At 37.7% G+C, this 144,179-nt stretch overlaps 3 protein-coding genes across 6 annotated transcripts; 1 reads left to right on the plus strand and 2 right to left on the minus strand.

Annotated features, from left to right (window-relative positions):
- Positions 1–7,073: 7,073 nt before the first annotated feature.
- Positions 7,074–8,832, minus strand: LOC134671015 (uncharacterized). Its single transcript, XM_063528835.1, has 2 exons — positions 7,165–8,832; positions 7,074–7,112 (listed from the first exon to the last, which is right to left on the minus strand). Exons 1-2 carry the CDS (start codon positions 8,830–8,832, stop codon positions 7,074–7,076), a joined length of 1,707 nt encoding a protein of 568 aa, XP_063384905.1.
- Positions 8,833–23,340: 14,508 nt separating this feature from the next.
- Positions 23,341–28,354, minus strand: LOC134670760 (uncharacterized). Of its 2 annotated transcripts, XM_063528576.1 has the most exons (9): positions 28,198–28,349; positions 27,671–27,774; positions 27,465–27,588; positions 26,777–27,384; positions 26,646–26,677; positions 26,338–26,414; positions 26,145–26,233; positions 25,197–25,320; positions 23,341–23,591 (listed from the first exon to the last, which is right to left on the minus strand). In XM_063528576.1, the coding sequence occupies exons 4-9, from the start codon at positions 26,838–26,840 to the stop codon at positions 23,444–23,446; spliced, it is 534 nt and encodes a 177-aa protein (XP_063384646.1). In that variant the 5' UTR covers positions 26,841–27,384; positions 27,465–27,588; positions 27,671–27,774; positions 28,198–28,349; the 3' UTR covers positions 23,341–23,443. The 2 variants fall into 2 exon arrangements, with proteins under 2 accessions (XP_063384646.1, XP_063384645.1); XM_063528575.1 differs by lacking the exons at positions 23,341–23,591; positions 25,197–25,320; positions 26,145–26,233; positions 26,338–26,414; positions 26,646–26,677 and adding exons at positions 27,860–27,957; positions 28,057–28,079 and having other exon boundaries at positions 26,837–27,384; positions 28,198–28,354.
- Positions 28,355–29,055: 701 nt separating this feature from the next.
- Positions 29,056–106,312, plus strand: LOC134670789 (uncharacterized). Of its 3 annotated transcripts, XR_010099130.1 has the most exons (9): positions 29,057–29,541; positions 30,428–30,619; positions 32,174–32,212; positions 57,617–57,727; positions 95,409–95,573; positions 97,111–97,202; positions 98,131–98,269; positions 99,367–102,108; positions 102,705–106,312. XR_010099130.1 is itself a non-coding variant. In XM_063528608.1 (8 exons), the coding sequence occupies exons 2-8, from the start codon at positions 30,508–30,510 to the stop codon at positions 99,636–99,638; spliced, it is 930 nt and encodes a 309-aa protein (XP_063384678.1). In that variant the 5' UTR covers positions 29,057–29,541; positions 30,428–30,507; the 3' UTR covers positions 99,639–106,312. The 3 variants fall into 3 exon arrangements, 2 of the variants coding, with proteins under 2 accessions (XP_063384679.1, XP_063384678.1); XM_063528608.1 differs by having other exon boundaries at positions 99,367–106,312; XM_063528609.1 differs by lacking the exon at positions 32,174–32,212 and having other exon boundaries at positions 29,056–29,541; positions 99,367–106,312.
- The last annotated feature ends 37,867 nt before the right edge of the window (positions 106,313–144,179 follow it).

A 144,179-nucleotide genomic window follows, 5' to 3' on the forward strand; every position in this document is an offset into this window, starting at 1 on the left:
GAGAAAATTCATGGCCGCCATTTTGTAATCCTAAATTGTCATTCTCACAAAATTTTCCTCGTAGGAGAAATAAGTAACAATCAGTATTTGTGCGTGATATTAACCGAATTCAAAACAGGATTTTTGTTTTTTATTTACTACTCAACTGCGGTTGGATCGGTTTATATAAATACAATCTTTCAGATTATGGGATTCTCAAGAAATCTGGGTAAAGAAATTTGGGTATTTTCTCTCAAAAAACACCACTTAGAGAAGTCGAAGAAGGGATTTTTTTGTTTCCAGTTGTCGATTATTTCATTCTTTTGTTTTCTGAAATTATTATAACGTAGATTGCGCAACCAAACGAACTTACCCTGTCCTAGTCGATGCACAAATTGTTTTCATAGAGTTTCCGTGACTTTGCCATAGCGTTATCACTTAAGTAATTAGTCAGAGCAGATAGAGACAGGGTCGCAACCTTCCGGTCCAATGCCACCCGTGAGAGCAATTGGGTTAGCGACTATTTTATTGCGTCCAATTCGTTTGTGGTGAAATGAAAGAAGACTCGTTCGAAGCCCCAATGTTGTCCAGGAGGCCCATTCTAATTTTACAGTGTGTTATGATTTTGATACGACATTGATGATCGTCATTTTAACCAACAACATTTAAACTAATAATAATCTTAAGACAAATCACAACATTGGTGCGCATCTCACACACTACTTTCATTTCTTTTCGGTTGCACCAATCAGGGTGTGTCTGCAAGATCTTATCAAAACAAGACCTGAACCGTAACCAATTGTAAAGTCAGAATCACCTTCCTGTACGGATGTGTAATGTAGTTAAGTTAAGTAGTGTTACTGCTCATAAATATAACTTGAATTTTTCCCTAGTTGTAAATTTGTTTACATTATTTGCCTTTTTTATTGAACTCAAGGATAAATTGAAAGTGCGTGATTTATACCGTCTGCGTCTGCCTTCCATAGTCGTACTACGTAGAAGCAATACTAAACCTAGATTCATTTCGCAAGTTATTCACGTAAATAAGAGATAAAGGCTGAAACCTCGCGCTAAAACCCTATTAATCCCCTAACGTTTAAGATACGGTGCACGCTGATAAACTTACTCGTGAATTTTGGGTAAGAAGATACATATTATACTATTATCATACAAGTTATATTACTAACGGACGCGCTTGTGGTCGAAGGAAATCATTTTGGGAAAGAAAAACATTTATCTGCGTATAAAAAATATTCATCTAAAAATATTTAAAATAAATATTCATGTAAAAATATTTGTCTATATAAGTATGTTTATGTATTGTATATGTATTTTTATTCTGTTTATTTTTATTTTTGCATAGTAATTTGTCTGTTTTCGATGTATTTAGTGATAAGTTTCTTTCATTGCATTTGCAACACCTACTGACATATGTAAATTTATTAATTTCCGCTACCCAAAGGTTGTCTGGAAGAGATCGCTTTTTAGCGATAAGACCGCCTGTTGTTTACCTCTGCCTGTATTTCTGTTTTCTTTTGTATTGTCTTCTTTTATTGAGGTGTGCAATAAAGAGTATTTGTATTGTATTGTATTCATCCCACAAAATATTAAAAGTAAATCAAGTAGTAACGATTTTATAAAAGCATTTAAAAAAACTTTATTTAATAATTTCTAGCGCAAGTACCTCGATCAGTGTAGGACTGATGTATGTATTTAAAACGATATTTTTTTCAATATTGTTTAGTTAATTATCTATTGGTAAGGATAAACTGTGTGATAAGAAAAAACGTTAGCAGCCCAGCCGTAAGAGAGAAAGGAAGAATAAAAAGGAAAAGTGTCTCAAGTCAAGTTACAAACGGCTTACAGAACTTTCTTGCGCTCGAAGCGGCCATACCTATTCGAAAATATTCGATATTCAAGTCACGTTAGGCTATAAAATCAAAGCGTTTTGCACGAGCACACGTTCCCAATGCGTGACCTATGTATGAAACCAATAATGCGATTAACATCAACTTAGGGGTTGGTGTTATATGGGCACAGAACACCGCCTCTAGAAACCTAATATTCGCCATTTTGTTCCCGACGCAAATCACCAAACTGTGAGGTGCGGGAGGGGTGCTTACGGCGTTGCGATTGGTCGTTTCAAACATGGCGCGCTGATACGTGTAAGCGTAGGGATGGGACATGTTCATTACAGCTAGTGGGTACTGCTACTAGTGATACCGAAATTTATTGTGGTAAAATTGTTACTTATACTTACTTATTAATTTAGTATACTTAGAGTAAACTTACTTAATAATTATATTGAATAATTTAATATTTCATTAAGTAATTTAACAATGTACCTGAAAATTTTACTTAACATATTAGGGCATTTCTGTTTAAAGTACCCAGAGCTTGAATTTTAAAGTTTAGAAATTTTATATTCTTTCCACTCATAATCGCAATCTCTTTCGATACGAGAAAAAAAGTGTCGCCAAAATATCATAATTTTTTTTTGTCCCTTTTATTAAGGTCATAGAAGATTGTATTGAAAACATATTCAAATGGACCAATAACATATGCCTATTACAAATCAACTCCGAGTTCTCTCGCACTTCTTTGAAGTTCATCACCAGGTCCATCTCGTGACATGAGCTCACCTAGAGGATTCTAAAAAACCCATACAACATATGTCTATCACAAACCAACACCGAGTTCCCTCGCACTTCTTTGAAGTTCATCATCAGGTCAATCTCGTGACATGAGACCTAACTGCTCACCTAGAGGATTCTAAAAAACCCATACAACATATGTCTATCACAAACCAACACCGAGTTCCCTCGCACTTCTTTGAAGTTCATCATCAGGTCAATCTCGTGACATGAGACCTAACTGCTCACCTAGAGCATTCTAAAAAACCCATACAACATATGTCTATTACAAACCAACACCGAGTTCCCTCGCACTTCTTTGAAGTTCATCATCAGGTCAATCTCGTGACGTGAGACCTAACTGCTCACCTAGAGGATTCTAAAAAACCCATACAACATATGTCTATTACAAACCAACACCGAGTTCCCTCGCACGTCTTTCATCATCAGGTCCATCTTATAACATGCGGCTCCGCTGGCCTAGAGGATTCTAAAAACATATTACCTACATATTATGTCTAAAATGGTACAATACGGCATGACGAAGCACGAAGTTTCCGCAACTGACGAAACCATCATCGTCACATCACTAGTCGAAAGGGAAAGGGATAGCACATTGCATTTTCAAGTTGACGAAAAGGGACGGACTACTGCGCCTCTGCTTAGTGACCAGTATAAAATGAACCCCGCGGACAAGAAACATTATTCAATGAAATAATGAATTTTACTTTCCAGTGGGATGTTATTCCATCTGTTTTGTAAGTAGAAGTCTTAGATGACTTGCCACACCATTTTATGCTGCAATATCCCATGATTTCCCAATGAATTCAATAGTTTACGATTTATTTTCTGAGACTCGTGCACACTGCTAACAGGTCGTAATCTTGGGCGCAACTGATCGGAGTGGCGCGCGAGCAATCTTATATTTGACCTATACACCATACGTGCGGTGACCGCGAGTCGTCCTATAAGCTCGGTCTATAGGGGTTGGTCTGTGTATATGGGAGATAGAAGCCAAGAAGGGGAAGTGTGCTTTAGTTATTTGGGGAGAGGGGCGCCAAAATCGGAAAAAGGTACACATCATGTTTTTTCTAACACCGTCGCTGAAGCAATTAGTGTGGGTGACTCACGTTAGACCGGGACGTGTCCGGGCTGGAGATGCAACGCATAGTTATTTTGCCGGATACCGGATATTCGGCTTGACCATCGGCCGAATATCCGGTATCCGGCCGCCGAATATTCGGCCAGCGGAACTATACCTATATTTCGGCTTTACAGGTGTTTGTCCAGGTTTGACCTGATTCCTAGTGAACGTTCGTGCGGACACATTTCTAGGTTCGAAATGAGTGCGAGTGTTTAAAATAATAAACAAGTACGATTATGATCAAGACTGTTTCTTAAATCCAATTAGTTTACTCCGAAATCAAGAAATTTTACTATCCGGTATCAGGCCGGATAGTAGGTCCTATTCGGTATCCGGTCGGATATTAAAATCATGGCCGGATACCGGATAGTAACCGAATATCCGGTGCATCTCTAGTCCGGGCCGGAGCTTCCGGCGCATCGTTTTCTATGAAAACGCCACGTGTTTGCCTGTCATGTCATAAAAAAGTAAGCTCCGGAAGCTCCGGCCCGGACACGGCGCGGTCTAACGTGAGTCATTCTTTACTCGTAACTGGGTTCTTTCGACCGTGTTAACTAACTTATTGCACAATAATAGGTACATTGTTAACCAAGAGATGAAAGTCACTTATTTCTGTCGAGGTAAGTTTTAGCGCCAATAGTCCAAGACTGAAATAGGTGGGGATGCGGAAAAACTTACATGCACTGGTTCTGCGTTTTCCTCCTTATGCGAGTCTCCACTGATTCGGCGGCACTTTATTATTGTTGTATGACTGAATTAGGGATCCTTTAGGTTTAACTTTCTTCTTAATTTTCTTGCACACAATTCGTAGCGACTTTTATTTTACGTGCATTGACATGATGTCACATTTTCTTTTTTTCTTTATCGCCTTGCCGTTTTATTTTGAAAACCCGACAAGGAGGTCAGAATTCATAGGAGAAGTTTAAGTATTTATACGTGGCGCAAACATTCCCCCGGCCTTGAAAGGAATAGCTTTCAAAAAGTTATTTAAAATAAATCATTTACTACATAATAGCATCCTTATTGCTCAGAGAAAACTAAATTAACATAAACATATGAAGCCTCCTTAACAATGAGATAACTAATTACTAATAGAAATATAAAATTATATTATTGAGAAGGCAAAGGACATAATTTGACCAAAGGCCTTTTAAGTGTGCCTGATTTTGTTTTAACCAAAGCAACTCTGGCAATACCGTCCTTGCCTGGAAAAAGTTGAGTTATAAGACCTAACGGCCAATGTAGAAGCATAACATTATCTTGAAGGATGACTACAACTGTTCCTTCCTTAACAGGCTGAGAAGGAGTATTCCATTTTTGTCTGGCTTGCAACGTGTGCAAATACTCATCGCGCCACCTCTTCCAAAAGGATTGCATTAAACGATCTAATAATTGATATCTTTGCAAAAGATGATCAGATGTTACCTCCGCAATAGACGCAGCTGGAAGATATTTCAAAGGAGTAACATTAAGAAAATGAGCTGGTGTCAATGCGGAAGGCTCAGCGGGATCAGAGCTTAACACGGATAGCGGCCTAGAATTTAATAAAGCCTCAATTTCACATAGAACTGCCATTAATTCCTGAAATGATAAGATTTGTTTACCTATAGTACGATACAAATGTGATTTGACGCATTTGACGTTACTTTCCCAACATCCTCCAAAATGTGGAGCACTAGGGGGAATAAATTGCCAAATTATTTTATTGGATGATAGTTCATTTTCCCAAGCGTCTCGATACTCATTCGCAAGGAAATTGTGAAGTTCTTGCAAATATGTATTGGCTCCCTGGAAGTTGGTTCCGTTATCGCTATACATATATTTTACAGGACCACGTCTAAATAAAAACCGTTTAAATGCTGACATAAAGCTTGCTGTACTTAAGTCAGTTGCAAGTTCTAAATGAATTGCTCGTGTTGTGAGACATGTGAATAAGCACAAATAAACCTTTTGACTCTTCACGCCTCTTCGTCGAACAGGTGTACAATACAACGGACCAGCGTAATCACAACCAGTATGTATAAAGGCCTTCTCAACTTGATTTACCCTACATGCTGGTAGATCTGCCATCATTGGATAGTTAGCCTTTGGCTTGGTCCGGAAACAGTAATTGCATAAATGAATGCGATGACGAATAATACATCGAGCTGCTACGATCCAGAATCGATGTCGCATAATAGATATTAGAGTTTCAGGTCCTGCATGTAAATGGTGTCGATGATAATAATCGACCAGTAGGTTAATGATGTGATCACGACGTGGCAATAACAAAGGATGTTTATAATCGTAATCTTCATTAGAATTACTGAGACGTCCTCCAACGCGAAGGATTCCATTTTCAATAAATGGCTTCAGGCTTGCAAAGGCCTTTGTAAACCCTTTTTTCAAGGTCATGTCTAAAATATGTTGACTGAAATAAACTCTTTGTAGAGCTCGTACGATTTCTAATTCGGCTGCTGTTAAGTCATCAGCACTAATGGGACCTTTAGGTAATCGTTTTATAAATTTCAAGATAAAGGCAACTGTGCGTACATATCTAATCCATGAAGAGAACCGTTTAGACAAATCATAAATTATGTTGTCGTTCGAATTGTCACAAGTCACCAAAGAAACCGTTCGTTCTTCAGGAACGTTGACTTCATCTGGTATAAACGCCTGAGTCGGCCATTCGTTTTTCGGGAGTTTCATCCATGGAGGGCCTGATAGCCATAGAGGATGGTTCACCAGTTGAGCTGGAGTTAAGCCCCTAGACAGGCAGTCGCTTGGATTTTCTATTCCCTTAATATGATAAAAATGATCGCTTGACAGGTTCTCTTGGATCTTGGTAACACGATTGGCCACAAAAGTTTGCCATCGATGAGGCGACGAATGAATCCAACAGAGTGTCACTGTTGAATCGGAAAAGGCCATTACAGAGTCAATTGGATATCTGGTTGAGTAAGTATCAACCACCCTTTTTATCAGTTGTGACAATAGCAATGCTGCGCATAATTCCAGTCTTGCTAGGCTGACAACCTTTACGGGCGCTATCTTAGATTTAGCGCAAATTAAATTAATAATACCTCGTTCATCATTAGGAAAGGTGACGTAGGCATAAACCACTCCACCATAAGCCTTTTCACTAGCATCCGAAAAACCAACTATAGTTAATGAACAGTTTTCAATAACACCTAGATGTCTGGGAATGCTAATGTTAGATAGTAGCGGTAGTTCACTTTGGAACTGTTGCCATTGGCGTACAATATGATCAGGCGGCAATTCATCCCAATCGATTTTCAAAAGCCACAACTCCTTTATTAGAAGCTTAGCGAACACGATTACAGGGGCAACCAGGCCCAGAACATCGAATAGTCGAGCTACCGATGAAAGAATGTTTCTTTTACTGCACGGTCGATCGTCGGGACTAACCTGGAACTTGAATACATCTTCACCAGGATACCAACGCAGACCTAAAATCTTCAACGTTGTATCATCGTCGAAGGTGACACTTTGGGACAAATGTAGTTCTTTCGGTATTTCATTCAGAACAGCGGCAGAATTTGACGACCACTTTGCCAGTTGGAATCCACCTTTCAAGAACAGATCCAGCAGTTGTTTAGTCGCTTGTACAGCTTCGTCTTCATTAATAACTGAACTGGCTACATCATCCATATAAATATCACGAGATGCAATTTCTTTTGCGAGTGGGTATTTATAACCTTCATCAGCTACTAACTGTTTGACAGTTCGCAGTGCCAGGAAAGGACTGCTGCGTAGACCGAAGGCTACCCTGTTATATTGAAACACTCTTATAGTTTCCTCAGGACTAAACCTATAAAGTATACGCTGATAAGGACGATCCTCCCCCCGTACGTCAATACACAGATACATTTGACGTACATCAGACGTGATAGCAATACCAAACAATCGTAAGTTTAGGAGAATGCAGAACAAGTCTGCTTGAAGACTTGGTCCTGCGTGAAGTATATCATTTAACGATAAACCGCTTGTGGTCTGTGCACTAGCGTCCAGGACAATTCTAACCTTTGTGGTTATTCTGTCAATTTTGACAATTGCGTGGTGGGGTATGTGATAAGCGTCATTTGACTGATCATTCGGAACCTCCGATAAATATTTTTTATCAATATGTTCACGGATAACTTCATCATAAGCTGGCTTTAATTCAGGTTGCCTGTGGAATTTTCTTTCAAGCGCTAAAAATCTGCGTTCAGCGGTCTTGTAAGAATCGCCTAAATTGCTTGGGTCCAATTTAAACGGAAGTGCTACTTCATAACGTCCGTCTTCCAAACGATTGATTGTATTTTGGAATATGTTTTCAGCTTGTTTCTCGTCTGGACTATGAATCACTCCTCCATCCAAATCTTCAATCTCCCAGAATTTTTGCATTAAATTTCCCACATCGACCGAAGTAAAATATCCAGCTGCTGAGTAGGAAGCGTTAACTGCGGGAGCATCGCCTAGTATGATGTACCCCAGTGTAGTTTCTAAAGCGTCAGGCAAGCCAGGTTTGTTTTCAACTTTATCTGACATTAACAATTTGGTGAATAACTTAACACCAAGAAGTACGTCAATTTCACCTGGAATCGCCCAAGAGTCATCTGCTAGATGTAAATTATCAAACAGATCAGTTGCAGATTGATCAATATGACAAGTCGGTAAATCAGGCGTGATCTCCTCTAAAACAAGCGCTTCGATAGTATATTGATGTTTAGGATCATATCTTGACCTAAATGTTAAGTTGACAGTTCCTCGGATGGGTTGTGTTATAGCTGTTCCACCTAATCCATTTATTGACGTCACGGGGCTGCTGTGTACAGGAAGACCTAAATTCTTGCAGCACTTCAATGTAACGTAATGTTTCTGTGATCCTGGATCCAGCAGACATCTCAAAACCTTGTCCTTGCCGTTACGCCCACTAGCGAGTACCTTAGCAGTGGCGAGAATTTCCGTCAAGGGTGATTTAGTCTGTCCCGATGCCGAATGAGTACATATGGAGGCACCGTTGTCCGTTGCGGATGAACTTGTGCTAGCTTCACTACCATCCTTAGGTGAGGACTTGGACTCGTTGCTATTCATTGCAGGTTTTGAGTTTTCAAAGTGTAACGTTGTATGATGTTTGCCTTTACATTTACGACAAGTTTTCTTGGAGGAACATTTCGAGGCAGTATGGTGCGTGTTTAGACAATTAGTGCACGCGTGAGTTTCCTTAACGAAATTAAATTTTTCGTTAGGCGTGAGTTTCATGAAATTATTGCAATTATAAAGTTGCGAGTGATCATTACTCTTGCACATAGCACATGGATTTCCGTTGTCATGCCCTTGCGTGCTAACATACGCTTGGGGCGTGCGAGGGAGAGGAGCTCGCACGCTGCTAGTGCTGGCAGCGGAGCCGCTTTCAGCCTTAGTTGGCGTTCGTTGCGATGTCCGATATAAAATCTTTACTTGTTCCCTAACGAAACAAATGAATTCATCATATGTAGGCATTTTAGAAGAATTCCGAATAGACATCTCGAAATTCTTTGTGGTATCTGAGTCTAATAACTTAAGACCCAGGTGAATGAAAATAAAGTCACTTAAGTTTTCGAGCTTGAGTTGTCTTATTGCTGAAATAGTAGCAGCAAACGAATCAATTATTTTTTCTAAGTTAGATGCCGAAGGACCATTGACGTTGACAGGTTTCATCGAAAACAGCTGGTTTAAATATGATGTAGCCAATGCGCGTTTGTCATCATATTTCGCGATCAATGCTTCCCAAACTGTGTTGTAGTTTTCTGCGGCAGGTATAACTCCCGCACAAATTGACTTTGCCTTTCCTGTCAAATGACTAAACAAGTAGTGAACACGCTCAGAATCCGTAAGTTTCTTATTCTCGTGTATGACACGCCTAAATGTTTCATAGAAGAATGGAAAGTTTTGAATATCTCCATCGAAAGAAGGAAGATCAATCCGTGGGATTTTAATGGAGTCGTCCTTACAGGAATGGCTCGAATCCCTGGATGTCGAGAGGCTCGGAGCAGGTGCATCAATTTTTGAAATTTGACATTTGATTACGCAGTAGAGATCTTCAAAGGCATTCATTGCGCTGTAGTTGACGTTGTATTCTGGGTCCAACTCCAAGTTCAAAAGATTGACTTCATCCATCAACTCTATAAATTCTTTTCTCAGTTGATCGACCAATCGAGCTTGCGCGATGAACTGCGAGAAAGCCTTCTTGTCACTGCTTAGCTTTGGAATCATGTCGTAAATATTTTGCAAACGCATAAAACATTGAGCACGTTTTGCTTCCGCGAGCTTAAGTTTCGTTGCCATGGTTACCTAGTTGTTACTATGACAGCATGAAAAAATATCAATAATAATTATTGTGCTAAGATGCACAAATAATTATAAATTATATTCAACTTGAATAATACCTTAATGCAAGTCGAAGGAAAATTAAGTAAATACGAATGTTCCGCTTGTATAATACCTTAATACAAGTGTAACCTTCGCAGTAGGTTAATTACAGTTTATGAAAAACTGAGGCTTTCAGGAATAATTTACCCGTAGCTTTCAGTTTAGTAAAATGTATTTTCTAACTTAAAATACACTGAAATTATATAACGAATATGGTGTGCAAAAATGTTCCGTGAAAATTATGACACAATATGACAGTTACAAAATACGAAATATTTTTGTAACGCATTTATGAATAAGGTAACGCGATGCATAATCCCACACGCTACGCGTAAACAAAATATTAAAATAACAGACAATAACAATAATTTAGTATACTGACTGTAGTTTGAAATAAAATTATGACGGAAACATTTTATGAAAATTAAGAAACCGAAAGGAAATCCGATCCGGAAATTATTTTTATAAGCGATTCAGTGAGCAACAAGGATATTATGTAATTTTTAAAGGTAAATTTGCTATCCGGCTCGTTTGGGCCAAAAATGGGGATGCGGAAAAACTTACATGCACTGGTTCTGCGTTTTCCTCCTTATGCGAGTCTCCACTGATTCGGCGGCACTTTATTATTGTTGTATGACTGAATTAGGGATCCTTTAGGTTTAACTTTCTTCTTAATTTTCTTGCACACAATTCGTAGCGACTTTTATTTTACGTGCATTGACATGATGTCACATTTTCTTTTTTTCTTTATCGCCTTGCCGTTTTATTTTGAAAACCCGACAAGGAGGTCAGAATTCATAGGAGAAGTTTAAGTATTTATACGTGGCGCAAACAATAGGAATGCAAATAGGGGTATCTGTGTGTCATCAAAATAGAAATAAAAACCTTGAAGAAACATTTCAAGACCATAAATTTTGGGATAATGGCAAAGTAACAACCAATAAAAAGATATCCCAGCCAGCTAAAAAAGTTGTAGGTGCCTATTCAATGTACCTAATTTAATGTTTTATTTGTTTTGTTTAGCCAAAATTGTTGTTGACAAGTTGGTGAGTCATGTTCGTGTTGCAGCTACGGACACGGGACGTGACGTGACCAACTATTAAAAAAAAAGGATTTTCTGGAAACATCTCGTAGACAGGCGAAAAACGTGACGAGGTTCTTAGTTTCTGCGAAGAAATTCAAAGGTGTATGTGAAGTCCCCAATCCGCATTGGGCTAGCGTGGGGACTATAGCCCAAGCCCTCTCGCGTATGAGAGGAGGCCTGTGCCCAGCAATGGGACGTATACAGTGTGGAAAGATAAGTCGGGCCCTGGAGGGAAACTACCTTAAATCCTTAAGCTGGCTCATTTTACTTAAAGGAGACATTCCTTTATTTTTAAAAAGAAACAAAACTGCATTCAAAGAATTTTTCTTTTTTTCTTCAATTTGGCTTGTTGGAAAAAATCTTGAGTACTAAATATTAGATTTTATGGATATTTTGTACGACAGACGACTGTAAGACCTAATGTTTCTTGGAGAAATGTTATCATTAACATTAACTGTATTGACTAGTAGAATAAAATTGCGAGTTTTTATTTTTTGGAATTTTTAGTGGGTTCGGGTCCCGGGCGAGGCAAGCGAGTTTTAGAAAATCTTTGAATGCAATTCCGTTTCTTTTTAAAAATAAAGGAATGTCTCCTTTAAGTAAAATAAGCCAGCTTAAGGATTTAAGGTAGTTTCCCTCCAGGGCCCGACGTTATCTTTCTACACTGTATAAAGGCTGAATTATTATTATAATACAACACCCTGATTCTACTACTTATAAAACTGAGCCGTTTCAGAGCAAGGAGACAAACAGCGATGATTGCCACTAGCTTAGCTTCTAAAACAATTTTTAGGGTTCCGTACCCAAAGGGTAAAAACGGGACCCTATTACTAAGACTCCGCTGTCCGTCCGTCTGTCTATCTGTCACCAGGCTGTAACTCATGAATCGTGATAACTAGACAGTTGAAACTTTCACAGGTATCTGTTGCCGCTATATCAAAAAATACTAAAAACTAAACAAAATAAATATTTAAGTAGGGCTCCGATATAACAAGTGATTTTATGCCGTTTCTTGCGTAATGGAACGGAACCCTTCGTGCGTGAGTCCGACTCGCACTTGGCCGGTTTTTTATATTCTATTCTTTCCCTCCACGAGTATGCCTAAATACACGTGGCTTGCTCTATTGGTGATATTAAAAGAACGATGTCCCTCGGAACTAGGGTTGCCATACGTCCGGATTTGTCCGGACATGTCAGGATTTTTGACCCTTTGTCCGGATTGCGGCCGGACTTGGCAAGTGTCCGGATTTTTAGATATGACCTAATAAAAAAAATGTTTACGTGATATATTTATTACAAAGTTAACACAGTTTTCATGAATGAAAGGATATATAAAAGTATTAATAAGTAATCAACGAAAACAATAATATTTCTTTCAACGATACAGTACACCGCAGAGAGCAGCGCGGCGCCGGGGCGTCGTTCAAGCTACGCCAAATCTCTGTTAGGTACAAGAAATGTCCGGATTTTTAGGGTGATGTCAGGATTTTTATCAGGACATTTAATTCTTCCATAAGGCAACCCTACTCGGAACTAGTGTTGGTGAAAATTAGATTCTTATGAGAGAAATGAGATTTGTTGAGACTTAAGGAAATTGCTTTCGAGTCTTTGAACGAAGCATAGTGGATCAAAAATACTGGAGTAGAAACTTTGAGTCTTCTAAGTTCGAACCAAAAACGTTCGTTTTTCCTTTATTACTTTTTCCTTTCCTTAGTTTCATCATTCATGCAAGTGTAGATGAGGTGGCTTGAAAATGAATATTTTTTGTCACAAAGATTTAAAAATTTTAAAAAATTTGTAAGAACTCGAGCAGCATTTTTATGGCTCCCAGTCTAAAAACTGAGACAAGTCTTTGAGATGAAGACTCCCAAGACTTGAGTATTTACCAACACTACTCAAAGCCCTCAAAATAACGGAGTGACTGTGATATATTTGATAAGCCCAAGGGCTTATTGTTTGATACGCCATTGTTCCATTTTATGTCGAATTCCCTCAGTAAAATCCGGCGAACTGGGGAGTTGTCATACGGTTCAATATCAACTAATTGCTTTTTTGATATTAAGATAAATCTGTTTGACTGACGGTAGGTATTGCATTAGGGGACAGTTGGGTTTCGTGTTTCTATTTAGCATATTTATTCAGCACATGGACGTCAATTTGCGGTCTTTCCAATAATTTAACAACTAGTTTTGTGGTAGATCTAATTCCTATCAGTATTTCCCAAAATTTCTGTCAAGCATATTTTCCGCACAATATTTTACTCTCCGCACTTACATCACTTCACAATAAAGTAGATGGCGCATTCGTGCTTGAGAGAATGGGACTGCAAGTGCCTCGGGCGAATGGCGCGCCGGACTATTTTACAGGAAACTAATAAGGTGAGGTAATGAATATTTTTCCATTTTGAATTTTAAATACATATGTATTTACCACGTGAGTGCTTTGGTGCTATACTGTCAACTTATATATGTCTAAAGTTTTAATAAATAAAATAAAATAAATCACAAATGAATTCTTACAAATATTTACCTACAGTCGGAACAATGTAAGTCTGCGTGACATTTGCAATAATCTAGTGTAGAGAAATGTAAAATTTACATGAAAATATGACGTTCACTGTGTTTGTATGTACAATCCACACAACCTTGGTTCTGTCAAATCCGGTGCAGTATTTGCTAAGGCTGTACCTCTTGAATCATTTGAAAAATAAAACAAGAGTAAATATTGTAGATAAATAGTTTATTAAAATTACACAGGCGTAATATCCTTCAGTCACAAGTTTGGCAGTGTCACCACCAAATTAATCGATTATTATATACTTACAATCATTCATTGCTTGTTATATTAGTCCCGGAGACCTACTCGTAAGTTTATACATGCAACACAGGCATACGAAAAGTATTGAATTGAATTTTTTCCTTGAGGGTATTTCGCAATTTTCTGGTTTTCTGGTAGCGCTCTTCTGTACTACTACTGTACAAAGTAGTACAGAAGAGCGCTACCAGAAAACCAGAAAATTGCGAAATACCCTCAAGGAAAAAATTCAAAAACTTCTCAAATTTTTGTGAGATCGTAACTTTTCATTTTACAAATGAAAGTGTCCTTTATTTCCAGTAATTTTTTTCCTGAATTTTCCGAGATCTAAAATGAGTGTATTTTATTTCCTGTGAAATGATTCCCTGGAATAATGTTTTAACAGAAACAACGTTCAACAGTGACAATTACTAGTATCACTATCACACTATTCGTTTGTTTCACATCAATATCCGACAGCCAAAGTAGGCAAACCACATGGCATAGGAAAATAGTAGAAACACCGAACTAAATATATATATATATCTACGTGTAAATATATCGTCACTTTATGACACATAATGTAGTAAAATGACAGGTAGGAAGAGATCGGTTTTAAAGATAAGGCCGCCTCGCCTATTGTTTAACTCTTCTTAAATTGCTGTAATTTTCTCTTTATTGTTTAATTTTATCGAGGTGTGCAATTTTATTAAGAGTACCTATTGTTCAGTCACCTGCAATAATATGTTAGGTACTCTTGGAAGGCCGCAAAAATATGTGACACGCTCTTATGGCTCTACAAATAAGACCGTGTCAGATATTTTTGCGGCCTTTGTTGTGTAACATATTATTGCAGGTGACTGTTTTCGAAGACATCATGTGTATTATGTTAATGGTTTTTCTCTAGATAAATTGACAGATACAAAAATATTAATTTTATACAGAACCTACGAGGGATTACGGTCCTTAGGGTACTAATTCTAATGTTGTGAAAATTCGAAGTACAATAGGTACTTGTCTCTAGGTATTTATCTCTAAAAATATACTTAAACTACCGTTTCTATCACAATTACATTGTATAATAATATGTAAACAATATACAGAACCATCAAAAAGTAAGTACGAGTAGGTAATGCAAAGATGTTTTTTTTTTAATATCAGGTATTTCTTTTAAAAAATATCAATCTTCGGTTATTTGGTAGGTAAGAATTTGTAGAGGAATTTATCTGAAAATATACTCTAACCACATATATAATCTCACAATAGATAGGTAGATAATATAAAACTGTAGAGAATGTTAATTGAATATTGTGTATCAATAGAGTTCAGTAAATAAATTTAAAACATCAATTTATCAATAGTCCACCCAAAATTTATGTACTTATGAAACTTCAATAGTTAAACTAAATGCTTCTCTATGTAACCGAGGATTTACAAGCTTTCGATAATCGATTTTGTAGTTTTCTAATTCCATGTTTAATCTACAATGTGTTTTTTGGGTTAAGTAGGTAGGTACAGGTACATATATAAACTACGTTATTTTTAAGTATTGCTGCATAAGGCCTTTCTTCCGTTGTGACTTGCTATACAATCTAAGCGATTAATTACTGCAATATTCTGCCGCCAGAGTGCAGCACTAGCGCCTCTAGTAAACCATCGAGTAACTTATACATAGGTGGTATGCCTTAAACTGTTTTTTGACAAGTTTTCACAGACAATAAAATATGACATTGATGCATCAAGGCGATTTGTTAACAAGGGTCTACCGGGAAACGTGAAAATCGTAAGAGTGATAAAGAAGTTTCGCGGTAGATCCCCAGATTGTGGTAGTGGCGCCCCCTATTCTGTATGGCGCTCATTCGGTCCTATAGAAAATGGTATTACATGGTTAAACGTTAGGTAATACATGGTTATATTATACATAAAGTTACTTAAGCGTTAAACTCCGTGCGGCGCCATAGCATCGTGCACGGACACTATAAGGTTTACATTTATAATTTGTGCGTCTCGTTATTCTTTTGCCTATGCCATCCATGGTACAGTCAACAACAAATAGATAATGACAGCCAAAGTGCCTAAACATATCGTAACATTCGTAACACGCCCATGGGAGCCACATTCTAGCGTCTCCCGAGCGTCGGCGTCTAGTCAACTCTATGTGTAAGGCCCGAGTGGCGTGCAACGTGCATGTTAAACAAATGCAAACGTATAGGAGCGGCCTTAGTGCACGCTGCTCAAATCACTTGTGAGCCCAACGCCACGCTGCACGCCCCGCCGAACGCTCCGCTTCGAACGTCCACTCAGGCCTTACACTATGGCTGCTGCTCGACGCAACGTTGGCGCACTGCGCAGTGGCGCCATTTCCCATAACACTGACTAGACGCCAACGCTCAACGCTGGGGCAGTGGCGTAGTTAGGCGTGGGCGAAAGGGCCGTCGTCGCCCACGACCTCGCGCCCCATTAGGGGCCGCGCAAGGCCTCTTCCGGCACAGTGAACGAAAAGCGCCTCGCAGATTAGTTCACGCCACGCCACTGGTGTGGGTTTGCCTAAAGAAATAAGGATGCGTTACGATGTATTTGGATAGTGACTACCTAATCTACCTATTTGATGCTGAATGTACATACTCGTATATGTATGTATGTATATATATGTCGACGCCCGATCGTAAAGATCCTGTGTAATGTTTTAATTTAACCCTAGTCACATTAAAACCAATAGGTGGAATTTATATTCCATATATTTCCAATAGATAGGCAATATATACAGGACCCCGCAGACCCCGCGCAGCGGGGCTCCGTCGACTCAGGGAACGATACAATGATCTTCGCGTTTCACAATTTCATGATCTGCCTGATTGTACGATCGGCCGCCGACATATATTATATCAAATATCGGCATCCAGTGCCCGCTTAATTTAGCGATATTCATAGGTTAATCTTGTTGCAAAATACAATTACCTACTTACACAGTGACTAAGTTCATTATTAAATACTAGAGTATTAAAACTACTAGACTCATATTTCACATAAATACCATACACTAAAATGTACGCAACGTAGGTATGTTGACTAGTTTATTTTATAAAATTGGAATCCCAAATAAATCTGCCTACTCTACTGAGTCGACACATTTCTGTCAGCGTTTTTGATTTTTTATATTATACAAATAAATGCATTTCTACATAGTTACGAGTATATTCCCATAATTTTAAGAGTATTTTATAATTAGGTTTATCGTATAAATAAGTAGGTAGGTACACATACACGAAGCATTTCCTACGAACTCTTGTACTGAAGTTTTTACAGGGAAACTAATTTGAAAGTCAATCAAATCACTAAAATATTAGCGAATCGATTGACTTGAGTTTAGAGAACAATTATTACTAATTTAAGGTAAGGCCAACATCACACAATCTCACTATATGTAGGTATATTTGACTAGAACAATAAAATTCGAAGGTTTGAGGGTTTCATGGTTATGAGGGCTACATAGTTATGAGGGCTTCATGATTATGAGCTTAAGGGCTACATATGTCATGGGCGCCATACAAACGGCGAAGGCAAGGCAGTCCGCCTTTTTTTTAGAATTAGACTAGATGTTTCTTATTATTGCTAAAACAGCTTTTTCACAATAAAACGACTAAACCATATTTAGAAAAATACTAGATTTAGTAAGCACCTACTTTTTAGACATTTAATCCTATTAAACCCTATGCTATTACACTACATTGTTCGATCTATTAAAAAGAATTTGAATATTTACTAAAATATTTAAGAACTAAATTATGCAAATATGCATGATTATTATAAACACATTCAAATTAATAGAAACAGATTAATACAAAAGACACATAACAATTTAAAACTAACAAATCTAAACCTTTTCAAATGACATTGTACTTTTTAAATGACATGAATTCAAAACACTTATGCAGATCTAAAATGGGATTTTATCAGCCTGTCAATCAGTGTATGTGTGTGTGTATCAGCTTACAGTAAGCACTAAAATTCCAGTCTTTCTACTTGACAGCATAAATCTTTCACTAATGTAAAGTAGTAAAGAGCATTAAGGATCGCTATAAAAGGTTCCCGTTTTCCCCTACATTATAGTATATTATAGTAGAAATCTTTATACTACTCTTGAATGTATGTACATTTCATGTACTTACTCAAATCCTTTGGCACAGAACAGATAATTAATAGCATTACCATAAGACAATGCTATTAGCATATCCAATTTTTGGCAAGAAATTAATCTACATTTATACCTTTTTTCTCTCTATCATAGCACATACTCTTCTGTACCTGTCATGTAGTTGTAGTATAAGGACAGCGAAGAACAGGCAGGCTATCAATCGCTTGTTGTATTCATTTGCTGAATTCCTTGGAGTTGGAGATATAGGATACTGTTCCGGCAGCATTCCCACACTGTTCTCCTCAAATCTTCTTGTTCTTGCACTGGTCATGATTGTAAAGCTTGTACGAATACCTCTATATTCTGTACATAAAAGTGACTACCGCACTTCCCTTACTTAACTGCTTGAAGCAACCCAGGTTAACGTACCAAAGGGCCAAACACCCTTTCCATCGTCAAATCATAAGCTAAAGGACTACAACGACATCTGGTACAATTATCGTGCAGTTTTCATTTGATAGTGAAGACTGTAAGGCGTATTTAGGTTCTATTTTGTCTAGGTCCACCTCTATGCCTTTCTGGCTCGCCATTTCTAATATGTAGCTCTTCATCCGGAGGTCACTGAAACGTTTTGTTAAAGGTATGTTATTATTTATTATTTATGAGATGAGTAGCAAGATTTGTTCAAAAAAAATGAATGAGTAGGGGATTGGATATTAATAATTAAAATGTAGAGAATGTTAATTGAATATTGTGTATCAATAGAGTTCAGTAAATAAATTTAAAACATCAATTTATCAATAGTCCACCCAAAATTTATGTACTTATGAAACTTCAATAGTTAAACTAAATGCTTCTCTATGTAACCGAGGATTTCCAAGCTTTCGATAATCGATTTTGTAGTTTTCTAATTCCATGTTTAATCTACAATGTGTTTTTTGGGTTAAGTAGGTAGGTACAGGTACATATATAAACTACGTTATTTTTAAGTATTGCTGCATAAGGCCTTTCTTCCGTTGTGACTTGCTATACAATCTAAGCGATTAATTACTGCAATATTCTGCCGCCAGAGTGCAGCACTAGCGCCTCTAGTAAACCATCGAGTAACTTATACATAGGTGGTATGCCTTAAACTGTTTTTTGACAAGTTTTCACAGACAATAAAATATGACATTGATGCATCAAGGCGATTTGTTAACAAGGGTCTACCGGGAAACGTGAAAATCGTAAGAGTGATAAAGAAGTTTCGCGGTAGATCCCCAGATTGTGGTAGTGGCGCCCCCTATTCTGTATGGCGCTCATTCGGTCCTATAGAAAATGGTATTACATGGTTAAAAGTTAGGTAATACATGGTTATATTATACATAAAGTTACTTAAGCGTTAAACTCCGTGCGGCGCCATAGCATCGTGCACGGACACTATAAGGTTTACATTTATAATTTGTGCGTCTCGTTATTCTTTTGCCTATGCCATCCATGGTACAGTCAACAACAAATAGATAATGACAGCCAAAGTGCCTAAACATATCGTAACATTCGTAACATGCCCATGGGAGCCACATTCTAGCGTCTCCCGAGCGTCGGCGTCTAGTCAACTCTATGTGTAAGGCCCGAGTGGCGTGCAACGTGCATGTTAAACAAATGCAAACGTATAGGAGCGGCCTTAGTGCACGCTGCTCAAATCACTTGTGAGCCCAACGCCACGCTGCACGCCCCGCCGAACGCTCCGCTTCGAACGTCCACTCAGGCCTTACACTATGGCTGCTGCTCGACGCAACGTTGGCGCACTGCGCAGTGGCGCCATTTCCCATAACACTGACTAGACGCCAACGCTCAACGCTGGGGCAGTGGCGTAGTTAGGCGTGGGCGAAAGGGCCGTCGTCGCCCACGACCTCGCGCCCCATTAGGGGCCGCGCAAGGCCTCTTCCGGCACAGTGAACGAAAAGCGCCTCGCAGATTAGTTCACGCCACGCCACTGGTGTGGGTTTGCCTAAAGAAATAAGGATGCGTTACGATGTATTTGGATAGTGACTACCTAATCTACCTATTTGATGCTGAATGTACATACTCGTATATGTATGTATGTATATATATGTCGACGCCCGATCGTAAAGATCCTGTGTAATGTTTTAATTTAACCCTAGTCACATTAAAACCAATAGGTGGAATTTATATTCCATATATTTCCAATAGATAGGCAATATATACAGGACCCCGCAGACCCCGCGCAGCGGGGCTCCGTCGACTCAGGGAACGATACAATGATCTTCGCGTTTCACAATTTCATGATCTGCCTGATTGTACGATCGGCCGCCGACATATATTATATCAAATATCGGCATCCAGTGCCCGCTTAATTTAGCGATATTCATAGGTTAATCTTGTTGCAAAATACAATTACCTACTTACACAGTGACTAAGTTCATTATTAAATACTAGAGTATTAAAACTACTAGACTCATATTTCACATAAATACCATACACTAAAATGTACGCAACGTAGGTATGTTGACTAGTTTATTTTATAAAATTGGAATCCCAAATAAATCTGCCTACTCTACTGAGTCGACACATTTCTGTCAGCGTTTTTGATTTTTTATATTATACAAATAAATGCATTTCTACATAGTTACGAGTATATTCCCATAATTTTAAGAGTATTTTATAATTAGGTTTATCGTATAAATAAGTAGGTAGGTACACATACACGAAGCATTTCCTACGAACTCTTGTACTGAAGTTTTTACAGGGAAACTAATTTGAAAGTCAATCAAATCACTAAAATATTAGCGAATCGATTGACTTGAGTTTAGAGAACAATTATTACTAATTTAAGGTAAGGCCAACATCACACAATCTCACTATATGTAGGTATATTTGACTAGAACAATAAAATTCGAAGGTTTGAGGGTTTCATGGTTATGAGGGCTACATAGTTATGAGGGCTTCATGATTATGAGCTTAAGGGCTACATATGTCATGGGCGCCATACAAACGGCGAAGGCAAGGCAGTCCGCCTTTTTTTTAGAATTAGACTAGATGTTTCTTATTATTGCTAAAACAGCTTTTTCACAATAAAACGACTAAACCATATTTAGAAAAATACTAGATTTAGTAAGCACCTACTTTTTAGACATTTAATCCTATTAAACCCTATGCTATTACACTACATTGTTCGATCTATTAAAAAGAATTTGAATATTTACTAAAATATTTAAGAACTAAATTATGCAAATATGCATGATTATTATAAACACATTCAAATTAATAGAAACAGATTAATACAAAAGACACATAACAATTTAAAACTAACAAATCTAAACCTTTTCAAATGACATTGTACTTTTTAAATGACATGAATTCAAAACACTTATGCAGATCTAAAATGGGATTTTATCAGCCTGTCAATCAGTGTATGTGTGTGTGTATCAGCTTACAGTAAGCACTAAAATTCCAGTCTTTCTACTTGACAGCATAAATCTTTCACTAATGTAAAGTAGTAAAGAGCATTAAGGATCGCTATAAAAGGTTCCCGTTTTCCCCTACATTATAGTATATTATAGTAGAAATCTTTATACTACTCTTGAATGTATGTACATTTCATGTACTTACTCAAATCCTTTGGCACAGAACAGATAATTAATAGCATTACCATAAGACAATGCTATTAGCATATCCAATTTTTGGCAAGAAATTAATCTACATTTATACCTTTTTTCTCTCTATCATAGCACATACTCTTCTGTACCTGTCATGTAGTTGTAGTATAAGGACAGCGAAGAACAGGCAGGCTATCAATCGCTTGTTGTATTCATTTGCTGAATTCCTTGGAGTTGGAGATATAGGATACTGTTCCGGCAGCATTCCCACACTGTTCTCCTCAAATCTTCTTGTTCTTGCACTGGTCATGATTGTAAAGCTTGTACGAATACCTCTATATTCTGTACATAAAAGTGACTACCGCACTTCCCTTACTTAACTGCTTGAAGCAACCCAGGTTAACGTACCAAAGGGCCAAACACCCTTTCCATCGTCAAATCATAAGCTAAAGGACTACAACGACATCTGGTACAATTATCGTGCAGTTTTCATTTGATAGTGAAGACTGTAAGGCGTATTTAGGTTCTATTTTGTCTAGGTCCACCTCTATGCCTTTCTGGCTCGCCATTTCTAATATGTAGCTCTTCATCCGGAGGTCACTGAAACATTTTGTTAAAGGTATGTTATTATTTATTATTTATGAGATGAGTAGCAAGATTTGTTCAAAAAAAATGAATGAGTAGGGGATTGGATATTAATAATTAAAATATTGCTTTAAATGCATATCCTCATTGATAATCCTTTATTACAATAAAAAGTTTCAATATCATATCCAATTGGAGCCTCTTTGCTCTTTAGATAAAAATATAATAATAATACACATAAGTCATGGAATGTATGGGGCCCAATACATTCCACAACTCTTCTCTTTCCAAACAGACTATAGAATAACTACTTTAGCCTATTCAGTAGTGCCCTAGCATTAGTACTTGGGTCCACACAGAATGAGCTGCCTGGCAAGAAAAGCAGATTGTCGTGTATGGAGTTTCCAAGCCAGGTATTTTCTACAGAGATATTTCCTTTTTCAGAGAAAGATATTAAAAATAACGACGTATTAAACTAACAATTCGTGCAACTTCATCTTTCGTTTTTTTTTTTTGATAAAATAAACTTACCTTATTTTCATAGATATGCAGTATAGGCAGCACAACAACGCCAAGATTAGAAAAACACCAAAAGTCATGATAATATACTCTGTTAAGCTAATTTCTATCATATTATATGACCTGTTGCTGAAGCTCCAACTGAAAATAACAAAAACAAATGAACACGTTTGATTGGATTTGTTTATAGTAAACAATAAATCAATACAAGGTAATTAAGAGATTATACTTACACTCACCATAAGAATATGAGTGATTGAGGAGTTTGGCAACTGTTTGTAACCGTGCTTAATAAATTCAGTATTAGAAATATACAAATTTCTCTCTTGTTTATAATTATTAAGTACAAAAGTCATGAATGGACGTAGAAATATATTTGACGTAATAGTAAATGTCAAACTCAAAACAAGAATGAATGAATAGGGAATGAAGTTCAGCTGTCAGATTTCGGGTTGCCATAAATTAAAAACGTTCCGTTTCCTTAAAACATTTTCATCACACAAAACAGTTTTTTTAAATTACTTATACAATCGTAAAGTAGTTCCAATCATAATAGGAAATCGCAAAACAATATTCATTTTAAACACAGAATATACCGGCGTCTTCTACAACAACATTGCAACTCTGTGCCACTTGTTCTGTGGGGACCTTGGCGGGTTTTATTATTTGAGACTTTTTTCCCGTCTTCTTCGCAAGCACTTTGATACTTTTCTTCAGCTGATAATCTCTATAAAAAGAAGTAAAATAAGTTTACCATACAACTCTAACATCTTACGCGTACTCTTACAACGTGTGTTTGGTACGTTTGGTAGCAAAACCTTAAAGTGTCGTAAGGCCGAGCAGGGCCCAGTTTTATAAAGTTACAAGTTACAAGTTTACAGGCGTTTACTGGCAACACTTGCTCCGTTTTTTACAATTTGCGTTTTATAAAAGTACTGTGTTACAATTTTACAGGTTACAGGTACAAGTGCCTGTAGCTCAACCATAGACGAAAATACGGGAGTTTTATAGTTTTAAACTCATAATCGAACAGGCGTTTTATAAAAAAATTGTAAATTACAAGTGTAGATTGGTACACTTGTAACAAAAACTTACATACGTCTTGAGTCCTGTAAAAGCACAACAGCAGTTACTTGTAGACTCGTTTTCTGAGAGATTTTAAACTTTACTCTTTATTGTTAAGCACCAACGCCAACGATTGTGCCAGGGCATGCATACTTTTCCATGCACTGACCTTATCAGTTTTTGTTAATGTATCTGAAATATATAGTAAATAGGAAATAAAGTGACAATATGTTTGATATTGATTTTATTGACGATTCGTTTTATTTTATCTACTAGGAAATGGAAAGGGATTATTGCCGATATTTGTCGTTGATTTATTAGCATTCGTCTCTTTATATAAGTATAGTGCATTCACATTATGGTAAAGTGTACTATTCATAATTTTCGATACACACCGTATTTATCTTTGAGCCGGCCGCTACCGAAACGATACATTTTAATGTAAGAATGTGAAAGAGTACCTACTTATTTACATGTTATTTACTTATTACGTAAATATTTCATTAAATCTAACTTAATCTGAATCTGAAAACGGCCCAAAAAGTATATCCTTGGAATGGAACGCCGCTCTCAACCACTCGATTTTTCCTTCATTTCTGGCCATTTTTCCAGTAATTAATATTTTACAGCAAACAAAAACACATAATTTAGTAGAGAACCGAGTATCTATGACACACGTTTTTTGTAAAATAGTGATGTCCTTCACACCTGTAGATTTCACATGTAATCGAGATTGACCGTGGTTCTTTACAACTGTAATTATTTATGTGTATTTATAAAACACCTGTAGCCGTTCACAGTGCATTACAGGTGCCTGTAGCCTGTACTCCTGTAACCTGTAACTTGTAACTTTATAAAACTGGGCCCTGGACATTCTTGATTATGTTTGTCTTAAGTAAAATTCTTTCGTTTTCTAAAAAAAATGCAACGAAATGCAACTTTCTTATAAACATGATTTAATAATAATAAAACATTTTACAAAGAAGAAAGAGGTTTATGCTTCCACATGGTGGAGGTGCAGGTCCATATCACAAAAAATGCAAGACTGCGTAAATTAATTGTACTTAGTAAACTGGGTGTAAAAATAATGTAATTAAAGACTTCTTTTTAAATATCCAAACATAAAATATTCACTTTTATAATGTTAGTAGGATTGGATTACCTTTCGAGCAGCCTGCCACCAAACACACTTAGTAATTAGATACTAAACATTCTGTATGATTAAGAAATTTTTAACGCAAAGCGGTAAAATAATAAAAAAACTTACGTGTAATTAATTCTGCAACAATAAATGCACGCAATCAAAGTGCAGACGCTGGCACACGCAATGAAAAGAAAGGCGGCAACTACGACGCCTTTAAATAGTCTATCAGCCTCCGCTCGAATTTTAGCTGGAAACAAAACATTATCCAAATATTTATTTTATATCCGAATCAATTATGTACGAGGGGTAACATTTAAAAAAATCTAGACTTGATTCGATATAAATATAATATAAAAAAAAACATTATTCGATTTTTTAAGTTTTACTATTGTGGCTAGCAAGCTTTTCGGCAAAGGAAAGCATCGTAAGGAAACCTGCATATGTCTGCGAAAAGATTCAAAAGGTATATGTGAAGTCCCCAATCCGTTAGACTTTAGCCAAAGCCCTCTCGCGCATGAGAGAAGGCCTGTGAGTAGCAGTGGGCGCATACAGGCTGAATTATTAATTATAGTTTTAGCTCATATATCTAATCCAACCAGTAAACCTTTAAAAAACAAGGGAATGCTAAAGAAACATTTGCCTATCATTAAATAGCTCACTAGATCGACTATAATTTTTGAATTTCTTTTTTTAAATAATAACGACACTTCGAAATACATATATATATTATTATAAGTATGTATTTAATTACTAATGCCAGTTATACTTTTCTAGAGGGAGAATTTTGAAGTCAAGTATGTACATAGCTCATTAACTAAATTAATCAATAGTTTATATATGAAATGTGAAATTTTGAGAGCAGGAAAGGTTTGTTTGATAATTTAAGTCAAAAAGAAAAAATATATACATGGATAAACAGGTACAACAACGTGCAACTGAGAGCTTATGTAACGTACTTGCCATACCATCTTCCTCAGTGGACATATCATCTGTAAAAATTTAAAATTTTATCTATTTTCACACTGTTACTAAATATTATTGGCGTATTTTTCCTTGAAGATTTCTTCTCACCTTCCGTATTATATTTCTCCTTTAATGACAGGATTAACAATTGTACGTTTACTGTACATTCCTGGGTCGTTTTATTAAAACTAGTTGGGCTGAAAGAAATAAATTATAAAAAAGTCAGTTTTAGATTTTATCACAAAACACACTTCGTAACATTACAGTATGAATGTTATCACAAATAGTTCTACATACGTACATATTTCGATCACAACCGCATTTCTCCTTGCAATCTGTGTCTATTGATGGGCAGTCACCGACATCATTACAATTCGTCTAAAAACAGAAATAACAATAAAATACTTACATATATATATGTTCACTTCAGACACTATTGATATCAGATTTATAAGATTTAATTGAATCTAAATTTATTGATAAATAAACAGCTTCACTAGATGGCACTTTCAAAGCACCAGATTTTGATATTTCGACTATCTCAATAAATACAATATTATTTATTTTATATTACTGTATTGGAATTTACAATTCTTTATTACTACGTACATTATTACTTTCAGCCGTTGACAATTCAGCAGCTGCAATTAAACAAATGTTTTTTTAATACTTCTAATAGGTATATAAAAAGTGGTAAATCATATTTTAAGACTAATAGTAGCGGAGTTTATGCCACTTACATGTTAAAGCACACCAACCACTAATAAGAAATGCACAAAAAAATATTTGACCACGACGACACATTATAAACACGCGGCGTACAAATACTACAACAATAATGCTTCTTAATATACCTTAGACGCTAAACTATACGTTCACACATTAATGTGTTGATACTTAAGTATTTAATAACAATACGAGTACACTTTGACACAAAACAGGCAAACTAAAATAAGAGATAGGTAGTTTAAAATCACGCAGTAGGTATGAGACATTTGCGAAATGTTTAGTTGGGTCGCCGAACGAGAGCAAGGGAACTAAAATAGACTGGCCTCGCATCATGACGCTGATTGTTTGAACTGTGTAATTTGAATGTATAATTTAATAATTGCAACAATTTTAAACATTTTAATTTTATTGTTGTTATAATACGAAATATAAATAGCTTTATAAAGACAACTGGGTCTAAACAACGGAGACTCGGACTTCTTCAGGCATAGTTTTACATCTGTCTGTTTTTCTACTTTCTTTATTTTCTTTCCTTCCAACTTGTTGGTTGTTTTTGTTAGTTTGTTGCACTTGTATCTCTTTTTCTATTGCTTTCAAGCTTTTCCTCAATCGATGATTCCTGACAGCAAAATTAGACAGTCAACTTATATATTTCCAAGACAAAATATAAATGTATAAACAATTTTCATTCACACTTACGAATATTGCACCCAATAGCAATAAAAGCATCCTAAAAATAAACACACGCTTGCAAATCCCGCAAAAATTATGCCCGCATTAATCACTCGTTGAAAAATAATATCATTGCTCTTGCGGGTTTTCTCTGAAAGCAATTATGAGATAGGTAAGTGTATGATCTTACTAAACCAAAGAAGTTCATGTAAAATGCAGTCAATTTTGTTTACCTGCAACAACGGCTCCTAATCTATTACTTAAAACTTTAAATGACAGTAACAATCCAATTAAGTTCAATTCGCAAGTTCCAGTGGTACTGTTAAAGCGATAAGGACTGAAACAAGGCAAATAAAAGAAAATATTAGACATATATTTGCTATCTTTTCAGCGTGAACTTAAAAAAAAAACTTATTACTTACATGGATTTGTTGGTATCACATTTTTCTTCGAAGGGTATTGTTTCAGTGTCATCACTGTAATAACACTCTATTTCATCGCACCACCAGTGCACAGAAGGCTGAAAATAACGATAAATAAAAGCCTAAGCAGTCCGTATTTAATTAACCCTCCACCATACCACATTTCAAATGCAACTACTTATGACGTTAACGTTTACCTTATCGGTTACCCCTTCCGTCACTGTATAGAAGAAGAAAAAACAATAGTCAGTAAATAAGTTTATATCGTATGCATAAACTGAAGATGATAGGGGATAGATACTTTTACTTCAGAATAAATGTAAATTTGAAAATCTTACCTATAACATAGGTCCAAAAACTTATACATATAAGTTTCCACATCGTCGGATTTACAAATACATAAATATGAAGTAAAAATGCAATAGGTATTTTGTTTTTATTAACACGACTGACTCTTGAATCAGTAGGTCACACAATAACTTGAGAGTTAACATTACATTATGAACAAGAACTACGGATACGCATGTCATCTGATGATCAACATAAATTGAACCAATTTAAGAATCAGTTTGGATTAGGTATACCTACTTTACCTCTCGCGTCGAATGATGATTCCTATGACAGTTCCTAAAAGTCACTTCTGATTGAACTTAATTTGTAGAATGCCGGATATGACTTGGCGCTAAAGTTCTTAAATATCAAAAATCTAGATTTCGATGAAAAAATTTGATTAATTTTGATTTTTTCGATGATAAAAATAAATGACAAAACGTAATAAAGGTAAAACGGAACGTCGTACTGACTTGTGTAATTTTTTAGCTGGCAACAACAGAATATTCATAAAAAAAGTATATTCAAAAACTTTTTTAGAATAAATAAAAATTGATTATGTATTATTTTATATTATGGAAAAAAATATTGTAAGTATCTAGTCTAGTAATATATTTATGTAGATATAGAGGCTTGCTACACGGTCGCCGACAAGCCTTCTAACCGTCTGACCTTGGTCTGTCCTTGGTCAGTTTTGGTCAAATTTTGTTGGTAACAACTGTCTACACGGTCCGGGACCGGCCAAGGCCACACGGTCTGGGGGCTTGTCGGCGACCGTGTAGCAAGCCTTATAAACTTAAACCACCTCACAGCATTTCACTGTGACAATCTTATTTCTCTTTCTATTGCACGTGAACAGGTGAGTTAGCAGCTGTACTTGGAATGGAGGTAGGGATAGTCTGTCGTGGCAGCATGGCAACGTAGGTAGACCGTTTCACTAACTCAAGTCAAAAAACCAGTTTATTTACCGACTATATCCGTGAAGTGTCGCTTCGCAAGCGTACACAATACGCAGAGCTTTTTCGAAACATTTAATTTATTGCCGTCCGTGTGTCCTTATCAGAAATTATTTTTAAAGCGTTTATATTTAAAGTTGTATTAAAAGTATTGTAACTTTAATTCAAACTAGTGTCTTTTATAAATTTAAAACTAGTGATAGGTGTGTCGCAGCGTGAATTTTGAATCGTGAGTTTAATTTGTGTGCACTCACGTGAAAATACAGGTGTTTTGTTGCATGTGCAGTTCAAACGTGTAAAAAAGAGATGTTGATAGATTGCGGAACACATCTTCAGTTCGATTGCATACATCAGTGAACTTCGTGTGACGAATTCTTTGCGGACTTTATCGAAAACGTGAGTAAAAGTAACAATCAAATAACTGTATTTTATAGCGTATAAAGCCGTTCTTAATGAGAGAGCATTAGCGGATTTTTGTATAGTGAATTCTTGTGAGATGTTAATTGGAATTTGTTGTCTCATTAAGTTTTCCAATAGGATATTTTGACACCAAATGGATTGTTTTGTTTAGGATTGCGTCAGTGATATTGTAGATGTTTAGATTTCGGCATTCCTGTGAATTATATTAACCGGTCTGGTCTAGCCTCTATTTAGAGACTTTATTCAATCGTACTTTTATGTTGTTGTGTTATTTATTTTGAAATTATAATTTAAAACCACTGTATAGGATAATGATACGGTATGTGCCAAAGTCGAAAACAAAAGCCAGCACTGCAAATATTTTGTTTTTATTTATTTTCCTTAAGTAGTAGGGTTCCCTAATAGGGTTGTTAGGTTAGATGCTTGCTGCAACATTCCTGCTATCAAATTTAAAAGCCAAAATTTGATCTGAGACCCTTTTTTGACAACCATATAAAACTTCGCCCACATCGAGAATATTTACAGTGAGGATATACTTACTTATTATTTCATTTTTAATCAGATTAAACAGTATAATAAAAATTTATTGTAACCAACCAAAAAAATGTCTTAAAGAAATTAGTTTGCCTGGATTACTCTGACACAAATATAAAACACGATCCTCCTCCGGTAGGCTTCATAGAATAAACAGGGACACAAACACAAACTCAGATAGAACCAGTATAGGGCCTTGAAAACTGTTCTATAATCTTGCATGGAATATTCGTTACATTGAAATATTTGGTTAATCAATTGAATTAATTATATTCTGTCAAGTTTTGTGCTGTGTAAATGATGCTTTAAATTGTCCTTTTGCTCGCAGATGTCCGCGAACCCTAATCTGCACCAGATCGTGAGCAACAATTCCTGATGTTCTGGTGTGAGATCGGCTGAGATGCAGCCATGGCGAGCGGCAAGGCTATGTATTCTATAGCCGTTGTTGTGTTCGGCTTCATATGTTTTGTGGTCGGTGCCATAGCGGTGGGCCTACCAACATGGGGCTATTATTACAGTTGTAAGTATAATCATTAACACGGTCATTACCACATCAAATTTTCTGGGGCTTTCCGACTATTGGACCTTTCAATTGATCACTCTAAAAAACATGCTATACATTCTCCTCCTTTTTATCAAAGATTAAAAAAATATTGTATATTAAAAAAAATATATAAAGCAAATATTATTTTTTAAACTAATAATGCTTAATAAAAAATTAAGCATTATTAGTTTAAAAATGTATGGAATTTTTGGACATAATTCAGAGTAAAAGTACCATATTATAAATTAAAGACTTTAAAGATTGTCTAGGAAAAATCTGGAGTGTATAGTGTTTTTAGAATGGTATATGGCAATGGTACAAAAAAGGTGAAGTAATATCCTAATTTGATAAAAGGTGTTCTGTGACTAGAGGTGTTGTTACCAATAAGTACCTATAATGCTTTCACATACCTATTAACTTTAAATGGATGTTGGAAATGAGAGTGTTAAGAATTATTAATATATGGATTAGGTAATCAATCTTATTAATGTAAGGGAAATACAACCTTAGTGATATGTTCAAGGCATAATTATTTCAATCTGAATGTTTCATAAGATCTGTATAAATTCAAATGTGAAGGTTTTAAGTTGTGTATTCCTGTGAAGCATTATCACTAAGGTCTTTACTCCCTGAGAGAAAAGATTTTTTTTTTAGATTAGTGTAACTAATTTGTATGTATTTAGCTAATTATTCACAGCTGAATAATTTTATTTTGCATTTTTAGTGAAATATTATAACTTTAGTTATTATTCTACTAGGTATTTACCCTAGCACACTTTACAGTACAGATACACTAGGTATTTAAAAATACATATGATTGGTTACATTAAATCTTTTAAAATTGGTCATTATCATGAATTTTTATTGAGTCAACACTTTAATCGGTTCTTAATTAATTCAATCAAATTCTTGCATACCTACTTACTTGCATATATGAATATTTAATAGGTAGATTCATAGATTTACACCTTAGCTTCCTTTCCTTGTTTTTTTTACCAATGGTGCATACCTAGAATTGTGTGCATTATTATAATGTATATATAGATATAGTCCTCCTCATCGTTTTCGATGACGGCGACCCCAGATAAACATCATGGACGCTGTCTAGCGTGAGCCCTTATGTGACTGGCCAGGCCGAACTTGGTCTTAAACACTCTATTGCACGTGTGACAATACAGTTGGCCAGCTTCGTTGAGCGTGTACACGTAGGAGGGCCCAGGTCTCTCTTTCCGCAATTGGCGTTTGGTGTCTAAGCTTTTGAGACGGTTATCCTCAAACATTTTGACACCGACATTTTGATATTATAATGTATATTTGCATTAAAACTGCATTTAGGAAACAAAACAAAAGCTGTGGGAAGGGAAGTTATATTAGTCCAATCCAATACGCACGCACTATTGTTGACTATAATTATTACAGACTCCATCAACAGCAACATAGATGATTCTGATAATGACCAAACACTTGTAAATATGTACATTTTAACTGTTACTATTAGCCGCACAACTAGATCGACACTAATTCTTTCAGATGATTCTGGCATAGATATCGCATTGCAGTGGCACTCTTGTAAGTACACCCCCCCTTTCATAGAAGCATGATATCTACCTACGTCAAACTTGCCACAATGTTGGTCTGGTCAAACACAGATGTCACTACTAGATCTATAGTTCGTTTTTTTGCATTAGAAAGAACTTGGAAGAAGGTAAGCTATTACATGTCTTTTAATTAAAAAACGCTTTTTAAAAATCAGTAAATATTACTTATTAAAGCAGAAGAATATAAATGATCGTATTAGATTCATAATTGTTACATATTTGCCGTAACTTATTTTTAAAATGTGTTTTTCAATTAAAAGACACATCAAGATTGTTTACCTTATTTCTAATGCTAAAAAAACGAACTATAGATCTAGAGCAGCGGTAGACAACCAGCGGCCCGCCAACCTCTCGCATGCGGCCCGCGAACCTGCCTGGCTATTTTGTATGTAATACTGAAGAACGACAATGTTTGCTAAAGTCACAAATATTACCAAAGTGCGGCCCGCGTCATCTTACTTAACTTTTATGTGGCCCTAGGCTGCTAAAAGGTTGCCGACCGCTGATCTAGAGAGAAGTAAACGATCTGCGAAATCACCGGACTATGTACGCTGCAAAAGAGACCACGGCCAATATTCACGAATGTTTGACTAAAAATACTAAAATGTTGACGCTCGACAGAGAGCAAGGTGGTGGGTGCACAGCTTAAATAAGTTTATTTCACATTCGACGAGAATCTGCCGAGAATTTCATTTTTAGTGTAGATAAAGATTTCGATCTTCTAGAATCTAGGAAGGTGTCTCACCTTTCTATAATAGCTATCATCATCTAAAAACAACTAATCGTTTCCTACATAATGTTAATAATGGTATTTTATCTTTAATTCATAATTCTCGTAAGATTCTCGCATTATGCATGAAGAATATTCCGCGCATGAAGAATATTTTTAAGGCGCGCATAAACAGTTTGATATTTTTTTGACATTATAATTTGTCCGTTTTGTTGAATCTCTTGTGACCCTTGTATATTACATGTACATGTGATTTACTATATTTACCTAAGAATTGATCAAAAAATAATAGCTCACTCGTATAAAGGTCGCTTTAAAAATTTAAGTAAACTTGTTGATAATAATTAAATAATAACTTAACCGGCACGTATTAGTATGGAGGTCCAAGGGGGAGGCCTATGTTCAGCAGTGGACGTCTTATGGCTGAGATGATGATGATGATGACCTTACTCATAGGTATAAAGGCGGTTCTAAGTTCTAAACATGTAAACTTGACATCATCGTAGGTGTTTTCAGCGTGCATGCACATAATGCAACATGTCATGTTAGCTAACGATCGTCATTATATTCGATTGTTTACCGTGACTTGTCATTAAACGTAAAGCAGAGTCCACCTTGACACGCCTTGGTACGTTTATTATAGCACGACTGTTTTATTACATAGGCAGGTTTACCTGTAAACCTGCCTATTCAAATAATAGTATTTGGCAATAGTAGATTGTTAACCAAGGGTTGAAAGGCACCCATTTCTGTCGAGGTATTTTGGCGCTCGAACGCAGTGAGAGCGCCAATAGTCCGAGACAGAAATGGTGCCTTTCACCCGAGTTAAACACTCTACTTTTCATATCGAATGCGAGGAAACCAAACAAGACAAGGCAATTTCACAAAATCAGTAATGGAAGTACCTAATAGACCTACGGCCAGGATTTATTTTCCTTAGGACTTACTTGCAATCGGAGACTTTACATGTGTGAAGATTAATAACCCCTAGCGAAAATCATTTAGATTGCAATATTTACGAAAACACACATTTTTTAACAAACTGCAGTAATTTTAAAATGATTTGTTCATTATAGTAAATATAGTATGAAAATGAGCGGGATTGCCTCTTACTTTTTAATTTTATACTTTTTCGTTCTAAAAGCCGCAACAGACTACCGGACCGCACCGCAACCTTGGTGCGCCGCACCACGTAATAACATAATAAACGTATTTTAAATGTTAAATAACAATTTAATTAATAATAAGTAATTTTTATCTTGTATATTATTTTATTTTCATGAATATAGTGCTAAATAACTTTAAAAATCAATTTAATATCGTACAAACGATTGACTGTGGCTGTATAAGATTCTGCCTTTGCTCATTTACGCCAGTGTAAGGTTTAAAAAATATTTATGGTGTATTCCTTTTGGTTCCCGCCTTATTAAATCGAGTAAATAGAATTCAACGAAAGAAATCAAGAATAATTTGTTTTTAACAATTCACTTACATCATTTTTTATAAAAAAAGGATCAACGTGGGATTAGTAAAATTAAACAATTACCAATTGTTCCAGGCGAGGAAATAAAGACACTATTTTTCCATTTTGTTTCCTCCCACTTGTTCGTGGGACGGGGACGCAGAGGAGTACACCACTTTTCTGCACTAGAGCATAAACGTATCACTTTCTGCGCACCTTTTAGAACAACAACGACCCACTTTCAGAGCATGAGATATGAAAACATGTTTTTTGATTTTATCCGGTGAACGGCGATGTAACATTCAATATTAGCAGGATCAATATCACGGCCATGTTACAAGTAAAGGCCTAATTTCTTTGGACACATCTTTTATAAAGTACATCAATATCATCAATGTGTTTTGGTGGTAGTAGTCAGGGACAGAGGTCCCTGGTAGAGACCAGACACCAAAAACGTAATCAAAGTGTGGAAGTTATTCGTCATAGTATCTAAAAAGAAATCGGGGAGACAAAAACTCTCTTATATACGGAACCAAACCACCATACCGAAGACAAAAAAATCATATGGATGTAAAAAAATATGAAACAAAAAAAAGATCATTAGATAGGTAGGAAGGGGTGTAAACCAAGCTATTTGATACTCGAGGCAGACGTTCTTTTCATCGTAAATTTACGATTGAATAATTTTGTTAAAGGGTGCTAGAAGCCTTATAAGACGAACTGTTATGTGAAACCGCCCATCTGATACCGTACACAAACAACATTGTTAAACTTTGGCGTGTTGAATGCCAAATGTTCTTTTTAAACAGTTGAAGCATCTAGGTTGGTACTTAAGTTATTTTATAATAGGGAGGTATGGGCAAAATAAAATTGTTAGAGTCAGATCGAGAAGTCTGCAGGAATTTTGATAGCCCACGCAGTGCAAGTGTCATTTTAAACGTCAAACTTCTATGAAATTATGACGTGTAAATATCACTTACACTGCGTGGGCTATCAAAATCGCTGCAGCATTTTCTTGGTCCTTGGTAAGTCTAACGTGGGTCGACGGAATCTTAAGACTGGGTTTACAAGGTGAGATATATCCCAGGTTACATTTACACACAGTATTTTTTGAGCAAGTATAATATATTTTTCTATAAACTTAATTAGAAAGCAAAGACATATGTATTTATATCAGGTAGAGGGTTATATTGTGTAAGATGTAAACGTTTACTCAAACCTCGATAACTTCGTGAAATCTCAGATTTGCACTAGTCTCTAACTGATCCTTGCGATCATTCGGTCAGTGATATTTCCTGAACCATACCATACAAATCATACTATACGATACCACAGAATAAATAATAGTACCAGGTACAGAAGACTCACTCTCTAACAACACGCGTCTGTTACTATCAGGCCAGATATGGCCGCTAGGCGGCGACATCGCCACGCGCGGCTTATGGCTAGCCACCAAAATTGGTGTGGAACGGTTGTCTTACTTTTAGCTACCTGTAGCAAAGCGACGAAATCGCGGAGTGAGCCACGCCTGACGATACGTCTAATGGCTCCTCTACCCGTTGGGCCAACGCCGGTCACTCCAAGGGACGCATTTATGCGTTAGAGGGAGCAAGTGATATTGCTATCTCATTCTACCGCATGGCTGCGTCCCTTGGAGTCTGGCATTGGCCCATCGTGTAGAGGAGCCATAATAATGGTGCTTTACACCTCCAGCTGTGAGGCGAAGTGAAATACAAATTGCCGTACTATCGGAGATAAAATAGTCATTATTTTTATCGCATGACCGGTACTGAAGCGCCTTTCTATTTCAATGTAACACGAAAATTACATTACCATCTCAATTTCGCTAAGGCGGACATTTTAAAGACGATTATCACTATCACCTTAAGCCCACCCACCCACCCACAATCATCTTAAGCCACAGAATAAATAATAGTATTACGATCAGCACAGATATGGCCGCTAGGTGGCGACAGCGGCACACGCGGCTTATTTCCCCAAAATTGGGGTGGAGCGGATGTACTTTTAGCTACCTACCTGTAGCAAAGCGACGAAATCGCGGAGTGAGCCACGCCTAAGAGGCGGTTAAGAATTGAAAACCTACTTCGTTATTTTTATGTTAAATGCACTCTTTACCTCTCTTACAATGCATATTCTGCATACTTAACCTTTTTCACTGTTGAAAAAAAGATTATTTTTAGGAAGAAATGCATTAAGTATATACCGATACACGGATACAGTATGGAGTTAAGTCCTTATTAAATAGTGCTTTTTCGTGTTAGAGGCGGGCTTTGAGGAGCGTGGGTGAAATTACTTCGCCACCTTCAAGTGTGTAAAAACCGGTCAAATTATGGCAAAGAAGTAACTTTATACTTAATGACGCTACTTTCCCGAATGAAGGTTGAGGGAGGCGATGGCTGAGATACGCGTCATACTCGTGAACGGGTGCTGTTTGTGGAGACTGGTCTGTTAAGCTAACACGAGCTATTATACTTAGTAACTTTTATTAATTAATTACAGTGAGACGCCTCATTCTGTTCTCGTATGTTTCTTTTCTTTTAATGAATGTATTAATTATACAGGATATTGACTCTTGGAGACCTTATACATCTCTAAGGATAACTTGATAAACTATATAATCTTATAGTTCTGACACCTAGAGACATTTACACCTCTAAATATTATAGATTTTTTTTTTGTGTGTGTTTTTTTATCTGTATTTTGTATGTAATTCGACATTAAGAGACCATATACATCTCTTAGTAATTGTAATACGTTAGATTGAATTGTTAGATTTATTTTATAAAATTGTTGATGTTATTATTTTTGCTTTTATGTAAATTCAATGTTGACGTGTAAAAGTGCCCTTGTGGCCTATTTGCTGAATAAATGTTGATGTTTGATGTTTGACCGATGGTAGAAAAAGGCGAACCATTTTACATTTAGTTAGCATAAGTTACTGGTAAAATCTGCGTAAATCGATTTCTCATTATTATTTCAATAAGATATTCGTATTATACCTAATTTATTTCTACTGTCTTAAATATCTACTTAGAACTAGACCAAGATAACTCTGCAGCTGCACATGGCATTTTCCAACGTGTGGCAATGTCATAATTAATGTAAAAGTCCTATAAAAATATGGCTTTTAAAATGAAAGTTTCCATAGTTCGTTATTTTTTTATATTTTTATCATATTTCCTATTATAATCAAGTGGCTGCACACTCATTTTATTAAGTAATACATAAGTATTAAACTTAAACCCAAACCCACAATCTTTTAGGATAGCTTGGAATTTCGCACTAATGGTCTTTTGGTCAGACTTGAATGCAAGTAAGAAAAAATACTTGTAATGTAGTATTTTTTACATAACATCAACATCATCTACGCAAACACTTCGCAGTCGCACTCACTACATTCGCAACGGATATCACTTTCCAGCCACGTTTTCTCCCCATCGCACACCGTATGAATGAATTAATTTAAAACCACTGAGAAACGTCTCTGTACATTGTATTTAAATAAAAAGTGACCTGCACTGATGTTAGTGCCCCCGGGCGGAAAGTAGGACAAATCGCGACAGCGTTGTCTAAGTTGGTATTTAGCTTTTTACTTGGGTCTAGTAATATTTTTCGAGGATAACACACATTTTAACATAATCGATTAGAATCATTACTACCCAACTAACATTAGGTGCTAAATTTAAGGGTTAGAAGAGATTTATATAAGCGCCTATTTACTTTTTAGGTGTGGTTAGTGCTCTAAAAATAGGAGTTATAGCCGGCTATAACCCCGTTTTAACCCCGGATTGGGCACAAATTTTATCACCATAAGATTTATAACAGTGCTACAATAGGGTTAGCGGATAAAAAAAGAGACATAAGAGCGGTATAGTGGAGCTACAATAGTGTTAATTAATTCTTTAGGAGCTAGATGGGTTGCATATAGGTGACTACAAACTGTTGTAGTAGAAGAGCGCTAAAGTAGTGTTGTAATAGCGTTGATTAAGTACTTAGGATTTAAAAGGGTGCCAAATAAGCGAATACTAACTATTTGAGTAGTAGTGTAGGGCCATATAGATGATTCTTTCAGCTTTAGATGGTATATTAGCATTTAAAGTCAATATTTGTAACACTCAAGAAGGTAATTGCACATTTTTTCCTTAGCCCTATCTGCTTTGGTTGCAGATGTTTCCATTTTGTATTATTATTCGTAAGCTTGCTCTGTGACAGCTTGAAGTGAAATGTAATGGCGGATAATTAAAAGCAAATAATGATTTTAGTTCACTGATGCAAGAGTTATCTGCGGATTTATGATGGCGAAATTAATTACACTGTCAAAAACTATATGTATTACTAACAAAATTTTAATGGGCCTCTGATCCTTTGCATATCTATCTGTATATAATATTTTGTTATTTGTGGTCCACCGTATTTAATTTTGCGAAAAATTTCTCAATATACGTGAAGTCCGGTTTTAAATATAACAATACTAACATTGGGTCAATATTGAGTAAAAGTATCGATTTTGATGAAGTATTTACGTTCTAATTAATAGTTTTTGTTTTGCTTATTGATTCATCGGTCATCTTAACATGGCGCTATAGGCTTAGGTTCTAAGTAAGACTCTAATAACAGTATAAGATGTACTAAGGTATTGAATAACGCTCGTCTGCGACTACATGATCGATAATGGTGACTCATAACTTCTCTTTTCGACTGTAAGTGATACAAGAGAGTTAAGTAGCGATTATGATACACGGAGCTATAAAAGACTTTTTATCGCCTGTTTAGAACCTTAAGTGAAAATTGCTGCTGCTTATTACTCATTTAGATATTAAGGTGGTAGAATTCACTTTGAGCTATAACACTAGCGTCTTAAGATGCATTGTAGCGGCCAAAACGGCTACTGTGGATCTTAAAGCTATACATGGACCTCTTAAAGACCTTGATGTCACCAGAGCCTGTAAGCTTAGAATATGTAGCTATTCTACAGCCGTTCTATGTCTTTAGGTGCTAAAATAAGTGCTAAGTGTCGCTTAATTGTTTGTTGGGTACTGGACTGGACTCCGTTTTTTTTTAATTTATAGGCAACAAACAATTTAATAAGTATTAAATACTCACAATGTGCATTTGAAGTAACAGAAATTGTCAATATCAATTGGACAAAATGTGTGTTGGACTTAATCCATGTTGGACGAAATACGTGTTGGACGAAATGCGAATTGAAATATCATTTGGACGTACAGCTAACAAATCTATGGAACAATATTGCCGCCTGGCATTAATCAATAATCTAGTTTAACATTGGGCAAATTTATCAAAGCAATTATTATTTCTGGAGGATCTACATAATCAAAAGCTTGTATAAAGCTTCCAAACAAATATAATTTTTATAATTGACCTTTAGGGGTAGGTACATATATGTACTTTTCGCAACCAACAACTCACTTTGACATGACACGATTGTAATAATGAAGCCGATCGATATGTCTCCATCATCCAACCAGTTTGATTGCATTGTCATCGAAGCTATTTCTATTCATTAAATAATTTTACGGTTTAGACTCACAGGTTTTAGAAACAAGTGAGTCTAAACCGTAAAATTATTTTATATTAGTAAGGTAAACGACGTACTAGTGCTCAACATGCTAATGCCCAATAGATGACACCTTGCTGTCACCTCTATTGGCAATGACTTAAGTTTCAAGATGACATGTACTGGGACCGCGTCGAGCACCAGTACGTTTACCTTATGTCTCACAACAGTTTAATTTAAATTCGATTATTTCTATTAATTTCAGACACCGGGAACTAGACGTTTGCTTGTAAGATTTGACCTACAATCTCGTGAAAATTGCATAAAATAAAAAGTGACTATTAACTTATACTCCACTGAAGTGCCCTCGCGTCGTAACTAGGGCAAACCGCGCGATACATACGGTGTACTGTTACTTACCTTTCTAGACCCTAAGACAAGTCGAAACGAAACCAGAGTAGAGTGATGACTATAAAGTAGTGCATCTTTTAGCAAAGGTACACGCTACACACCAGGCCGCGCGCAAAAAACAAGGGACGATTCGCACTAAATGGCCGGAAAAAAAAAAGAGCAAACCCGGGGCAAAAGTAGAATAATCATTTATTTTAAAAGGATCGAAATCTAGTTACTTTTGTTTAGTACCTATCCTTATTAATAAACCCGGGCGTCTAGTCATCGTCATCTCATTGGTGGATGTCAATGTCAGCTGTCAGAGGCTGGCCAGCGAAAGATAATGTAGCGAAACAATTGCTCTCAAAATGATATAACTTTTTACGGGGCTAGCACTCCGTCCAAAACGTGTTGGTATTAGTAGCGAAGTACAATTGCTTCAGTCGAAACTTATAGCAGAAAGTTTTTTAAATATTCTGAGATGGTTTACCTACTCTACATAAGTATGCTGTGACGAGAGAACATTAACGCAATCGCGAAACTGATGTTTTATTTGAATCACGTTTTATGGGCTATTGTTTAAAGATTCAATTAAAATACGAATTACATCCATAATTGTAAAAATGGTACCCTGCCGTGTTTCTAACCCCTCGTTAACGAAGGAGATACCTTTGTATTTAAGTTATAACTATTCCCATGGAAGTTTATTTTATGTTCATGTTCTTCCGCATTAGAAAGCATCGTCCATAGATGCAATGTTATAATGAAATATGAAAAATTGCATTTACTCTTATATAGGTATAGTACATAAAGATAAAGCCGAAAGTACAGTTCACTCAAGACAGCCCAATGCGAAGCTTTGCGAATAACGGTCAAATTTCTTGGTATAAGATTAAAGGCCATACAAACAGAAAAACAAAAAATGACTCTTGAGCGTAATTTCTAGTTATGAATTAGATTCCCAAAAACCAGTCCCGACGTAGTTTTTCAGGTGTAAAAATTGTGGCCATCTGTAGCACAAATCACAACTTGGAGAACTAAAAAGACTGAGACCACTAAATTTGCAATATGACCGTCTGTTGCTACCTTTGTTTACATATTAGTCTCTAGTTGTAACTAACAGCCATGGACAAACAGTCTAAACGTTTCTTACTTACTTACTAACTACTTACTTAAATCTGTGTATTCATTAATAAATAAGTTATTTGTATGTTTTTCATTTAGAAATAACGTAAATATCCATGAACTATTGCGTTTAATTGTCTCGAAGTACAAGATACCCGACCACGACTGTGATAAACCAACACAATTTGCATGAAAATCACGAATCTAATTAACATTCTTCAAATTGTACCATCAACCGTGTATTTAATTGAGCAACTAAACATTATCTAGTTATAAAACATGTCTGCAATTACCTATTCTAATTATAAGCATTAAAAAAACCATACCCAAGCGAAATGTGCTCAAGTCGTTTAGTGTCGAGAGACCTTATAAGCGCCTTGATCTAAGGTCGTTTTTTGCTTGAGTTTCTTAGTGTCATCTTTGTGCTAATGTTAGTCACATTAATAAAGACGTAAGTGCCTTGGCTTTAAGGTCGTTTTTTTAATGCATTGTCTCCATTATCCGAAGCACGATGCATTTTTAACATGGCACGCCCGCCGTCCCGCCAAACGGGTTATTGACCTTAGACCTTTGTCACAGAACTTGTAGCTTATGGCTTCGACTGGCTCTTTTACCGGCTGCTGATGAAGAGAGTAATGTTTTCCGTATGTATCATATGTATGTCAGTTAATATGAATTATTTCTATGGCTTTTAACGTACAGTCAGCAGCAGAAGTAGATAAGCGGACAAGGTGGTCAAAATGATACACCGAGAATCGAAATACGATTTTCGTTATCTGCCTAACTATCAATCTTGTACATTCGATCGAGCGATAGTGACAGAGATAACGAAATTTCGATTTAATGTAGACCCTCTGTACCTAAATTGTGCTCATAACTATACCAGCTCAGAATACCTTCGCCGCTTAGTAACTTTTGCTGCTTTTGTATCAGCAAATGAACATACGTTAGATTCATTGCAATAGGATTAACATAAAATTAAACTCCAAGAGTTGAGTTTTCAAAATTTGTCCTAACTTTAACACATTCGTAACTTAAAAATGTAGGATTACAAATTTAACTCATAGAATACAATAGAGCATCGTCTTTCAAAAGGCGGTCAAAGAAATCAATACCTATTTATTTTCAAATCTCTTTACTGCATCACTGCCTGATACGGCATAATGACGTTTAAACGCTTTCCAATAAGCCTTCCGTGTAAGAAAGGTATCATTATATTTTATTAGTTGAAAGAGCACTATAAGATATCAAACATGTATTAGTACATTACTACAGAGGCCGGGACAAAAGGGGTTGCCGGCCGAAGACATATAGACGGCCGAGCGAAGCGAGGCCGGATAGGTCTGAGCGCGGGCAACCCCATTTCCCGCTGAGGTATGGAGGATGTATAGTGCTTTTCTCAAACATGCAATGAAATAAATAAAATAAAAAATCCACGAAACCCAAGTTTTATTTATAGAAAAAACTAAAAGTAAACTACACCCAAAATATAACTAAACACGTACCTATATCTTTATCACGCGTATGTTTTACACGAGTCGTGTATTTTTACTACCCGTATATTTTCATGTATCTTTGATTTTTTCGCCTTGTATCCGTCTGACTGTCGTTTTCGTCACATAAGTTTACATAGTCTTTCATGTTGATATCATGTTTCACATACATCGTTGCTTTATGCATGGAGAAAATAAGTATAATTTCCACAGTGTTCACGATTTTGTAGTTACTTTCATTTCTTTAACATATGCCACAAAACTGTTTGTAATAAACTGTAAGCCATTTTTCTTAGATTCTAAAATAATAAAATTGCCATAAGCAACCATATAGATACTTCGTCTTTGACTTGGCGGCAGAGGCAGCAAGTTATTTAAAATCAATTCTGGTTACGCTGCCAATTCCAACTCCTACGATTACAATTAAAATTAATTTCATTATTTTGTCGGGACTCATATTAAAGTAAAAAAATCAACAACGCACCATAAATCCAATAAAACAGAAATACAGAATGAAAATTTTTCAACTTTGCCTCCATAACAATTTAAAAAAATAACTACGCGTGTTTGAGTAGACCTTTTTACCGCTAACGTTTAGATGAAATATTTTAAATGTATTTATTTGTGTAGTTAAATTTATAATTTAAAATTACAGAATTTGGTTAATAATGTATTATTTATTAAGTTCATGTTGATTTTATACAAATAAAACTGCAAATTGTAGCAAACATTGTTTTTTGTTTTTTTTTTTTATAGGCGTAGTGGCAGAGTGTCATTACGAACCATAAAGCAAATACTGCCTCTAGTTTTTTTTAATGGCTGAATGCCACGATGCTGTGTCACAAATATCTGTGAAATGGAAATTAAAAAAGAGGACTTTGCCGGCCTAGGCCTGCAAGATTTGTATGAAATTCCATTAAATACCTCTTGTCCTAGCCGAACCTGAAACGTCATACTTCGCAGCCTATTATTAGGAACATAACATCAATATTTCATTGCATGTTTGAGAAAAATATCTTAAAGTCTTACGTCCTTTTATCATTATGCAATCTTGATTCTAAATACTGTTCATTAATACGCCTACTAATAAAAACCGGTTCTGTACGTCATTTGGAATGTTTTGATTAGGTACTGGTATTTCGCTAGATATTTAAGAGTAAGTACGTGCCAACAACAACAACTCGCGTATTAACAGTTGTTAAACATTATTATTGGTAAAAAAATCAAGTCAGTCAGAGACCTTTAAAACTAAAGACAGTCAATTTGTTTAGACTTTTAGAGTATAAGTCAGGGGACTACAAAGTCCAAATTTTTTGTCTCGCAGGCCTCCGCTTTCTTTTTGCGCCCCGGATTTTATGAAACTGCAGGCCTCTTTACACAATTAGTAGTTTGTAGATCCCTACTCTACCTCTAGGTAGTCCCGGATTCAATTAAAAGCTGATTTTTAAAACTCCTTTGTTATTAGATCTGTAAGCCGATCTATGTCCTTTCTAAAGTGGTGTATATTAGAATTAAGAAAGAACAAACTAACTTTTACGGCCGTAGATGTTTTAGTTGTAGGTATAAAAGTTAATACTGAATTTCGTACTCCAGTACTATAAACATTTCATTTCATTAACACAACTTGCAATATCCTCTCGCCACAATACAAAAAGATAGCTCATTAATTCAGGGCTAACGTACCATCTTCAACGCTTAAACTGATCAAACGTATACCTTATTGCCACGTATTAAAGTCTACCAATGGTTAGTACGAGCAAATATTTTGCGTGGGAGCCACACGGATCGGGTCCTAAACACACGAGCAAAGGTACAATGCACTGAGGAACCAAAAAAACTCAAGATTCATACAGCGACAGTGAAACGTGCTTTGAGTTTCGTACATTTGCGTTTTAGGTGCAATAAAAATGGCAAACTACGCTTGAAACGACAGTTTTTTAGGGTTCCGTACCCAAAAAGTAAAAACGGGACCCTATTACTAAGATTCCGCTGTCCGTCCGTTTGTCCGTCTGTCTGTCCATCCGCCTTTCTGTCACCAGGCTTTATTTCATGAACCGTGATAGCTAGGCAGTTGAAGTTTTAACAGATGGTGTATTTCTGTTACCGCTATAACAAGAAATACTAAAACAGAATAAATATTTAAGTGGGGCTCCCATCTCCCATACAACAAACGAGATTTTTTGCCGTTTTTTGCATAATAGTACGGAACCCTTCCAGCGTGAGTCCGACTCGCACCTGGCCGGTTTTTATTTACTAGTATATCACAGCTTAAATTGAATCGTGATTTTTTTACTGTTTAATCACATCTCGAGATTTTACAAGACTGACTGAACTATACTTGTGTTTATCAATTTGTTCACAATAAGATCCGTCTTTACCAATTAAGGGCACACGGGGCCCGTGCCCAGGGCCCCATCCTCAGGGGGGCCCCGAAGGACAGAGAGTAACAGTATATTTGATTATCCATAATAATTATACCGCATAACTGCTACAGTAAAGCTGGTAAATCTGAATCCGAACGGTACCAAATAAAATATATGGCTTGCCGAAGAACCCTAAAACCAGATGGAACTGCTTATCTCGCTCATCTGACCCTTCGTACCAAATCCACCTGGTTATGTTATCTGGGATCCAAATTTTTCTCTCACAGTTCTATAATAGAGTAACTGTTGTTGATGTTTGCCAACGCGTATCGAGCCATCAATGGACAACATGACAATGCCATTTTTTGTGAGTGACATCAGGGACGAGTTAATAATGAAGACAATGCTTCACGCGAATCACGCGTCGAACCATGATCCTCTATGACAGTTCCTCCAAGTCGCCTTTGGATAGGCTTAAAAATTTTACTTCTGAATTTTTATTATTTAACTTTTTTTGTAAAAACATGCAATGAGTGATATGCGAGAGACGAATTTCGTTTCCATACCATACAATTCGGATTCATTGGCATTGCGAATTAGCCGTCGAATAGAGCTTTGACCTCCGCTTAAATTTACGCTTATTGAATCTGTAAGTAAGGGTGATATTTCACCTGTCCAATTTCTTTGTCCAATGTGTATTTGCGTCTCACATTTTACTTAGTGAGAGAGTGAGGCGCAATACACATTAAACCAAAAAATTGGTCAGGACATATGCATGGCACTTGTAATGGCAAGGTATGGCAATATCATCATTGTAATTTCTTGTGTAATAAATAACTAAATAAAAAAATGACATTTTTTTATTAAAACATGACGTTTATATTATTAATTCTGTTCAAATGGATGTAATTGGACGGACTTTAGATCTCTCAGGAAATTTACAATTCTTATTATTCACTAGTCTTTACTGCCAGCCATTGACCTTAGATGCCTCGCAATATGAAGGTCCAGCTTTTTTCTTTATGCCTTTTTGTTCCGCAGTTAGATGGCGTCTTCATTGTTCGCGACATTGATGCCAAATGAACTGTCAAGTCTGACAATTTGTTACGTTTTGTTGAGCACGGTGACATTATGCACTTTTGATTACAGCTGCAGAGGTACTGTTGTTGATTTATCACAATTTTCACTTAGTCTTTCTATAGTTCCGTACACGAAGGAAATAAAAGATGGTTCAGTACCCGACGAAGACAGATTTTTATTACGGAATACTTCAGTCGTTGGGTTAACAAAAGAAGGGCTTGTTTCTTATTAATACTAGTAGTTTAGCTAACAAACTGAAAACATTGACGATAAAAAATAAGATAAGAAAAAATACATTTTGTTTCATTGAAAAATATCCAAAATGTATGACAATCATAAAAACGCTTAAATAATGTTAACGTACAAACATGGCATAGATCAGTCTTAGACAATATAAAATACTTACTTAATTTCTAGCCGTTACTATCTTTTGCCACCCACTTCGCATGCAGGAAGTACTTTTTTCAAGTTGAGGGCTGATATCAACGGGGGTGCTTAAAAAACCGTCGATTACATGTTTATAAAAACACCTGTGATATGGCAAACCTTAGTTTGCCGCCCTAGATCAACAAGAAAAGCGAAAGAACCGGTTTGTTTAAAAACATTAAATATTAATCGTCTAATACATATATTACTCGAGAAATCTAACATCTTTAGGGGCTACAGTTTACACACGACTTAGAACACTCCTACCTTACTCACTGGAGGCTTAAGCAGCTTGACGGTGTATGTACTAACTACTAAGTCAGTTACAGGACCTTGAAACTGTACTAATTAAATTGTGGTGTAGCTAATCAAATCTTTATCAACAGTACCAGCACTAGATGACACTTTTGTTTTTTAGCTTCCTTGTTTTGTAGCTTTCTTGACATAACATTTTAACACAACAGACGTAAGATGCAACGCCTGTCGTCATTCGAAGCTTGCATGCATCTCTCATCATACCTATTATTTGGGAGACAGAAAAAGTTATAAAAAGACCTAAGATACATCGCCCCGTTAAGCCCCTATACAGCAAATTTCATCGAAATTAACGATTTCCGAGCCGTTTCCGAGATCCCCGAAATATATACCTATACAAGAATTGCTCCATTAAAGGTATAAGATTATAAATCCATAGAAAAACATTCTTCCCCCTTAAGTTTAGGTAATAATGTACTCCAGAGTGCATTACACCGGGGTGTAACTAGGCTATCGGTTTACCAGGGCTCCTTGAAATCGTAAAAATTTATCGCGGAACTTAACGACTTATTGTTCCTACGCTCGCAACCTACTGTTATGATACATTAACTGAAGCCCTAAGCTGTAAACTGTACGGTTAATACCGTACAGTTTAGTTTAAAATATTATTAAAAAGGTGTCGTTTTTAACAAAAACTGGGCTTATGTATTTTCGGTTGTCTTGTCTGTAATAATGGCGCAAAGCTACAAAGATTCTATAAGCGACTACGCCCGATTATCATCACCGACAATTTTATTACTTATAGGTTGATTCAGGAAAGGCGCGGATTTTATATGCGAATTTCGACAACTCGGAACAAATCTCTTACGAATTGACATACAAGGAGCTGTGATGGTACCTATAACACCTACGTATACTCGTATCTTTAATCTAAAATCGTTACCTATTTATCTTTATTTCAACCTTCAATTACTATTTTGCAACCTTTTACTACGTTATATTTTACCTTAGATACAAGTTAAAATTTACGCCGTTTTGCTTTTTTTTTTTCACTACAATATTTTTTTTTTATAAAATACCCCATCTATTGTTTTCTTGCGCAATGAGTTTCAATTTCGTTGAATTTTATTTGTAACGGACACCGTTAGTAAAGTTAAGCTAGCGGAACCAGCAGTATTGTTTAAATCGCAACCGACCAAGCTGCGCCAATAAATTAGATCCCTGAAGCCACACAGTTAGTTCAGAGTCTGAGGTCTAACTATACCGGTAAACATAGAGTGAATAGTACCGTCATCCACCAAGTTAGCTGATCATTCGTGAGCCTTAATACAGGGAGATAAGGTCTATCCATGATCAGTTAAAATTATTAGTATTGTGTTCTAACAGTCATGAAGTGTCATTCCATTGACTACCAAGCACGAGCGACAAGGCTCAGGTGAATAGCAGAGAAGTGCGCTCTTCGATTTGGTAATAGTGGACAACTTCGATTCTTGTATCGTCCTATGTCTCATTAGCTATTGTACAAGTAGATATAATATATGTGTTTCTTAGGTCCCTTATTAAATCAGATTGAAGGAAATTGAAACTAGAGAAAGTATTATATTTGATTTGAACTCAAAGGGTTTGGTAACTGGTTGACGAAGCCCCACTTCGCGGGGCTTCATTTTCCGCTCTAAGGAGAGTTTATCCAAAACGTTTTTTACGAATAAGTATTATGGCAAATCACAAGTATGAAGTTTGTAAGAGAAACACTTTTTTTTATCTACATTTTTAAAAGAAGCCTTTATCAATGAGACATGTCGGCTCCGTTAGGCCTCTACATTACAGAGTTTCAATTACAAATCATTCAGATGTTACTCGATATCAAAAAAACTATACACGAATTTCGCATAACATACATTTTCGAACAAATAATAGTAGGAATAATAAATGTAATGTGACAGTTGTGACACACCATCTCTATAGTTCGTTTTTTTTAGCATTAGAAAGAACTCCACAGAAGCAAGCGTACAGTTTTTATCAGGCTCTTTAATTGTTAATAATTATTGAATTATCTAATGTAGCACGGTCAATACATATAATTTACTTCAAATTATTACCGCTAAAAGTGCCGGATTTGGAACCACAAGCTTACTTCTGCGAAGTTCTGTCTAATGCTAAAAAAAAAGAACTATAAGTACACGTTACATGGTTGGGTCGAGAACTTACAGCCCAGCGCTCGCGCATCATAATACGGCCAGGTCGGATCTAATACGACTTATCTGACAGATTGATCGTTGTGTACGGTACTAAACAAAGAACGAATCATACCTTTAGTTTGTAGGACGACTCGTCTTATTGTAAATTTCATAGTTAGGGTTCCGTACCTAGAGGGTAAAAATGGGACCCTATTACTAAGACTCCACTGTCCGTCTGTCTGTCACCAGGCTGTATCTCATGAACCGTGGTAGCTAGACAGTTGAAATCTTCACAGATGATGTATTTCTGTTGCCGCTATAACAATCTATACCAGTGTGGAACTCTCGGTGGGCGAGTCCGACTCGCACTTGCCCAGTTTTTTTTGTATACAGCGTTTCGATGGCACGAATCGTATTGCTATCAAAGGTAACTATCAAACTGCTTTAGAAACTTCCAGTATTCTATATAGTTTTAGTTGATCAAGTATTTGTATTACGAAACATAAGGTCGAAGGTTTCGTTGTAGTTACAGGGTCAAATAATATTTACGTAGGTGTAGGATGTACTCCAAGTGTCGTCAGTGACATAATCCTAATGTTCACAAAGGTTTTTATGGGCTCACAATAGTTTTCACAAAAAAGTGTGTATGTGATACAAACGTAGATTGTGCACACGTTAGTTTACAATTTATCATAGGTTAGGCTTCCAACTTTTGTAAAAACGTGTGGTCTTGTTTTCGACTTATCGACGGAGGTTATTAGGTACTTGAAAATATCAATGACTAAAGGTTACTTGAAAATATCCGTATTAATAACCGAGCTTTGGCATTTATTATGTAATGACTAAGGGTCGGTTTGCACCGAACTGTTTGTATCGTTAAAGAGTTCGCAAAATTTTTATGTATACCTATGGAAAGTTTCATGGATAGGGTAGAATGGCACTCTCTTGTGTCAGAGGCCACGATCCTCTTTGGGTCACTGAGCCAGTGATGTATGTATGTATGGAAAGTTTCATAGTAAAGTGCCGGGGCGCGCAGGCTGACGTTAATCAGTCTGTCAAATGTGGTTGGTGCAACTGGCCCTAAACCGTGTGACGAAATAGCCTGCCAAATAACTAACTATAAAAATGCATAATGCGGTCATAATTGTCGGTCATCATGAAGCTAATTAACTCGTCGCATCACTTAAACTATGAGTTCCGACGTGTAAAGGTGACGGCGAAAGGTTTTGACCTCGAAAGGTCTCTAAATTAGTATGTCAGCGAGTGTATGAGATAACCGAATGAAAGTTTGGCCTCAGGCACAGATAAGATAAGATAAACGAGAAAAACCTTTTAATGTTACATTTATATTCTTATTCGGTCGTATAAGGTAGGTTCGGTAGGTAGGTAAATAAGTAGGAAGGTAGCTAGCTAGCTAGCTACCCAGGGTAGGTAGCTAGCTAGGTAGGTAGCATACACTTATCCTGTGCCCATGTTTAGACCCAACTTGCTGTGTTCCACTTATATAATTGAAACCTCTGCAGTTGATAAGAACTTTACAGCCTGTTTGAACGAATTAATTATTAAAATAACGAGTTTTTCTTATCAGTGGCTGATAATAAACAGAATTAACAGGAACTAATCTTGACTACACTTGTGACTTCATCTCGTGTCATAGATACCTAATTCCGCATAGCAGTGTTGTGTCCTTGATATTTTGTAGTAAGTCGATAAAATTAAGAACCCAGACAGACCAGAGGGGTTTTTGCAATCTGCAAAAAAAGTATAAGAAATTTGAAGAATAAAAAAGAACCCAGATCAAAATCTTTGATCATTCGTCATCCGAAATAGAAGTCTAGACCAAATCATGTTGGTAATACCTTTGTATCGCTATGTCCAATATGATATAGTCTAGTATTCAATCGAATTCATAATATAAGTCTCTGTTATGTTTTTTCTAAGATTTACGATTGAAGTCGAATCACGATTCGCGTACAACTATTTTTAAGGTGCACGGGTTCTTGTCCTTTCAGCTTTCACACTGAACTTGCGTGTATGGTAAAATTAAATAAAAGGTATGATTAATGAGGGAGAGATGTATGCAAGTTTCCTCACGATGTTTTCCTTCACCGAAAAGCTAGTGGTAAATATCTAATGATATTTCGTACATAAGTTCCGAAAAACTTATTAGTCGTCATATCCAATCGGCTACCATTATTTAAACACTAAATGGACGTTAAAAACTCACTGTCCTTATTTTTTCTCTTTTAGTTAATATACATATACTTAGTAGTGGAAGAGCCGTGATCGCAGTTACCATATCGCTGGCCCAATATTACAGGGTTCTATGTTTCACTTTTATCGAACTGAAATTTGAACATTGGCATAGTGACATTAAGTCGAATTTCAACTATCTTGATAATGTCACATAGAACCCTGTAATATTGGGCCAGCGATATTTTGTGTAGATTATCTGACCAGATTGGCTCCTAAACGAGCGAGGTACTTAGCTAGTAACAATTAGCGTTCCACCGGTTTAGAGAAGTAGTGCAAATTCAATTTGTGCTCACACAGGAAGTCGTGACGATACCCCACTGTTTTCACTTAAGAGGGGACACGAGGGCACGACTTCGTAGAATATACGTGTTTTTAATACGTCTAATCTAGTTTTTTCTCTGTTACCTATTATCCTGCTCAGTATTAAATTTCTGCATTGTTATAGCGGCAATAGGTACAAAATTCTGTAAAAAATAAGCCCTTAAGCCGGCTGTACACAGTCGTCAAGAGCCTCTCTCGCCGAAAACTACCCAATCGGTGAAAGGCGGGACGAGACGATTAAGAGCGAGATGAGAATAGAGTACATGTATACACTCTTCTTGGGGTCTCTCGACAAGTGTGTGCAGCCGGCATTACGGTTTGTAAGAGAGCCCGCTGACAAACAGACGGCGGAGTGTAATATGGACACTCTTGGCATTCTTCGGGTACTGAACCCTAAAATCTAGCTAGAATATCTAAGCAAATCTTAGTCGTGCCTTAAGATAATGTTAGGCATTAGGAAGACTAATATAACATCAATGTTGCACGTTGTTGTCCTTTCCAAACAGGCCCGAGGCGAATTCACGACCTGTTTTATCATTCACAAAATTATCTTAGGTCATCTCAGTACAAATTGTGCTCAATTTTTTTATGAAATACTTAGGTAAAGTTAAGTAGACGAGCCGCCTCATGAAAAGACTCTGATATAAGAAAGTCCATTTAGGCCCACTTACACCATCCTACTAACCCGGGGTTAACCGGTTAAACCGCTAACCCAGGGTCAAATTGTACTGGTAACCATGGTAACCCCAGGTTTAACCGGTTAGTGAATGGTGCGAGTGGCCTTTACTCGTATAATTAGAATTTTTTAAGACGTCCGTTTTTAGGAAGAGTTTTATTCGGACACCTTAAAAATCCAACTAGTCTGGCAAAACGTTTTTCTCAGTAAGTAGCAGCAGAATAAATGAAAAACATACTCATCGCTATTTTGAGTAAGAAAAAGACAGTATAGGCATAATTTTCTCTGCTTATGCTTCAGTGATAACTTGATATGTGTCACTTGGCAAACTACATTACGTTGACAGAAAAACCTGCCGGCCTAGCCAAGGTTACAATCGCTATCGCTTCGACAACGAAAGTCTCTCTATCACTCTTCCATATTAGCGTGACAGTGACAGTTGCGTTTCGATCGCTACGGAGCGTAGGCGATTGGCATCTTGGCAAGGCGGCCTGAATAGATACTCGCTTCATAAGCGCTCTCGAAAGTCATTCTTACACTGGTCTATCTGTTCCCAAGTAGTCGGTAAGCATTACGATTTGCCTATCTTCACCCATCGGCGAATGTCAGCGGAAACTACAAATCTTTTTTTAGCATCGAATAGTTCAAAGGTAGCTGAGCCTCAGGTACCTTTGAACTATTCAGAGCTAAAATTAAATTTATAGTCATTGATTGAGACAAATGAGCGGAAGAATGCGAATTAAAAACTCATCGTGATTTGATTTTATTGGGTCATACGGTCAACTGAAATTAATGGATACTTTGTCCTAGATACTGCTTACTGTGCACAGTGTGAACTCGCAACTGACAATCTTCTAGATTCTAGAGTCTGCTCTTGACTCTTCTCTTTCCGCACAGACTCTATCTAAGTAACCTATCTATGAGAGCTGAGTTCAAAGAAGTATATTCATTATTCAGCAATGAGACTGAGACGCTTATATGTAAAGATCGTAATATTTGTCAGCTTACCTTTGTGAATTACATACTGGCACACTATATATAATTTCTTTAGTTCTATCATTAAAAATAATCCGATAGACTGCTTGTCTGATAAGAATAGTTTAGCCATGGCTTATATTGAGAATAAGAATACATTATATCATCAAAAAAACACAGCAGAATATGTGAGAGATCTCCGCACTAAACTACGCCTGTATCGCGGGGAATCAGTTACAGTACAAAAATATTGAGCTATAATAGTTACACAATGAAGTAAGTATGTATTGAAATAACTATCTCAGGGTTATTTCAGATATAAACATGTTTTTCATGATCACGTAGACATGAAAGCTCTAATAACTATGTTTACGTATAGTCCAATTATCTATGTTCATAACATGCGTCGGTAAGGAGTTTATGTAAGATCGGATCAGGTTATGAAGTAGTTTCCTTTCCTGAGAAAATTATCCAGTAACTTTATACATTAGCGCTTGCGTCAAATCCGGTAGTTCTGATTTTTTGCAGACTTGTTTATGAAGTTGGCCCAATGAATAATCCAAGTTTGTGACCTCGACCGCCAAACGCAACTTTGTCCACAATTGAAAAAACCGCGAAATTTTTTTTTTTTCAGATTTGGCCTATTATAATCCTAAATTACCAGTTATTCATGTACATTCTCAAGATATTAATAATTGTACTTTTCTTTTGTATGTTTTTACTGAGGTATGCCAATAAAGAGTATTCTATCTATCTATATTTTTAAAGGCGACTAAATTTGCTACAATACGAGACCAGAATTGTCTCCGTCCGTAGACCTAATAGTTTCCGAGATAAAGACTTTCAAAATTTTAGTCAATATATTCATATATTCCTATGTATGAAAATCTCTTTGACCTGAATACTAGTATGTTAGATTGCATAACGCTTGCTTCAATGGGCTTTTAACTTGGAAAACACTCGCTTTCTACGCATACACATATCTATGAATGATGTAACGGTACTTTACCTTGACCGAAAAGGGCCTATTCCAAAATCGGTGACATCACACTGCCTAATACATTTGTTTGTTTATTGACCGACTCTATTCTAGACGTTATTACAATATCACGTCGCGATATCGCTAATTTGATTTGTGACATACCGATATGTACAAATATCTGAGCACGCCTCTATTGTCAAGGCATTAGAGTGCGGGTTCAGATATTGTGAACACCTTGGCCGCTCCGATATATCTGATGGCGACTGTACAAATACATTGTTGCCTAATGCCTATCTATTAATTTTCTATTTTGTATTTGAGGTAAGCAAGGTACAGCTTAAGTTCCGAACTAGAAACTTTTCGTATATTACACGGTATAGTTACGCATAAAGTCCACTTTACAAAAAATCTAATCAAGACGTCGCAATTACGGTGATATGACGAGCTACCATTTAAACCACTAGAATAGTGCCCTTACATCTGATGCGTAATATGGTAATTGACAAGGCCGCCGATGACACTTAATGGGTTAATTCAACTTTACATAACGAGGGATCTAATATGCTTTACTTTATTTGTTAGGATTTCGAGCCTCGGGTCGTGAGGCCACGATTCTCAAGCTTTATAACTAACAAAAAACAACTCTTTAATCATTGAAATAAAGTATAAATTCGTCTGTTTAACTATTTGCTTGTTCTATGGGATAACGTAACATCTATTGTGCTCTCGTAAAGGTCTTTTTGTTCGTCTTTGCTACACAGATAGTATTTACCAGCAAATTGTTTTTTTAGGAGTTTGATCTCTACAATTTATTCAAATGAGGTTCCATTGTAAAGGCATTACATTGAATAATGGTATACCCAAATGATTGTCTACTACTAATAGGTACTAATACTTATGAATATGTATGGTTTACTAATAAGATAATTCGCATCTGATGAGCATGAATTGAATACTAATACTGTGGTATTATAGTACTTTATGAAAATTGTCCCTAATCTATGACTGACTGATTCATCAACGCAGAGCCGAAACTACAAAAGATAGAAAGTTGAAATTTTCACACCTGATTGCATTTATAAAGTGTACAAGAGATAAGAAGCGATTTTGAGAAATTCAACCCCTAAGGGGGTTAAAAAGGGGATGAAAGTTTGTATGGGGTTAAAGTTTTTTTTAAGCTAGGAATTTGAAACTTCGTAAAAAGATATATTATTGAAATACAAGAAAACTAATTTCAGCGTTTTAGAAAATTCATCCCCCAAGGTGGTGAAAAAGAGGTTGAAAGTTTATATGGATAACAAAAAATTTTTCGAGCGCGGGACTTGAATCTTTGTATTTGGGGATATTATTAGAAGACAATAAAAGTTATTTCAGCGTTTTGTAAAATTCATCCCCTAATAGGGTTAAAAAGGGGATGAAAGTTTATATGGGGTTAAAGTTTTCTTTTGAGCTAGGAATTTGAAACTTCGTTGCTAGATATATTATTAAAATACAAGAAAACTAATTTCAGCGTTTTTAGGGTTCCGTACCCAAAGGGTAAAACGGGACCCTATTACTAAGACTTCGCTGTCCGTCCGTCCGTCCGTCCGTCTGTCACCAGGCTGTATCTCAGGAACCGTAATAGCTAGACAGTTGAAATTTTTACAGATGATGTATTTCTGTTGCCGCTATAACAACAAATACTAAAAACAGAATAAAATAAAGATTTAAATGGGGCTCCCATACAACAAACGTGATTTTTGACCAAAGTTAAGCAACGTCGGGAGGGGTCAGTACTTGGATGGGTGACCGTTTTATTTTTGCTTTTTTTGTTTTTTTGCTTTATGGTACGGAACCCTTCGTGCGCGAGTCAGACTCGCACTTGCCCGGTTTTTTTAACATTCATCCCCTAAGGTGGTGACAAAGGGGTTGAAAGTTTGTATGGATATCAAACATTTTTTCGAGTGTGGGACTTGAATCTTTGTATTTAGGGATATTATTAGAAGACAGGAAAAGTAATTTCAGCGTTTTGTAAAATTCATCCCCTGACAGGGTTAAAAAGGGGTTGAAAGTTTGAATCCATTACAATGGTTTTGAAACTTCTTAGAAAGGCATATAGCCGATTACAAAAAAAGTAATTGCAACGTATTTGGAATTTCAACCCGAAACTAATTCAGGCATTTTTGAAAATCATCCCCCAAGGTGGTGAGAAAGGGGTTGAAAGTTTGTATGGAGGTCAGATATTTTGTGAGTGCGGAACTTGAATCTTTGTATAAGGGCATAGGTACCTATTATGAGAATACAAGAAAAGTAATTTCAGCAACCAACATCAAAATCGACTTGACTTAAAACTTCATACAACTTGCTAAAAAAGAAAAGTACTTAATTTCAACATTGCTTGGATATGAAAATTATAGGTACTAAAGATGTAAAATGTTGAAGATAAGATTCCACGCGGACGAAGTCGCGGGGAACAGCTAGTTTGTAATAATTACTATAATTAGGTTTCGAATTAGAATTCGAATTGGCATCATTGGAATGATTATCTTTATTGATCGCCTATTTTTAATTCTAGCATGATGTTTATGTCTTTTCAAGTATGAATACAATGAATGCTGGCATGTATGAAATAATTGTGAAATTGTGATATCAATACGCCTGCTGCTCGCATTCGTGCAGTACAATAAGGTGATATGTTGAGAAGTTTCAATTCGATTTTCAATCGAGCTAATTTCTATAATTATTGTATCCCGATCATTAGTTTAAGTTATGTCCCGGAAACAATGCTAAACTATAACAATATTACCGTTCTCAAAGAAAATAGGTGTTCCTGCCATAATGACGAACGATATTACTTCACTCCTAAAAGTCGCTCTATAGAAAATGGAAATTCGAAATTCTGCCCTCCACTCACATTAAGTACAGGCCAGACCATACCGGCCGCATGTGCGTAGACTAAATTGTTGAAGCCTCACGTGTGCACGTCACGCAAGCAGTGTGGCGTCTCTCATAAGAGTCAAGGATCTGTATATTACAACGTTCACGCACCCGGTGTACTCAGACCTTTTTAAGCATTTTATTTGCCGCACACAAGGATAAATATGTTACAAAATACGTTACTTAATTCGTCCCTCTTTTGTCCATAGTCGAGAACCCGAACTACGACAAAGGCTACTTCGGGCCATGGCGCATGTGCAAGAGTCTGCTCTACAACAGGGAGAAATGTGGCGACGACGTTTCCAAATTCAGACCCTCGAGTAAGTATAAGTACTGTCTTAATACAAAATATCCTTAGGTTAGGGCGCTTCCAATCAAAAATACTACGTATTGTCACTAAAGCCCCGTAACGTGGTACGAGAGTAAAAACGAGAATTTGCATCGAGATCTCAAAATCAAAACAATAAACCAAGAAGTGTCCGACACCTTAGACAAATATCGCAAACGAATGGAGAAACACCCAAGCTTACTCGCGAGAAACCACCTAACACTACTTTTACAAGGCACGGGCGAAGAAGAGAAGAGCACATCAAGATCTTATAAAATACAACACGTCTATTAAAAATACTTAATCTCCAGCTAAATGTCAAAGATAGACAGCTTGCAGGACTGAAATGGAATCATAAAAAAGGTTAGGGCAGGGGTCGGGAAACCGCGGTCCACGATTCTCATGCAGCTCTTTGGAGGTATTTACAATCACGGCTCGTTTCGTTCCGTTTGCCGATCCTTTGCTTAAGGCTTGTCCACATTAGGCTTACATACCAAATTACTTGAAACGGTGGCGAGGATCACATCAGAAACACAGTTGCTCACTAGCCAATCCTCGAAAAAAAACTTTAATGAGTTAAGCTTTATTAAGTTACTCTTTAATTAGGAGTTTTCAAAACAGAGGCTTGTATTTGATCCTTTTTGCAATCCTCTGAATCTACTGGTTTAAGAGTGAAATAGCCTACCTATATTACTTTTTCACTCTAGCAAATCACTGCCTCCCGATACAGTGCGGTAAATACTAGGTTAAACATCTCGCTTCTCACCGATTCGATTTCGTGCCAGCAAAGAAATAAAAAATTCAACCTTAAACTAAAAAAAATTAAGTCGTTTTTTGCCTGTCCAATTAACCCTTGGGAGTAGTTAAAGGATCAACGGCTTAACGTGCCTTTTGAAACACGAAAGTGCTTAATTCCATATCAGTATAAAAAAAGAATATCAAAGACCGTTTATATCTCGGGCGGTATAACTAATCAAGTCAGTAGACCATTTTGAAACACCCCTTTTTAGGCGATCATCTAAAAATAATCTAGATGAAATGAATGAAATACTAATTCAAAACTATTTTTTTAGTACAAATATTTTAGTATAAATTCGTTGAATCATATTCTTATGCATAACCAAAACAAACAACATTCTTCTACGCTTATAAATTAGATATAGATGGTTAAACAATGAAGATGAAAAGGAACGGAACCGGGATACAGTTTACCGAACGTTCTATAAGTTCTATTATTACTAATAATAGTACTATGTATAATATTGCCCTTGAGCTACTCTTGATTTAACATCAAAGTCGTTTGGTGTCTGCAGACTATTGGGATATATTAACATATGTAGTTAGCCTAAAGGGATTATTCAAACTGTGTATAGTCAGCATTAATAGTAGCGAATGTAACAACTCACGAAAAATTGACAAAAGTCTCTGCCACCCTGGAATACTCTTCAAAATAGAGAATATACAGATATATCATTACAGTTTATAAATTGTATACAGCCTGTGGCCTGTAATACGAGCAAAAAATTCAACTGTAGGCTGTACTCCTCATCTAACCAACATTTGTTCAGCAACTTTTAAAAATAACTTGTGGTTTGATTTTTAATGCACTTCAAAGCTTATTCTAAGACGCAATGTATTGCGAATTTTGTTATGTTTAAGGCGTGACAAGCAACGTCAATCATAATAATATACAGGAACATTATACAGTATTCACACTTTCATTTTGAATTTACCGTTAAGTACCAAATACCCAAGTATTATCTTTCTATGTGAATAATTATTTAGCAGCGAAATCTGATTCGTTCTGCGTTAATACTTGTCTATGATTTTAGAGAGGTAAAAATTAAGTGTTCAGCTCAGCTTTCGTCATTAAATTAAGAGGAAGTATCGTAGAATATTTTCTAAGACATTTTGATTATTTTATAGCAATCATAAACATTAATTTATGAAAATAAACGTGGATCTAATCTAACTAGTTGGAATTTATTTTGTATTGAGCGATGATTGCGAGCGCCGTACGCAAAAGCGGTATTACACGTTACACGTTACACGTTTTTTTAACGTTTGGGTGTTTAACTTTTTGGAAAGTAGCATATACAACCCGAACCGAAGACAATATAACTAGGCTATTTTAGATCATATAATTCCCTTACCCTTGTCCAATTCACTTGGGGTCGGCAAAGCGTTTTTCTTCCATACCTTTCTGCCGCCTGTCATCTCATCATTCTCATACTTTCTTTTCATTTCATCTCTCACACAGTCCGCCCACCTTTGATTTATTGCCTCTTACATACGTCCACAATGATTCTACTGTCATTCCTTAGTTATAAAACTGCAGTGTCTTTTCGTAATCAATAGTGAACCGCAAAGAACTAAGGCTATAATTTCTAAACCCTCTATCTTTTGCATTGTAAGAATGCATTATGAACCTTAAGAACAACAAAATTAAGTTGATATCCCATCGTGGAATTACGAAGTTGTCGAAGTGAATATGCTAATGCTATTCCTGTTTCTTTAATCGATTCCTTGACAACCCCTCGGGAATGGCACGCCATCGCCAACAACCCTTAGGTTATGGGTTTGTAACACGTGGAAAACAGCGAGTTGTATTTAGGTCAAGCACTTAAATATACCTAACTACGATATACAAACCCTCCGTTTCCAAAATACGGACAATTTTTATTAAACCTTTGTATTATTGTATGACTTTTAAAAGGCTATGCGACTTCTACAACTTCTTTGACATAAATGAATTCTTTGACATATTTAATTGTAAACACTGAGCAAAACTGTCCTTCTAATTATGTTTAGAAGTTAGATACTAATTATAGCTTACAGTACAGCCGTCAGAGCATTCCATAGGCGATGTCCTTGCCACATTTCATACCGTCTATTGAAGTGTTGTCCAATTACAAAACGATTTACACACTTATGAATATTTGATTAGCAAGCTTGTAGTTCACAAAGCTAATGCCTAACTAACGATGTTGGAGGCTAACGAATAACGAATTGTGTTATCAGTTATGGAAACATACTTCCTGGTTTTATGTTTAGATGATTCCCATGGATGAGCTGGATTTTTGAAATGGGATAACATAGTACAGCAAATAAAATAAGAATTTTGACAAAATAAAACATATAGGTACTATCGTATGTCAGGAGATCCAATAAGGGTACTGATTTTTTGAACAACGGCTAATAGTATAGTATAGAGCAATAAAATTACTGAATTTGTACTGCACCCGGGCGTCTGGAGATCGACCATGCTTGTTAGAGACCGAACATCGCTGGAGGTAAATTTTACGTTTAATTTTACTTTGGAACACGAATTTTGTAACAGTGCCAATTACAAGAGGCGCAATATATCTAAAAAAAGCTGCGTGCCACCACATTTGTTCTTCCTAATGACTATCTAGGTTCTAGACCAATGATTAATAAATACCAACGTACAGATGTGGAGCATAACTGTTTTACATGCAGAAACGCTCGTATTTGTCATGCCACTTCAAACTTCAGTGAACCTCAGTACTTTTTGTACCGAGACTTGACTTTGACTGGAATAGCAAGACACGTTCGTACCTTTACCACAGAATAAATAATAGTACTAAGTACAGAAGACTCACTCTCTAACAAAACGCGTCTGTTACGATCAGCACAGATATGGCCGCTAGGTGGCGGCAGCGCCACGCGCGGCTTATGGCAAACCCCAAAATTGGGGCCGAACGGATGTACTTTTAGCTACCTGTAGCAAAGCGACGAAATCGCGGAGTGAGACACGCCTGCCTTTACGTGAAAATACGAAGGAGAATAATTATGCACTACATCTGTACCTAATCCAACAAATATTCAAACAAGTGTATTAACGTAAAAACGATCACTTTAATACTGTTGTCGGACGTGAAAGATAAACGTGAAATGGGTGCCTTAACAACAACAAAGGAAAGTCTATAGGGCGTTGTCTCCTAATATAGGTCAGTGGTTACCGTTTAGTCAAATGTAGAGGTGCCACCGACCCATGACAGATGGGCCTCCATTACTAAAAGATGAACAATACATGTACACAACCTAGTTGTTTTTTGATGCACCTACTACTCGTATGTAGGTAGGGTACACTCATAAAACAGTGATTCAAGTTAAACATTAAGCTTTGCATAGTTTGTTGCTCCTTGATCTGTGTATGACGTCCCCTAATATTTATTTATTCATTTAATACGACGAATTGACAATGTCGACTTCTCATATGCATATTAATAATCGTGGTACTATTTTAAAGTGAACATTTTATTTTTTAAGCATTTTTTAGGGTTCCGTACCCAAAGGGTAAAACGGGACCCTATTACTAAGACTTCGCTGTCCGTCCGTCCGTCCGTCCGTCTGTCACCAGGCTGTATCTCACGAACCGTGATAGCTAGATAGTTGAAATTTTCACAGATGATGTATTTCTGTTGCCGCTATAACAACAAATACTAAAAACAGAATAAAATAAAGATTTAAATGGGGCTCCCATACAACAAACGTGATTTTTGACCAAAGTTAAGCAACGTCGGGAGAGGTCAGTACTTGGATGGGTGACCGTTTTTTTTTTTTGCTCTTTTTTTGTTTTTTTTTTTGCATTATGGTACGGAACCCTTCGTGCGCGAGTCCGACTCGCACTTGCCCGGTTTTTTAGTATGGATTGTAAAATAAACTAGATTTATATGCAAGGTCCAGAACACAGTTGCATTTTTCTTGTTTTATTCAACGACACGACAAAAGAATTTCAAACTTACTGCCTATTTCGGGCCTTATGAGGAGACAGCTAGCTCCCTTTAGTTTACTTAGTAGATACATCATTAGGGCGTATATGGCTTGTGTAAAATGTCTCATATTAGACAAAAGACAGTGCTTAGGCTGTCACCGCGTGTCAAGTTGTCATTGAATGTCATTCATCCGTCCTTTTGATTCAAATCAAATCAGAAGGGTGTTTATAGCCATAGCCTTATGTCGCGTTTTATTTTTTACTGTGACTAATATGAATATGACTCAGGTCATGATTATCATTTTAAGTGAAAAAAATGCAAGAGTAGGGTTAAATAATTGGCAAGGGTTTTTTTTTTAATTTATACGAATGATTTCAGATGTAGATATGTCAGTTGATAAATGCGTGACCACTTCACCCTAAGGGTGGTATTCCACCTACCTATCCAATTTCTTTCTCCATTGTGAATTGCGTCTCACATTTTGCTTTAATGAGAATAGAGAAGGAGACACACTGAGATTGAACAGGTGAAATGGATCTGAAACTTTTTAAATAATTTATTTCTAAAAAAAGTATGTATAATAATAATTTATTCCCAAAAAAAATGTGAGTAACTATAGTAACTTTGTGAGGTTCTCAAGCAAAGTGTACCTATCCCCGTCATACAACTTTTATACATTAAAGTGGGGCGGGTAATTCAATATCACGGTGTATTGGTTTCCTATGAAAGTCAGACGTTAATCAATGGAACATTCTTTGATAACGTTTGTAACAAAAGCCAAACTATGCCAAGTATTTCTTTACAGTGATATTTGAAGAGCTGTTAAAACAGTGGAGTAAAGATTATGTACCTTACCTAAGAGCAGTTTGTCGATTTACTTTTGTTTAAATACTTGAAATACATATTAGTATCTTTCGAATGTAATAAATGTAATAATTAGCCATAAATGGCGCTTATTATATAATGGAGATTGTATGACACATTTTCAACCAAAAAGTACCACAATGTCGGTTGTCGATAAGGTTGATTTAAAATTGAATTTATGTGAAAATAGCGCCTTATTGACAACCGACAATAAGTACCCTTTTAGTTGAAAATGGACATTATCTTGTTTTTTTTTTAAATCTTAAGTTTATTTCCGCTGTCATTTGAGTGCCATTTAACTCCAGTCACTAATTTATACATCATTATTTCCGTTTAACTGTTCGTTACTTTAATGTTAATTTTACACACCGATATTTTACATGAATACACGCATCCAGCGTGATAGTCTTCATGTTGGGGGTACCGTCTACCGTGGAGTTGAGAAGTTTCGGTACCTGGGATGCACTGTTACCGACACAAACACCAGAGAGGAGGAGATCAACATACGCATCCAAAACGCCCTGCGGTGCAGTGCAGCCCTCCACAAAGTGTTGGTGTCCAGGCTTCTCAGCAAACATACAAAGTTACGGATATATAAAACCGTTATACGGCCTATCCTAATGTATGGCTGTGAGACCTGGTCCCTAACACTAAAAGAAGAAGGTCAGCTCCTGGTAGCAGAGAGAAAAGTTTTTCGCAAGATCCTGGGACCTATTCAGAGGGATGACGGCACCTGGAGGATCCGGAAAAATGCCGAGATCGAGGAGTTAGTGGCCGAACCCAATATCATCGGCGAAACGAAAGCGCACAGACTTCGCTGGTTCGGTCACCTACTCAGAATGGGAGAGGATCGGGCTGTCAAGAAGGCGTTCTTGGGACGACCGACTGGTAGCCGTCCAGTGGGTCGGCCCAGGTATCGCTGGGAAGACAGTGTGGCGGCGGATCTGCTTCAGCTTCGCGTCAGTAACTGGCAGGAAGTTGCGCAGGATCGGGACAGGTGGCACGCTCTCGTTTCGGAGGCCAAGATTCTCTTTGGATCGCTGAGCCAAAATAGTTAGTTAGTTAGTTATTTTACATGCAAATATAAAAGATCATCAAATAGAAAAGAAACTAAGGAACTAAAATGAGATTTGCACATCATAACCATTCGTTTAACACCAGGACATTACAATTTACGATCATTACTACTCAACGTATCTTATCCCTACTGGGTACCTAGGTATATAATATATAGGTATAATAATACTATATATGTGACAATCCATATCAAAAGGGATCTTATGGCGGTGGGCGCTTACGTCGCGTAATGCCGCATTAGCATTTTGGCGCCGTTAGTAATTACGTAAGCGCCGACGGTCCCTTTTGATACCGATTGTCACATATTTTGAACTTTTATTGATACAAAGTAACTGTCTGTCGACCTGTTACCTCTTCCGCCTAAACCACAGAACCGATTTATATGAAACTTAGTATATACATTGTTTTAGGCCCGGGGAAGGACATGCATAGGGTAGTTTTCATCACGGAATTAATTCTCTACGCAGACGAAGTCTAGGGCACAAGCTAGCTATAAATAATTAAATACACCATTTACATTTGAATATTACCTTTCTGTGTCATTGCAAGTATTTTTAATACATTTTATTGAGCAAACTTGACGCGCCGGATTAGGTCAATTGCCAAATAAACTTAACTAATTGGATTTCCTTGATGCACTTAAGGTATTAACCGCACCTTATGTCTGGGCTTTACCGTAGCAATAATAAATCGTTATGGGTTTCTAGCCCTCTGGGGTAAAGTTTCCCAGTTTACTACCTTGCAATGTTATCTTCAGACACTTCACTTAAGCATTTAACCTAATTTTCCAAGAGTTCCACACATTATGTAGGTACCTGTTATAAAGTTAATCAGATTTTTTTAAATTAGAGTTTTAGTGATTTAAAAGTATACCCATGTAACCATGTCAAACTATCATAATGTAGGAGAATCTTTACGATTTTATGTGTTACGCCACTGTACACTGGCAAAATAGAGCCCTATACATATATATAAAAAAAAACCGGGCAAGTGTGAGTCGGACTCGCGCACGAAGAGTTCCGTACCATAATGCAAAAAAAAACAAAAAAAGCAGAAAAAAAATGGTCACCCATCCAAGTACTGACCACTCCCGACGTTGCTTAACTTTGGTCAAAAATCACGTTTTTTGTATGGGAGTACAGAATAAAATAAAGATTTAAATGGGGCTCCCGGTTCTCTTATTTATCGCCGAAAATTGTATGGCCGATTATCACTTCCCAACTCACGTTTGGCGGAATTTTATTTCGCCGAATTTTCATTTCCCAATTTATCAAATGGTTTTTTTTACAACAACAGAAATACATCATCTGTGAAAATTTCAACTGTCTAGCTATCACGGTTCGTGAGATACAGCCTGGTGACAGACGGACGGACGGACAGCGAAGCAGGGACCGTTACCGGTATTCTGACTACAGGTTATTATTGAGGTATAACCGGTGTAATTTGAATTTGGGTATTTATATCACTTAAGCTCCGAATAGAGGTATTCGAATACCGGTATTCAATAGTGTTATCGGTTTAGCCAATTGACAACAAATACCACTATTTGATAGTTTACTCCTAAAGCTATTACCGGTAATAAGTAAGTGCCAATACCGGTTGTAGTAGTACCACGATTCGTTCCTTCGCTACTCGTCAAGGACGTTGTCCGGCCCGCTTGTAAAGTTGTAAATACTTAATATTCGGATCTTAGAATGCCCGTTTTCATGTTGCTGGTGAAATTAGCTGTTAGGTGATGATTTTGACGAATACATTTTTAATAGCGTTCATTTGATTCTTTTAATTGTTTTTTAATTGTTGATTTAATTGTATTTTATTATGTATGTAGTTTATAATCTCAAAGATATGAGCGCTGATTAGACGTGCGCGCCGCCGCCATAAGGAGTACGCGCGCCGCCGCCGCCGCCGGTAGTTTAAAATTCGCGCCGAATATTTTTTTATAAGACAGTATTATGCAGCGTTAAAATATGTAATAGGTTATAGTCCGATAAGAAATAGTTGAAAATTATTGCGGGCGCCACTTCCTACGTAACTCTCACATTTTTGACGTAAAATACTTACTTAAAAATGGCAATAATTACGTACTTACGGAATTTTTCTGGTTATATAATTGAATTTCTACTATTTTATGTCGCACCAACACCATACTAAGTCATTATTTGTCTTATTACAACGTAATGAACCAAATAGATAAAAAAATATTATTACGGTTTTTTTTTCCTGTGCGTTCATCAAGACATCAAGAGACAGACCCGATTTCATTTAAGAAAGTTCTTACGAAAATATTGATAAAATTACATGCATTATTGTATACCATTGTTCAGATGTTGCTGCATCCTACGATACCCCGCTAAGTTTGATTTAATGTTAATAAAATGACGCCAATGACTGGTAAAATTTTACCACCTACGAGCTATAAACTTTTTGGAAAAATATAAAAATAGTAGGTTTTACTTTAGTTCATAACATAAGTTGACATTATCAGTAAGTGTATTTGTAATTAAAAGCAATTATTCTATATTAATTTAAAAAAAAAACATGATATTGACAAAAAAAAAACCTTATGCATATAAAGTACTGTATATTCGGCAACGTCCAAAATACTAGACGTCTTTTCATTATGCAGCCTATCTTTTTATTTACACCGAACCTGGCAACATCCAACATATTTGTCATACCTATGTTTTTTTCGAAACTATTATAAATAGATTTTTTTCATGATTTTTCTACAATAAACAACCACATACCTAATAAGATAATAACACCGAAAAAATGATACTAACACAGTTTTTTAAGATTTTTTTCCCTTGTCGATTTAAGGGTTAAGCATGACTTTTCATTATACGTCTTAATATTGAAAAGTTGAAAAATTCCACGCCGCCGCCGTGGATTTTTTGGTGGCGCGCCGTTGCCCAATTATTTTCGACCGGCGCGCACGTCTAGCGCCGCCCGATAGGCATTTAGCCGGCGACGGTTCGCCGGTCAAAATTGGTTGGCGGTGGCGGCGAATCGGAGGCGTAGCCTTGAAAACGTGGTTTATGCGAAGAGAATTCAAACCTTTTAATTTCAAGGATTATTTATTGAATTATGGTAGGAAAAAAGTTTTTCATGCCATGAACTGTAGATAAGCAGCACAATGAACATCTTTATATTGTGAGGTTACTGTTAATTGAATTTATCACTAATTCACTACACCTTATAAAACAAAGTCTCCCGCCGCGTCTGTCTGTAACTATATGAATGTATGTTCACGATGAACTCAAAACCTACTCAACTGATTTTCATGCGGATTTCAGCTATCAATAGAAAGATTTTTGAGGAAGCTTTAGTTTAGGTGTACAATTTGTTAAGGTTTTGTGTTATCCGTGCGAAGTCAGTGCTGGTAGCTATAGTCAAATATAATAGTTATTATATGTAGAGTCTGTGCGGAAAGAGAAGAGTCGAGGGATTTGAGGGCGCGCCAGTGCTATTTTATACTTTTTTGCTATGCTGACAACACTGGTCACGTGATTATAGTACGACACTAAACGTCATGATACTTGAATCCCTTTTGTTCCGGTTTTTTACCACGGCTTACTAAACGGAACCTGGTGGTGGTGTCGGCTCGTCAACTCAATCCTCTGATTTAGCGCAGGCACTAGTTTTCTTTTTAAAACACACTTGTTTTTATGTCTCAGATACTAAAAAGTGACAGTGCGATTGACAAAACTACTAAAACTAGTTAAGAATCTGCCCAATACAACTGTAATTTTAGTACCAAACAAGATAGAGTCTCATTTAGGTACTGCCTAATCTGTGCAGTCCAACAGTTATTAAAACCAGGTCGGGTAGAAATTGGGCAATAGAACCGTAATTTTATCTGGGATATATATTTCACCCATTGTAAACTTGACTTGTAATGTATGTGTACATTATTAATAATAAATATGAATATGAATAAAAATAGTGCATATACTTATGCACCCACCCACGTATGGTAGGCCTTATTGGGATATGTCCGCCGTCCGGTTCTCTCATCTCACGATATTTTACTTCGCCGAAAAGTCACTGCTAAATATGAAATATAATTTCGTAACTAACAGAACCTACAAATAAAGAAATATTTTATTAGAAAAAGTTTCATTCAGATAGATTACGAATTCTTGCATACTTATACACTTTTACACAATCCTGAAAAAGAAATTACATATAAATATGCATAAAATAGCAAGTATCAAGACTATTTGTCAGTTATTTTAAAGATCATGAATGACCCGCATAAATATGAACATTCATAGTGAACATTCATATATTTTGAATGAATATACTTACCAATTATGTACCGGAGACAAGTTACTTAGGGGGCTTATTAAATAGGTAATTATTTAATATATTAAATACAACATCAATACCCGCGAATAGCGGAAACACGTTCCGCGACTTTTTGTAAGTCGATAGTTGGCTTTTAGCCATCTTCTTCCCGCTGACAAAACCGAACAATGTTAAATATAATTTTCTTTGTGGTTTTATGTACGGTTTTATCGTGTTTTGAAAATATTATATACATAAAACTTGCGGTTTTTGTTAATAAAAATATACAATGACAGAAGTTTGTTTACTTTTTACAAGACAGGTGTCAAAGGTTTGATTGCCATATAAAATTTAAAATGTTAGTTCCCGTTTCTGCCACGACTCTTCTCTTTCCGCACAGACTCTACGTATCGCCAGGAGAGGTGAATGATTACACACACTGCTCGCACAGAGTACCTACTAATCGCAAAAATAGTATGAATGAATCAATGAGTGAATGCGACTTAAACGTACGATATTAAAAGCCTATAAAAAAAACCTTCAAGAAACTTTTTTACAGTTGATATCAACTTGATATTGGTACGAAATACGGAAGCCTAAAAAGAATATTAATTTCAAAATCTCACTGTCATTACATGATTTTGTTGTTGTGTGCGTGACTTCAACTATCGTGCTCATACCTTTACATTCAATTGTTGAGGATATGTTCTGGAATAGACGTATTAGGTTAGACTCCATATCACCTATTTCTTATTCATTGACATTGCCTGGCCACCGAATCGCTAACTACTGCCACATGTTTAGCTTAAGCATAGACAAGAGAAAGCATGCAGTCTAATATATATTAGCCAAAAAAGTTATATATCCGAACTTAATATAAGGTGCTAACAAATTAGCTACCAATATTTTTACAGCTGATAATACTCGACTCCTGGAGTATATTTAAGTATGAAACATTTAGGTTTTATGATGTTCTTTGAGAAAATTGGAAAACAAATTTGCTACGTAAAAACACCCTGTTAATGAGATAATTAAATGAGACCTCTTTTTAACTGGCCACTTCACGTTGATAAATGAAATGACACGTTGATGATAATGACATTTAACACAAACAATTGTTGGCAAAACAGAAAGTGTTAAACATCTTGTCAGTTAAATCATAGACAAATATAGTAAGCATAGAGTGCTCACTCCATACATCAGTTTTGGTACCAAAAAGACTATTATTTTCGTAATTGACATTTAGCATCGAGTAGCGGAATTGACCGTAGTTCTGTAGAAAGCGACCAACTTTTTATTTTTGTCAAAGTGACTTACACCCTAACTCAGTAGCATTGGTCGCTTTCTGCATTGATAAAAAAATTGAGTTGGTCGTTTTCTGCATAACTATGGTCAATTATCAGTACCGCTACTTGATACTAGATGTCTCAAATGTCGCGACTCACGAAAATTGTATTGAACAACTATTTACAACTATATATTAAAGCAGAAGGAGTTGAAAATAAGTTCCAGTTAATCCTTATTTAATATTCGCTGAAAGTTGTTGAGCATTAGACTTTTCGGTCGGTGCAACATCTATTGTCAAGTAGCAGTACTGATAATTCCGTTACTCGATACTAATGTTGACTACGAAAAGAATAGTATTTTTGGTACCAAAACTGATGTATGGAGTGAGCATGAGCACTCTATGTATTTTTTCTTTATGTGGTTAAATGCACGTAATGATTATTTTTAATTAATTTTATTAATATAATTTTAATTTATTGTTTTGTTCGGTAAATAAAACAAAAATATGATATGAAAAGTTTTCTTGATTTCTATTTAAAGTTAACTGTTTTTATATAAAGTACTATCTCTTAAAATATCGATACCTACAGCTTGGCAAAAAAGAGTAGAAATTAAAAAGTGGCAACATTGTAGTGTCGTCCCTTTCAAACCAATTTATATAAGAAAACGGGACGACACTACAGTGTTGCCACTTTTTAATTTCTACTCTTTTTTGCCAAGCTGTAATTTGTTAGCACCTTATATAAAAGCAATAAATCCCCGATCAAACTAATCTGCATAGCATTTGCAACGACAACGTGTGTAAATATCATCGTTAAAGTCAAATTTCTATGAAAATATGACGTTTATATTATAATAACACTCCCTCACTTTGTTCTGTTCAAATCGGTGCAAAGTTAGCTTAGACAGACTCTAGTATCTAACAAGGTCACGCCGATGCCACGGCGATAGCGCAGTGTCGGCAGCGGCGACGCGAAAATTTTGGCGGCGGCGGCGGCTCGAAAATTTTGATGGCGGCGGCGGCGCGCCGGCGCGGCGCTCATATTTCATATGGAAATGTTTTCTGGGGTTAATTCTTTTCATTAATTCATTCATTAACCTCGTGTTTGAAACGGTCGCAATTTCGAACCACTTGCTACGCTCGTGGTTAAATTATGAAATATTTCGCTTGTACTGCGATCAATATTAGCATGAGGACTTAACAACAACTTTAACCTCTTGTCGCAAAGTTTTTGGTTACTCTTTGATCAAGTGCAATGAATACCGGTATTAAATACGATAACCATTACCGGTATACTGAATACCTGTTATTATTGAGGTATTAATGAATACCGGTATTTCATTATGTCAATTAGTGTAGTTTAGCGATAAAGACAAAAACGGAATGACAGCAATACCTCTAATTCGAATATAGGTATAACATTTTAACCGGTATTCGTTTGACAGTTTATATACAGGTATTTAATAAAACCGGTTATACGGTCCCTGCAGCGAAGTCTTAGTAATAGGGTCCCGTTTTACCCTTTGGGTACGGAACCCTAAAAATATAGCCGGTCAAACGACATTGTCAGTAAAATTTTATCGACGATAATCCTTGGCGCCTACATTTTTTTAATTGCCGCATGATCGCGAATATCACGATCGCGGAGCATTTTGCGTCGCAGTGTGATAAACTGATAACCGCTATACTTCACTTGCAAATAGGGTTGCCATACGTCCGGATTTGTCCGGACATGTCAAGATTTTTGACCCTTTGTCCGGATTGCGGCCGGACTTGGCAAGTGTCCGGATTTTTAGGAATGACCAAGGTAGGTATAAAAAAATGTTTACGTGATATATTTATTACAAAGTTAACAGTTTTCATGAATGAAAGAATACATAAAAGTATTAGTAAGTAATCAACGAAAACAATAATATTTCTTTCAACGATGCAGTACACCGCAGAGAGCAGCGCGCCGCCGGGGCGTCGTTCAAGCTACGCCAAATCTCTGTTACAAGAAATGTCCGGATTTTTAGGGTGATGTCAGGATTTTTATCAGGACATTTAATTCTTCCATATGGCAACCCTACAGTTGCAAATCTCTTGCGCATATCGTGTAACGAGCTATAGTCATGTTATGTACCTACTATAGTAGATCACGTAGATCGGTTGTCGGAATTGGCACGTGACTTATTTGCATTCCGGCGACAGCTCTAGATAACATAACCAAGAAAACCGATAGTTGCAATTGAAACCTGTTTCTTAGACCATTGGTGGACTTTATGTGTTGGCAATAAGGTATAGGAATTGTCAATTAACAGGACGATGGTACGAGACTTATGTCTTACGTGACAAACTTCCTGTATGAAATTGAAGACTGCCGCTATTTTACAAACTTCTTAGAGACTTTCAAAAAGGAAAATGTCGTTAGTAGTCGCTTTAGCTGATTCATATACTTCAATCAAATCATTCAGTAAAGTTTATACCAAGAGGGCTAATATTACCCTCCGAAAGTTGTGCAAAACATAAACACCCGCTACCGTGAATATCGAAAATCGTCAATTGCGGGAATCTTTCTCTTTTACTCCAATAAAGGCGTAATAAGAGTGACAGAGAAAAATGCCCGCAATTTGCGAATTTCGATTTTCGAGGTGATAGTCCAGTTTTATTTGTGTAGTTATAGCATGTATTTAACAATTAAATATAAAGATTAAGAAACATTCTAAAAATCGCTTCTGTATTCCGAGTCAACTGCACAATGGACAATAACTTTTATAGTTTAATGTCCTGTTCGTATGTTTTTTTTGCGGACATCATACTCGTAAAGTAAACGGAGTTTAAAGCCTAATTTTTATTCTGTAACTTTATCCTTGTAAGGCTCATTTGCACCATCCCACCCCGGGGTTAACTAACCGCTTAACCCCGGGTGGGATGGTGCAAATGGGCCTAAGCATGTTAAACCCTTAAAAAGTTAACTAAAAGTTGCAAGTTGAAAAATCATCGTTAACTTTTGCAATGTTCACCTAAAAGACTCCAGTTTTGTTTACCTATTTTTACCTTTCTTAGCGAACATGCAATGGATCTTCACCTTTTTATAGCGTAGTGATGTTCCACAACTTTGATCACATATAGCAAATAAACACGACTTGTTTACATATTACGTATTTATTTGGCTATCCAATCAACAAGTAATGCTATTTGGGACGTGACCGCACGTACATGTTTCATTAGCACCTGATATATCTGACACTTTCGTGTTCTCATTTGGCATGTCACGAAAGCTTAATTTATTTTGTCATACTCGTATTAGCGCATTAAGGGAAAGTTTTACATTGTTAAAAGTTTTGAGCTGTTACTTTCCACGATATTCAGTCTTCGGATATTTGGACTTCTTGGTTAAACACGGCGAAGGAAGAGTTTTCACACGAAGTCACCCTGATATAAATCCCCCATTTGCCACCTACGTTTCTAACATCACGTTCCATAGAAATGTGCCATATGGAGCGAAACGCGCCAAAGGGAGACCGCGGCTTCAGGTTCTGTTCTTTTGAATCGAAGATTTCAGCGGTTCTGAACTCTAAAACCACTGCAAACTAAGATATCATCGATCTGAGTCACCACCGTGTTCATCATCACGAGTTACGTCATTTCACATTGGACCTAAATAAGAGATGCTATCACTGACAAGATTCTGCGACATCGACACGCCATCGCCATTGACACGGTAGATGATTATCTTCATATCTGTGCAAATAGGATGGCTCCGGTGTAATTACTGATGGCATCATCTATTGTTGTTTGTGCTGGTATTGCCGGCGTACCAATTAATCTTTCAATAACCAGTATTGAAAAGAAATAATGTAAGTACCTTTATACCTACGTTTTTTTTTTAGAATTAGAAATAAGGTAAACAATCTTGATGTGTCTTTTAATTGTAACAATTATGAATCTAATACGATCATTTATATTCTTCTGCTTTCATAAGTAATAGTTTTTGGTTTTTAAAAAGCGTTTTTCAATTAAAAGACATGTCAAGATCGCTTACCTTCTTGCAAGTTCTTTCTAATGCTAAAAAAACGAACTATAGTTATTAGTATCCCGGAATTGTGAAGTTTTCTATCTAAATCTATCGGTTGTCAACTTGTCAATAAGGGCGATTTCTATGGCATTCTTACTACCTACAGCAACGTCTTATTAACAACCGACAATAAGTTAACTTTTGGGTTGTAACCGTATTACCGTAACTTTGATAAAAACTACGCTTGTAACGTACCTAACATCTTTTCTATAAACACAAAATTCCGCTCAAAAATTTAACGTATGTCCCCCATCATCACAAATGCATGTTATTTCGAAGGCTTGTACGTTGTTTTTAGTGGGCTGTATATTCCTGTATTGATCGCCAGTTTTAGGTCAACCAACGATGGTTCCCGTAGGACACACGCTTGATTTTCGTTTTTGGGTCATGCATTGTCATCGCCCACTAAATATTCAAATTTGATAGAAATAGAGCAGTCATCTATTAGAATTTCACACGTGATGACATGATCAACAGACTGCATCAATAAAATAACACCTACTTATAGAATACTCAGTGAATTCTCTTTAAATGGGCTGATAACGCCAATCTTAAACACAGTATTAGGTATGTACAATCTTACACAAACTAAACACAACACATGCAGCTCAGTGTTAAGCACTACAGTAACGTCTCAATATCGGGGGCCGTAGCTTTGGCGTAAATTTTTATTAAGAAACGCCAATCGAAAAGTAAAAATGTATCGGGATGATAAATGCGGCGGAAAGTCTTGCGAACATTTCCATACACTATTTGAGGTCTATTGGCGTTTCATATCAACAATTGTCATTTGGCTAGGTCCCCTGATAAGCATGACGCGTATTTCGTGGATGTAAAAAGGCGGGGTATCGATTACAGTTAAACAAAAACTATCCCTTAACATTATAGGCTCGTCTCATTTGGGTTAGCCCAGTCAGTATTCCCACCACACCGCCGACAGTCTAACGTGTTAAGCAATTAGTGTTAGTGGTTTATCTAAATGTTTCCAGAAGAATGCGATTGTTTCTGAGCCCGGTACGTGGAAGTTTTGACGCGACTGTGTTTTGTTTATCGGTTGGACGCGTTTCCACGCTGTGAGGTTGGTGTGATGTTTTCGAAACTTGCTCTGTTCCAATCGGTTATCAAGCGAGCTGCCTCAGCGAGGAAAGTCTCGCTATTTCTGTGTAACAAATGCCTTAGCAGATCATGTAAACAGACTAAACAGGTACCCGGGGATTGGAACATAGGGCCTCCACGGTTATTGCGATATTTCTGTAAACCTTTGTGCTGTATCATGCTTGCTCAGCGTGTGATGTGTATCGCTTTAATTAAATAAACTTGTAATCTGTAGGTATTTAAGTAACTGGCAAGTGCGCAACAACGAAACAAAAGACGAGAAAAAGAGCCTGTAGTTACGAAGTCGTTACATTAACGTAATTTGTAGAATTATGAGTCTTAATTTAATTAACTTAGCCATTAGATTATATCCAAATTTTATAGCAAATATGAAATGAAATATGTTATAGCCACGTTGAAATGTGTTAACGATTATATCCTGAGATAATTCCACGGTAATACCAAATTTACGGGCACTTTTGGGACACGAAGAATAATTTCATTTTTACCTACTAGCATACAAACCACAGAATAGTCGTCCATTACAATGTTTTCGCGAACCGTCTGCTTTAGTGATAGGTAACCGTAACACTGAAATTTTATTGCTGTATGTGGGAATAAGACAGTGAAACTCCTCTTTGTTACAAATTCCATGCGTTTAATTATAGTCTACCGGCATTAAGGTTGTTTAAGAAGCAAAGCATCACAAAAATGTTATCTTAATCAACAGAAACACTCCTTTTACCACGTCCGATGATACGAACGTGTTCGAAAGCCGCGACAATGTCGAGAGTCGTATGGGATCCTTCGCACGTGCTACTTTACACTGTTCACGGTGATAAAACCATTTTTATACCATGTCGGTGATAAACGAGAGTACAATCCGCCTTTTTAATTAAGGTGAGCGGTTACTACAGCCTAGCCTAGCTGGTGTAAAGGGGCCCACTGATTGCCAGTCCGGACGATATTGGCCTGTCAGTTAAAGGCAAAATTTGACAGCTCCGAACAACTGACAGGCCGATATCGTCCGGCAAACTGGTAAGCTGGTGGCCCCTTAAAGACGCTGGCAACTTCTTGCCGATCTCTTTACAGTATTAGATTAGCACAGGACCGGGACAAATGGCGTACTCCAATAGAGACCTATACATACGTAGACCTACTCGTATAAATTAATTATTATTTATTTGATTATTAAATGAAATAAAACAACATTTTAAAATTAATATTTTTTTAGATAGGATTTAATTAAGTAGGAATTTGACATTGATACTCATTAACATTTGTTTTTTTTTTCTGTATTTTTTATTCTATTGGAAATTTAATTGTATATTATGAATGCTGAAATTTCAGCCGGACATGTAAATAATTGTACAGTTTACTGTTGGAAAATTGGTAATGACATAAATGATTAAAAATTTAATACAACTATTTATAATTAACAATATTTAGATAATTTAGTTTAGTAATTTGACATTGATACACATTGACATTTTTTTTTCTCAACATTATTCTGTACTGCTTATTTAATATTTGTAATTTAATTTTGTGATAAATATTTGAATGCTGAAATTCCAGCCAGACATGTAAAGAACTGAATTTGTATATATTGACATCTTATTTATAACTCGTGTTTTATCAAATAAACGATTATCTTATCTTATCTTATCTTATCTTATAATAGTAGAAGTGGGTGGTAGAAGGCTGATGAAAGGCATCATCGTTGTCATCAAATCAATCATTGTCATTGTCAAGAATGATCATAGCCTCATTTAGTAGAACTAAAGCGGATTCGTTGTTATTCTAATAGGATTGATTTGTCTTGTGTTAACTGTCATGTCATAAGCTACTTAATCTAAGAACACAAATACCGAAAAGGAATTCAATCCAGTAATGGAGCTCAATGGCTCTGAACTCTGCATATTGCAATAAGAACGAGCCTGTCAGTCGGTATAAAGGTGCTTTGAAGCTCATATTTGCTGTATGCGACGTGCTGGCCAAACAATACAAATTAGCCACCAACAAACGCTTTTCTGATCAAGTGGAATAATGCTTACTTACAAAAGTTCAGCTTTTATACAGGTTTAAACAAACGATCTCACTACAACTCTCCTTTCTGCACGGGCAAAGGAAGTTAGCATCGCAACATTGATATACAATTATACATGTGCTAACGTAATGCGACAACAATGTCATTGTCCCCCCTCCCCACTCGTATGCGGTGTTATACATTGGTCCCGTTGTTGGCAACCATCCTCAGTTTACAGTTGGACGAGAAAAAAACTGCACATTTTTAAGTATTCCGTGAGCATGCGGTTATTTAAATATTAACCTTTAGGAGTACGAATCAAAGAACAATTAATTAGTATGTATAGGATAAAAAAGATTGCATTAGATATGTTTAAATTAAATGTAACGCTATATTTACCAGCAACATCCTAATACATACCTATTCGTTTCGAAACAAGTTCTATATTCTACATCACGAATTTACTTTACTAAATATTTCTGCCTAGGTAATTTAATTTCTGCTCAAATTAGCACTGCGTTACCAGTGTTACCAGTTACCAATGTTAACAATTGGGGTTATTCCCTATCACAGTGCAGAATACTTTCGATCAATTCACTATTTGATTGTCAATTTAACCTCTAGCCGCCCATACGTCAAACCTTGCCAAGCAAAATTAAATTTTATTTTGTCAACACAAAGTTCAAATTAGAATGGAACATTAGACCTTTTTATAGGTCTCTGGGTGGCTAGAGGTTAAACTGAGTTGTATCATGTTTTATTTATAGTACATAAATCTTTAAGTCACGATTAATACGTCAAAATGTGAAGACAGATCGAAGCGGCGATAAAAGTAGAATGGCCAGATTGTATTATACATCCACAGGAACCATGGTTCTCGAGAAAGCGGTTAACCATTTCATATTAGACCTTAATCTCAACGCTTTTGATCTGCATTTATGACAAAAACGAAATTGATCGCTTTGTGAAAAACTACGGTTAATAAAAACTAATCCAAATAGATCTCATCGGCACTTGTCTCTTCTATGACTTTGAAGCCAGAAGACAGCAACATACGGAAGGTGGTCGGCGACCCTATAACTAGAGGTACAGGAAAAACATCACGATATTATCTTAGAAATGTAACTTGCAGATAATAACTATCCTCCTACGTTTTAATGTACACCTGTGGCATTAATTATTTACACGTGGAAACTAGTGTCGTAATTCACACCATTTCCAAAGCTTGGAAAATTAATAAACTAATACGAATCAATAAAACTAGTACATATTGTAGGTAGGTACCTACGTTTTTAGGGTTCCGTATCAAATATCAAATATCAACATTTATTCAGCAAATAGGCCACAAGGGCACTTTTACACGTCAACATTGAATTTACATAAAAGCAAAAATAATAACATCAACAATTTTATAAATTAAAACTAACAATTCAATCTAACGTATTACAATTACTAAGAGATGTATATGGTCTCTTAATGTCGAATTACATACAAAATACAGATAAAAAAACACACACAAAAAATCTATAATATTTAGAGGTGTAAATGTCTCTAGGTGTCAGAACTATAAGATTATATAGTTTATCAAGTTATCCTTAGAGATGTATAGGGTCTCCAAGAGTCAATATCCTGTATAATTAATACATTCATTAAAAGAAAAGAAACATACGAGAACAGAATGAGGCGTCTCACTGTAATTAATTAATAAAAGTTACTAAGTATAATAGCTCGTGTTAGCTTAACAGACCAGTCTCCACAAACAGCACCCGTTCACGAGTATGACGCGTATCTCAGCCATCGCCTCCCTCAACCTTCATTCGGGAAAGTGGCGACCCGATCAACAACGCCACCGTAAGCAAAGACTTTTAAGCGAGCATGACATGTTCAAGCTACCGGCCTATATTAATATTAAAATAGTAATAAAATGTAGCTGTAAGACACGGCATTTTGTGCTCATATGTTACATAAAAAGACAGTAATATAGCTTCACATAATTACTAGCCTAAGTTGACTTAGAGATGTAAAGGTCTCTAAGTGTCAGAAACATTAAAAATATAGGTAAGTATGTACAATCAAAAATAAAAATCAAATAAATAAATATGTACTTAGAGATGTATAAGGTCTCCAAGTGTCCAAAACTAAAATTAAATTAAACAATATAATCAAGCGAGAACATCATTGTCTCATGTGTCAATTCTACTGGACACTAGCATATTTAATTCAGTGTAAAAAAAAAACAATATTTATTTAATTCTTATTATACTAATGAAACCAATCAAGCTACCGGCTTAAAAGCATCTCTATCGTTTATAAAATCATTTACAGTGTAGTACGCCTTACATAACAAGGAGTGCTTAATGTGCGACTTAAATTTGTGAAGTGGTAAATTCACTACATCAGTGGGGACTTTGTTATAAAAACGTGTACAGTTCCCGACGAAAGACGTACTAACCTTACGGAGGCGGTGGGCGGGCACGGCAAGTTTATGTTTGTTTCTAGTGTTATAGTTATGGATATCACTGTTAACCTTGAATTCGTGGATGTTTTTCCGAACATACATAATATTCTCTAGTATGTATTGAGATGCAACGGTAAGAATGTTAACTTCTTTGAATTTCTCTCTTAGGGATACTCGAGCGCCCAGTCCATAGATGGAACGTACAGCTCGTTTTTGCAGCACAAATATTGTCTGAATATCTGCCGCTTTTCCCCACAACAGAATTCCATAAGACATAACACTATGGAAGTAACTATAGTATACCAGCCTGGCCGTCTCTACGTTTGTCAGCTGTTTGATTCTCCTCACTGCATAGGCTGCTGAACTAAGTTTTCCGGCTAGAGTGCCTATATGTGCATGCCATTGCAGTTTGGAGTCTAAAGTGACTCCCAGGAAAACAGTTCGGTCCTCAAATTCCAGCGTATCACCTTTTATTTTAATCTTGCCGTTATTTACCTGCTTGACGTTAGGTAGCGTAAACTTGATGCATTTGGTTTTCTTGGCGTTCAAAAGCAAATTGTTTGCCGTAAACCAGTTTACAATGGTAGATAGCGCGTCATTAATGCTCTCGAAGCTATTTTCCTTTCTGTCCACTTTAAATATAAGGGAAGTGTCATCTGCAAATAACACTATATCATGTCTATCTTGCACAACTTTTGGTAAGTCATTAATGTATACCAAAAACAGGAAGGGACCAAGAATTGAACCTTGAGGCACTCCGAGGGCTACCGGGGACCCCGCCGATTGAGTTCCATTAATAACTACTCGCTGAGTTCTATCCGAAAGGTACGATGAGACCAGGTCAAGGGCACTAGCTTTTATCCCATAGCGGCTTAATTTTCTCTTTAAATTTTCGTGATCAACGCAATCAAATGCCTTTGACAGATCACAGAAAATTCCAACAGCATCTTGAGCTTTTTCCCAAGCATCAAAGATGTGTTTTAGAAGTACCGCACCGGCGTCAGTAGTTGATCGACCTTTGGTGAAACCAAATTGATTGCTATCAAGCAGTTTGTTTCTGTTGAAATGTGACAATAGTTGATTCAGAATAAGTTTCTCGAACACTTTGCTTAATGCCGGTAGTATTGAAATCGGTCTAAAGTTCGTGGGATCTGTTCTCGTTCCTGATTTAAACAGAGGGATAATTTTGCTATGTTTCATAATATCTGGAAAAATTCCAGCATCAATGCATCTGTTGAAAATCTCAGCTAAGTATGGTGTAATTGACTCAATGATGGAATCTAATACTTTGACAGACAGGCCCCAAAGATCTTCTGTTTTCTTTAAATTTAAAGACCTAAAAGTCTTAAGAACTATATTCGATGAGACATACGAAAATTTGAAGATTTCTGTACATTCTGCCACATTTGTCTTCAAAATTTCTTCAGCGACGTCTGGCGATGAATTAAGGGATCTTGTTGTTTCTACCGGGATATTCGAGAAAAACCGCTCAAAATGATCTGCTACTTCACGGTCGGAACTTACTAAAGTGTCAGCAATTCGTAGGTTGTAGTGCGGATCCTTCAGTTTACGTTTTCCAGTTTCATTACTGATAACTTGCCATACAGTTTTGACTTTATCGCTGGAATTTAGGATCTTTTTCGACAAATAATCGGCTTTAGCGGCGACACACAACATTTTAAAAGATTTAGAATAATTTTTGACGTACTCTAGAAATTCCGGGCTTTTATCAGTTGCCTTTAAATCATATAAGTCGTAGAGCCGGCGTCTTTTCTCGTGAATATCCGGTGTAGCCCAGTCGCTAAATTTAGTCTTAGCCTTGCCTTGCACCTTTTTCTGAATGAAACAGGCATCAAATTCCTTTTTAATACAATTAAACAACTCGGAACTCAAACAGTCAGGGTTTTCCTGGGTACATGAAAGACAACATAATTGTTTAGTAATATTACGATTGAATAAACCTAGGCGACTTTCGGAAATCGGCCTGCACAAAGTATCTTGAGGAATTTCTTCAGTTTTCCCGCTGAAAGAAGCTTTTAGTCCACAGTGGTCAGAACTTAGGTTGTTAATAACAGATTTACTAATCGCGTCATTATTACTAAAGATGTTATCTATACATGTAGCACTGGTTGCTGTGACTCGAGTGGGTTCACAAAATAAATTGACTAAATTGAAGGATTTAAAAGTATTTAGTAACCTTCCACATAATGGCGAATTTTCTAGCAAATTAATATTGAAATCACCACATACAATTATTTTTTTATGACTTCCAAAAACACTACTAAGTACTTCATCTATGACCGATTCGAATAAGTTATAGTCTGCCGATGGGGGCCTGTACACGCATATAATTATAAATTGTTCCAATTCAACACAAGAAAGTTCTATAAGGCGTTCCACTGACATGTCAACAATGTCTTTACGCTCCTTACTTTTTAAATTATGTTTTACCATTATCAATGACCCGCCGCGATTGCAAGATCTCCTAAAAAATGAACTTACTATACTATGATTATTGAAATTAAACATAAATTCATGATCTTTAAGCCAGTGCTCAGTTATACAGAGAATGTCAATATTCGAGTACTGTATAAACAAATCAATTTCGTGTTCCTTACAGGTAAATCCTTGGATATTTTGATGAACTAAGTTCAATAAATTGGTTTTACCAAACATACTAGCATCACAGTGATCAATATGAACGGAGCCGGCTGGTGCACACGTTGTCGTAGCGATTAGTTTAAATTCAAATCACCAGGCGGCTCCATCTCAAACCCTATGCTACCAAGGCGTAAAATACTACGCGACTTAAGGCTATTAGACGCCGTGCTAGCCACGACGGGGTCTTCAATATTATATGCTAACAGGTTAGCACACTCTACAAGACATCTTCTCGGTAGGTAGGTCCTCTTATGGGGCATAACAAAATCTTCTATAAATTTATTCGTATCAAAATACGAAATCGTACTACTGTACAAGGAAAGGTTATACAATAAAGAATTGTAATGAAATACCCTCTTATTGACCTTGCTCGACATTCTATAAGGGAGCGCACAGATAATTATTTTAGCAACCTCTCCCCGGTCAATCGCCGACAGCGTAGCGGATAATTTTAAGATATCTCGCTTAGTACAGTCTAAACTATTCCCTAATAAAACTACAAGCGTCGAGTCGCGGTCAAACTCGCCCGCAGAAATAGATTCGATCAAACGATCGACAGAGGCGCCCGGGTGACAGTGGTTGACGACGCCCTGCGACAAGCGCTGCGCCAGCAGCACGCCCAGGCCGGCGCCCACCTCGTCCGAGTACAGCAGCGTGCGGCGGCCGGCGGCGCGCGGGCGGCGCGGCGGCGGCGGCGGGGCCGCCCCAGACCCGAGGCGGGGCGGCGCTGGTGCTGGCGAGGGGAGGCCTAGCGGCGATGGAGCTGGCGAGACAGGGCTCGGCGGGGATGGCGCAGGCTCGACGTAGGTCAGCAGCGACAGAGCCAGCTTGACAAGGCTCGGCGGTGAAGGGGCCGGCTCGACGAGGCACGGCAGCGACGGAGTCGGCTCGGCTCGGCCCGGCCCCGATGGAACCTGCTCGGCTCGGCTCGGCGGTGACGATGGCGGCGGGGGCGCCGGATCCGCGACGCGAGGGGCGGGCTCGGAGTCGCCGCGCAGCTCGGGCGCGCGGGCGGCGCGCGACGCGAACAGGGCGCGCAGCGCGGGCGAGCCCGGCGCGGCCAGGGCGGCGCGCAGCGCGGGCGAGTCCGGCGTGGCGGGGCGGGGCGGGGGACGCGGCGAGTCCATACGCAGAGTGTAGCCGCTCCCCGGTTCTAGAACATTATTCATAAAGGCTATGTATTCCTGTAACGCTTTACTTGACAGTTCGTCTCTATTATTTAAGTTTTTCAACTTTAATTCTAATTTTTCTAGTTCATCGGAGCGATGACTCAATTCTTCTACTGTCCGGTCTAGTTGGTATTGGCAGTTTAGAAGTTCATCGCTTAAGGCGACACTGTTACATTTGGATTGTATCGTTTTGAATATTGAATTATGGCGTTTTAGCAAAAGTTTAGATTTCTTTATGAATCTACTGAGTTTTAAATATTTTTTTATTTTTTTGGATCCTTTCAGTGCGACTCTAATATCACTACTGCCTTCAATGTGCACAGAACTTTTTAAATCTACTGTTTCTACCATTGGGGAGAACCCTATGCTATCATCGACTGAATCTACATCAAAGCTATTAATTTCAGCAAAAATACTTAAATTATTGTCTCGCAGTCTGGAGTGGCCGGAGCAATACTTGCAACTATGTTTTGTTTCTGACTCCTCCAGCTGCTGTTCTAAGTCCTGGATGCGTTGTAATGCCTGCTCATGTATCTCCTGACAATTCTTGAACTGATCAACGGCAGCTTGAAGTTCATCCCGCTGCCCCTGCATGTCTTCGAACTCAACATCCTGGTTAGCGAGCTGAGACTTGAGGGTTGTGTTTATTCTAACAACTTGCTCAAATTGCTCCGCACTCTCTTCCTGTTCTTGAAGGAGTCTTTTGTTCAATTCTTCGGCTGTTTTCAGTTCTTTCTGTAATTGCTGCATTTTAGCAACCAGGACATCCCTGCGTGTAGTCATCTTAGTAGTTTGAGCTGTAAACATATTGGTAGTGTATGACATCTGAGCAAAATAGATGAATGAAATTCAATGCTTCTAACAGAATATAGTGATTTAAAAAAAAATGTAAACTACAAATGACTTGATTTGTAAGTGATAACTGTGATAAGCTTCTTAGAATTTATACAATAAATTTCATAATTTGCTGTTTTATAAGTTAACTGCTTACCGCAGGGTATGATTTAATGGTTCTTAAGGTGATTTAAGAATGAATTAAGATATTTAGGTATGTTAAAATCCTGTTATGTTTTAAACAAAGTTCTCCTCAAATCGTATGAAGGTAGCAAAAAAAAGTATGACAATTAGAAATAAACTAAAAACTAGGCTTATAAATTATGAAAACAATACTCATCTGTAAAATCTTCGGTGAAATACAGGCAAAAACGGTGTAATTTTTAAATCTGGAACGTTACATCGTTGACAGTTTCCATGTTTTTTGTCGTCAATATATTTCTTCTTATGTTAATGTAACACTTTAGATAATGATACAGCACTATAATTGCGACGTGCAGGTTCTATTTATCACCATAACTTGTTAATTATTCCATTATAATAATTATAATTACTTATTTAAATACGCAGAGCTAATTTGACGTTTGGTCCCGGCCAGTGTTGCCAGGTCGATCCCAAAGGGTAAAACGGGACCCTATTACTAAGACTCTGCTGTCCGTCCGTCCGTCCGTCCGTCTGTCACCAGGCTGTATCTCACGAACCGTGATAGCTACACAGTTGAAATTTTCACAGATGATGTATTTCTGTTGCCGCTATAACAACAAATACTAAAAACAGTATAAAATAAAGATTTAAGTGGGGCTCCCATACAACATACGTAATTTTTGACCGAAGTTAAGCAACGTCGGGCGGGGTCAGTACTTGGATGGGTGACCGTTTTTTTTTGCATTATGGTATGGAACCCTTCGTGCGCGAGTCCGACTCGCACTTATGGTCCCTTTCAATTTTCTACGAAATCGCGTCTTTGTGACCTAGACATTTACATCAGACAGGTACATTTTCTGATGACACTTTATCGCGATATTATATCAGCGGGATATAACGGGTAAAGAAAGGAATATTAATTTAATGAATATATTCTCAAACGTAATTCTATAAAGCAAAGCAAGGTATAATTGTGTATGAAAATGCATCACTACAGCCAAATCTCTCCAGAAAAAAAAAACAATTAGACTTAACTACTAAATGTACAAGGAACACTTGCAACAAAACTTCATTCCGTCCAATCAATAGCACCTCTGGATCGCAGAATGCAGCAACAATTAACAAAGTCACTTACTGTATCTAATCATCATTTGTTTGTTCACAATAGCCCGACAATGACGCGACATATACAGAACTGCAGTAAACACGGTCGGCATACTAATTCTAGAACCTAAACACAGGTGTTTCACAGATTACGATTCACCTCAACACAGTTAGCCATATTGGGGTGTCATTGTTGCGGTATTATCTACTATTCGTGTGAATGTTTCCTTATGGCTGAACGGTGGAGACGGTACAAATAACGTGTTTAAAGTATACATCCGTTGCTTACGGTGATACCCTTGTGTATATCCAGCGTGTAGTTACTACCTACTAAATGAACTAAACACTTATATTAAGTATACTAAAATGGTGCAAAACTTTTTTTTTTGTTAGCCTGGTTAAGTGTCCCACTGCTGGGCAAAGGCCTCCCCTCGCTTCTGGGGAGGCCTTTGCCCAACAGTGCAAAACTTATTTAAAAAAAAAACACTATAAATCATGATTTAACATAAGAACGTTAATTAAATATCGTAGGCCTTTCTGTTTCTGTCTAAAACAGATTCGAACCGATTAATTTAGGACATGTGAAATCTTATATGTGACTTATCGCCAATGCTTAGGGGCTGTCCATAAATTACGTCATCGATTTTAGACGATTTCTGACCCCCCCCCTAACATCAACCAAAAATCATGCTTCAAATGACCCCGTTTCCTCCTACGTCATGCTACCATCATCCGATGTCCAGACCCCCCCCCCCCTAATTTGAAATGACGTAATTTATGAATAGCCCCTTAGTCACTTGTACTCGTATTGGAGCCCTACGCAATACTCCAGAAACGTTCAAGTACCAGAATACAGCATCTGTTTTGTAAGATGCCCTTGCACTGAATCTAGGGCTATGAGCTCTGAAGGCCGACCTATAAATACTATTCCAGCCGATTTTACGTGCTCTGGATTAAATACCACTAATATTAGATTCATGAGTATGACGTGACATTGATTAATGAGCTACTATTAGTATTAGTCGCTACTATTACTAGAAAGCATTATTTTCATACCTATATTTGCTCCTCCGCAATCGAATTGAAAATCTTATCCGTTTGTATATTTCTATAGTTTCTCTCCTGAATAATATCATACCTACTGATACCTACAAGGAAGAAGGGAGTGTCGTTGAGATTTATTTCGATTAGATACAGGATGAGCGTAATTTTACGGAAAACAACCGATTTTATTGTTTTATTAATACAGAGAGCCGTCAAAGTATCTATTTTGCTAAATGAGCCATTATTAGCGTCATACAATCACTTTTTCCACCAACCAAAACCACGCTATCGTCTAACCTTATACAACCATACAGAAGCCCGGCCGTACCAGCGACAATGATCTGATTTAAAATCAAATCAAATAACATGTATTAACAGGCAACTAAGGCCCATAGATACATACCTTACAAACTAACATACATACAATAGTAAAATCTTACAAGCTAAAAATTATTTCGGCGACACGGCGGTTTTCAGTTGTGTCGCATTATCCTGTGTAGGATTTGGCAGATTCCCACGGAACCGCTGAAACACCACACCCTTCGGCCAAAAGTCCGCGCTCGCGATGGTTTCCAGCAGCGGCCTCATTCATTCATTTAGCTCAGCATGCCTCATGTTATAGATCAGGGGCATATGACTCACTCAGTAATCTAATCAGATGCAACGCGCCTCTGTCACCTGCCTTGCAGTCCATGAGCGCAAATGAGAACTAACACTAACATTAATTGGCCATTGCAGGATCTTACATTTTTGCAATAAGGTTTAAATTTAAGAGGAACCACAGTCGTGTGCCTACTAGGCACTGCCTAGCCTAGTATTGGAGCCATTGGTTTAATTAAGGTATACCTCGAAGAACACTAAAGTATGATCATGCTAAAAAAAGTCACTTTAATAAAAAGTAGAAAAACCATAGCGGTAATCACAATATCCTTAAATACTTTCCGCAAACGTCAGTATCCTTTATGCAATTTTAAACCACCAACATACGGTACTTTACCGACCATTGATTCCATAGAATGACTGTTTGATATGAACATACCTACATAGAACTATGCGTAGTGCGTCTAGTCATCTAGTGAATTACAATACGTCTGGCGCCTGCAGCAACGCATGGTTTGAATGATTTTACCATGTATAGACTTACTAGACAGGATGCAGCTTATTTAATAAAGATAACAGTTTACTTGTACAAACAGCAACACTTAACTGTCCATATAAAAATCCGCGTAGCACAGAGAGCCATGGAGCGCGCCATGCTCTGTATCAAGCTTCAAGATCGAGTAAGGAATGTCGAGATCCGTCGCCGCACCAAGGTGCATGACGTGGGTTTCGTCATTACATTACCAAACTAAAATGGAATTGGGCAGGACATGTTGCTAGGCAGAGTGATGGCAGATGGACTAAAATGTTAACAGAATGGTGGCCGCTTTCGAATGAAAGAAGCGCCTGGCGTCCGTTGGCTCGTTGGGTGGACGACATCCGGAAAATTGCGGGTCACTTCTCACTCATTAGCTCAGGACCGGGACAAGTGGCGTACTAGAAGAGAGGCCTATGCTCAGCAGTGGGCGATAAAGGGCTGATATGATATGATGATAAAAAATTTTGACAGTTGTCAATCCCATTTCAAGTACCTAAAGATTCTAATTTTCAAAATGAATCCTGTAAATTCCAGTTTTGTGGGATCTCCTGTATTGTTATGGCCTTATGGGGCCCACTGGTTAACTCCGCCGAACGGTATCGGCCTGTCAGTTGTTCGGAACTGTCAAAATTTTGTTCTTACTGACAGGCCGATACCGTCCGGCGGCGGTCTATTAATCAGTGGGCTCCTTTAGAGGCGGACGATGCCGTATAGAATGAAGCGTTTATTCTCTACTTAGTATTTATTCATTATGCTAGTCTAGTTAGTTCATATAACTTCATTCGACTGCGCAGCACGATCCAACCGCTTCAATAGGTTTATAGTTTTTGTTTTTAGTTAATTTGTTTTTGTATAGAAAGTATAGAAACCGCTACAGATGAATCTTAAGTACTTGACTTAGCTGAATATGACGAGGAACTTAGCATTCTAGACATTCTAGTACAAAAAACCCATTAGAAAAGAAAACCTGAATATAGCCCCAGCATTAACGACATCTAGTCTTTAACGGTATCTCTCCTAATGTGTTCGCAACTTTTGTAAGTGGCCAGCCTAGTGCTAAACGCCAACTGGTCTAGATAATACCATGGTCGTGATAAACCTCACGACTATTAGAGAGTTTAGTAAATAAATGTAAGTTGGAACTATAGTTCAGCAGACACGCTAAAGTCGGACGGCATTTTTGCACGTCTCTCTGAGTCACGTCTTGCAGTATCAATAGTAACTGCATTTAATTTAATACTTGTATAATTTAATGTTGAATCATCGCTTATGTTCTTTAGTTTGTGTTGTGACGGTGAATCTGTTTGCAATGTAATTTCCCATTATGTTTTATGGTCTCTATTATCATTTTTTGCATAATAATCATCCTTGTTGCAAAAAGAATTTAGGCTAGAGGAATTATGTCAAAAAGTATCGTCATCTACTCGAGGATATTGGATACCTTTGGCCTACTCTTGTATAGATGGCGATACTTTTTGACTTTTAACAAATTTAACACATATCAGTGAAAAAATAAGGTTCAAAGTCAAATGGCGTTCTGAAAGTTTTGATTATTTGTGTCGAAAGATGGCAGTAAATGTAATGACTACATAAATTACTTTGACAACATTCCTCTATTTCAATTTTTCTTTGCTTGTTGTATAGAAAAGTAAGATAGGGTAAAGGCAACTAGGCAGGTTTAGGAACATTTAGTTATGGGGCATAAGGGGAATTAAGTCATCCGTGAAACCTCGAAATGTCTTGAGAAAGTATGCACTTAGGTAGTGACTATCAAAAACTTAAATTATAACTACCAGAACTAATTTTATACTTGATACAGTAGAAAAGATTAATAATAAAATAACCTCCAGTTTCCTACTTAGTTCAAACTGATTCTATTTACTAATTATGACATCATCAAAACAATAAAACTGACATTGACATTACGACATAAATGGAACCAACGCGTACAGTTGTTTACCACGCTCACACCGACACAGGTACACAATATGTTTAAGATATAGATATAACCGGTTCTTCCGCGGAATCCTTATTGAAATGCACCTATTCGAGTAACGGTTCCAGTAATAAAGTTGATTATATTATCAGTGTGAGTTCTACAGGTTTTGCTACGTTACCAACTTCATTATACTTACGTCGTTAGACTGAGAATGGGGAAAATATCAGGTTCCCTGAGGGAATATGATATGAGATTATTGTATAAGATACGGAAGTATATGGCTATCGATTTGAATAAGTTCACAAGTACTTATATAGCTTTGCGTCTCTATTCTTAAATTATTTTTTGACAATCTGCCGATATTTTCATATTGCATACCAAAGCTGTGTTAGCTGTGGATCATCGAGCTCACTTGAGCTCAGGGTTTTCCAAACTTTTTGACTCGAGGGTCATGTCCAAGCTTTGAGTTCTCCCGCTTCCAATTTACTGGCAGTAGTTCAGAGATCATGATCTAGTTTATCCTTGGCAGGATAAAAACCCGGGTTACTATTTAACTTTTTAATCCGGCTTACAGTACTTCCGGCGTACCGGTTCCCTGCTTTACCAGTGCCAACATACCAGCAGCCACTGATTACTAAGCCTTTGTTGTCCGTCTGGCTGTATCTCAAGAACCGTAATAGATAGAGAGCTGACATTTCAAAACAAAAAATTTGAAATGGAAATAATAGTAAAATTTAACATATTAATTTCATACAACAGGATTTTTTTTTTAGATACGTTTCCAGTATGCATACCAATATTGCCATATACCGTTTATTATAATAGTTATTGTCCGAGCTAGACACAAAACCCAGGTCGGTATGACGTCACTGGTTCGATTTGGCAGCACGCAAGCAACTAATAGGTTTCATTAAAATTCCACAAGATTGACTGCAGCTTATTGATACCTTGCCTCGCAGCGTTTCTGTAGTACAACATTAAAATGTTCCTTATATTTTATACATACTCGTATAGAAACTATAGAATATGTTAACTTACCATGGATAATTTATAACCATTTAAGAAGTACATTAACACGAAGCGGCAAATAAAGCTTGGATTACGGTGACTTTTTTGATTTTAATCCCTCCCTATCAATTGGGAACTAACCAGGGGTTCAAAATATACAATAGAGATAGATACTCGTAAATGTACCTGGTAAAGTTGATACCGTTAGAGATTTAGCAAAGGGCAGGCTACCGTTGACTTCCATTACATTATCGTAACGTAATTTAAATACATGTTGTTTCTTCAAGGAAGATCATCTAAAATACGTACATTATCTTCATAGTGCATTTTACTTCTACATCGCAAGAAGCGCATTTCCTGTTAACCATTTACCTTCGTCAATTTTCCTCGTATCTCCTACACGGCGTATCAGAGATAATGGACAATTACTTTATGACTGATGTTGTCAATGCCAACGCTATTGTCTCGGTGACCAGTGACCGCTACTCGCTTTTTAATGGCATGACATTAGATGACGTTTAGCTGGAGCTGAAGTATGAAATACAAGAATGCGGTAAAATACATATGGTATCTTAAGAGCCCATCAACGTACACACTAGCGCCACTGCAAAATAATCGTGATAATTTAAATTTAACGAAAGATAATGTTGCTGGATACGTCAATCTATGTGTCCAAAGTTAAAACGGCAGTTTTGTTTTGAGTTCATAGTTCGACGAATCCAGCAACATAAAAACTAGTTTGATGTATTCAAAAGGTAAATACTTAAATACCAAATACAGTACGTAGCGGCCCCTTTTTTCAATATCTAGTGTGCACGTTGATAAGCTCTTAAATATCTCGGTGCTGATTGCGACCGCCATAATGATGTCACTGTAGGTAGAGTAGGTAGGCTTGTGTGTAGTCCATGTTTAAACTGCACATGACTATGTTATGGTTTGTACCATAACAGCCACTTTTTTTTTGGGTAGCCTGATCTACTAGCATGAATTGCGTTCTCGCGCGCGACTTTAAGTGTACTCGCGCGCGAGAACGCAACTCATGCTAGACGGTCAGGATTAGTAAGAAATAGTAGTAGTAGGTCAAGATTAGTAGTAGAGCTTTCGAAAGTGGAGTCGCTGTGTCCCAGGTTTAAAACGTCAAACGTAACTTGACAAGACGATGGGATACTCCGTTTGGCCGATGGTCTGCTACAAGTACGCTGTTGGGACGTCGAACGATAATATGTTTTCAATTACACAAACGGGTCTACCGCGATATAATTTCATTGTTTTTACCCTTTCCGTGACCACAGCTGGTGCAACTCAGCTGAAACGTCGGAATTAAAGGTAAAAACAATGAAATTATATCGCGGTAGACCCGTTTGTGTAATTGAATATGTGTACAAAACGCGAAAGTGTTAGATAATATGTTTGTTCCTTATAATGCTCCTTTGTTGTCATATTATTACGTAGAGGTATGAATGGATAGGCATGTATGGTCCTATAGCGACCAAAATATTGTCAGGTCACGTAAGCCTCTAAATGTAACTACTTTCTGTAGCAACGTTAAATACTATTAGGTTATAAATAGATTCTAAGTGTCTTAATGTTAGGGCAATGAAGTATTTGAGCAAATTAAATTATTTCCAGGAAATATTTTAATTTGTTTTTATCAAGTAGAAACACTACTATATAAATTATAAACTGAAATAAATGTCATATACTAAGAAAAAGTGACCAAGGCCTCCAGTGCCCCAGGCTGGAATCGAACCAGCGTCCTCTGCTATCGCGGCAGGTGCCTGAACCACTCGGCCACCGGGGTCACAGAGACGTTAGTCAAATTTTCCAAGCATATGCACTTTTTTACTGAGCCTGGGGCACTGGAGGCCTTGGTCACTTTTTCTTAGTATATGACATTTATTTCAGTTTAATGTTAGGGCGTTAATGGCATGGCGGGGAATAGAACCCTATGGAGGAACCTGGTCTTCAACAGAAGGATGTGATGTCACGATCCTCAGTATTGAGGGACAGACTGAAGAAGAAGAATGTTAGGGCTTGCAACGAATTCGTGGGCTCAAATGTCTAATGTAACCGGGTTATGGTTATATGACAATAACTTGCTGTGGCCTGACATTTGATGCTACACCACAGCATACTTTAATATAAAACCGTTGACCATTCACTATTGACTAAGATGTTTCGCTCGTCGGTCCTTGGTCAATTTCGGTTTTGCTCTCTCTATCGCTAAATGTGTTGTTTTTGAAGAGTTTGTAACAAGGTCTTTGTATGAATTAAGTTATGCAGAGAACTGATATGGAGATTTTAAAAGTGAAAATTCAAATATTATATTATGCTTATGTAGGGTAAGAGAAACTCTGGAACAAGGAACAATTGTAGGGAAAATGAACAGATAGGTACTAAAAATAAAACGAATGCATACATAAAATTAACTTAAACTTATTAAATACTTACGTAACAGGACTTCATACTGTTTCTCTGGCCCTGACCAAATTAAAAACTATGCTTTTCTTACCTCACCTGACTTTAGGTAGGTAGGTAGTTACCTAGTCCTTGCGTGTATAGATTATTCTCCTTACATTTATTTATTTCTTTAATAAAGCTAAGAATTGACAAAAACTCTTACGTTAAAACGAACATAAGTGGTAAAATAGCCATCATAAATACTACTAATACTAGTCTGGTTTAACGAGCATTATGTAATTTTCATGCAAATCCAGCTGAGCTAATGCTTCGCCCTACATTACTCAACATTACTTACTGTCAACTGTCGCAAATGACCTGAAACATGCCCAGCCTTGAAATATAACCCAAATATGTACTCGCATTATCCTCTTCAGTGCACGCTTACAATGTGAACTTAGCGACTTTTTTTCCGGAAAAACTATGGAAAAACCGGTCAAGAGCGAGTCGGACTCCGGTTCCGTACCTACATAAGTCCGACTCACGCTTGACTGCACATTGTGTGTAATAGGTTTTCCTGGGTATAGGTAAAGTACTATTTTGTGTATTTTTTTCAAAATTTTAGGCTCAGTAATTTCAGAGATAAAGCGGGGGGGGGGGGATGGTCCGACAGACAGACAGACGCACGAGTGATCCTATAAGGGTTCCGTTTTTTCCTTTTGAGGTACGGAACCCTAAAAGTATGGACACAGACAAGGGTCGACTTGCTACGTAAATAAAAGAGACAAGAGCAATGCTTTTTTTACTACACCGGGAAACAGGAAACACTCCTATCATCGAATTGAATTTTGAGACGATCATAAAATCTAACTGCTTATTACCGTAATGATAGATAATTCACGCAATTTCGTTAGTCGCTTACGATTAGTTTGATATTTTTAACTACTGACTAATAAGCAGGTGTCTAAATGTAATGACGCATGGGATTGCCCAGATTAGGTACTTACCTACCGCAACCTTACAGGTTACGCGTGTCATGCATATTGATAATACCTAACTATTACTCAGAATTACCTCTACATTGTTAGATTCACAGGCCTAAATGCCAAATCAGTCGACAGTTTGTTTAGCGTAGACCAAACGCGTACGCGTAGCGTAGACGGTTTGTTTGTAGGCGGTATACTATACCGATATATTTTGCAAGGAAACTCTGATAATGTTTACATTATCAGAGTCCGTCTAAGCTACTTGTGCAGTTGTGCACCAACTTGGATATAAATAACAAAGTGTGGAGTATCATTATTAACGTCATATTATTATATAATTTTGACATTAATGATGACATCGCCTCACTTTGTCATTGAGAATGAAATGCAGAGTTCGTTTAGTCTGATTCTACAAAAACTAGACAGTAATATTTTCATGATCATGGTGTCACGATCATGAAAAATCATGATTACTTCAACTAATTATCGAAAGTGAGTCGTGATGACTTAAAAAGTCAGTAGTTCAAGTCTGAAGTGTATGTGGTGAGTCATTTTGTGAAATGAAGCAAGATGAAAGTGTTTTCGTGCCCGCTCAGTCCAACTTTGTGTCATTCGGTGTTTTGTTGCGACTGATATGCTGCAATAAATAAAACTGAAAACTGTTTTAATGGTTACTGGGACTATTTTGGTTTTAAAAGTGATGTGTGCCGGTTTGGATATTAGGAAAATGTGAAAAGAGGTTAGTTGCGAATTTAACACTTTCCACACAACGGCTAAATAAATAACAGTCTATAGTAAACCTTATTGGAATGCATAATGGTTGATATTAAATGGTAACCATGCGCGTCTTTGGCGCGCGGAAGGTTAACTGATATGATTAGATTCAGGGTCAATTTAGTTGAGAGGTAAACCATTTTATTGCGCCCTTTTAAGTATATTACGGATCTGTCCTAATTCATTTTTCCTGTTGCTGGTATTACCGGACATATACAGTACTGATGTCGAGACATTAGGTTATATTATACTACTTTTTGCATTACATATATAGTAGGTAATTAGGTATACCTAAGTTCAAAAACCGTAATGAGCCTACCTGAAGAATTGGCGCAGGATTCGTTTTTTTTATGAAAGCGAACATCATCCAACCTTCTAAGCCAGAGGCGAAACAACGTCCGATCTCCTCACGATATTTTTCTTCACCCAAAAACTTCAAATTATATTTCGTACTCATTTTTAATACTTGAGTTCCGAACCCACTACCTCTGATTCTCATACTAGCTCTACCAACGCTCATTTAATTACCTACAACTTTAATTAAAAGATTATTAACAATTGACATTGTCTATTTCCAGCTGCGGTCCACATAGCGGGCGTAGTCGGAGCGATCGGTACTTCTGTGCTCGGCGTGTTCTGCGTGCTGTCAGTACTGCAGCTAGCCATGATCTCGTCCAAGGAGCGCGTCGGGCTGAAGTACTCCACCCTCGTCATGCTGAAGCTGGCGCTGGCGCTGTTAGCCGGTAAGTCTCACTCAACCCTAATGATTAGTATATACCCTAAGTATAGGAAACTTACTGAATACGCCTTAATCCTTCGTATGCTTAGATACGGATCCGTGCGTTGTGCGATGTGCGATGAACAGTGTTGCTGCTACCTCGAGAACTGAAAACGTATAGGCTAAAAAATGTGTATGGTTTTCCTGATTTCGGGGTTAGGCAAGATACAGTCAGGGACAGGAACCGGTTACCTTAACCGGGGTTTTTCATATTTTAGAAGCGGTTGTAAAAACCCCTACCATAACGGTAACCGTCTGATAAGGTAACACTTTGATTCGGTAACCGTATCAGATACGGTTAACCTCTGTTACCGGCAACCGAAATAAAAACCCAGTCTATTCAGTTACCTCATTATAAGATTTTTGACCAGTTCAAACGATTGTAATCTTTACGCACACTTAAATTCAAGTTGTTATTGAATAACCGAGGTTGGCATGTGCGATCTATGAAGTCTCCAGCATAAACAAGTTTTTTTGCCGTTCCTTTGTTTATCTTTATACCTACCTGTGTGGTGTGTTCTTATTATAAAATAAATATAATAATAAAATAAATAAAATAAATAAAGTAAATAAAATTAATCAGATTAATTAGATTAATTAAATTAATTGAATTATTAAAGTAATTGGATTAATTAAATTAATAAAATAAATTAAATCAATAAAAAAAAATATAATAAATAAAATAAATTAAATTAATAAAAATAAAATAATTAAAATAAATAAAATAAATACTCCCGGTCCTGTAATAATTATAGGTCGTCCGTTTAAAACGAATCCTCAGCCCGCAAGTAGCTACTTCCGAGCCTCGACAATAATGTACTATAAATGTAGCAAACCAATAAGCAACGGATAATAAAGGTTACCATAACTGAATGAAAACCTGTTAAAAACCCTTAACAATGTTAGGGTTACCGTTTCAATAAGCTTACCATTACAATCAGGTAACCGTATGATAGGGTTACCGAATGATAAGGTAACCGAAACGATTGGGTTACCGAATTGATAGGATTAAGCGTAAAGAGGGGTTTTCCGGTCCTTGGATACAGTATGCCCAGAGTGGCTAGACATGAAAAACACTGTATTTACTGCTTAATCCTTTGAACGCTACGCCTATCATGTGCGGCGTGTCATCGTGACCTTATCGGTTGGTATACAGGGTAATTTTTGGACCATTAGCCATATTGTGCGAGGTGATTGGGTAAGTCATAGTGAACAACTTTTTCTATGGGACCAACTCCGAAATCACAAAATTTTTTTGGCCGTTTCATAGATTTTGGTCGAGTGGATGTCGATTGTCGACGTTTTCTATGGGAAGGCCATTTTTTTTTGGGATTACGGGGTTGGTCCCCTAGAAAAAGTTGTTCACTATGGCTAACGCTCCAAAAATGACCCTGTATATCGCTTGATATTGGGTTGTAGCCCTCAGTTGACGGCGGTCAAAGAGTTAACAAACATAATCTAGCTCAGCAGTGTTAACAACACCATACAAATGTGCATTTCAGCGTTGCTGTCCATAGCCGCGGCAGGTCTGTTCGCCGTGCAGGGCGATGACAGAGGCTTCAGGGTGACGAGGGGAGAGGCGTTCTATGTGCAGGTAATATTCATTAATAAAAATAAAATAAATAAATATTATAGGACATTTTTACACAAATTGACTAAGCCCCACGGTAAGCTCAAGAAGGCTTGTGTTGTGGATACTCAGACAACGATATATATGATATACAAATACTTAAATACATAGAAAACAACCATGACTCAGGAACAAATATCTGTATCGTCATACAAATAAATGCCTTTACCAGGATTCGAACCCGATACCATCTGCTACATAGGCAGGGTCACTACCCACTAGGTCAGACCGGTCGTCAATAAACTAAATATTCATTAATAAAATTACTTACTCATATGCGATGTCTTCTTACGATAAGTTTCATGCCATGCATGCATGGCTGGTCATGTCTGCCGAATGCCGGACGACATGCGGGCCAAGTTAACCACAGAGTGGGAGCCCCACGAGTCTAACCGGGGAGCCGGCAGGCCTCGTCGGCGATGGCGGGATAACTTGGACTCCTTCTTGAGAGGCTGGCCGGATATTGCACTGAATAGAGACCTGGAAAGAAAATGTCATATCTATTAAGGGCTTCAGCTGACATCGGACGTCGCAAAAACCATAATGCATAGACTAGGAAGCCTCTAGACAGAGATTAGAGCAACTATTTCATGCAACCGATGATGCCAAAAATGCAGGGGTGCGCGGGACGAGGTGAGCGAAGTGAGTGTCGTGATTGGTCCGTTCAAAGACACGGACGTCACACATAGACACTTTCGACTCGAACATGGAGTAAAATTATCGTATGCGTGGCAGAGGGGGTAGCGCGACTATGCTCAGTCTGGAGGATGTTTTGTCTATCGCTTGTATGTCTTTCTTGTTCTGTTTCTGTCTCGGTCGCTTGCCTCTGTCGCGGCGCGAACCTCCACCTTTACTTAGACAGCGATTTATAACCATATTTATAATGTTCCAGATCGTGTGCATAGTAATAAACTCGCTTCTATTCATCATGTCTGTGTACGACGCGCTGTTCACCCGCCGCAGTGGCGGAGACCCCACGCACGAGACCGACTCTACTACCATCAATAACCCTGGCTTCAAGGAGGGCCGAGGTAATTGCTATATGAACTTTTGTTACATTGTCGACTATTCACTAACACCTTAGACAGCCAACAGCCGCTTAAGAGCACACCAGCGACAGCAACGGAGTTGACAGTAGTCGCCGTGGAGTTATTACTACTACTAACACCTTAAGGCGACAGTTTCCGGCGAGACAGAGACAGGCGACAGAGACGCGAGAGGTCTCTGTCTCCTCGCGAACTGTCGCTTATATGTTGCCTATGGGCAAGTGATGGTCGCGGTCTCCGGTCGCGGTCTTCTGTCTCGGTCGCGGCGCAAACCTCCACCTTTAGAACAAAGTTACCCGCTGCGTCTGTCTGTATGTATGTTCGCGATAAACTCAAAAACTATTGAACATTTCCACGAGGTTTTCACCTATCAATAGAGAGTGATTCTTGAGGAAGATTTAGGTGTATAATTTGTTAAGGTTTTGTGTAACTTGCGAAGCCGAGGTGAGTAATAATTATAACAGAGTTCATTAATGACTGTGTGTAGGTCGGATTCAGTCCGGGAAATTAGTTAAATTTCAATTTAGCCTGCACGAAAGAACGTAAAGCAGCCTCAAAAGCACCAAGTGGCTTTAGGGTCTCTCCACTTATATCAATGCGAGCTGAGCCGAACGACGACTTTTACACTCTTATTGCGCAGACATAAAGCTTTGCTTTTTCCTATCGGATTATGCCGAATTCGCGTCGACGTATGTCCCAACATATAACCCTTACGGTCCAATTTTTATCATCTACCTATCATTTTCCTGCTTGTGTCAGGCGTGGCTCACTCCGCGATTTCGTCACATTGCAACAGGTAGCTACAAGTACATCCCGTTCCACACCAATTTTGGTGGCCAGCCATAAGCCTCGCGTGGCGCTGCCTCCACCTAGCGGCCATATCTGTCCTGATCGTAACAGACGCGGTTTGTTAGAGAGCGAGTCTTCTGAGGGCCTACCGCGAACCACTTTCGACGTGTTGCCTCTCTGTCACACTTACATACGAATTTACAAGTGCGTCAGAGCGGCAACATGTCGAACGTGGTTCGCGGGAGGCCCTCTGTACCTAGTATTATTATTAATTCCGTGCTCTTGTTTTCCAGGTATCTCGATGACGGACGCGTCCGGCAAGCCGTACAGCAGCAACGGGCACGGCTCGGTGGCGTCCATGAACACGACGGCCACCACGCTGACGGGCGCCTCCGACGCCAGCATCACGCGCTCGCCGCTGCGCTCCTCGCTGAAGAAGCCCCGCCCCGCGCCCGCGCCCGGCCTCGGCATCCCCAACCCCGGCTACTCGGGGCACTCGCCGCCGCTCAACCGGAACGGCAGCCAGAAGAAGGTGCGCATACAGACGCACAGCACTGAGGTGTAGGCGAGAGAATATGACACACGGAGGATTTAACCGTATCAATGGTATAATAATATACTCCGCCTGGTATTCTCTTCCCGTCTTCGTGGTCACGTGACTGACACAAGGCTACGTCATCATGCGACAGCGCTATATGATAATAATATGCGATAGCGCTATATAAAGTGGCAATGTTATTGTGACAGGCTTGTGGTCACTCTGGGAAGAGAATACCATGTTTTATGACCGTATCGAATACAATGTGAGCATGTTTGGGAACAAGTAGTGTCTCACCGAAATCGGTTTTACGAAACTGAAGGTCGATTTTGCTCTAGTTTTTACCGAATCCGAACCTGATTTGAATGATTTTTATACCGAAACCGTCGGGAGGACGCTCGTTCGCCAGTTTTTTGACGGAAAGCGAACTTTCGACCGAATGGCAATCGGCCTGTCAATAAATAATATCGAATAAAGATAACGTTCGGATATCAACTGCAGCTGCATTATTTATATAAGGTAGAGTTAAGGAAGACTATCTCCTTGTATCAAAAAATGTCCGTCGAAAAACCTTAAATTGGTGACGCCACAATACCTAGAATATTAAATAAAAAAATCAAATCATTGACAACGCACTTCACTCCGTCAATAACGTCTTCTCTGGAGAGATTTGGAACCGTTAACCTGATAGCTAGACATTTTTGCTAATATTCTCCCATAAAAGAGTTCTCTCCTTACCTCTACCCTCCATAGCATTAAGGTGACAGTCCATTTCCGACAACAGCTGCATGTTCATTTTACTATAGAAATTGACAATGACAGCGACGTGTTCAGTACCGGTAGTGCAGCTTCGGTTAGAAATGGAATGTTACCATTATTGTTGCAGCGTCGCTGTTGCCGCCGCTGTATCTGTCAATTTTCTCGATAAATTGAATGACACAATGAATGTCATAATCGCGACAGTAATGGGGCGGCAAGCGTCACTTTAAATGGACAAATACAGCGGCGACAACAAACAGTAAAGGTAACATTCCATTTCTGACCGCAGCTGCACTACTGCTCCGACACGTCGATGTATTGTCAATTTCCATAGTAAAATGAATGACAATAACGTCGCCACAGCACCCACCTTACAGCAGCAACCTTAAATGTGACAGTCCATTTCCAACGACAGCTGCATTACTGTTGCGACGTTACTGTCATTCATTTTACTATGGAAATTGACAATAACATCGACGTGCCGGAGCAGTAGTGCAGCTGCGGTTAGAAATGGAATATCACCTTAATGTAACCCCAGTTGACATCCGAACGTCACCTTTATGAAAGCATGTGTCTATCTGACGCAGAAAAGGACTAAGAAAAACTACAAGGACATTGATTTACTTGTTTAGACATAAATTTAGACCAATTTTATACACTTAACTTAAATTGTAACAATTTAAGCAATATTTATTTCGTGACTTGAATATACATACATACTTAATTCACATTTACATAAAATGGTTATACAACAATTATTTTGCTACGGCAAAATGTAACATGTCAACTTTTTGTAGTAAATTAAACTGCATATCTGTTTCTTGGATCAAAACGTCAAATTTAATATCAAGAACCACCTTAAACGCTTCTTAAACAATTTTTTTACAAATTTGATTGCAACTTAAATAAAATTTTATTTAGATACGATTGTCATCAAATTAAATTTGAACTGAATTGAACTTTACCTTTGAACCCATAATTCTATGAGTTTTATATCATAGCTATTTGTAAAGACACTTTGTTATGACTCCTCTACACGATGGGCCAACGCCGGCCACTCCAAGGGACGCATTTATGCGTTAGAGGGAGCAAGTGATATTGCTATCTCATTCTACCGCATGGCTGCGTCCCTTGGAGTGGCCGGCGTTGGCCCATCGTGTAGAGGAGCCATTATGGTTCCATAGTTTTTGCTGAGTGTCCAGGTGGACACCTAAAATTACCTGAAAAGTAATACCTGAAGTTGATACGTTATTCTCAAAATACGCATCTTAGTCCTAAGGCAAACGAAACTTGTAAATGTCACTGGTCTTACCTGACTTAAGTAATTTAGTTGGTATATTTAGCTTGTAAGATATGCAAAACCTAGATATTTGCTTATATTTTTAAAATGCACGTTTTTAAATACAGGGTGTTTTTCGACCGTAGTAGGCCATATTATGCGAAATGGGTAGGTCATACTGAACAACTTCGACTATGGGACCAACTTCAAAGTCGCGAAAAACAAAAAATATTTTTTTACTATTTCTTGACTGAATCCATAGTGAAATTTGTTCAGTATTGCCTGTCTAACCATCTTGTACCAGACGGCTAAGGTATCTCAGGTAGAGTCAGTCCATAAAATATTCCTTGATCCGACTCTACACATGTCCTATTAAAATCTTTTACCTGGTTTTAACCTTTTGAGCACCATCTGTCAAATCCAAGCTAGCAAATATAAACCTTACTGGAAACGTTGTAGGTACAGAAGTCAATCACATGTATGTACTTCGCTTTTCATACCTACGCTCGGCGGTCGCTCTAGGGTTGTTAACTATAGCTTATGCACAAAAAACTATCGTAGTAGTGGTACTCGTATCAGGTTGTTTGATTTATTGTTGAGGATGGAATGGGAAGAATGGAAATATAAATTAATAATAACTAAAATATTTTTATTTTAACCTCTAGCCGCCCATACGTCAAATATTGCCAAGCAAAATGAAATTTTATTTTGTTAACACGAAGTTCAAATTAGAATGGTTCAGGAGACCTTTTTATAGGTCTCTGGGCGGATAGAGGTTAATGTCATTGTTAGACTGGTAGTTTAAAAAACGATAATTCACCGTTTATAATGTTGAATTTAAACAACCATCTACTGAACAGTTATAATAACTTTTTTTTGTTTCTCCATTATTGCACAAAAAAGTTCACAGACGCGTGTCTCAAGCGGATGGCACTCGCGCTCGCAGTGGTCCCAACCGGTCCGAGATATCGTGTCCGTGAGCAGTGTCCATGTGTGCGTTGCTCGAGCGCACTTTGTATGTAGATTGATTTCTGTACCTATGTTTTGTGTTGTAGGTTACTTTGACAACGTACGCTATAGCACTTACAAAAGCGTTCTTGGCGTCAGAGGCACGACTTCTAGGGTTCTTGTCGTTGAAAGCGGTAAGCGGCAGTATAAATATAAGCAAATATCGAAAAGCATCGCACACACTGTGATGTAGATATCGGTTAAGTGGCAAGTGTTAGCACGCTTCATACATCATGAATCTCTACATATCTCACTATTTACACCGTTTTATACTGATGATTTTATATCGCAATAATTTTATTTGTGAAATGGAGACCACATAAATGGCTTGAGAGCAATCAAAATGATTCTCGTTCTATGATATTCTTTACGAAGGCCGACTTGCACCATCTCACTAACCCGGGGTTAAGCGGTTAAACCGTTAACCTAGTATCAAATTGTACTGGTAACCATGGTAACTCTAGGTTTAACTGGTTAACCCCGGGTTAGTGGAAAGGTGCAAGTGGGCCTACGTGAGTTTTTATGAGTATTTTCTTGTGTACTTATATGAACATGACCAATTTTAGACGAAATCTTCTGAAATATAGCCACAGGGCTATGTGGCGATCAAAGACAAATAGTAATAGTAAATAATAAAGATCTGAACAACATGACAGTTGTATATGGCGTAATTAAAAACATATTGGAGTGATATAAAGTTAGAATGTAACTGTGAGATCCTCGTATTTCAGCCCGTACAAGATTAGAACGTTGAGCTTTATTGCTTAATATAAAAGTCCAGTTTTAAATAATTGACCTGAGTATGATTCGTTATGACTTAAGTTCTTTGGTGAATAACATTGTCCGTCACACATGACGTCAGCGCGTTACGCGTTACGCTGTCTCGAGTTTATCATTTTTTCCCCACCTCAAAAAGTGCTCAGCGCCGCTAAAGAAGTTTTCACTTCAAAAAACAGTCATTTTGTATGGCGCTTGGCATGGTAGTAACGCCATTTATACGATTCTTGAGTTAAGTTTGTATGAAAGTTTCACTACACAGTGACCCGATTTCATTGCTCTTTGGATAAGATGGATAAAAAAGTAAGATTTCATAATTATGTCAAAAAGATTTTCTTTATTATTTACTATTAAGGCGAAAAGTTTCAAAACTATTCGAAAGTAAATGTCATAGTTATTTACAATCAAATAGTTGTAAGACTTAATACCTTTTTTTTACACAATTTTATATACTTAATTACGTTTATGTATATTTTCGTGAACAAAGTTCTTTTCTATATATTGTCTACGCGTGTACATAGTATAATTATTACCAGCACAAAGTGTTGAGAGAATGTTATATACATATAGCTTGTTGTATATTTCTATGCAATTCATTTTATCACTTAACTGTAAGTTTAGTTGCAATATAATGACTACTTTTATATAAGTTAGTATTACACAGTATTGTAAATATACATTCCTAAAATAAATGAAACCCACCAGGCTTGTTACATACAAGATCGTCACGTTAATTTAGGGTAAAAACATATTTTTGGTCATTTTATACCTTCAGTGCTAAAAACTTAAGCAATGCCCCTTCTTGCATTCTTGTATACATTTCCGATAACCAGTTTGAGTCAGACCATAAGTTAGCAGCGATTTTGATAGCACAGACTGGGCAAGTGTTATATAAAAACTTCTATGAAATTATAACAGACTACCGCACCGCAACTTTGGTGTATAATATCTTTCTCGCTCTCCCTTATGGGTGCGGCGCAACAAGGTCGCGGTGCGGTGCGGTGGTCTATACTATACGGCTTTTACACTTTGCGCAGTCAAGTCTATGCTATCAAAGTCACTGCCAACTTGGCTTAGTCTGACTCTATTTATGCTGATTTATTTTCTAATAATTACATTAAAAAGAGTGGGCACCAAACTTAATCTAAGTACATTACGAGATTCAGTCAGTACTTACATACAACTAGGGCTCATTTAGACGATGCGAGAACTCGCATGGGAGTTTTTACATTGCGGTTTTTGATCGGTCGGTTGAATTGGACGTAACCAACAGTCCGCAATGTAACTAAAATCGCATGCGAGTTCGCGCGCCGTCTAAATCAGCCATTTGTTATCAAACTGTATGTCTCGTTTGGAATTTCAAATATGGAATGTCCGCCCAAATTTCACTGCTGCATAGTACAGTTAGCAACGTAATTAGCTGAGCGACTCTGCATACAAATATGTATGCAGGGGTGCTAAGCTAATAGTTTTGCTGACTGTACATACAAGAGGGGTTTTGTTTAAATGTTCTACCTATAAGAGCGTCTTGTTTAGATGTTCCTCGCTTTAAGTCTTGATTATAGTAGGCATTGTTTCATATGCTTTTTCTAATTGGCAAATCATGTGAAACAAAATAAGCCAAATAATCATCATCATCATCTCAGCCTATATACGTCCCACTGCTGGGCACAGGCCTCCTCTCGAGCGCGAGAGGGCTTGGGCTATAGTCCCCACGCTAGCCCAATGCGGATTGGGGACTTCACATACACCTTTGAATTTCTTCGCAGATGTATGCAGGTTTCCAGCCAAATAATTATATATGAAAAATTTCAACAGGACGCTCTGAACCCTCTTCACAAGAGAGTTGACAAAACGAACGAAGGAACCAATGTTACATCTTAAAATGGGCGAAGAATCTATTATTTTTTCCACGAAAAAAAAAAGATTATAGAATCATTAGAGCAAACTTAGACGCTTTTGTTTGCTTTTAGGATTAGAAAACACTTCGCAGAAGTAAGCACGCGGTTATGACACTAACGGCCTATCGCAAAAAAAATCGAAATTTCGTTACCTGCCTCTCTATCGTTCTTGCATATTCGAGTTATAAAGAGGCAAATAAAGAAATTTATATTTACGTTTTTCGCGGTAATGCCTCAACGCACCGCACGCGGCTCCGGTGTGTGAGCGAGACATTTGCACATAAATAGCGAGGTCCCGCTCTCACACCGAAGCAGCGACCGTTGCGCATCGAGATATACATACTTCGTTGCTCATACTTACTTCTACAGGCCGCCTAGCCAAGGTTACAATCGCTATCGCTTCGACAACGAAAATCATTATGTATCTCTATCACTCTTCCCCATTAGTGTGACAGTGACAGTGACAGTTGCGTTTCGATCGCTACGGAGCGTTAGCGATTGGCATCTTGGCTACGCGGCCTGGTGTTCTTTCTTTCGTTCGTTTGGTCGTCTAACACTAGACTATATTAAATTTTGTGCCTTAGGTACCCAACAAAATGCAAACGTGCCTTCAACCCTTAGCCTTTACCCTATGGTTGTTGACTTGTAAAATTTAAAACCTACAATTGTTTTCGATATAATTTAGGATATTAATTTTCTTTATCCGTCCAAACTCTGGTCTTAAGATTAGTTGATATTATAATAGTGTATTTAGCTGTAAGCATGAAATGAGTGGAATCAAATTTTTTATTGTTGTTAAATTTGTTGTTGGAATTCACCTGTTTTATATGGTACCAACGCTTGAGTTTCAACTTTAGTACAGTTTATGTTGTGAGGCAAAATATTATATTTACAATAGTATGTGTTTTCCTTCTTTCAAGTTTTGGTGTATAAAAACATTTTATATTATTTGAAAATTAAAACTTGATCCTCCTGAATGTAAGTGGTTTCATTTAATTATTACTACGTTAACCCTTTGTAAGATGTGTCCCGCCGAGTTTGTTGCCGGTTCCATATTGGGATACCCTCCTCCAATTGAGGGGGGACTTAAATCGGCTCGAGGCAGAGGTGTAAGATTGGAGCCGGTGAAGCTTTATTTGACGTTCATAAGCGCATTGTACTATTTGTAATATGCCTACTTGAATAATAAACTATCTTTATCTTACCTAAGGCATAAGGGTGTCAGAAATTAAGTAAAAGAAAACTTCTTCCTCGCGTTATCCTTTGCCACGGCTCATGGGAGCCTGGGGTACGCTTGACAACTAATCCCAAGAATTGTCGAAGGCACCAGTTTTTACGAAAGCGACTGCCATCTGACCTTATTGGGATTTGTCCGGTTTCCTCACGATGTTTTCCTTCACCGAAAAGCAACTGGTAAATACTATGTGACCAACAACAAGCTAATTTAAACACCAGAGGAGCTACACAAAACCTTATACCTGCTGTGTGCAATTTCTCATTTCTTTGCTATCTTTTCTTTTGGAATGATGTGCTAAGAGGGAAGTGAACAATGCTCAGACTACATTACAAAGTAAAGGCTTAAGTGTTGATCAAATAGCTATAAAACTAAAAGCACTTCGTCTTTTAATTGAAGAGAGACGGATGCATGTTGCAGAAGAGGCAATAGATTTTGCTGTATATACAAAAATCATCGGAAGAATATGACATTCCAACATTTCCAACGGAACGACGAATTCGTCGCAAAAAACTCATGCCCGGTGAGATGGCATTGTCCACCGATGCTGGACTTACACTTAGAGAGCAACTTCACAAGGACATGTTGGATTGTCTTGACAAATTCAATATTGAACTTCGAACAAGATCAAAGTCCATGCAAGATGTGGCTGCATTGTTTGAGGTTGTGCATATTGAATATCGTGTATACACCGCACATTGGACCTCTATGACTTTTGCTATCTATGTACGTCACTCTATCGATACTCTATCTGTGACAGTACTTCTCGTCAAACCTCCACAACTACAATATGGCTCCGTGTTTGCTCTTTTAAATTATAATATTAATCTTAATTAATCATTGAAGTTTTACATCAATCGTGACTCACAATGTGGTAAATTTATTATTTATACAATAATAGAAAAGGCATTGGATGGATTTTGGGTTTTTATTGAAGAGCATGTAAGTAACCTCAACAACCTCTCTCACATATCCACGGCAACGCGAACAACTGCTGCGCATTGGTCTGGTAATAGGTTACTAAGCTCAGATATAACGCCGTGCGATTGTAAGTACTAAAACACCAAGAAGGTGCAAGAATAGTTACACACATTTTGAGGTTAGATGCGGACGGATTTGCACTCATCCCCTCGTGCAATCCTTCATTTATATCTTCTGCCGGATCCATCCAATAAACCTACAACATGTCATCAAAGCACACGGAAATCCCAATCGAGAAACTCGACGGCATAAACACGTATGTAAACTGGAAATTCGCCATGCAAATGGTATTGACGGGTCTCTATTGTTTCCCAAATAGTTTTAAGTCATAATGTATTGTTTGTCCGAATTTTCGTTAGTCATAATTGGTTTTTCTCAGAAACGCGTAACTTTTCAGGATTGCCATAAAACAAACCTAACCTAACCTAACCTATCTACAGAACAACCTTACGAAAATCCTGAAAAGATAACGGTTTCAGTTTTATGACTAACGATAATATGACAAACAATACATTATGGCTTAAAACTTTATGGGAAACAAAGGGACCCCGGTATTGACCCTTGACGGTCTGTGGACGTGCGTCGAGGGTACCAACACCGACGCCACCAACGAAGCCCGTGCCTTGGCCCACATCTGTCTAGCGGTTAAGCCAAACTTATATCAGTATGTGCGTGATGCTAAAACTGCAAAAGACGCTTGGAAGAAGCTAGCAGATACATTCGAGCCGAAGGGTCTGTATAGAAAAGTGCTCCTACTCAGGCAGTTACACAAGATCGAGTACAAGCAATTTAGTGGAATGACGGAGTACATCGAGGCGGTTATGCGACTGGTCCAGCAACTGGCAGACATCGATAAAACCATAGACGACGATGAAGTAGCTGAGATATTGCTTTCCGGCCTGCCGCAGGAGTTCGACAACCTTGTATCTGGATTGGAAACTGCCTGCTTGACAAGTAAATTATCTACTGAAGTGGTCCGGACGCGCCTGCTACAGGAGGAGTATTGAATATCGTGTATACACCGCACATTGGACCTTTATTACTTTTGTTATCTATGTACATCACTCTATCGATACTCTATCTGTGACAGTACTTCTCGTCAAACCTCCACAACTATAATATGGCTCCGTGTTTGCTCTTTTAAATTATAATATTAATCTTATTTAATCATTGAAGTTTTACATCAATCGTGACTCACAATGTGGTAAATTTATTATTTATACAATAATAAAAAAGGCATTGGATGGATTTTGGGTTTTTATTGAAGAGCATGTAAGTACCTAACCTCAACAACCTCTCTCACATATCCACGGCAACGCGAACAACTGCTGCGCATTGGTCTGCTAATAGTGCAGCCAACGACTTTGCTTTTGCAAACACTGAAGAGTTGAAATTGGCTATATCGAAATTTACTGGCCTTTACGATAATGAGGTATCAGAAACAGAACTCCTCTTAGAGATACCAAGACTGAGGAGATATTTAAAAGCGGCCAATGTAACTTTGTCTAATTGGGGTGCTCAGGACTATTTAAAATTCGTCGTAGAGTGGGATTTTACAGAAAGTCTTCCTAATTTAATGGTCGCACTGAAGTTATTTGTAACAATTTGCGTTTCAGTTGCTTCACGTGAGAGGAGCTTCAGTAAATTAAAACCAATAAAAAATGATTTACGGGCCACAATGACCGAAACCAGGTTAAATAATCTTGGGATTCTTACAATCGAACACCAAGCAACACAATACATCAATTTTGAAGACGTGATTTCGGAGTTCGCTACTGTTAAAACTCGAAGAAAGAAATTTTAATTTTATACCCAAAAAAATTGTAATGTTTTAATAAAACGTATTTTTTTTTTGTTTTAATCCATTTTTGGGGTGACATCTAAAATATCCGCCCCGGGTGCCACCCATGCTAGCTACGCCACCGACTATATTCGAAAGGAGGGAGTAACAAGGTCGATAGGTTTACTAAACCTTACATTTCTACTACTAGCAATGGTAGTTCAATGGAACATAACTCTATCAGCACAGTACTTGCCAGGCAGGTAAAACACAATAGCAGACCGCCTGTCGCGGAGACAGTAACTACCAGAATGGCACCTGCTTCCAGCAGCCACCTCGGAGTTGTTCAGCATGTGGGGAAGCCCGATATCGACCTATTCGCGTCAAAAAGATCGGCAGTTGTCGTAAGATCCTGGAGCAAGTTTTATCGACGCATTCAGTCAGAAGTGGGATTACTACCTAGCATGGTGTTGTCCTCCGCCAAATTTGATACCACGAGTATTGACGCACTCAAACAGCGCCCTGGGCACATCAAATTGTAACATCAAGTTGGATTCAACCATTTTGGAGGGCGGACCTGCAGTCATGAGCGACAGAGGACCCTCTCAAGATACAGTTACAGAGATTACAGTAGGAACTGATAGATCTGACAACAGGCCGAACCCCACCAATGGTAGAGAAGCTTCAGACTTGGAAAGTTGGGGGGGGGAGGCCAGAAGATAGCAACATGGACTGAGGAAGAAAAGAATTTGCTTAAGAACGGTTGGAGAAAATCAACCATAAATAAATATATGTATAGGTACCTGCCATTAGACGAAGGAAAAGATGGTGCACAGAAAATAAGGTTGACTGTAGGGCACCAAAAGCAGAGGAAGTAGCTCACTTTTTTAGCTAGAACCTACACTAAGGAGGGTCTCTCTTACAATTCCATGTTACTACAAAAACAGCAATTTCCACATATTGTGGACAAGCTATGGAGGTCCTCTCTAGTTTTTTAGTCAAGACTACTTTGAAGGCTATTCGAAATTCAAAGCCAATAGGTACCACATAAGCCTCCAATTTGGGACTGCAGACGAGTGTTAGATTGGCTCAGTAACACTCCACCTTTAGACACCTTATTTGAAGCTGCATGAAGCTGACTTAGCTTCGGGTCGCAGGATACATGATCTGACATTGCTGAAGATATCAGAGACTCAATATAGAGACTTTGGGGAGACTATTCAGTTCTGGCTTTGATTTGGTTCTAAGACTGACAGGGGTCCAAGAATATAGTCAGCATGGGAATTAAGACGCCACATTTCTGAGGGCATATGCCCAGTGACATGGGCCCGTTGGTATGTGGAAAAGAGCCAGGAGAGATGAAAACATCAGTAGTTTATTTATTAGCATTCGAGGTTCAGTCAGACTGGCATCCCAGGCATTAATTGGAGGATGGGTACATTCTGTACTTCGAGGTGCGGGCATAGACGCCCCACCAGGCAGAAGCGGTTGCAGCCTTGGGCTGGCTGGAAGAGCGCCCAATAGAAGAGATCCTACAAAGAGAGTTTATATAATGTTTGATATTCCGCATTTGGGTCAAACAGATCACTGTGTTACGTTCTTTCCTGTGGACATACACAAAGTTAAGGGCTATAAAGGTTAATTTTCTTATTTAACCCTAACCCACCTAAAAAGGTCCTCCTTTTATTTACAGAACTATGATAAAATCTTTACTTACATGGCCACAAGCTGTTAACTATTGCCCACAGGGGAGAAAAATGTACAGTTCGCGCGAACACGCTAGTTTTCTCTCCTGTGGGCAATAGTTAACAGCTTGTGGGCATGTAAGTAATGATTTTATCATAGTTCTGTAAATAAAAGGAGGACCTTTTTACGTGGATAAGGGTTAAATAAGAAAATTAATCTTTATAGCCCTTAACTTTGTGTATGTCCACAGGAAAGAACGTAACACAGTGATCTGTTTGACCCATTTACTGAAATCGGTAAGAAACAATTTTCATAGGAGGAGAAATTGTAATAAACGGGAAAAAAGGAAAGTGGTCTCACCTACGAGAAGTGGCGGAAAAAAATAAAAGTACCTTACATTTCAAAAAACTAACAGCCCTACACGTGAATCCTACATTTCGGTCGAAAATGAAAGTAAAACTAGCTGCTCAAGTGCTCAGTAATACCGTCGCTGCTATTTTAAAACTCATGGCTGAGAAGCACGGTGATGATGATGTTGAGAAAGCTCAGGAAATCTCGGATACTGCCCATATCATAGATCTTGATAACACAAACTGCGCAAATCCGAAAGATCGGTGTACGTCGTCGGCCCGTCAGTGTACAACAGACTGCCGGACGAAATCTTTTTAACAAAAAAGAATGCTTCTCATGTGCCCAGGAAACAATGACATACGAGTTAAATAGTGAAGCTTCATGTGCTCAGATGTAAGGTTTTCTGTTACATTGTTATCTTGGATTTATTTATTCACTTTCTTACATTCGGGTGGAACTGTCCTATTATTAATTATGTTCGTGTACCTGGTGCCCATATGGGATGTGGACGCGACCTTGTACGCGATCATTGACATCAGTTATCTGTTTGGTGCGCGGAACGCCGTAGCGTTTCTTTGTTGCACTCTGCGGACTGTCGGAGGCGTGCCCGAGTAGGTAGATCAGCGTGCTCGACGCACCCGCTGGACACCCTCTGATGTGTCCCACCAACCCGGCACCTCATCTGGAGGAGGTGCTGCTTTCAGAGTTGCGCGTCGTGGACAGCGACGGGGTGCTGTTGTTTATGCATTACTCGCTCACTACGCACGGCCGATACTGGCACATAACCTGGCGCCGTATGGAGTGGTTGGCGGCGGCTATTGCGGCCGCTCTGGATACGGACGATGATATTGATTTCGAGTTTCTGATTAACGATATCGATGGTGTGTAAGTTTTTAAGATATATTTATAGATATATTTTTATATAGATTGGCGTCAAATTTGGGCGGCGGACACATAACCTCAATTGAAAGACTGACTGGTATCAATAATTAAGGTACTTGCACCTAATAAGGCCCAGTTTTAAAACTTGCTCAATTTCAAAATTTCATACTTTTATAAGTGTAAATGAGTTTAAATTTCTCGTCCATGTTTGGTTAGTACCATAGACAAAATTGCAAGTTCATATCAAAAATAAAAAAAAATAAAAAAATAAATTAAAAGTGGGCCTTATTAGGCGCAAGTACCTTATATTCCATGGAAATTTGCGGTGAAAATGGTCTTAACATTACAAGGTCTCTGGAAATGCGTAGAAGGTACTGACACCGATGCGGATCGCGACGCAAGGACGCTGGCACGCATAAGCTTGTCGCTGCAGTCGAGTCTCTATCAACACGTGCGTAATTGCACTACAGCGGAGCAAGCATGGGACAAGCTTGCGGAATGCTACGAAAATAAGGGATTATACCGTAGAGTTCTCCTACTGTGTAAACTGCACTGAGTGGAATAGGTACTGCCAATTCGCGGTCTGTAAAATATTAAAACAATGGCCGGATAGAAACCGAATATCCGGTGCATCTCTAGTATTTAGTTTACCCAAGTTTTAAGCTAAGCGACTCATATATTCCCTCTGCCTTATGAACAAAATCCGGTTTGACGGGAGCAAAAATGCACTTTTCCTAGTTCTTAATTAAATTTCGACATCCATACGAAGTACAGAGGTAATTCATCAACTTGTTCATAAATGCATTCTGTGATATTCGAGGGAACGCCTAACAAGATAATTTTGGGTCTCCTTTTGGCGGTTTCTTCCAATGTCAATCCCGATTTTTGAAGTTGCTGAGATGCTTTTTAACTTTTCTAGGTCGTCCTTGCGGTCGGTATTTATATAATAACGCCTCCGTTTTTCGTTTTTCTCATTCCGCGAACATGTAGGTACTTAGTTTAAGGGCTTCTGGTTTTATCAGGTCCTGTACAAGTTTTTTGGTGACCTCGCTAGACTTGTCCTTCTCCGTAGAGTAAATTACAATAGAGTTGGTCTTGGTAGGTACTATAGATGAGTTGTTACCTGTTCTCACTTTGCCGGCGAAGGATACTTTTTTTTTGAGAGTCTAAAGTATCCACTACAATGTACACAACAATGTCTACAATGTAGACTATGCTGGAGCTCCTTGATTTGTTCTCGGATATTGTTCTACTCGGATAAAGCTTTAAGATGGGCGTTGTTGACTAAAATTTGCTGCTTGACCGCCTGGTACTGCACGGCCAGCTGGAATACTCCACCTGCCATATTCCTGCTTATTTTATTTATTCTTAGCTTCTGGTCCACATTCAGTTTTCCTTCACTTGCAATGGTGCTTATTTCGTTCAAACATAGTTTTATCGAGGATAGCCAACCTTGGATTTCACTGGTTGACACTACATCAACCGACGCGGGCTGCGCTGTAGGTGCTGGAGAGGGCACAGGGTCCGTATTCGTAGGTCTTCCTTTGGGAGGACCCCTTAAGAGTTCTAGAACTTCTATTAAATGCGTCTTCCATGTTTGCGTATTTTTGTCCCCATTGTCACTTTGATTTCGAAAACGTGTAAAATTCCCAGTTATTGAAAATCCTGATGTTGGTTTGACACAGTTACACAATTATTGTCATTTAAAATAAATTCATAATTTTAGATGACACGACCGCCCGCAACGGCAACCGCGATTCCACTTTAATAAATACAGCTCACTGTTTTTTTTTAGTTGATGTTCTTTTGGCAATGGTAGGTATAACTAATTGAAGTGAACTGAAAGTCACAGTTTCAAACTTGCAAAGCCAGGTAAGCAGCCAAGCCCAAGTGCTTTTGAGGAACGAGTTTGAAATGATTGGTCTCGAGGAATACCCAGATGAACCCAGATGAGACCCTTACCACCTGGCACTGACAACGGCGGTAAAACTCGGCATATTCCTACAAGATAACGACTTCTTTTTTCAGTTTTTTCAGCTACTAAAAGATTTTGAACACCTAGTCACCTATACACGGGAAAATATACAGATATCACAGTAACATTTCCCACATTAAAGCAGAAATTTTGTGCGTTTGCCAAGACACGCAAGAACAGCAGCAAGGACAAAAATTTGGAGCTTCTCATATCTTTGGAGCAAGATAATGATAGTTGGTAAATGCTGAATTACGCCATATTTCGAACAATTCATCTCAAAGCATTGCCATACCTACTAACAATACTTATTGATTATTATGAAAACGGGGGTGTAATGATCACCACGAATTTCAGAAAATATAATCACTCATTTTATTATATTATTACTCATTTTATATTTAAACAAAACGTGTTGTCTAACATTTAGCCATGGCTAATTGTAAGACAAGGGTGGATAAATGTGTACCAATTATATTATCACAACTTGCGAAATATAACTCTTTTTTTTCTCTTATATTAAGATGGGGCGTATAAAAACAGCGGCTAGAAAAAAAGGCGCTCATACCGAAGACCAGATGAAACAAGCTTGGGAGCTGGTTAACGCTGGTATGAGCATTCGAGGAGCCAGTAAAAAATGTAATCTGCGGTATCCAACAGTACATTTGTAAGTGTAAAAACTGAAACATAATGAAGGCAAACCGATACGTTTGACCCCAAACTATGAAGTAAATAGAATTTTGACATTGGAGGAAGAAGAAGAACTCGTAAAATATATTGCGCTCAAATATTTTTCGGTGTCACCCTCAAAGACTGCCGTCGCGTCGCTTAACAGATGTCCAAAATCAATGATAAAAACATTCCTCAACAATTGATTGATAATCAAATGGCTGGGGTTGAATGGCTTCGATCATTCAGAAAAAGACATCCCGATATTTGGGGCATTATCTATGAAAAGGGACCTAATTGTCGATGGCGCTTACACCGCACAGCGTCGCGCGGCATTGTATTTATATCGGAACATCGTTGGCAATGGCGTAAGCGCCATCGACAATAAGGTCCCTTTTCATAGATAACGTCACATTTCACTACGGAAACCAGAGCAGAGGCTTGTAGCTTAGCAAGTGCGACTGCTTTTAATAAGCACAATGATGATTCGTTCTTCCGCAACTTAAAATCTACTATGGAGAGACATACAAGCTTTGCAGATGGCAGCAGAGTATATAATTTAGGCGAGACTTCTACCACTACAGTCCAGCGGCCAGGAAGTCTTGGCACGGAAGGGTACATACGTAGCCAAGGTAACAAACAGGTGGCGAGAGAGGAACTTTAGTCACAACGTGCTGCATTGTCGCCGCAATGGGACAAGCGCTACCCCCGGTTATAGTATTTCCGCGAAAAATTTTTAAGCCGCATACGCTGTATGGTGCACCGTCGGGTACATTGGAATTAGCTGCCCCTTCTGGATGGATGAATGCTGAATTGTTTGATCTAATGAAACATTTCATCAAACACGTTTCAGCTTCCAAAGATAATCCTGCCATACTAATCATGGACAATCATTAAAGCCATCTCTCGATTGAAGCTCTCGAACTCGCAAAAGCTTCAGGATACCATTTTAACTCTCTACCCACAAACAAACTGCAAGGCTTTAACCGCTAGATGTGGGTGTCAATGGTCCGTTTAAGACCTATTACAACGCAGCGGTGGATTCATGGTTGTTACGAAATCCAGGGCGACCTCTTACTATCCACAACATCGCAGAGTGCGCGGGTCCTGCGTGCCATGTCGTCCGTAAACATTATAAACGTATTTAAAAAACTGGAATTTTGAAAAGGGGGTTAAAAGTGCCGATGGTTGGAGGTACATTGTGCCGCGGCACAACGAACCCCGTTTAGGGAACAACTAACCCCACATGAATCTAATTATTATTTGTATTGTTTTTAAGATGAGAGTTTACAAAAGGAAGACAAATAGGGTTACCACTTCTCAAGACTTACTCCAAAAAGCCGCTGAAGCTGTTATAAATGACGGGCGAAAATTTAAAACTGTAGCTCGTGACTCGTGAACTGGAAATATGTTATGCAAAGATATGTCAAGAAACTACAGCTCGGACAAACTCCTACAGTTGGATTTATTCGAAGAGGCGGTCTTAGCTTCGTATTTATTAAGATGCTCCACAATTTACTTCAGCCTTTTACCTGAACAAGTGAAAAAGCTTGCTTATGAACTCGGCGGGTTTTATATAACTGTGAAAAGGATTCTGGTTCCCAATTATTAAATATCAAAAAAATGAGCCTAATGAATATAAGGAAGCAGTGTGCAGTAATCCTCTTGACAACACAACCATTGAACGCGTTTTAGAAGGCGTGCAAGCACAAGTTCACCATGAGCGCTTGATGTGCACTCAACACACACTGGGGTATGGGCAGTCAAAAAAATATTGCAAAAAATTAAATGCAAAAACTGTGTCACTGATCTAACCGCACCTCAAGAAGGATCTTGTCACGGTTAGATCAGTGAAAGAGAATATAATTCCATAAAGAACAAAAGCCTATCGTCCCCGTCCCAGTATGTCGTGAGGATGTTTGGAGACATTGTAAAGGAAACAAATGAATACCTGGAGAAGAAGCCCCACGTAAAAAATATTACAGAAAAAATTAAAGGGCATATTCTCTCCAAGTATTTATTCGTTTGATTTTGTAAAATGCGCGAATCACAAAACAGTTGTGCTTAACATGTTAGTAACCGTCAGTGTGAAATGTGCAATCTTCAACTGGTGCAACGTAATTAATATAATATTAAAAGGCACAGATATTTGTCGATTAAGAAAATCTTTACCCCAAACTCAAAGAAAAGCAATAATTAAATATAGAAAAAAGTTAAGAAATAAACAAAAGTAATTATAATATGTTGTTTTATTTCCGTGTCATGTAATTCTGTTTAGTTTTAAAAATAATTTTCAAAGCGAAACTGGTACTACTACCTAGAGAGAGAGGCTCTTTACATTAGTCCCTTTGCCCAAATATTCACATACTGCAATTAAAAAAAAAGACAGTCCGATCGATTCCAACATCTTACGGTCTGTTATTGGCCAAAATAGCCCTATGGCAGGTGTGCGTCTGATACGTACAGATATGTAGTACCTATCTCTTATTAGTCTGTGTATCCTTTGTATTTTATTGTTTAGAACTTGCGGTTACTTTTAAATGAATCACTACAAGGAAATACTATTGAACCTGGACAAGACAATTCCACTGAATAATGCAGACCTGTCCAACTTAGCCAGAATTATAGGCGCTGCTATAATGCGGCAAGACCCCAATCAAACTGTACGATCACCTGTCTATGCTAGTTGGGCACATTCTATTATAGAGTTATAGTCTTGAGAAAACAAGAGTCATTATCACACAAAGCTAGTGGAATCAACAAGGGGGATAACGACACGATTGGCTGGTAAACTACCAGAGTCCATAATTTGAAAAGAAATTATAGGGAGACTTGAATAATAATAGAAAAGCGTCGGCGACATTCCAAATCTAGACTCCTCGCCTCGCCATCACCTTGCCTTGCCAGACGGAATAAGCTACGAAGAGAACGCAGAAGAAAAGCTATTGTGATTGAAAAATTATTTTGAGCCCTGGACAGCAGTGGAACAAAAATGGATTCAAACTACACAGGCAAGGCTGCTACACTCAAAAGAGTTGACCATAGGACAGTACTTCAATGAGTAAATACGGCACATAAAAACACCCAAAGGATACCTTCTGGTAAGTTTAATAACTCGTTAGAAATTTAATGTTATCTAATGCTTAATTAATATAATTATAGTTACTTAGTTTAGAAAGAAGGTTCGCAATTTATGGGGATTTTTCAATATGTATGCTCTCCGATATCTATATTTCTCTACGATTTGGTTGGTGTTGAATAATTCATATTTTATTTGAAACAATTATATATACACTGAAAAAAAAATACTACAATACTACCAGAACGTACAGTAGTTAAAAATATAGTTATACCTACTAAAATCCGGTACTAATAACAAAAAAAATTGTATCGTGTAAAACTTGCTTTTTAAACATCACTGTTTAGTTCTAGTTAAATGCAATTTATTACTGCTTACAATTTCGTTGTATATGTAAAGATGCAAGTGTTGTAAATATTAAACGTATGTGTCGTTTAATATATGCATCGTAACACTAACTATTGATATGTAAAATTAAGAAAAGAGTGTACACGTTACAAGTTATTTTGTTATGGTTACTATACTGCATTGTATTCTGAACGAATCAAATAGTCGTGCCAACACCACGGTGTTGCGCCACCAACCGCCAGTTTTCAGTAATGGACATGGATGTTGACATGCTCCAAGAAAAGCATAGGAATCCGTTAACTGTAATGACAAACATGGAATTATTTCAAACACTAATGAATTCAGAAATTGCACCTGAAAACTAAAATGAGCCAGAAATACAAATTTCTGTGGAATCCAATAATGAAAATACTGTTGAAGATTCTACTACGGTTAGAGCACTAGTAACACCAGTTACAACAACCAGCGATACCCCAAATCCAGCCGTTCCTCTGGTAGTTATGGAAAATTAATCATAAGATATACAACAAGGCAAAGATAATGTATGTGTCACTTCATACTATTTACTCCTTTCTCATTTTATTTTAGGTTAGCTGGAAGATATCCCTTATAGGGATAAGTTCGCCTATGTGCAAATATTTTATACAATATACTTGTATTTTGTTATTAACCCCTGACCAAAAAAAGGGATATATAAATTTGACCGCTAAGTGTGTTTGTCTGTCCGCGGCACCGTAGCTCCTAAACAGGTGACCTGAGATGCGGTTTTTTTTATTTGAAAGCCAGTTTTCTAGTTGTGGTTCGTAGACATGTTCAATCAAAATCGGATCAGCCGTTTCAAAGTTGGGGGTTTTTTAGATTTTTAATTTAATTTTACTTGTTTAGGTGCAATAAATACATACAATATTTAAGGTATTGTTTTTCCTATTGGTAGCCATATTGAATGTGGTGATTGTTAGGCCATACTGAACAAAAGAAAATGATAACTTGAGTATAGGTTTTCCAATCTTTATGAAATTTGGTAGGATTACAGCTGAGGCGCACCAAATTTCACCATTAGAATTTGAAAAGTTACAGTTCAGTATGGCCTAAGTAATCACTACGTAGAATATGGCTAGATGTAGAAAAAAACCGGGCAAGTGCGAGTCGGACTCGCGCACGAAGGGTTCCGTACCATAATGCAAAAAAAAGCATCACGGTTCGGTGACAGACAGACGGACGGACGGACGGACGGACGTCCGCACGGATGGACGGACGGACAGCGAAGTCTTAGTAATAGGGTCCCGTTTTACCCTTTGGGTACGGAACCCTAAAAACCTGTATAATTGTAGGTATGGCCAAGTGCCGCTTGTAACATAAGCAAAAAATTAAAATGTAGATTCTACTCCTCAAAGCAGACATTTGTTCAACGACTTTTAAAAAATAACTTGTGGTTTGGTTTTTAGTAGTGATGTACCGACTATTGATTTGGCCGACTAGCCGACTAGCCGACTAATCGGCGGTCGAATGGCCGATTAGTCGGCCGACTAGTCGGCTAGTCGGCCAGATCATTAGTTTCGTATAAGTTCAGGTGAAAAACAATAGTTTTGCTCTTTAGGTTGCGCTATTCATATATTAGCTTGGCTAAAAGGTGTTCTCTACAGGTTCAAAGACCTATCACAAGAATCCTCGTTCTATTTCTGTCTTTCTTTTATTTTGCGATCCTGATCAGACCGTCAGTAGGTACAACTTGTAGGAGGTATTTCCAAGGCTCTATTTCTCGTACGTAGTCGCCAGTTAAGAACCTATCCCCTGTGGTCAGCGTCTTTACGAGCAACGTGCCCTGTTTATAAGTCTCTAAATTTTGCAATAACATTAATAGTTCCCCATGGTTCTTCCATTAAAAAAAACAAAAACTGAATTATAATAAAATCCTTTAAGTATAGAACTTGGCCATGAAATTACACGAGAATCAGTTGAGATCGACCTGTAGAGGAAAACACCAGCATTATACCACAATACGATAACGATCCAACGGTCAATTATATGAACAAAAGTTTTCACACCCTGAATAGGTATTTTGGTAAAATAGACAAAAAACATATGGTAAATATTGACTGTTGGTTTCTTTTTTCTGTTTTTCTTTCACTAATAAGGTGCCGACTAATCGGCCATTTTTGCCGACTAGTCGCCGACTAATCGCCGACTACAAATGTGGCCGGATAGTCGGCTTTCCCGACTAGTCGGCGACTAGTCGGTACATCCCTAGTTTTTAGCACATATGAAAGTTTATTTGAATATGCAGTGTACTGTTAATTATGTCTGTAAGGTGACAAGATTGACAGTTTCTTTATATAGTTATTATAATTAGTTATTTGTACAACAAGAGAGCAAAGTTCGTTTTTGTTTCGAGTGTTAATTTTGAGTCCCAAGTAAGCAAAAGGTGATGTCACTTCGATCCTACTGGTCTTAGATATTGAATATCATTATTTGCGCCAATCTTTCTTGCGATTAGGTTTACAAACTGTCCTTAAGCTCTATTATCAGCCTATGCAAGATGCTAAAAAGATGATGATTGTGGTTTTGACAACCGGTCTGGCCTAGTGGGTAGTGACCTTGCCTATGAAGCCGATGGTCCCGGGTTCGAATCCTGGTAAGGGCATTTATTTGTAAGATGATACAGATATTTGTTTCCGAGTCATGGTTGTTTTATATGTATTTAAGTATTTATATATTATATATATCGTCTGAGTACCCACTACACAAACCTTCTTATAACCTAGTTATAACTCGTACTTCAAAGTTGGATCAATTGTCATTTATAGGTATGGATCTGATTATGCGCATCTAACGAAAATGAGGGAACTCTTCCAATATTGCACACCTATAATGATTTGTGGTTTTTTACATTGTCTGGTTCTATTTGGTGCATTGGATCTTGAAAAGCGTTTTTAATCGGTTATAGTTTATAGTGTTTAGTTTTAATTAATAATTATATGTTCTTTCAGCTACAAAAAGATTTTGAACACCTATACACGGGAAAATATACAGATATCACAGAAACATTGCCCACTTTAAAGCAGAAATTTTTTGCATTTGCCAAGACACGCAAGAACAGCATCAAGGATAAAAATTTGGAGCTTCTCATATCTTTGGAGCAAGATAATGATAGTTGGTAAATGCTGAATTACGCCATATTTCGAACAATCTCAAAGCATTGCCAGACCTACAGAATCATTCCTATTTTGTCTCTGGTAACATTTAGATTTTGTCTGTGGATCGACAGAATTTCTGGCTGTCACATTCTTTCTGTCCTTCGGCCGAAGAGCCGTTAGTAATTTGGATCTGCACAAATCGCTATGAATTGAGATTGTTTTTGTGAAAATCAGCGGGTGTTTGGTTACGGAGTCTTCAAAATCTTCACAGGTATGTCGATTTTCAATAAATATAAATATAATATATATAAATATAAATTTACAGTTCCCTTCTTCCGCAATGAATAATTCTACCAATGTACAATTTTCAATTCCAGAAAATTCAGTTACAGCGTCAGGTTATTTCTCAAATTTTGAACTTAATTAGTAGTGCAGTGTTCTAATATGTTTCACTTAAATTAAAAAAAAATGTCTAATTAAATAATGCTATCAATAACATGAAAGAGGCAAGGCAAAATTTTAACGATAAAGATGAAGACGACGAGTATACTGCATTTGGTATTCATATTGCCAAACAACAGAGAAAAATATCAATTGAACAGTATTTATATGCATGCACAGGAGGAAATTCAGTCAGCAATAACTCGATGCAGGCTACAAGATTTACAACATATCAGGGCCACTATCCCCTGTCGTGATGAAATAAACCGTTATTCAACTGATGTACCCGTACCATCATCGACTACATCAAATTCACATGGCCCCGGCACTATTCACATTTTGTCACAAGTCAAACGAGATTTTAAATACTTTTTTTAATAAGTCCGATGAGCTGGCCGATCTCAATGCTCCAGTGAAAGACATTTTGGAACGTCTCGACTGGTGCGTTCTGAGTTAAAATAATGACTAAATACCCCCATCTTGCAAAAGAAGTCCTTAGTTTTGATCCCATTTGCTACTTCATATTTATGCGAGCTGACGTTTTCATCAATGGTCGATATCAAAACAAATAAAAACCGGCCAAGTGCGAGTCGGACTGGCAAAAAAATCACGTTTGTTGTATGGGAGCCCCACTTAAATATTTATTAAGTATATTCTGTTTTTAGTGTGTATTGTTATAGCGGCAACAGAAATTCTATCACGGTTCATGAGGTCCAAAAAAGCGTTTTGGGGAATTCCCCACAATGTGGTAATTACCCACATTCGCTCTCTCGTCCCTATTAGTCTCCTGTAAAAATTTAAGAGCTAGTATTAAGGTAACTGCAGTGTATGCAAGGCCCTTAAGGCCCGGGTGTTGAATTACCTTTTTTTAAATAAAATGATAATTGTAACAATGTGTCTTGTCGCTGTATTATCGGACTGATAAGGTGCAACAAAGCTCCACAATTTTCGCTTGTCATACGCATAATCAATCTAAACTCTTTGGGGTCTTCAATCCTTATTTCCTCTAAAACTTGAACCGCACACCCAAGCTCTGGTCTTCTTGCCATCCAGGGTCTGACCCAAAGCTATTTTCCTATTTATTTCACTCTCTACAATTTCAATTAGCTCATCCGGAGTTATTTTTGCAGCAATATTTAGTAAGTGGCAACATTTATGCCGTTGTCGCCGTCGCCGACGATCCATCGCTATTTCACTCGGAGTGTCCTACTATTTCACCCTACATTTGAACGCCACTGTCCTCCCAGACTGTTCTGTCCTACTGTTCTACCCAGACATAGAAGTTTTTGTGGCAAAATGAAGTGATTGACAAAATAAAATATCGACGTGTCTGTTATCGATGTTACCTTACTGTTATACTTAGATATTTATTATTCTATTCTATGTCTGGTTCTGCCCCACTGCGTAAGTTGCTAGATCTGCCGGCCCATCCAGTGTGCAGGTCTCTCAGGTTATGGGCCCAGCGTTAATCGTGAGAACAAGAAGACGACGCTTCGCCACGGCGCATGGTAACATAACCTCACTTAACCTATACTCAACATGGCGGCGGCTACCACAAGCGAGAATGAGCGAATGCCTCACGCTACGTTCTCGCACAAGAAACTGGACGGAGTAAATAATTATCTGAACTGGAAATTTTGCATGCGGCACGCATTAATCGTGGAAGGTTTGCGGCCTGCAGTAGAAGGCAATGCATAGTTCTCACGTGCTAATTAATGCATAAAAATGGCTGACAATTTAGATGTCGACTTTCTAATTTCACTAGTGGAAGCTCGTTCCGTTCTCTGGAACACGACTAAGGAAGACGATAAGAATGGAACAGAAGGATGGAAAGATGTCTACCGAAATATTTTTCCAACTTTCGACGTCAAGGACAATAAAGAAAAAACAGCCACGACTGATCAACCGTGCCACGGCTCGACGCCGTGCCGTCTCACGGTGGCGGCACCGCGCCATTACACGGTGGCCGGCGCCGCACCGTAGACATGTGGCCGGGCGGGCCCTAAAGTTTTACATACAGGGAGAACAGTGCTATAAAAAATAATTTCATTTGTATATTAAAATAATTTCATCAAGTTCAAGTGACATATAAATAGACAGGATGTTGTCCATTGTTGAATATTGTAACAACAAAATGTTATTTCCTTCATTTTTCACAGACGTGATAAAAATCTGTTAAATAAGTGTGTGTGTGTGTGTGTGTGTGTAAACAATTAAAAATAGTCACCGAACATTAGTGCAAAGTGCAAACGCCATCGTAACGTAACGAGATTGAACTAATTGTGTTTAGTATAAACATCAGTCACTCAGTTGTATTTTAATATGTATTTCAGAATGGCTCCAAATATTCTTACATGTCAAGGCACTACTAGCTACCTGGAAATGCAAGTGAAAGTAACCTTGAAGCAGCTTGAGCTCTTCAGGAAGGATTGTAACAAAGTAATAAGTGAGCGAGATGAAAATGACGTTGAAGTAGCAAAAGTAGTTCAAAGAAACTTTAGTTTAAGTGCCCGCTGACTGTAACCCACTCTAATGAAGTACATTGACAGTGTGAAACAGTGCAAAAAAACTACAGTGTATTGTGGACATATTTAATAACTGTGCTTTAGACTGCATGAATCAAATTTGAGGCGTATCGGTGAATTGGAAAGTGAACTGAATAAAGCTCATTTATTAATAAGTGATCTCCGTTAAGTTAATAAGTTGAATATAAGATTAAATATAATAAGATATATAGATAGTATAAACAATAAGATATATTTTATGCTGATTTAAATATAGGTGTGAATAATAACTTCAGAGTTTTACTTTAATAAATTGACAGGTGACAACTAAAACAATATTAATTCCTGCTACAATTTCAGTCATAGTGAAGCGTAAGTACATAGTACCAAAACAAGGTTGATTTATAGGGTTCTGTAGCCAAAGGGTAAAAACCGGACTCCTATTACTAGGACTCCAATATGTTATTACTGTTATTAGAACAAAATAAATTATTTAGAAGAACTTCAGTATACTAGGAGCATTGATGACGCTTATCTGGTGAGAGCATTGCCGTGTTTACTCTCGGACTCCGCTTTGGAATGGTTCCTAACTGTGCGTCACCGGGTTACGACTTGGTATGCATTTAACCTCGCATTACTACGTCGGTTTGATAAAAACGATTATGATTATCAGCTTAAGTATCAACTTCGCACCCTTAAGCAGAGAGCAGAGACATAAGGAGTCACTTTCGGATTTTATTATTGCTCTCATGGATATGAGTGGACAACTCACCTTTCCATTAACGGAAACTGTATTGTTAGGTATATTTAGACATAATATGCAGCCTTCTTTGATTATACACTATGTTGGTAAAACTACATATGATATGGATGTTATTGTGCGTCTAACTGTGCAAACCAGTCCTCATGTAGGAATGGGCAGAGGAATACAATTCCCTACCGCAGCCAGAAGCGTGACGTAAGAGGCGTCTAACTGTGCAAACCAGTCCCCACGTAGGGATGGGCAGAAGAATACAAGCCCCTGCCGCAGCCAGAAGCGTGACGTAAGAGGCGTCTAACGGATGGGTCGTAGAATACAATCCCCTACCGCAGCCAGAAGCGTGACGTAAGAAGTTCGGTAAAGGGACTACCCTAGCTTAGAAATCCTTTTCACTTCTCTCGTAACTTTTGTTGTAACTTAGTTTGTTTTCCGCGTGACATCTCTAAAATTCCTAGTTTATCTGTTAGAGTAAAATTTAGCTATTAAGATTATAAATTAGGTTTACCGATCGGTATAGTATAAATTTACAGTAAGTACATTCCGGATTTGACTTTTTACCTCTCCTCATTGGATCCCTGAGGAAGATCTCGAACTTTACTTTTACCACTTCCTTAGTGAAGTTGGTCATTTAAAAGGCTACACTATTTAGTGCTAGCCCTTTCTTCCGTTGTGTGCGGAAAGCTGGTGGTGGTGTGCTGGTGTGCCAGCCACAATTGGTTTATTTGAGTTGTCTCAGTACACTCATTTACATTTTATTTCCTTTCATTGTGCAAGGAAAGCTGGCAGCCACAAATGGTTTATTTGAGGTGTCACAGTACTCACAGTACACTCATTTTATGTATTTCCCCTTTTGATAGTCAGTGTTGATAACACCGGCACTATCCGACCCAAACACTCAGAATTGCTATCGGTCTCTGGGTCGGGGCCGATATATGTGTGGACCACAGCTGCGCCCACAAGAGCCCCCGCTGATCGCCTCGGCCACCATGGACTAACATGCTCTTCGGGCGCTGGCCGCCTATCACGTCCTCAACTAAATCCTGAGGAGAGTGCTTATCAGCGCCAACGGCGCCAGATCGCAAGGGATGACGGCAAGCGCCCCGACGGGATGTCGTTGATCCCCTGGCGGGTGTGGGACGCCTCCAACGCAGATAAGTTGGCGGCGTCCGTATAGACTTCGATAAAGACAGTGTTCATCTCATTCAACCCAAGACTGCAATTTCCAGCAAAATATAGTCACGGCACTGCAGCACGAAGAATGTTGCCAATTATATTATGTTGAGCATGCAACGCGCTTGCAACCCTTCTGGTGTTGCGGGTGTCCATGGGCGGCGGTAATCGCTTACCATCAGGTGATCCCCCTGCTCGTTTGCCTGCGTTTGAGAAAATGCAGGGTAGTACTGTAGACCATGCCATTGTATACTTAGGATCGAAGCTCGTGGCTGCTCGTCAAGCCTATGTAGCCACTTAAGTAGGTGAAAACATTAGAGGGTCTCGTTATTGAGGAGCTAGACTGTTCGAAATTTACCGGCAAACGACCTTGCAACAATGATACGTTGTATGAGATGAACATACTGAGAAACCTGTCCTGTGCGATAACTAAATAGTAATTGCCTTCCCCTCATTTGGGAACACTCCTTGACAGTGATTCAATGCGTGTGGCTGTAACTCTCCGCCTGGGCTGTGATGTTTGTATACCTCACCAATGCATCTGCGGCTCCACGGTGGATCACTACTAGTGACATTACGAAAAGCTTGTGTTGTGAGGTAATTATTGTTAATTGCTTGCAACGAAAATGTGTGAATTGCAAAAATTAAATTATTGAATATAACTCTGGTTATTGGACCTGGAAAAATAATACTACACAATATTTTACGTTATCTACGTTGAAAAAAAAAACAAATATTGTGTAAAAAGTCCGATGTTACGAAAAACCTGAATTCCCCCCTGCATGAAGAATAATGGAACAGGCCCTAAATGCTCAAAGAAAAACCTTAGAGATTTTGCGAGGAAACCAAAGATGGGACCCGAAATGGAGGTTACGCTATAATAAAAAGAAGAGACAGGAGAACAGTAAAATAGAATTGGAATGTGATAACAGATGGGTTCCACATTATACAAATATTATAAATAAATCCATATTTACAAAGGCCATGATCGAGCAAAGATAAGAATCACTGTAACATTCCATGGATCAACCAAGATACACCAACGTCCTAGAGGAAATTAAAGATTATGTTGATGCAAGACATGTTTCGGCGCCTGAAACACTTTGGCATTTTGGTATTAACACTATTAACCTAGAAAATCAGCAAACCGTTATATTTACAGACCATGATGTAATTGAAGCAGCTGTGCGTTCCACAGTAAAATCAACCTTTTGGTGTGTTAATACCTAACTCAAACAGTCTTATCTAAGTCTGGCAACGCCGCCGCCACGCCATCTTGTTAATTTCAGACACTAGCACCGGCGTACACGCACGCCGCTCAGTAAACTATTTTATTGAGTTTTGTCATACACCGCTGTAAGATCTGCTTATGCATGCTAATACGAGTACACGACGTTACATAAAGTGCTTGTGTTCTCATTCCCAATTAACGCCCACATATCCTCAAGCGACGGGAAATAGGTGAACCTTATTAAGTAGTTTTTTTTACTAAATCGAATTAACGAATTTGCTAGCCAATACCTCTATACAGGAATATATTTTCACTTCCAATTTGTTAATGGTCAGTGGCAACCTCGAATATCGCAATCAATGGCAGAAAAGGTAATTGCTATTAATATAATAATGATAAATCAAAATTAATCCTATTCAGACCAAGACAAAAGCAACCCCTAAATCTCAACACTGTAATAAACAACCTAAATATTGAAGAAGTACCCGACTGCACCTTATTGGGCCTTACACTGGACAGCCATTTGACATGGAAAAAACATGTAGAAAAAATTAAAAATAAACTTGCCCGATTTGTGTATGCAGTTATGCACTTAGCGTATTGAAGTGTAGCACTACCTTAGAGTGTGCGCTGGCGGCGTATCACTCACAAGCAGTCGCATGGCTACGTTACGGGCTTCTCTTGTGGGGCCACAGCACCGACATTCAAAACGTTTTCATCATGCAGAAAAAATGTATCAAGATCCTAGTAAATATACATCCACCCCACAGCTGTACACCACACTTCAAAGATCTTAACTTACTGACCCTCCCCTCTCTGTACATTTTGGAAGTAGCTACATTTGTCCGAAAAAACCTACATTTATTCCAATTTTGTCAAAACCCTCGACGTCAACACTACATAGAACTCCCGGAGCCTAAATTAGAAATATACCAATACGTTGGTCTGACCAAATACACACCACTTTTGACTCCACGATTCAGCAATTAATTTCTAACTACCTCTGCAATTGAGACAACTGTTTGCATTAATTTGTTTATTTTGTATGCCAACTGATCCTAAAGATCTTTGGATAAAGTTTGATAGTGCGCGCCCGCATCGGCGCCGCTCCAGCGAGGCGAAAAATTATCCTTTTTGTTTAAGTTAATATAATTAGTAGTAGAATAGTAGTAAGTATTTCAAAATGTCGTTAGAAGAGCTCAAAGCAAAACTAACCGCTCTCGTTGAGCAGAATAACGCTCTACAGGAACTTGTAGCCAAGCAAACCCCCACTGACACTAACCTAAGTTTCGTAAATAAACTGGCCGTCCGCCTACCTCCCTTCTGGACCGACAAGCCCATCGTGTGGTTTGCTCAGGCCGAGGCACAGTTCGCCCTGGCAGGAGTAACGAGCGAATCAACCAAATATAATCACGTCGGGGTCACCACTTGTTGGAAGCCCTAGCCCAGGATGCTGCGTTAAGGGGCTTTTCATTAAACGTCTGTTGCAGAATCAATGGATTAGTATTTCTTCAAAGATACAGCTTTTTCCTCCGTACAAATATGTCTGACGGCACCGTGCGTTCTTGAGGTGTCGAGAGCACAGATAAAAGAGTAAAGTCAGTATATAGGTATTGGCACAGATAAAGAAAAAAGCGGCGCTGGCACAGTGGCGCCACAATAGCAACGATTATAAGATCGCACCCGTGAGTTTATAGCAAAACAGCTGGCGTTAAATAGATTGATAAGACCTTCATGGAAAGAAATTAAAAAAAGAAAGATTTGTTAAAATGCAGTAGAGTCGTTAACTTCAGTACCTCAGTTAACTCTTTATAAAATTGTAACCCAAAACTTGGAAACAACAGAATCTCAGCAGATGTATTACAATATGAAATGGGTGCTGTGCGTTAGCTAAATAGTAAAAAAAACTTCTTTATTAACAAGCTTTTATTTGAATGCGTTTAAAATAATAAAATATTTTTTTTCTTTTAACAAATTTACTATCAACTTATAATGTTATAAATAATAGTTTGTCGCGAGAATTTAATTATAAATATTTTAAATATAAAAATCAATCAGATTAAATTATTTACCTGTTTGTTAGGTATCACCGAGTGTTATGATCATACACTATCTATGGGAGTTAATAAATGTATTGAAACGTGTCAATAGGTCACGTCACATGTTTAACACATACTTAATAAGGTTCTCCATGAGTTAACCTACATTTGTTTAGATTTATTTCCAATTCCTATTTTATTTACAACCATTCGCTTGTCACTTTGACGTTTGACAGCGAGCTATTTGAGCTTAGTCGTCTTTGACAGTTTCGGTAACTTTCTTTCTAATGTCTTTAAAATTGTCTCAAACGTTTTCATATTTGATAAATTCATCTGTTCGTCTAAATTTCGCAAGTAATAATTTTGTTTTAGGAGAAAATAAATCCGACAATATTTGATAGTATATTTAATAATATATTCGTCAATAATTGTTTAATATTTAATTACATTTCTAGCGTTTTGGTTAGCAAAAATCATTCTTATTTCGCATCTGGTAACATTTCTTCTTATCGATGGTTCGATGTGAATTCCGTCTTGTGACTTTACTGGCAGCTTCCTCATTGGAAAACAGATAAAATTTTGATCCGAGAAAATCATTGTAAATTTCTATTATTTTGGTGACATACCAGCAGTGTTTTGTTCCGGAGGTTTCGTCCCTCAGGAATGGATTAGGGGCGAAAATAGTGCCGCCACGGCAAACCCCGGTAACCTAATGAAGGGCTAACATAAGGGGCGTGTTAGCCCTTATAATCCTTCTTTTTTTAAAAAAAAAAAACCTTCGTCTCCTCTTATTTTCCCGCCGCTACGCGCCGGGTACGGGATCGCGGCGAGTGAGCCCACGATGCCCTTCTAACCTCCGTACTCCATGTGCTCGCCCGGGTCGGCGAAGAGGGAACAACTCTAACCGCCTACACCTGCGGGAAGTCTGATAACATCCTTTCCGGGCTCTTCGATCCTTGTCTCCGCGCAGTGAAGCTCGTGCCGCGCGAGGACCTCTGCCTAAGGCTTCCACCGGGTATTTTGTAGTGCCCACCCACAGGTCGGTGACCCTTCTTTAACTTATGTGTCTCAAAAACCTTATTAGAATAATTTAGCTTAAAATTAGATACCACCTTCTGTGGGGCTGCAAAGCCAATATCTTGCAAACCTAATTGTAACCCGCATCTTCGAAACAATATAAGTTGTAAGGCAATAAGTTTGTTTCCTTTTTTCCTAGCCCTCCCTAGTATTAAAATTCTATTTTGCTCATACAAGCTACAGTACCGGTCAAAAGTTTAAGTTCACTCTGCGAAATAAGGTTATCATATTTAACTATGTTCAAATATAGAATATGTTTTGAATTTCAAACGTTTAATTGTTTCCACGACTACCAAATAACAATAAAAATACCTCTTGGAGGAATCGTTTTATGTTATTCGGAAAATTTGATCCATTTAATATTTTTGTTCCGTATTTCCTATGAGATTTCGTGAAGTTAGAAATCATTTAAAATGGGTCGCAAAGCCGATTTTAGTGTCGAAACTCGTGCTGTTATTGTAACTCTGTCAAATGAGGGCTACACGACGCGGAAAATCGCTGAAAAAATGAAGGTTTCTCAAACCGCTGTCGTGAGTACTTTGAAACGAAAACAAAAAACCGGTCTTAATTGCAGTCGATCTCGATCAGGTAGGCCAAAAGTCACGTCTAAAAGCGAAGACCAATTTATTTGCGTGCAGAGCAAACGCCAACGTACTCTAACTGCTCCAGAAATTTGCGAAGAACTCAACGCCACCCGAGAACAGCGAGTATCGGTTTCGACAGTGCAACGGCGTCTGCGAAACTATGGTCTAAAAGGTCGTATTGCTGCCAAAAAACCCTTGTTACGTAGTCAGAATAAAGTTAAGAGGTTGAAATGGGCCCAGAAACACAAAAACTGGACGTCTGAACAGTGGTCTAAAGTTTTATTTTCTGACGAATCGAAGTTTGAAATTTTTGGAGGGAGACGTCGTCAATATGTTCGACGACAAGTAGGCGAACGAATGATAAAGCAATGCGTGATGCCAACAGTGAAGCACGGTGGAGGATCAGTTATGGTCTGGGGATGCTTTGCGGGTGATAAAGTTGGTGATCTCGTGAGAGTCAATGGCATAATGGATAAGAAAATGTATCATAACATTTTGCAACGTCACGCTTTTCCATCTGGAAAACGGATTGTAGGCAGAGGTTTTGTTTTCCAACAAGACAACGATCCCAAGCATACGTCGAAGTTGTGCAAAAACTACATTTCATCCAAAGAGAACCAAAAAGAATTAAAATATATGGATTGGCCTCCTCAATCGCCCGACCTCAATCCGATTGAGTTGTTATGGGATGAATTGGACAGGAGTGTGAGAAAAATGCGGCCAACTAATAAAGAACAGCTTTGGGAATACCTATACATTTGTTGGAATAAAATTTCGACATCAACACTGCAAAAACTAATTACGCGAATGCCGAAAGTGTGTATGGCAGCATTGAAAGCAAAAGGCGGATATTTTGAAGAGTCTAAAGTTGGCAAAAACTGATCTTTTTTATTTAATTGTGGTTTTAAATTAGAGAATTACCTTTAATTTATTATGTAATAAAAGATTATTAAATACTTTTATTAGTACATTGTGTTATAGCTTCATTTAACCGAATTTACAGAGTGAACTTAAACTTTTGACCGGTACTGTATCTGGTCATTTAATCTGTTTCTGTGCTTTCTGCCAGGCGCCCGAACCTTTAGTTAAAACTTAATTTTTTTTCTTTTGCATAATGGTAGTCTTTACCCTCTCCACTATTTAGTTTTTTTAAAGAACTTCTTTTAGGCGGAAAGTAGTACCAGGTTAATTTGTTGGAAAAAGTGGCTTGGCGGCCACTCACTGAGCCTCAATCAGATTTAGATAGCGTCAGCCAATAAGGTATGTTACAGTATGTATGGGAATAGATAAAACAGTTCAAGACAAAGTGGAACTGTGACCACTGATATGTGATGTATCGGCAGCATGGATGGGAAACATGTTGTAACCATAAGACCGTCAGACAGTGGATCATTATTTGTATAATTATCAGTCAATCATCACCTAAAGTAATGCCTATACGAATCACTCTACCACGGTCTTTTAATATTCAAAAGGGAAGCACAAGATTTTCTCTTTCTGCTGCTACTTTATTCTTTCACCTTACATAAGGGAAAATATAAAAGACAGTGAGATCACTGTGTGTGTGAGACGGGGAGATAATAAAAAACATAATATCGTGTTAATTCGTAACAATATTTGTAAGAATTATCCGTTCCGTCATGGCTGGGGAGACCTCGTGGAAATAAAAACTTATCAGTAGCTATAAAAGAAGCAATTGTAATGAGGTACAAAAATGGCTTAACGCAATCGACGCTGGTTAAGCAATTTCAACTTCATCAGTCGACTATATCGAAGGTTTTAAAACGCGAAAAGCTTCACGGATGTGTAAAAAAGCCCAACAAACCTGGTCGCCCACGCTGCACATCAGATTTGGTTGACCGCAACATTTTGAGATTAGCCAGAGACAATCCACGATTCACGGCGAGCGACAGTGAGACAGCGAGATTCAGTTTCTGTGACCGTACGTACTATAAGAAATCGTCTGATTGATGGTGGACTTCGTGCTCGTCGCCCTGCTAAGAAACCACTTACATATTTCCAAGAAGAATCGGACAGCTAGAAAAAAATATGCGAAAGAACATCTTTCTTGGACTGCCGAAATGTGGGAAAAGGTAATTTGGAGCGACGAATCCAAGTTTTTACTGTTTGGAACAGATGGAATTACGTACGTGCGACGCCCCGACAATGCTCGCTATGACCCCAAGTACCAGCTCCCTACAGTCAAGCACGGCGGCGGCTCCTTTATGGTATGGGGATGTTTCAGTACAAGTGGCGTTGGTCCGTTACATCGAATAAACGGGATTATGACAAAGGAAGTATATGAAGAAATATTACAAGATGTTTTTCTTCCCTGAGCACGCCAAAATTTCGGCAGGGCGTTTATATTTCAACAAGATAATGACCCGAAACATTCATCGAATCTTGTTAAGCAGTGGTTCAAAAAACGTAGAGTGAGGAATTTGGAATGGCCCAGTCAAAGATCGGACTTGAATCCGATAGAAAATCTATGGAAGGAGCTAGGACGTCGTGTGAGTGCAAGAAAAGCAAGAAATATCAAAGAAAGATTTGAGCAATTAAAGGAAGAATGGGAACGCATTCCAAATTCTTTCCTCGCAAAGCTGATTGCATCACTGCCCCGAAGATGCCAAGCTGTTCTTGATGCAAAGGGTTTCAGTACCAAGTACTAATCATATATTTTGATTTTCAGTCAAGAATCTGTTATTTTTGTTGTTTTTTTTTTGTTAATAAACCACTTACCTATACTTTGCGTTTTAGTTATTTTAGGTACTTTTTAATAAATTTGTGCAAAACGAGTGTATTTTATGATATCATATGAATGTAATATATGATTATACTCTCCATTTAAAGAGCTTTCATATGATAATAGTTAAGGTAGGTTTAGTCGATCACATATAGAAATATTTAATAAAAACACAAATATGATAGATTTTTTCCGCTACTGTATAATAACCCTTTTTGCTCTTAACGCATCAATGATTTAGATTAGAAAATCTGTTTGCTATATTTAGGCTCAAATCGGGCTTCAACAGAAATCCGAGCGCCAGAGTAATGCGAACAATATTTAGAAGCTACTTGGTTAATGCGCTCATTAAAAGTATTAAAACATCAGAAGCCAAAAACTGTATGGAAGACGATGATATTTTTGTATATAATTCAATGTTGCAAGAAAATGGACATGAATTAAACAAAGAAAACTTGAATCCAACTGCGGGAACGCCGGGAACTGACGGACAAAGCACAAGCGCCACGTGCTCGGAACAACGGAAAAGAAATGACAATTCAGAAGGAAAAAACGTTCCTGAAATAATATTGGAGCAGTGTTCGGTAGTATACTTTGCTGGTTATCTAGCTAAAACATGCTTAGATAAATAGAATTCATTAATAAAAGGCAGCGAAGAGTAGAATGTAAAACATGAACTTTTGATTTTGAACAAAGTAGACCCCAGTGCACATGCGCCAAAGCTTCTTGCTCCGCCAGAAGCTTTATTACATTTGGTGGACGCAAGCTATTCATTTATAACTACCTCTGCAATTGAGACAAGTGTTTGCATTAATTTGTATACTTTGTGGTGATCCTAACGATCATTGGAAAAAGTTTAATAGCGACGTTTTTATGAGATCGCACTCTGAGATTGTCGCAAAACAGCTGGCGTTAAGGAAATTGACAAGACCATCATTGAAAGAAATTAAAAACCAAACAAATTCGATTTATTAAAATGCAGTAGAGTTGTTAACTTCAGCACCTCAGTTAGCACTTTTAGAACCTAGAAACCAGAGTCTCAGTAGATCAATCACAATAATATACGAAATGGTTCACTTTTAGTCATCTGCATTCCCACCCACTCAGCAAAATGGCCGAAAAGGAAGCATGTGCTTGAAAATTTGACCTCCAAGGTTTACCAACGTTCAGCTGGGATAAGATCACAAACCGCTTATATTAAGATCAAAACCTTTCGCAGACCTGCATACAAGACTTCAAAGATTCAAAATGGGAATGACCACATACTACAACTATAAAATAGAGCATGTCCCTGGGAAATACATGAAGTTGATATGTTACCTATCTAGAGGCCCACTTCTAACGGAAGAGGACAGATATATTCTTGAGAGAAGTGATAAGCTTTGTAACGTGTCAATAGGTCACATATTAAACACATATTTAATAAAGTTCTTGAGTTAACCTACATTTGTTTAGATTTATCCCCAAATTCGAAAATATTCCTAACCTTTGTTACATTAGAATCATTCGCTTGTCACGTTTGACAGCGAGCTATTTGAGCTTCGTCGTCTTTGACAGTTTCGGTAACTTTCATTCTAATCTCTTTAAAATTGTCTCAAACTTTTTCATATTTGATAAATTCATCTTTTCGTCTAAATTTTGCAAGTAATAGTTTTGTTTTAGGAAAAATAAATCCGACAATATTGAATAGTATATTTAATAATTTATTTGTCAAAAATTGTTTAATATTTAATTACATTTTTAGCGTTTTAGTTAGCGAAAAAATCATTCTTATTTCGTATCTGGTAACATTTAATTCTTGTCGTCGGTCCGAGAGGTTTCCGTCTGTCACTTTTTGGCTGCCTTCCCATTGGAAAACAGATTGAAATTTCGATCCAAGTAACTCCTTGTGGATCTCAATTATTCTGGTGAAAGAAAGAAGTGTTTGGTTCCGGAGTTTTCCTCCGCCCAAGGTATGTAGATTTCTATTAGTTTTCCCATTTTCAATGAAAATACGGTCACGCCAGTTTTCACATTGTGTTCCCCTTTGTTACAGTTATGGAATAGTGCGAGAATAGCGCCGCTACGGCAAATCTGCGCATTCTAATGAAGGGCTAACGTAAGTTTTTCTTTAATTCTCACAATCGTCATTCGGTATTCGATTCCTTTTAAATTCTCCGGTTCGATTTTAGCTGACCCGCGCCATTTTCTTTTCCAGATTTGGGGCGTGTTAGCCCTTTTAAACCTTCTTCGTCTCCTTCTTTTTTCTTCGTATCTTCTTCGGCATCATCAAATGTAGCATCCTTCTTATTTTCTCCTATTTTACCGTCGTTCTGCGCCGGGCTCGAGATCGCAGCGAGTGATCTCACGATGCCATTTTGAATTTCGAACACCATGCGGTCCCCCGGGTCAGCGAAAAGAGAACGACACTAACCGCCTACACCTGCTGGAAGTCTTCCTTTCTGGGCTCTCCGAACTTTGCCTCCGCGCAGTGAAGCTCGCGCCGCGCGGTGACCTCCGCCCAAGACAACCACAGGGTAAATTAGTGCCCACCCACAGGTCGGTGATCCTTCTTTAATTTTGGTGTCTCGAGAAAACTGGTAAATTAGCATAATTTAGATTTAAAATTGGTAACCACCTTCTGTAGGACTGCGACTCCAAATTTGTGTAAAAGTAATTGTAACCCGCATTATTTAACACAATACAAGTAGAGTTGAAAGGCAATAGGTTTGTTTTCCTTTTCTCCTAGCCCTCCCTAGAATTAAAATTCCATTTTACTCACTAATCGCTATCTGGTTTTTAAATCTGTTTCTGTGCTTTCTGCCAGGCGCCCGAATGCTTTTTAATTTTTAAATTGTTTAAACCTTTTTTAGGGTAATTACCTTCTTACTTTTTTAACCTTATTTCTTTTTATTTAGGCAGAAAGTACAGTCAGGTTAGTTTGTAAGGAAAAAGTGGCTTGGCGGCCACACACTGAGCCTCAATCAGATTTTTAGAACGACTGCCCATAAGGCGCGTTACAGCTTGATGAATTAAGATTCCTCAGCATTCGTAAAGAAATGCCTTTCTCTGATGAGCGTCTCGGAAGAATAAAAGAAACCGTCACTATTTGGTCTGTCAAAAAAAAAACCTAAATCACATTATTGTTTATTGGCTTGGCTTGTGGTTCGTGTTTCATTTTTACCTTGTTATTTTAATTTTATTTGTGTTGTATTTAAATGTGTGACAGGAAACGTGAACGCAGTTCCAACTTTGCAAAGTCCGAAATTTCTTTATTGACGGAATTGGTTTCTAAATATACCTAAGTTAATTATAGAAAATAAAAAAACAGACGCCGTCACTACCAAAGATAAAGAAGCGGCATGGAATTCAACTTTTACCTTTAATGCTGCCTCTAGTGCTTCAACGGTCAGGACAGCGAAAACCTTGAAGCTCAAGCTACATATATTAGAAGATTTGGAGTATCCGCATAGCTTACATGACTTGTATAATGATTCCGAGCGTTTCTTTTTTTTGCCACTATCACGTTTTACAGTATCTCATGACTTTGCAATAAAAAATACTTGGCGTATGAAAATTACATTGTTCATATTTTTTCTGATAGCTCGTTTCCTTTGCTCACAGAATATTGCTAAATAATACGGCAAAAGCCTAAGAAAAATTTAATTTTAATAAAAAATCAAAATTCCAAATTTCAAATTTATGAAAAAACTCATGTCCCGTTGCAAAATTTGTCACTTCAAACCTAAATATTCTCAAGATTGTCAGAGAACGGGTGCACATTTTCTTTATTTTAATCCATCTCTGTTAGTATTAAGATTTATTTTAGATTGAATTCGTTTTTACTGAACGCCAGTAATATTGTAGAAATTAATTTAAAAAGCGTGTCCCAGAAAATTTTCCAAATTGATATTTCCTCTTGTGTTACTCATTTTAGTAGGTTTTAAAATAAAAACTACCAACAACGCTAGTTTTTGCATCTGGCAACACTAACATATGTCAACATCTGCCGCGGCCATATTATATTTGGTCAGTAAGCATTGAGAATATTTAAAAAGAGCACGTGGCTGGTTGCTGTGTCTAGTACAGTTACCTATTTTGTTATCGATTTGACGAGGTAAGTTTAATCATTTACTTATATCCTGTTAGTCTGTAAGGTACTTAATTAATATTGTTACATACAGTGTTGTGCATAGTCACAGATTCAATTGATAAAAACAAGCTCTGAATATATTTTTAAAATCATTGACCACGTGTTGTGTTACTTCCTATTATGTTACTTTCGCGTGGTAACATAAAATGAAAGCCGAGTAACAATAAGAGGAAAATTATAAAGGCTAGTTTTCATTGTCACAGGGCTACTAAAATGTCTCCAGCAATGACTGCATCCGAAAAGATGAGACGATATAGGAAGCGATTAAAATCACAACGGCCGGAAAAATTTTAAGAACAAAAATAAAATAATTTAGAGAGAATGAAGTCAAAACATAAATATAAAACAATAAGTGAAATGACCGAAGCAGAAAAAGTAAAAATTAGAAATAAATGGGAAGAAAAAAAATCCATATATTAAAAAAGAAAGGTTGTAACACTTTGGGGTAGTCACCCAGTATTATAAACGTCTTGACGTAGTAGTTTATAGGCACTTTATAGGTTAGAGAAGTAGATCATGTCTGTTTGTTAAGAATTTGGTAGTTAAGATACGTTCTACACGGTTATTATGGTAAATAAGTAGAGGTCTGAGACCCGTAATGTTGTTTTTAATCTTCATATATATACTTTTGGCTATATTTAGAATTATAAACTGAAATAAATGTCATATACTTAGAAAAAGTGACCAAGGCCTCCAGTGCCCCAGGCTGGAATCGAACCAGCGTCCTCTGCTATCGCGGCAGGTGCCTGAACCACTCGGCCACCAGGCCACAGCGGCATAGGTCAAATTTTCCAAGTATATGCACTTCTTACTGAAGGCTTGTGGCGCCCCCTGACAACAACAAACAAACAAACAAACAACAAATGAAAATATTTTCTGGAAATAATTTAATTTGTTCAAATACTTCATAGTATATTTAGAATTGTTTTGAATTTGTTAAAAAGGGGTGAAAACGATGTAATGTTTATTGTTGTGATGGATAATGACGTTTGTCAATGACAGTTGGTTTGCTGTCGGTCGTCTTGCACAGACAATCAGTCGAGCATGGTGAGTATTATTAACAAACTTACAGTAGTTGTTATTTTATATTTTTGCAATTCGTAGTTATAAATAATGTCCTTTTTGGACTTCACGGGCCAATAAATCCCGGTCTTTTGATAGGCTTGCGTGGGGATATAGATCCAACACGTAGAGGCCCTTTGGAGAGTTTTAATGTCATGTAGAATAATGTCCTTATTATTAGCTTTCGAAATTAGTAATTCTTTTCATTTTCGTTAACTTACGTTGTTCTTTAAGTTGAATCCGGTCAGTTGCGATGTCATTGAATGGGAGGTTTTCCATTCACCGCTTTGTCTGTGGTTCTGCCATTTCAATTTCGATTCGTGACTGGAGACTTTCTTGTGAATATGTAAGACATAATTAGGATATTATGTCGACAGTTAATTCATGGGGTATGTATCTTATCTGAAGATTCTATGTATTTCCTAAAACTGTGGAAATTCAACGTTGTAATCGTTAATATATTTTTCTCAAAAATGGACGGCAAGGTCGACTTTGCCGTCTAAAAAATAGGTCGCGAAGCGCGTAGTTTATGGTCACTCAAAAATTAAAAAGTTAAAAACATTGCAGTCTCGCTTTTGGGACTGCAATGTTGCATACAAATTCCATTATTTGTCGAGTTCCAAACTTTTTAAAATTTGATATGGCCATATTAAATGAAGGCACAGGCCCATTAAACAGCCAAACAGATGATTAGTACCGCGACTATTTAGTTGTCTCAAATAGTTTGGCGTATTTTCGGCAGAAAAATACACTTCTATTTTTTTATTAAAAAAATAAAAAGGCGGCAAGGGCTTTTTTCTGTGAAAATATATACGTAAGAACGTTGGTTTTGTAAAATATTTCTATGATATTTATATTTCTTGCACCATTTTTGAGAAAAGCACTATATATGACTCGGCTGGAAGGCTACTTGCTGGCTTCGGATTCAATTAAACGGACTCCCAAGGTCGTCCGTTTAAAACGAATCCTCAGCCTGCAAGTAGCTACTTCCGAGCCTCGACAATAATGTACTATTGTTCCAGCTTGGCCCAAAAATAAGTTTAACCTTTAATGCGCCGATAATGGTTGCCTGATATTTTTCACCTCACTCAAACCAACTTGGTGAGTTTTCCACACTTTCTAAATATACGGAAAGAAAGGCGGAGTTTTTATTGTCATTTGCAATTAGCTAATGTCGTGTTTTGTGTGGATTTTCAGCAATCCTTCGATAAATATGAGGCATCACTTTGTTTCACCGCGTGGACATGAGTTGCCACTGTCGATGTTTGATATATTGGACACGGCTTAGAAACCGGTAAGGATTTTTAATCTCATTATTTTCGCAAGCTAAATCGCGCTGTGCCCCGAGTAAGTTTAAAATATGACTTGTAACATAACCTCTTTAAAACCTAGAACATTCTCTTTGTTTCTAGGGTCCTTTTTGGATGTACCGTCTTCTTGGGAGCGGCATCCTTTTTGGATGTACAGACTTTTGGGAGCGCTGTTCTTTTGGAGCACCTAGGGTGATATCGCATCATTCTAGTTGGGAAGCCGTCTTCTCATCTTTAGGTTATGACTCGAGGTGAAGTGATTAACCGCTAAAACTGTGAGTAAAATCTATATTTAAATTAGTGACGGTGTTCCTTTGTGTGAAAGCATAAACAATTTTTAAGACTGACCATTTTAAAGTGAACTTTCTATATTGTAAATTCTATGCATAACGAGAAACCTGCAATTCCTATGTTGGATATTGTGTTTAATACAGGCCCGAGTTTGCCTGGGATGTACTCGTTAAATTTCGTTATTAGTCATTACGGTATATAATTAAGATTTTATGTGTCGTGGCCGTAGCGGGTCCTATATATTAGTTTAATTTAATAAAAGTGTTCAGTAAGTAAATTTGGATATGTCATGCGTTTGATGGGGATAGTATCCTGGCGTCCTATTTTAAATATCTGGATATATTCTCACTCCATAGTGTCTCGAATCGCGACCCTGTAAATGCACATAGTTAGCCGTGAGCGTAGTTAAAATTTCGAGTAGTGAGGAGTTGGGGATTCTGACCTACCCTAAGGTACTACTGTGTGGTATTGGATTTTAATTATTATAAATACTTCAGGACTCCAACCTCAGATATTACAAGGTAGTAATCAAAATAAATCAAGTTCTTCGACGAAAGCGGTTTCTGACACAGCTCCGATACCAATGTCGCCTGAAAAGTCAATGACATCATCTTCCTCGTCGAAAGAAACAAACCTACCTGAAAAAAAATCCAAAAACTTCTGAAATAATGGGTGTCCCAAAAAGGACGCAAGATTTCAATTTGCCGCCATTTTTGTATTTTAGTGCTGGCAACCCTAAAAGAAAACTATTTGACATCTGAATGTTTAGGGTTTGTAAAAATGGCGGGTTATACGAAAGATCAACGCGTTTTTATTTTGAACAATATTTCAAAAGTAATGAAAGTTTGGCGGATACGGTTCGAAAATTCCGTGCACAATATGGTCGGAATGTTGACTTGACTTCATCAAGTGTGAGCAGAGTGGTTGGAAAATTCAGGGAGAGTGGATCAATTCATGATGGTCATTCCACTGGTCGTCCAAAAACAAGCCGTTGTAATGGCAATATCGAATCAGTGCGTCAGAATGTCTGTGAACATCCATTAGGCATCGTGGACAAGAATTGCAAATTTCAAGAAGCTCTCTCCAGCGTATACTCACTGAAGATCTGCATCTCCATGCTTACAAAGTTCAAGTAACACAAGAACTGAAGCCTCATGATCATGGACCAAGGATTACAGAACCTGGAAGTGGCCGGGGACTGTGGCGCCTCTGGAGCCTCTGGCCATTCCCAGGAGAGCGGGGAGCACCAAACAACAACAAAGAAAAGAACAAGAGTCAACCTGCACAAGGTAAAACAGTGCACCCTGTGCGGATAATCAATAAAAAGTGGTCATATGTTGATTGTTGAGGCACCAACGTGCCCAACACAAGGGACTAGCCGAAGACAACGGAAAGATGATACCTAATTGAGAAATACGGCTCGTACGAGTGTAGCAAACCAGCAAAACATTGCCCACAGCTGCACCTCCCCCCTATGTGGGTGGTGGAAGCCGTCACAGGAACCAACCCAAAGTCTCTGGAAGCCCTATATACAGGAATAATCTAAGATAAAAGACAAAAGATTAAGAATAAATAAACAAACAATGAATAACAACAACAGACTACATACGAAAGGACTACTGCTACTGCTGAATATCGTCATCAGGACTAGACCCACGGAGTGCCAACAGTATGATGTTGCTGCCTCTGTTTGTATCCTAGTTATAGTATATATCAAAAAATAATATTCCTAATAAATAAGTTCAGTATTAAATCGAAACCGTTTCATTCTCTCCCGTCGCGACCCCAGCATCACATGGCGACCCTACCAGTGGCATATACGGTCGCCACCGTATATGGCGGTCAATCCGAGATGCGTTTCTCAAATTAAGTAAACAGTGGTCAGTAGCCAGTCACGGGAAAATCATCACGCAAATTGGAAAAACAGATCAAATTGGCGCCATCTGTTACAAACAGTGGCGTAGCTACCTAGGGGCTAGGCAGGGCAGTGCCCCGGGGCCCTCAAGCTCAGGGGGCCCTTGAATCAACCAGAAATCTCGATCGAACTGAACTCAACTAACTCAAGCACGGACTGTTCACCAATTATGTAAGGAAATAATGAGCAAATATGGAGTGCTAGAATGCGACCTAACGGAAGTATTTACAGCAATGTTATTATTCTTTACAATTCCTGTCACTTCTGCAGCAGCTGAAAGGTCATTTAGCAAATTAAAAATAATAAAAAATTATTTAAGAAATAATATGGGCCAAACTCGACTCCGACATTTATCGCTAATAGCAATTGAAAACAAAACCGCATCAAGCCTGGATTTAAACGAAGTCATTGATACTCGTACTTTTGCGAAAACTAAAGCTAGGAAAAAAATGTAAATACCGGGTGTGGTCTGTAACAGGGATGTTGCGGATGCAGATTTTTTGACATCCGCTGATGCGGATGCGGATATTTAAAGCCTCACATCCGCGGATGCGGATGTCATAATTTGGTACTTAAAAAACGTCAAATATTACATTTTTAGCATTTTTATTTAAAAAAAGTGAAACGTTTAGTACCGTAGAATTTCGTATCTTTGCCTGCGCTATTTTCGCCTAGTTTGACATAAGTCGCCATTAACAAGAACATTCTGCGGCTAACTTCACAAAGTTGACCTTTAGTGAGGTTTACTCGCGACGCCGACCACACGTTTTTTTAAACCAGTGTTTTAACTTCAGTCTTAAACGGTGATACGGACCCGGTAATGTTAAACTTTTTACATGTTTATATCCTATAACTATTTCTTTTTCATATGAAACTATTATTTAATGGTTATCTTACGTTTAGAAGTCACAATTGGATAAAACATTGGTGAGGGTACTTTGCGTCCATCTTGTTGCCAAATTTCGCCTACCCCTAGGGTTGACAAATTTTTTGTACCACATTCATTGGTGGATGACATTACTTGTTTCCAAATATTTTCTTATGTTTGGTTATTTTAGTTTACGCTATATGCAAATGTTTATTTCTACTCTTACCGATACTGCGTAGGTACCAAATAGGTATTTTAATGTCTCAATTTGTGTAAATAAGGTTGATTTGAAGTCAATTACGATAATAACAACAATTTTGCAACAATTAAACAATTTTGTTAAAAATTATTATTTTTTTTAACTTATAAACCATTACTCCCCTTTATTTGGCATGTTGGTAAATTTTTGGCAGCCCTAGCTTCATTATAGAAAATGTATGAAAACAACTTCAAACCGTTACCAAACTTCGCCTACTACCCCGTTTTTAGGATTCCGTACCTCAAAAGGAAAAAACGGCACCCTTATAGGATCACTCGTGCGTCTGTCTGTCCGTCTGTCACAGCCTATTTTATCCGAAACTAATGGACCAATTAAGTTGAA

This window comes from Cydia fagiglandana, chromosome 14 (genome assembly GCF_963556715.1).
Source record: "Cydia fagiglandana chromosome 14, ilCydFagi1.1, whole genome shotgun sequence".
In the NCBI taxonomy this organism is placed as follows: domain Eukaryota; kingdom Metazoa; phylum Arthropoda; class Insecta; order Lepidoptera; family Tortricidae; genus Cydia; species Cydia fagiglandana.

Coding starts and splice junctions, on each gene's coding strand:
- LOC134670760 (XM_063528575.1), bottom strand. CDS start 28,240: ATGTGGAAACTTATATGTATAAGTTTTTGGACCTATGTTATAG. Junction 28,080..28,197: donor TTTTTGGACCTATGTTATAG/GTAAGATTTTCA, acceptor TCTTCTATACAG/TGACGGAAGGGGTAACCGAT. Junction 27,775..27,859: donor TGTGATACCAACAAATCCAT/GTAAGTAATAAG, acceptor GCCTTGTTTCAG/TCCTTATCGCTTTAACAGTA.
- LOC134671015 (XM_063528835.1), bottom strand. CDS start 8,832: ATGAATAGCAACGAGTCCAAGTCCTCACCTAAGGATGGTAGTGAAGCT. Junction 7,113..7,164: donor AAGATGTATTCAAGTTCCAG/GTTAGTCCCGAC, acceptor TTTCATCGGTAG/CTCGACTATTCGATGTTCTG.
- LOC134670789 (XM_063528608.1), top strand. CDS start 30,508: ATGGCGAGCGGCAAGGCTATGTATTCTATAGCCGTTGTTGTGTTCGGC. Junction 30,620..32,173: donor ATGGGGCTATTATTACAGTT/GTAAGTATAATC, acceptor TAATTCTTTCAG/ATGATTCTGGCATAGATATC. Junction 57,728..95,408: donor TTCCAAATTCAGACCCTCGA/GTAAGTATAAGT, acceptor GTCTATTTCCAG/CTGCGGTCCACATAGCGGGC.